Raw genomic sequence first — 144,179 nt, forward strand, 5'->3', positions numbered from 1 at the left:
TTTTGTATCCTGAAGTGTTGTTGACATACATTCATTTGTCCCATTTCATTTCATCATCTCAAAGGGACAGAATTTAAAGTACTCTAAACATATGAACATAGGTGAATGAGGTTGAACGTCATGTCGTCCGACATGTCGTTTTCAACTCTAATTTCTCCTTAGTGTTGGAAATTTTTGTATCGTGAAGCGTTGGTAGTCCTCACAAAATATCTCATTTAAGAGTCTAAAAGGAAATTTATGAGGACCAAACGAGATCAAATGAGTGAAATAGATCATGAGTTCGGTTAATTGGTACGCATCTCGTGACGTTTCTGTCACAAAAAATGGGGATTTCGTGACGTTTCTGTCACGAAGAATGATTATTTCGTTACTTCTCTGTCACGGAAAATGGGGACTTCGTGACGTTCCTGTCACGAAAAATGGTGATTTCGTGACGTTCCTGTCACGAAACGGAAGTCTTCAAGTCTCGAAACGGTAGTTTTTTGTGACATACCAGTCACGAAATTGGAAAAAAAAGTCCATACCCAACATTAGTACATCAAGAAAAAGTCTTAAAATCATATGAACATAGGAGGTGAATTATACAAATAGTTTTAAAACATGTGATATCGTCTAGACATTAAAACATTAAAACATTGTAAATATTGAGCACCTCATCTCGAACTACATTTTATTTCTTTCCGTCCACCCTCCTTTGGTAAGCCGGCAAATCTTTATGGTCTTCGACAATAGCTCCCTTTGATTTAAAAAATTCCTCCCAATTCTCGCCGAATATTTCTTGAAGAACGGAGTTAGCCATCAAAACTGGAGATTTGTAATCCTCACCTGCATGCATCTCTACATACTCGTTGTATTCAGCGTCGCTCATGTCATGACGCTTCTTTAATTTCCTGGGAGGGCGCGGAGATGGAATCATGTAATATCTTGCGGTCGAGTTTGCACTTCCTGAAGGCATCTCCGACGTCTCATTCACCGTCGCACCTTTTTACTCGAATCGCTTCCCTTCGTCGTTGGATCTTTAGCGTCCATTTCACCGTTAGACTCTTTCGAACAATATTATCAGTTTGATATGAGGTAGGTCGGATAAATATGAGGATTCCTTACCTAACTTTTGTAGTAAGTAAATGCTAAAATAAATATTCTTACCTAACTTCCAAAGTTGGTTGTTCAGTAATTTAATTGCTATGAATGTCATTTATTGCTATTAAATATCCATATCCCAATTACCAACTCGGTCAAAACAGCGAAAGATATCATGGTTCACGAAAATGGCTCGAACTTCGTGACTTATATGCCAAGAAAAATGATGATGTCGTGACTTCTCTGTCACGAAACAATTGGATGTCGTGACTTCTATGTCAAGAAAAATGATAATGTCGTGACTTCTCTGTCACAGAAACAATTGGATGTCGTGACTTCTATGTCACGAAGAGTTGTTATTTCGTGACATAGAAGTCAGTAAAACAATAGATTTCGTGACGTTTACGTCACGTAAATTGTTTAATGGGACTAAAACGTCACGAATGAGAAATATATATAAAAATCCATAACAAACATAACAAACTAAATAAGAAATAAAGTAAAGTACAAATCCAAATTGGTACATCAAATAAAAAGTCTAAAAAAAGGAACAATCGAGCTCATGTTTGGGGTCGGCTATGGTGGGTCGGGATCGCGTTGCGACATGTGGCTCGATTATGTCCTACTCCACCACACCGACTGTATTTATTCCTTCTATCCTCATCCCCTTCCCATGGAGAGGGTATTCTTTTCTTTTTCGGTCTTCCGGCGGCACGAGCCTCAACATTAGGTGGATTTACTATTTTTTGCGTGACTTCCTCTGGAAAATTCCACGACTCCTCGCTGCCAATTGGATGAATTACACCTGCTTAACAACTTCTCCAATATTCGGTGGTGTAGTAATTTGATATGTACTTCTCAACTGCGAAGTTTCGAAAACCGCAAGCCGCAATGCCGTGGGGACAGATAAAGTTGTCAGTTTGAAAGACTCGGCAACTACATGTCTTCTCTCTCAAATTTACAGCCCATTTTTGCCCCTCTCTATCAACGACTTCAAACTCGTACACCGATAATGGAAGCACCTGTTCCGCACCCAATACCATTTTGTTTACGGGATATAATAAAAAACATATTATAAAAAAATTAAAAATTGAATGCCTATCACGTACCCCCATTCCAGTAGATTTAGCGTGGTATTCTTCAAGTTTTTTATTCGCGTCAACGCAAAGGATCGTCAACGTTCCCAACGCTTTTTCTCTACGTTCGTAAAACCATTTACTCATTCTCTCCCGGAGAAAATCAAATAGCTTGGCAATAGGGAACTCTTTCGGTTTGACATTCATTGCATTCAGCGACTCGGCATTGTTTGATGTCATTATTGAGTACCTCTTCTCCGTGTAGAAACTACGAGCCCATTTTTCGTGGCCTACGTCGTTCTGAAGATACGCTCGGACTCTTGGATCTTCCTCATCTATCATAAGCATATACTTTCAAACTCTCCATAAGTGTATGCTTTTGCGCAGCATAGAACGTCCAATTCACCTCTTTTGATAGACCTTTGATTTGGTTCTTCACGTTCTTCAAAAGATGAAACATGCAATTCATACTGTTAATGATTCCCGCGTTCCTGTCAGACACTATGACCTGATGTGACCTCTCCCCGATTGCTTCCTTTAACCTTGTCAAGAAGTAAACCCACGATTCAGTAGATTCTGAATCACCAGCGCCGAATGCGAGGGGGTAAACTTGTTCATTCGCATCCATACCACATGCTGAAAACAGTGTGCCTTTATAGTAACTCTTCAAAAAAGTGTCGTCGATGATAACTACGGGCCGTAGATACTTCCACCCCCTTTTCCAAGCACTAAGCGACATTAAGAAGTATTTGAAACGGTGGGATCGAGGAGTTGTGACAAGGTCGAATGACGAACCTGGATTGTTAGTCGACCACATGTACATGAATTTTGGCAGAGATCTATACGATGCATCATCGGTGCCAAACAATGATGATAGTGCCGCCTGTCTTGACCTCCATGCTTTTTTGTAGGACATGTCCACTCCAAAATCTTGTTGCATGTAGGACATGATGTCTTTGGGTTTGCATGGTGAACATGAGGGATCGATGTACCTGTGTTTCATAGTCTCGCCTACAAATGTGGACGTAGCCTGAGGATGTTCTCATTGTCTGAATTGTGTAGCACACGTGTGCTAAGAATCATACCTGCAAGAATGTAAGAGCAATGTTAATTTCGGGTGACCACGATAATATCAATGTAGAAATATGTAATAAGTCACCTCCTCACTTCAAAGATCTCGGATGTAGTCTTTTTTACTCCACGAACAGACCACGCGCATGAGTCATCTCGACAAACAACATGGATATACCGTTTGTTAGAAGTCTTCGTCTTGAACGTAAAATGTTTGGTGATTGCTAACATGCATAAATGTTTCTTCAGAGTTGCTTTATTGGCGTACAATCCTCCTTTGACTAATCTCAGCGGAGAGTGAATATCTGACACATCAAGGTCAGGATGCATATTTTGGTTATCCGTGGAAGGCGTAGCGCATTGACTCGTCCTCCTCGTTCTAGAGCAAGGCGTACTAAACCGTTTTGGAGTGCCTGAGCGCGGAGGGGTCTGCCATGGTGTGGCTGAATGACTCTGATTCGGGTCGGGGATCTCGGGAGAACTAGCCTCTGACTTAGGAGACGACATGTCCGCTTGTGCTGGTTGACCGGTGTTCGGAGTTGAACCAACGCCTGAGTCCGAAACCAACGGCTCTTGCTTCAATGGCTCCATATCTACTACCAAACTAATTTTGGAACTGTCCGGTTTCTCCTTCCGAAGATGCAAGTAACATTTCAAACTTAGGTCGGAGTCAATATTTACTGGGGGTACCGACCCTTCTGTCTCATAAGAAACACGGAGGACTTGATTTTTAGGTGAGCGATTGAGCGTGGCATACAATAAATGCATAAACACCTCGTACGTTGCTTTTGCCGGTATTAAGATTCCCACTGCACACCCAGGGCCAGCGTCGTATCGTTCATGTTTCACCCATCTACTGTTGGAATCGATCTAGGGTTTAAGAAAAAGTTTAACGCTTCGTTAAGCGGCGGAATTTTAAAAATTTTCTTTTTAAGTAAAACTAGTTTTTACTAACCTAGACAAGAGCATGTACATGTAAATAAAAACTAATATGCGCTATAAAAGTTACTAACCTTTCTTGAAGCTTGAACCTTGTAGAAGCTTTTGGAAAGTTGCAACGCTCGTCTCCCCTCGCAGCACGTCTCTCTTTCTTTCCTCGGCACCTCGAGCAACCACGAAAGTTTCTATCACTAAATCACTCGAAAAGAAGGAATCAGTGAGTGGGCACTTTTAAACACTACGACTTGAGAACGAGTCTCGAAGTCGCAGAGCTAAACACTAGGTCGAGTGAGGACCTAGGTGCCAAGACAAGAGAAAACCGAAAATAAACTAGAGAGAGAGAGAAGAGGACTTCGGCCAAGTTCTAGAGAGAGAAGCTCTCAATCTCTAAAACTTTGCATGAATGAAAAGTGTGGAATGAGGCTCCTATTTATAGGAGAGGTCTCACCTTCAATAAGGTAGTTTCCTCTTCTATAGAATATCACATATTCATGAGCCAATTTCCCTTTTCCTTCAAAGAGGTGCACGTCCAAGACAAAACAAGTAAGTCCTTGGATTTGTTTCCTCTTTTGTTTGCTTCTCTCTTGACCACATTTGGGCGCCCACCATGTTTCCTCTTAGGGGAAATTTGTTTCCTCTTTTTCTTTTGGCAAGTATCTTGATACATTTATGCACAAAATATTCTCTCTTCCTATTGGTATTATGGGCGCCTATCACCTTCTAGAAGGGGCTTCTAGAAGCTTTTCCATTTTGTTCATGACAACATGAAAAAGGCCCATTAAGAATTTTCAATAAAATTCTTATGAAATGAAATTAATCCACAAGGCCCAATTAATCATATTATGGCCGAGTGACATTAAGTCATCAAATGAACTTGTCAAAAAATTTATTGACATTCATTTCATCCTTTGTCTCAAAAGACAAAAATACCCTTTTGACTATTTTTGTTCTTGTTTTGACTTAGCTTCCAGTTTAACTATTCCTATCGATGTGATTCGTGACAGTGACCTCATGGACCCAAATGAACAAAGCTTTAGCTAAACACTTGGACTCAAAAGTTCACAAACCTTTTCCAAGTTTAGCTTAATGCCAGCTGACTCCACTAAAGAGCTGACACTGAAAATCTCTCGGTTCAAATGAATTTGTTTTCTACTCAAGAATTCGACCTAATTATAATGAGCGGATCCACTGAATATTATCTATGCTACCCTTCATGAATGTCATCAGCTAGTCGGGATTTACTAAATTACCATTTTACCCTTCTAGCTGTTATTTCCTCAACTCCTTTGTCGCTTGTGAATAAGTTAGAAACAATGTATTGACGAGGAGCTAACAAGTCACATTGTTTCATCCAAAAGAGTCAGGACTCAATTTGGACACTGGCCAGTTCATTTATTCACACTCCAAGGAACAAAGCATGAGGTGACATACATTGCATTTCAGCAATCTTGTACATGAATTCCATATCTATGAGAACTTCACAAAGTTACTCATGACATACTCACAACTTAGTATTTCACCAATAGGCCCTGTTCGGAATGACATAGTGAGTCCGAACTCTGACTTTCTCAAATGAGAATACTAAGGTGTGAAATGGCATGTCTCATTTCAGGATTAAGGTAAGCATGATGCAATTCATACATAGTGACTTCGAGACATAAGAGGTTAAATGGTTTGTTCTTATATTGTCTCTAGAAGTGCACTGGTCAATTCAGTACCTTCGGAAGATACCTAGAAGAACTATAGAGTCCCCAACTCTCAATGCCTCATAACCAGACATCATAGATTCTTCTAACAATCATACTGAGGTCAATAGTCATTTGACCCTAAGATTGCGAATATATCGTTTTAAGCAAACTACAAAGAGTTTGTTCATGCAAATCTACATTTGTCTCTTCGTAAGTTGTTTAGTTTGTTTATGGACTAAAAGACTATGGTTTTATCATAAAGCTTCAGACAAAGAAGATTGAATGAACGTTTCAACTTTTTATTAATGAATAAGCAATTTCAAGCAAGAGTCTTCGTAAGACTATATGACATCAAATGTACATAAATAGACACTACTACTCTTCTTGTGGGCACCATTGACAACAAACTCCCACTTGACTCAAAGAAGATGTGAGTAGTCCTACATGCCTAATCCCTCTCGAAGTTGGTCGAAGACCATGTTCGCTAGGGCCTTGGTGAATGGATCTTCCAGAGATCTACTTCACCTCCACGTCTCCGCGTTGCGCGATCTCTCGAATCAAATGGTATTTCCTCTCAATATGTTTAGAGTGCTTTTGGCTTCTAGGTTCCTTTGAGTTAGCGACAGCCCCACTATTATCACAATAAAGGGTCATGGGCTCGTCGACGTTTGGAACAACTTCCAAATACTTAAGGAATTTTCTAAGCCATACAGCCTCTTTGGATGCTTCACAAGCAGCCACATATTCTGCTTCCATTGTGGAGTCAGCAATGCAAGATTGCTTAATACTTCTCCACACAACAGCTCCACCATTAAGGATGAACACAGATCCCGAAGTGGATTTCCTGGAATCCTTATCCGCTTGAAAATCGGAGTCGGTATATCCCGTCATAGTCAGGTCAGTACCTGAGTATGTAAGCATCAAGTTCCTAGTTCTTCGAAGATACTTAAGAACATGCTTAACAGCAATCCAGTGCTCGGGTCCAGGGTTGGATTGGAAACGGCTAACTACGCCAACGGCGAAACAGATGTCAGGTCTAGTGCAAAGCATGGCATACATGAGACTTCCCACGGCAGAGGCGTAAGGAATCTTTCTCATGTCTTCAATCTCTTGTGCAGTCTTGGGAGACTGGTCCTTAGAGAGTGAAACTCCATGCCTAAAGGGTGTTTGACCCCTCTTGCAGTCTTGCATCGAGAAACGATCCATCACCTTATCAATATAAGATGCTTGAGAGAGCGACAGGGTCCGGTTTTTCCTATCTCGAAAGATTTGGATCCCCAGAATGTACGCGGCTTCTCCTAGATCCTTCATATCGAATTGCTTTGCTAGCCAGACCTTAACCTCAGATAACTTACCCACGTCATTACCAATGAGTAGTATATCATTGACATATAGTACCAGAAACACAACTTTGCCTTCGTGTATTAACTTGTAAACACAAGGCTCATCTATTGACTGTTCAAAGCCGAAGCTCTTTACAGTTTCATCGAATCTAATATTCCATGACCTAGATGCTTGCTTTAGTCCATAAATGGATTTAAGCAACTCACAAACCTTGGTCTCTTGACCTTTATCCACGAAACCGTCTGGTTGAGCCATGTAAATGCGCTCGTCAAGATTGCCATTCAGAAAGGCTGTCTTGACATCCATTTGCCAGATCTCATAGTCGAGAGCTGCAGCTATGGATAGGAGTATGCGGATGGATTTAAGCATCGCGACTGGCGAGAAGGTTTCTTCATAGTCAATCCCTTCTTGTTGGGTATAACCCTTTGCCACAAGTCGTGCTTTGAACGTCTCGACGTTCCCATCAGGACCCCTTTTCTTCTTGTATATCCACTTACACCCTACGGGTTTAATCCCTTCAGGAAGGTCTACAAGTTTCCAGACTTTGTTGACATACATCGAGTGCATTTCAACTTTCATGGCGTCAAGCCAAAGGTTTGATTCAGAACAAGCCATCGCTTGGCTATAGGAAACAGGGTCATCCATGTCGGAGACGGCTACAAGAGAGTCTCCATAAGACATGTACCTGTCAGGCTTTTGAGTAGCCCTCCCACTACGTCTAAGTACTACTTGACGAGATTCTGATGAGTTAGGTTATGTTTCAGTTGGGGTAAGAACAGTTCTTACAGATGAGGTAGAAGCTTCCTCACCCAACTTTTCTTCAAGCACAATTTTGCTTCTAGGTTTCGCATTCTTCATAAAGTCCTCCTCAAGGAAACGAGCATTCGTGCTAACGAAAGTCTTATCGTCCTCGGGACTATAGAAAGTAAAACCTTTGGTTTCCTTCGGATATCCTACAAACAGGCACAATTCTGACCTACTAGCCAACTTGCTAGTCTTTTGCCTCAGCACGTGTGCAGGGCAACCCCAAATTCGGATGCGGCCAAGATTCACTTTACGGCCAGTCCATCGTTCATAAGGAGTACCAGGAACCGTCTTGGACGGAACTTGGTTCAGAATGTAGGCGGCTGTTTCGAGGGCATATCCCCAAAAGGAAAGCGGGAGTGATGAGTAACTCATCATTGATCTAACCATCTCCATAAGAGTTCGGTTTCTTCTCTCTGACACTCCGTTTTGTTGAGGTGTGCCAGGCGCGGTAAGCTGAGAAGCGATACCTTCTTCTTTAAGAAAGTCATCGAACTCTCCAGACATATACTCACCACCTCGATCAGATCGAAGGGTTTTGATCACTTTGCCAGTTTGCTTTTCCACTAAAGCCCTAAAGACCTTAAATACGTTAAAGGTCTCGGATTTGTGTTTAAGCAAATAGACAAACCCATATCTTGAGTAGTCATCAGTGAAGGTAACGAAGTATTCGTATCCTCCACGTGCCTGTTGGTTGAGCGGACCACATACATCAGAATGTATTAGTTCCAGCAACTCAGTGGCTCTTCGACCCTTATCGGAGAAAGGTCGCTTAGTCATTTTTCCTTCTATGCAGGATTCACAAGTAGGTAGTGAACCTATTGCAGAGGCTTGGAGTGGACCATCCCTCACAAGTCTCTTAATCCTATCTAGACTGATATGACCAAGTCTCAAGTGCCAGAGGTATGTTGATTTTGTTAGATCGGAGGATTCAGAAAGTTTGATCCTCTTTGGCTCCCTAATTAGATCGTTATCTATTTCGGTGTCTAAAAGAGAAGGTTTAGTGGGATAGATGTAGAAAAGAGCATTCTTCATACATGCATCAGTGACAAAAGAATTATCAGGAAACGAAATACGAATTCCATTCTTAATGAACTTTAAACAATAATCTTGCTCACGAAGACGAGCAACGGATATTAAGTTCTTCCCAAAGGTAGGAACAAAATAAACATTATTCAAGTTTAAAGTGCGGTCTTCAAAAGACAGCGTCACAGATCCCACAGCCTTTGCAGACACCAGGCTCCCATCACCCCATTTGAAACAGAACTCGCCTTCCTCTAAGCTCTTGGTTTTCTTGAAACCATTCAAGGAACAACAAATATGGTTAGTAGCAGCGGAGTCAAGAATCCACGTTGATACATTATCAGCTACTAAGCATGCTTCGGTAACAAGTACAATACTATGCTCTTTTGCTTTGAGATTGGCAGGACAGTTCTTTTTATCGGCCTTGTAAGGTCCCTTCACAGTTCCAGAGGCGGAGGCTTTTTGCTCAATAGCATGTGCCTCTCCTTGATTCCTCTTTCTCTTAGTGAGACCTACAGCAGTGTGAAGTTCCTTCATAAGCTTGGTAACAGTGTACTCTAGCTTGTTTATGAAGTAGTTCATCTTGGAGGTATCAAGAGATGCGGGGAGAGTTTCTAAGATCATATCTATGATTTTCTTCCCATCAATCTCAGATCCTAGGATTTCCATTTTATTCAGAAAACTAATGATCAGTATCATGAAGTTTCCAACAGGAGTCCTAGCCTGCATATGACAGTTCATAAACTGTCGGACTGCTTGTAGCCTTGTTTGACGCCTTTGCCCTCCAAACATCTCAAGGAGATTGTAGAGCATGTCAGCGGCAGTCTCGAAGTCACGATGTTGCTCTTTCAGCATATTGTTCATAGATGCCAAGATATAGCACCTCACAATCTCATCGGATCGAAGCCAGGCCGCTATGGCGTCATTGTCCTCTTGAGTTGAATCATTATTCGTCAGAGGAGGACATGGGGTGGTGAGTACCCATTTGTGCTTGTTAACGGTAGGTATTATGTCGAGGTTACGTTTCGAGTCTATGTAGTTTTCGTTTTCGAGTTTGATCGAGGAAAGAAAGATTGAGATATGGTTGAGAGACATATTGCCTATATAAGTTGAAACAAGTTTATGATTAGTCTTTGGTTTAGGATTTAAGTTTCATTAAGACTTTTGTAAAACCCAAAGGTGTTATAAACCAAACGATAATTTACTCCCTCAAGAGAAGGCCGCAAAAAATCTCCATTTATAAGTAAATGACACATCATTAATGCTAAGCCAAGATGTCAGTACATCATTTTGACTAGCCACCTTGTAAATTGGTTTGATCACTCACATCCTTTCGCAGAGCCTTAAGGAAGGATACTAGGGATTGAGCCTAAGTGTGCAACCAACCACTTAGTCCAAAAGATCAGCTTTGAAAAACAATCCCCCAAGGGGAGGCCTTGCCATCATTGCATCACTCTCGGACGTAGCTCATTGAGCAATGATCGAAGCAATAACGCCTTGGAGTACTCACATTTAATTGAGGGTCGCAAGAGCGGCTCTTAGTCCCACGTTATTGCATATTTCACTAGTGTTGGGGATCGCGGGTTACAAACAACGAATATAACCCTCCCACTTAGTTTTTGGAGTTGGTTCATCGACTCTTTTAAGTTCGGAAACAGATTTCCTAGTTAGAGAGCGACAGAGCGGACAACTAGAAGAGAATCCTAGATCGACATGTTCAGAGCAGTATTAGTGCATAAAGGCACAAGGGACGTACTCGATCTTTTCCTATTTTCTATTTCGGGAAAGTGCGTGAGGGAAGTGTGAACTTCAACTCACTCGAACACTTGAAAGTTTGAGATTACACATCTTTTTATTTTTCGGTTTTGTCTACAAAGAGACCTCCCACTCAAAATTTCAAGAGCATATAGATTTTGAACATATGTGATATAGATATAGTTTTGAAAACATTTTGAAAACTTATTTGATTTGGATGACAAAATATTTTCAAGTTTGAAAGTGAAAACGGTTTTTCAAAATTCAAACTAGTTTTGTAAAAATTCAATTTCAATTAAACTTTCAAAAATCAAAACATTTTAATCATACACATCATGTTTATAATCATATGAAAAACATTTTTGCTCAAGAAAGTTTTCTCATTAGAGTTCTATAACTCATGGTAGTGGGGTTTGAAAATCCGGATTTCTAAAAAACTGGAGTTTCAGACAGCCGCGCACCTCGGAGTAAAATCGCCATAACTGGCGGCTCCGATGTCCTTTTGAGCCGAAACCGGTGGCATTGGACAGAGGACAGACAGAGCTTTAATTTGATTCAAAAATCATTAAATTTCGATTTCTGAGCAGAGAGTTATGCCACTTTTAATGCGGGTTTACATTCCAGCTCGAAGAAAAAGAAATAAATTAAAGCTTTGTCCTTTTAGGTGCGAAAAAGAATCGAGTGTAACGGAACGTTTTATGAAGTTGTTTAAAGCTTTTATTTGTGTTTTATTAGCAGGGTAATAACATAGAATAAAAGAAATAACAACATGCATAAAACGATTCAAGTAAATAAACGAAACTAGCAAGAAAATAAAACTAGTCACAAAATTTACTCGAAAAATCTCAAACCTTTAAAACACGTTTTTCAATATAAAAAATTAAAAACTTTTAGAACTGATTCTAATGTGTTTTAACACCATCCCAAACTCATAGAAAATCAACATGGTTTTTAATTTAAAGGCATGAGCAATAAATTAAAAAAAAACTAAGATTACAATTCTAACTTGTCACAAAATTAGTAAACTTTCGAAAACGATTTTCAAGCTCATAATTTAAAAACATGCACATGCATTCCTTTGACCATAGCTCTGATACCATTTGTTGGAATCGATCTAGGGTTTAAGAAAAAGTTTAACGCTTCGTTAAGCGGCGGAATTTTAAAAATTTTCTTTTTAAGTAAAACTAGTTTTTACTAACCTAGACAAGAGCATGTACATGTAAATAAAAACTAATATGCGCTATAAAAGTTACTAACCTTTCTTGAAGCTTGAACCTTGTAGAAGCTTTTGGAAAGTTGCAACGCTCGTCTCCCCTCGCAGCACGTCTCTCTTTCTTTCCTCGGCACCTCGAGCAACCACGAAAGTTTCTATCACTAAATCACTCGAAAAGAAGGAATCAGTGAGTGGGCACTTTTAAACACTACGACTTGAGAACGAGTCTCGAAGTCGCAGAGCTAAACACTAGGTCGAGTGAGGACCTAGGTGCCAAGACAAGAGAAAACCGAAAATAAACTAGAGAGAGAGAGAAGAGGACTTCGGCCAAGTTCTAGAGAGAGAAGCTCTCAATCTCTAAAACTTTGCATGAATGAAAAGTGTGGAATGAGGCTCCTATTTATAGGAGAGGTCTCACCTTCAATAAGGTAGTTTCCTCTTCTATAGAATATCACATATTCATGAGCCAATTTCCCTTTTCCTTCAAAGAGGTGCACGTCCAAGACAAAACAAGTAAGTCCTTGGATTTGTTTCCTCTTTTGTTTGCTTCTCTCTTGACCACATTTGGGCGCCCACCATGTTTCCTCTTAGGGGAAATTTGTTTCCTCTTTTTCTTTTGGCAAGTATCTTCATACATTTATGCACAAAATATTTTCTCTCTCTCTCTTGGGTATGTTGGGCGCCTATCCTCATCTAGAAAAGCCTTCTAGAAGCTTTTCCATTTTGTTCATGACAACATGAAAAAGGCCCATTAAGAATTTTCAATAAAATTCTTATGAAATGAAATTAATCCACAAGGCCCAATTAATCATATTATGGCCGAGTGACATTAAGTCATCAAATGAACTTGTCAAAAAATTTATTGACATTCATTTCATCCTTTGTCTCAAAAGACAAAAATACCCTTTTGACTATTTTTGTTCTTGTTTTGACTTAGCTTCCAGTTTAACTATTCCTATCGATGTGATTCGTGACAGTGACCTCATGGACCCAAATGAACAAAGCTTTAGCTAAACACTTGGACTCAAAAGTTCACAAACCTTTTCCAAGTTTAGCTTAATGCCAGCTGACTCCACTAAAGAGCTGACACTGAAAATCTCTCGGTTCAAATGAATTTGTTTTCTACTCAAGAATTCGACCTAATTATAATGAGCGGATCCACTGAATATTATCTATGCTACCCTTCATGAATGTCATCAGCTAGTCGGGATTTACTAAATTACCATTTTACCCTTCTAGCTGTTATTTCCTCAACTCCTTTGTCGCTTGTGAATAAGTTAGAAACAATGTATTGACGAGAAGCTAACAAGTCACATTGTTTCATCCAAAAGAGTCAGGACTCAATTTGGACACTGGCCAGTTCATTTATTCACACTCCAAGGAACAAAGCATGAGGTGACATACATTGCATTTCAGCAATCTTGTACATGAATTCCATATCTATGAGAACTTCACAAAGTTACTCATGACATACTCACAACTTAGTATTTCACCAATAGGCCCTGTTCGGAATGACATAGTGAGTCCGAACTCTGACTTTCTCAAATGAGAATACTAAGGTGTGAAATGGCATGTCTCATTTCAGGATTAAGGTAAGCATGATGCAATTCATACATAGTGACTTCGAGACATAAGAGGTTAAATGGTTTGTTCTTATATTGTCTCTAGAAGTGCACTGGTCAATTCAGTACCTTCGGAAGATACCTAGAAGAACTATAGAGTCCCCAACTCTCAATGCCTCATAACCAGACATCATAGATTCTTCTAACAATCATACTGAGGTCAATAGTCCTTTGACCCTAAGATTGCGAATATATCGTTTTAAGCAAACTACGAAGAGTTTGTTCATGCAAATCTACATTTGTCTCTTCGTAAGTTGTTTAGTTTGTTTATGGACTAAAAGACTATGGTTTTATCATAAAGCTTCAGACAAGGAAGATTGAATGAACGTTTCAACTTTTTATTAATGAATAAGCAATTTCAAGCAAGAGTCTTCGTAAGACTATATGACATCAAATGTACATAAATAGACACTACTACTCTTCTTGTGGGCACCATTGACAACATCTACCGCTATGCTTGACGAAGGTATGAATGTCTTTCATAACTGCAAATAGTGGAGATAAAGTCATATTAAATTATTTTCTCATAAAACTTTATTATATGCGCAGATATATAGTAAGCACTTGAATCCATATTATATAATATCGTTCATGTTTGTCATTGCAGACTTTAGTTTCGTGACTATGGTGTCACGAAATAATTTAGTTTCGTGACAATATTGTCACGAAATAATTTCGTTTTGTGACTATATTGTCACGAAATATGGAGTCATGCTGAAGCTTTCGTGACTATGGGTGTCACGAAATAATTTAATTTCGTGACAATAGTGTCACGAAATAATTTCGTTTTGTGACTATATTGTCACGAAATATGGAGTCATGCTGAAGCTTTCGTGACTATGAGTGTCACGAAATAATTTAGTTTCGTGACAGTCATGAAATAATTTCGTTTTGTGACTATATTGTCACGAAATATTGAGTCATGCTAAAGCTTTCGTGACAACGTTGGTCACAAACACTGTAACCACAATGGCTGTGTATGAGGGAGCTTACCGGAATAAAGAGCGAAAAGAGTGTCAATGTGGGAGCTTGCTGCGCCGGAAAGGGCAGAGAGAGACGACAGCGAAGGTGTGTGGCCTTGGAAGATGACGGACGGCGCGAACTAAGAGAGAGATGAGGGATGGCCGTCAAGTTAGAGAGAGAGGAGGGATGGCCGTCAAGTTAGAGAGAGAGGACGGACGCCGGCTGAGATCCAGACACCCGGACGACAATGAGACACGACGCCAATGGAGGAGATGCGATGGAGACAATGGAGGAGATGAAACAAGTGCAATGGAGAAGAAGAAGCCGATAATAAATGAAAGAAAAGAAAGAAGGAGAGATGAGAGTAGGGTTTAGTTTTTAGGATTCTTTAAAAAAATAAATAGAAAATAAATAAGGGTATAATGGTAATTACATAAATAGAAATAAATGAAGAGGTCCTATTGCTGACCTTTTAAAAAAAACGTCCAAAAAAGTCATTTGGTCTAAAACGAAAAGATAAAATACATGGTGCAAAATTTCTAAAATCACTGCAAGAATGACATAGAAATTTCATAAATAATTGAAAATAAAATTATATTAGCGAGCCACTGAAATAATAAATACTAGACAGAAATAATGAAAAATATGAGATTTGAAAATAGCCATGATAAAATAATCATGCCTCAGGCTAAATAATAGAGGTAGCACATATTGTTAAATAAGCTTACATATCAACGATATGGCTAGTAATATAGTCTTCATGCATATCAGCTCGAGAAAATCATAGAAGCTTAGACCAACCAATTTTGTTGGAAAAAGAGCGAAAAATGAGCGAACCTAAAGAAGTAGAAAAATTGACATCAATAATACTAATTTTTTGTCACTTATAAAAAATCAACAAAAACTCAAATATTGAGACATTTAGTATCAAATCGATCACGAGCTGAGTTGATTTCGTGACACATTGGTCACGAACTAGTTGTACTTCGTGATCGATTTGGTACTAGATGTGTCAATATTAAGATTTTTGTTGATTTTTGGTAAACAACAAACAAATGGTATTATTGCTATCAATTTTCCAAAAAAAGTAACTAAATCCATAAAAATGTAAATTTTGTGATGATATTGTTGTTTACATAAAATAAGTAGTTCTTGTATGTCAAGTGTCCACCAAATCATGGTCCGAGTTAATGTTCAAAATATCGGCGATATATAGGGATATATAGCCGATATCTCTTTTTTTTAAATCTCGGTAAAATATCACTAATATACGTTATCGTTTTTATAAAATCTCGTTAAAAAAAATTGGGAGATATCGTCGATATCAACAATTATCGCGATATTTTCATCAGTTATAAAAGGCAAAATATCGAACAAATATCCAAACATATCGTCCATCTTCTACCGTGAAAATCATTCAGAGCTTTAAAATTCTTATAGCATATCGCCGAAAATCGTCCAAAACCCATCTTCTCCGTGGAAAATCGCCGAGCAACGAAGGATTTTTATGCCAGATCGTCAATATATCCACGAGTATGAGTATAAACGTCGGTCGAAGGTTGATACAAAATCTTGAAGATTCATATGAAGAAGTCGGAGCGGAAAGAGAGTTGTTCAGACAATTCAAAAAGAACTGTCAAGAAGAAGCCTCAGAAAGATTTGCCAGGGGGTTTTAGGGTCTCGGTGGAGGCTCGGGGACAGTGCCCTCATCAGCTCCATCTCTATATTAATCAGATAGTGCGAAGCAGCAAAGGATTCCGGAGATGGTGAATCCGCGTAAGAAAAAACTAGTAGGCCGCCTAATTAGCAAGTTTTTCATCCACACGAATATCGCGTTCAATAAAATAAAATCTCATCATTTCAAGAATATGATCGTTGGAGTCGCCGAAGCGAGTAAGACATTTTTTTAAATGCTTAATTATAGAACTAGTTAGGTTCCGGCGAGCTTAAATATAATTTTTTCCATTATCATCGTACAGGTCCCGATGTGCCTATTCCCTCACCTTATGAGATATCCTCCATGTACTTGCCGATGGAGGTTGAAAACTCCAAGAAGTACGTGGATGCACAACGACCCACACGTGGGAACAATATGGATGTACTATTATGTCCGACGGTTGGACTGGAATCACGAAGTTGAGTATTCTCAACATAATGGTATACTCCGTTGGACGTACGGTATTCTTGAAGTCTATCGATGCGTCGAATAAGATAAACAAAATTCCGCGTATATATATGGCGTGCTGAAGAACGTCGTAGACAAAATTGGGGTGCACAACGTCGTGCAAGTTGTTACTGATAACGGTTCGGTTTATGTTAAAGCTGAGACATAGTTGATGAAGAAGTAGTATATTGGACGTTGTGCGCCGCACATTGCATCGACCTCATGTTCGAGGACATCGGGAAACATCCTATTATTGCAGAACCACTTGCAAAAGCTCGTAACATTACAAATTTCATTTACAACCACTTGGACGTGTTAGAAACAATGAGGAAATTCTGCCTGACTAAGCTTATTCACCCTGGAAAGACACGATTCGCGATGAACTATTTGGCATGTAGGAGCATACAACAATAGAGATCAGCTGCGAAACATGTTCATATCAAAATCGTGGGAAGTGTCCAAGTTCAAGAATTCTGTCGCCGATAAAGTTGTGGAGACTGTCATAGACGCCTCTTTTTGGACTTCCCTTGACATGGTTTGCGTCATTTATGAGCTGATGTACGCAGCTCTACGTGTCGTGGACACTGAAGTGGTTCCCACTCTCGGAACGATGTGTGTTTGATTCGATGGCTTCAAGTTTGTCCCACCTCTAAGGCAACCAATTGGTGGTAGACATTGTGACTGAACGGTGGAAAAAGCAGCTACATCATCCGTTACATGAAGCAGCTTATTGGCTAAATCCAAGGTTTCAATACAACCCCAATGTTAACATGTGTAGAGAATATATGGAAATGGTGATTAGAGTCTTCGATAAACAACATCCACACGAAGGCTACACCGATATTGGCAAAGAGGTAATCAATTTTTTGATTTTAAATTCGATATTGATTACGAGCATATTAATTTTTGGACGTACAAAACTGAAGCCATGTATTGTTTACGGTGTAGATGATTTATTCCGTGATGCAAATGGTGAATTAGGAGAGCGAGTTGCCGTAGCCGCAAGAACGAACATGCGACCAGGTACATTTTTTATTTAATTTTAGAACAAGTATCAAGTTGTTAATTACATGGTATATGACTTGTTTTCATTTGCAGCCGAATGGTTGAAAGTTTTTTGGCATGAATGTTCCACATTGCGAAAGGTTGCCATGCGCATCATGTCCCAATCAGCATCATCGCCCGCATGCGAGAGGAATTGGAGTACGTTCGCACTGATCCACGCAAAATAACAGAACTGATTGGCTTACAAATGCTTGGAGCAACTTGTATTTTGTAGCTAGAACCAGAAGCTGCAACTCCGAGGCATGGAAGATGCGAATGACGGGGTGGATATGCATGATCCATATGACATCCTCGAACGATCGATGGTGATGGTTGGTAACGAAAACCTAGATGAAGAAATCCTTGATTGGATTCGACCAATCTACCTCGATGATGATATTGGTAACCCTAATCCTGAAGTAACTACTGAGGCTCGGAATTTAGGAGTTGACGTCGACCGAGTTATCCAGGACGATATTGGGCATGATGGTGGTATTACCAGTGGTGGTAGTACTGCTGATGGTATTACTCACGGGGGTAGTACTTATGGTGGTAATACTCACAGGGGTAGTACATATAGTGGTAGTTCACATGGCGGAGGTGTCGAATATGTTGGTGGTGGATATGGATTTGGTAGTGATTATTGGGGAAGTGATTATGAGGGTAGATATGGTCGGGGTGGTGCTGACCCAAGGGGCCAAGGAGATGGACATGACTTTGGTACTCCATGTGATGTTAGCGTTTTGGCCGAGGTGGTGGTGATACTGGTCCAAATGGCAGGAAAGATCAACTATCCACATTTGATTTGTTTTGGCATTCCACTGACTTATCTAGCTCCCATGTCTCGTGTGTCGACTACTGATATTGATCAAATTTCTTCTCAATTTGATTCGATGTCGATCTCGGGATTTGAGGATCAAGCTCAGCCAACGAGCCACATTCAAACTCAATACGAACAGTTTCCTATCCTCAACCTATTCATCTGCCTAGATCACTACAACTACGAAATGCACATCAAAACATACATAGAATACTATTCATCATACATGTCGTGACCCGTATACTGTCACGGTCAGCTGGTGCAACCCCATACGTTTCAACCTTCCCGACACTCAACCTACAACTGGTTCGGACTTTCAAAGATTGTAGTCTTCTACTCTTCTTTCATTTGAAGCATTTGAGAATAGTTTCCTATGTTTTGTAATGTCTACTTTAAGTTTATTTCTTGTCATGAACTTTGTAGTATTTGATTTTGCATTTTCATAATTTGGATTCCAAAACATATATATATATATACATATATATATATGGTATATATATATATATATGGTTGTTTAAAAATATCTATTTATTATAGGATTTCTGTCGATATATCCGTCGGTAATCAATATACCACCGATATAATCGGTAGTCGGTATTGAAATTGTTATAGAATATCCGTCGATATATCTGTAAAATCAGAACCTCAATATGGATATCGGTATCGATATTTTAAACCTTGGTCCAAGTTCAATTATTTCATCCACTGTATACTGTAGTTGGAAAATGAAAAAAAATATTAGTGAGAAAATTACTTACATATTAATATTTGATTTTCAATTAACAACTCACTGTTTACCAACTGCATTAATCCCTCTTGTCATGAAAGGACACAGACTTGATCGGAAATACATAAAATAGTATAAATAATAGTGGGTAAACACATTTTGATAAATTATATTATATTATATTATATATATATATATATATATATATATATATATATATTATTTTTTCAATGAAATTGTCCTACTGATAAATTATGTATCCATAACATAGTTAATAAGGAGCAACTCTCCTCCAACTTGCATCCTGGAGTCTCCACGTGGCGCCGCCAGGCAGCGACACGTGGCGGTCTTTTTTTTTTTTTTTTTCCGTCCTTGGCCTTTGTTTTTTTTTCATCCTTGACCTTTAAATTATTTTTTTTCGTCATTGACCTTTAAATTTTTTTTTTTCGTCCTTGGCCTTTAAATTTTTTTTCCCCCCCTCATAAATATATTTTGTATAAATTTTTTTTCCTCCCTCTCTCAATATATTTTGTACAATTTTTTTATGTATATTATAATCATAATTACTAATACTATATGATACTACATCAATAACATATATTATTTGGAGTATATGTATATATATATATATATTATTTGAAAAACTATGTGATATTAATATTACACGTAAATTTTATATTAATATTTTTTTACTTTTTATTTCTCTATATATTTTTTTTAAATTTCTTTTATCAAAATTGAACTTCAACATTTATTTCACTAAATGTTTTTTTTCCATAATACTTTTAAGAAATCTGAAAGATATGAAAACATCCAGTATTTTGAAAAACTTTGAATCATAAAAGAGTTTTTTTCCTTACCTTTTGTTATTTGAAAAAAAAAATCATTAACAACGATTTTGCTAAATTTAATTTAATACAATTAAAAGTCTTCAACTTATTCTATTTTTCTTATTTTTATTTTTCACTTTTTGTTTAAAAACAATAATAATTTTTCTGACTTTCGCAAGCGCGTTGTGAAAACTAGTATATATACATAATGAAGTTCTACCATCCTTCCTTTTGAACAAAAGTCCTGTCATCCTGGCCCATAATATTTTGGGCTTCTTGGTCGATTTTCTAAGAAGTCCAATGCCATTGATGGTCCAAAGTCAATGGGAAAATTCCATAAGTATATTGTTTAAAGATACTAACTCCTGGAATGTCTAGAATTTCATAACATTTCATAAATATCCCATTTGTTTTTATCTTCAAAAGAATTTTTAGATATTTTTAGTGAAAGTAGGAACTACTTAAAAAAACATTAAACAAATTAAAAATATAGAAGATAAAACTGTAAACATCAAGATAAAACTATAAAAATAAACTATATTTTTATAATAAAACGGGTTGTTCCCGGAATAAAAATAAAAAACGAGTTACTCTCAATTTTTTGTATCAAAATGAAGTGACTCGTTGAGATGGATACTTGGGCCTTGTTGCCCCTCTCTCTCTCTCTCTCTCTCTCTCTCTCTCTCTCTCTCTCTCTCTATATATATATATATATATATATATATATATATATTAGCCAAATATTGTGCATCAAAGGTCTACGCGACATGAGGTTGTTGATTTTGGGATTCATGTCACAGGTTTCTATTTAATTTAATTAGTGGAATGAGTTTTATATTGGGCAGTTCATAATCCATATAACGCCTTTATAATGCGAGAATTAAAAAGCAAAGAAGGAAAAAAGTACAAGCAACACGGAAGAGTCCTTATCAGTTGCTATAACTATAACCAGATGTACCAATAGCAAAGCAGAGTAAGCTGAGACATCTTAGTTCTATTTTATGTATTCTATATTATTTCGAGCAAAAAATGTATTCTATATTATAGTCTTTTTCCTTTTGTAAAGTTGACTATATATTCTTGGTCTATTTTATAATTACAAACGTATTTCACTTTCAGCTATAACCTATAATCTAGTTTCAAGTTTCAACTCAAAAAATAATTAAATATGTTTTGTCAAGATGAACCTAAACTAGCTATCACACGACCATAAATATAAGATTATTTTAGCACGCATGTTATTTAATTAACCATTTAACAATTCACTAAAGTCATAGACTTTTTGCTCAATACACTCTATTCCCTACGTCTCAAATTTCTCAACAGATAAAGACAAAAAACATGTATTTTAGGTGTCAAATTTTCAAAGCCTAAGAGCTTCTCCAATCACACGGTATAACACCATATATACCGTGGATTGTGCTCCAACCATACGTCAAAAGAAACACCAAATATAGTGTTTTGTACAGTGGCACGGTATATATGCCGTGCCACTGTATACACGGTATAAGTTTTTTTTTTTTTTTTTTTTTTTTTTTAAATCCTTTTAATAACACATTAAACATTAATTATATATATATATATGTATATATTAACCCTATAATTATTTATAAAACACCAAAACTCATAAATTGACAACAAAAAATACATTAAAATAAACTTCAAGTAAAACATAAAAAATTTAAACATAGATTACAAAGTTTAAATTAAACACACAAAATAAAATAAAAACTAAAAACAATAACATAATTTTAAAAGACATAGTAAAAACTTAAAACACAATTTAAAAACGGGGAAAATTATTTCCAGTTCCGTCAAGATAATTATAATACTGAGTGTAATCTTGATTTTGATCTCCTTGAGTTTGATCTCCCTGAGTTTGATCTCCCTGAACTTGATCTTCCTGAGCTCGATTTTGTTGACAATTAGATGCTCGATATTGAGATCCATAATATTCAGAACCTTCTCCTTGTTCTTCATATTGGCTCGTCTGTGCTCTTTTTTGCATAATTTTTTCTTTTTCTTTTACTAGAAATTCACGCATATTTGGGTCGGATATAGTATCCAAATTCATGAATAAAATTTTATTCTCTTCTTTCATTTGGGCTAGCTCAATTTTTTTTTTTCGAAGTTCATTTTTTTGTCTCTGAACTTCAATTCTATCAATATTAGAATCTTTAATAGTTCGGACAAGACTCTCATTTTTGTCCATCATTTTTTTAAATTCTTCAGCATCTTTTTGTTGTTTCTTTGCTTTTTTTACACCCATTGGTCTTCCAGATAAATTGCAAGTGCCTTCTTGATCGTTCATGTTAAGATCAAATGAATTCATACCGGGGGTTACAGGTGACTCGGTAGAAAATGATGACGATGACGGATGGTTAAGACCCGGGGACTCGGTATTTGAGCTGTTACCAGCAAATTTCTCAATTCCCTTAAGAATAGGCCACACATGGTCGAATTTGAAGCCCCTCTTGTATTTGGCATCCTCTACCAATAACATCTTCGCTTGAGTTAACTATTACATATTGATAAAAGAATGATGATAAAAAGTTAGTTAGTACAAATAAAAAATAAATATAATGTATACATTTATCGACAAAATAAATACTTACAATGTCTTGTTCCGAAGCACCGCTGGGATTCTTATTTTCAATCTGGTTAATACATCCCCTTAGTTTCGAAACAGCAGAAAGAATGGTTGCCATTCTAGTTTCTAAAGATCTTCTTGGTCTAACTTTTTGGATTCCATTTGAGTGATACTCTGTTTCAATTCTTGCCCAAAATTGATCTTTTTTTTGGGAAATCCCTATGATTGGGTTTTGAGAAATATCAATATAGGTTTGACACAAGAGTATATCTTCTTGAACAGAGTATGAAGAACTGCGACTTGAAGTCATGTTTGAAGAAATGAGGTGAAGAATGAATTCGTGAGGAAATGGGTTGAGGAGTAAGTCTTATTTATAGAAATTGAACGGCTAGATTTAACGGCTAGATTTTAGATCTAAAATTCAACGGTCCGGATCTATTTGGTTGTTTCTGATAATGCTCAGAGACAAGATGTGACAGATATTGAACGGCTAGATTTTAGATCTAAAATTCAACGGTCCGGATCTATTTGGTTGTTTCTGATAATGCTTAGAGACAAGATGTGACAGATATTGAACGGCTAGATTTTAGATCTAAAATTCAACGGTCCGGATCTATTTGTTTGTTTCTGATAATGCTCAGAAACAAGATGTGACAGATATTGAACGGCTAGATTTTAGATCTAAAATTCAACGGTCCGGATCTATTTGTTTGTTTCTGATAATGCTCAGAGACAAGATGTGACAGATATTGAACGGCTAGATTTTAGATCTAAAATTCAACGGTCCGGATCTATTTGTTTGTTTCCGGATCTATTTATTTCTTTCTATAAATGATGAGTTTCATACTTGGAAAAATATCACCTTCTTCTTTACCGTATACTTCTCCTCATAAAAAAAGATGAATTTTCAATATGGTAGTTCATCTTACATACCATCTTCTTCCTCTTCTTCGTCTTCCTCTTCTTCTTCTTCAGATAATGAATATTATGAAGATCTAGAAAACAAAGTCATATCTCAAATTAGTGAAAACAACAATTTCATGCTAAATCGTATGCTAAATACCGAAGGCTCTCATCGTGGATCTAGTCCTGGTCATATCGTTATCAACCGTGATCGGGAACAAGCCGCTCGCAATCTCTTCAACGACTATTTTGCAGAGAATCCTCGATTCCCAGAGACAATGTTCCGACGAAGATATCGAATGAGTCGAGCTTTATTTCTTCAAATTCATGATGCTGTGCAAAGGCATGACAATTACTTTGTCCAACGAAGAGATGGACTCGGTAAACTCGGGTTATCTAGTTTGCAAAAACTAACAGCCGCTTTTCGAATGTTGGCATATGGATCACCAGCAGACTCCACCGATGAGTATATCAAAATAGGCGAGTCCACAACTTTGGAATGCTTGAAGAGATTTTGCCGTGCTATTGTCGAGGTGTTTGGAGGCCATTATCTTCGAGCACCTAATGCTAATGACGTTGCAAGACTTCTCCACATTAACGAGCGTCGAGGATTTCCAGGTATGTTGGGTAGTTTAGATTGTATGCATTGGAAGTGGAAAAACTGCCCAACAGCTTGGGGAGGTCAATATGCTGGACGTAGTGGATCTCCTACGATTATTCTAGAAGCTGTAGCTGATTATGATCTTTGGATATGGCATGCATACTTCGGTCTACCAGGATCTAATAATGATATTAATGTGCTAGAGGCATCTCATCTTTTTGCTAATCTTGCTGAGGGTACTGCTCCACCGGCCAATTATGTCATTAATGGAAAAGAATATAATATGGGTTATTATCTAGCTGATGGCATATACCCAAAATGGTCGACCCTTGTTCAAACTATTCACGATCCACGTGGTCCAAAAAAAAAGTTATTTGCAATGAAGCAAGAAGCATGTAGAAAGGATGTGGAGCGTGCATTTGGAGTGTTGAAGTCAAGATTTGCAATTGTGGCCGGACCATCCCGCTTTTGGAGTAAGAAAGTGTTACATGATATCATGACATCTTGTATTATTTTACATAATATGATAATAGAAGATGAACGCGATGTTAATCCAACCATTGAAGAACAAGCCGAAGTTCCAAATGTTGAAGTTGAGATGGCAGCCGATGAAGATGCTCGATTTCAACAATTCTTAGCTCGACACCGACAAATCAAGAACAGAGACGCTCATATTGAACTTCGAAATGCATTAATTGAGCACTTGTGGAATGAATATACTAATTCTGATAATTAGTACGATGTAATCTATCTTTCAAATGTATGTTTTTATGTTGAATCATTTAAATGTAATATTTTAATTAGTAATGTTATTTTTATTTATCTTTTTTTATTTATCTTAATTTTTGTTAAATATTGGTAAGTACTAATTTTAATCACTTAATTAAAAAATATCACCATTATAATTATTTATTGAAATACTTTTTAATAAAGAGATTGTTTTATTTTAATAATATAATAATGGTGAATAGTATTTTTAGTGTGAAATTTGGTGTTGTGGTTGGAGTTGGAAAAAAATTTGGTGCTAAATCAACACAAAAGTTGTGTTGAATTAACACCAAATATAGAAATTGGGTTGGGGTTGCCCTAAGGGCTAATAGGTATATCCCATCTTGATACTTGAAATCCAAACATTGTACAATTTCTTAATTTTATTTTTGTACGTAGTAAGCCTCTTTTTAGGTGAGTGCATATATTTACCTCATTTATAAACTAAAACTTTAGAATTCCTTCAAGAAAATTATGTCAACTTATATGGGAAATGATATCACTTGCTACGTAATCGTTACTTCTTTTAAACAATAGTACTATCAACATGCAGACTTGTCATAAATGATTAGGTTTGGATTTTATTATTATTATTTATTATAAATAATTGAGGCCAATTTTGATTTTTTTTTTTTTTAAGGCAGCTTCGCTGCAGTGGGGATTGAACCCACGACCTCCACACAGGAGGTGGTGTGGAATTACCACTAGGCTATCCTAGTACACAGGCCAATTTTGATTTAAAAGACGGAGATTTTGCTTTCACCTTCATCATATGAAAATTAAAAGAGATCTATCATATGGTTTTGAGAGAGTGAATTATTCATGCTAGAGAGTGGTTGGGGACCAAAAGTCACTTTTTTTTGTTCTTATCTCTTTTCTCTAGATCATATGGGAAAAAAATCACTTTCAAAGTATCAATTTGGTTTTGAACATATAAGTTGCCTATGTATGTCACACTTTCAAGTAGGATTCTAGCTTATTCCATAACCACAAGAAAGTTCTCAAGATAGATCGATACATATATATATATATATATATATATATATATATATATATATATATATATATATATATATATATATAAATGTGTGTGTGTATTGACTAAAAACCCAAATAATCTCAAGTTTGTTGCTCGTAATGTATTGCAATAATTAACACCAAACATTTGCTCAAAGTACATTTGTGTCGTTTTTTATTTTGTTTATGAATTACTTTTTAAGGTACAGTAGATATATAGTCATATTTACAGTTTTACACATTGCTATATAATTAATATTTCGTAAATTTTAGATAAATAACCATGTCTATTTACAAGCGTAAATTAACAAAAATATCCCACCATTTTATTTCAATGAAAAAGTAAATCAATAATGTCACGTCATTTTTATAACTATTTATCTAAGATTTGCGAAATGTTCACTATATAACAATCATAAACGTTTTAATTGACTAGTTACCTAATTTTTTTTAATTTTTTAAAGTAAGTGTATTACAAAATTTTCAATCAAGTAAAAATATTTTGCATGCGAGAGTAAATTATCATTATTAATGCATATGTCTATCAAAAAATTGGTTACGTAAGCCACCTAAACTATAGGAATTGTAAATTAGCCAACATTTGGTAAATAATTTGTAAATAGCCAACTTGCATACGTGGCAGTCTATTAACTACCTAAAATATATGTTTGGTTGTGTTGAATAAGGCTTTCATTAATTTGTTAATAAGTTTAGTTGGCTATTTACAAGAAATTAACCATAGGTGGGCTATATCTCAATCCACTATATTCGTGTGGCTATATAACTTAATAACCCTATGTCTATCTAATAATAATTATTCTATTAGTTTAATTGATCAAATCACTAATTTATGTGTTTTCAGTGATCAAGAAAAAATCGTTTTCGTCAATTAAAAACAAACATAATTAGACCAATGATCTATATATCATATGATTCAGTACTGACTTAGTATAGTAGTTTAAATGGTGAGTATCTCCACTCGCTTGGGAGTGGAAGTTGTGCTTTCCGAGGGCTAAGGTTTTCCACCTTGAGTATTGGAGTTCGGATCATCGTCCACTCCTTGTGACTGCTCATGGTAAGAGGACTAAACTTCCCCCGAGGAGATCGAGACGTTTTTACTTTGAGGAGTCTTGGTGCGATGAAGAGGGTTATGGCCATCGCATTCGGAGCGCTTGGGAGTCGTGTAGGGGGACGGGGCTGCCGGGCCTCATCGAGTCTCTTCGGTTTTGCAAGGACTCCTTCGGCAAGTGGGGAGTGGGCAAGAAGTCGGAGTTGAAGGCCAAGATCGAGTTTATAAAGGAGGTGGTCGGGAGGGCGGCGAACTCTAGTCTTGGGATCGACCGCGGGAATTTGGACCGGGAGCAAAGGCAACTTGATGTGCTTGTCGAGAAGGACGAGAAGTATTGGAGACAAAGGAGTAGAATTGCTTGGATGAAGTGCAGCTACAAGAATACTACTATTTTCCATCGTAAGGCCTCGACGAGAAGGAAGAAGAATTACATCGGGAGCCTCCTCGACGATGCCGGGGTGCGGAGGGTCGGTGAGAAGGGTATCGAGGAAGTTGTTACCTCTTACTTTAAGGGGATTTTCACATCCTCAAGACCCTCGTCGGAGTGTATTAGTAAAGTGGTGGATGGGGTGGGACCGAGAGTCTCCGCCGAGATGAATCGGAACTTGCTTCGACCCTATGAGAGAGATGACGTGAAGAAGGAGGTGTTCTCGATGGGCCCCATCAAAGTGCCAGGTAGTGACGGTTTTCCGGCCCTCTTCTACCAAAAGAATTGGGAGATTGTGGGTGATCGTGTGACGTCGGCTTGCCTGGAGATTCTCAACGACGGAGGTTCGATCTCGGACATCAACGACACCATAATCACTTTGATTCCCAAAGTCGACCATGCCACAAAGGTTAGTGAGTTCCGACCCATTAGTCTTTGTAATGTGATTTACAAAGTAGTTTCTCGATGTCTTGTGACGAAGTTGAAGGGTATTATGGAGGAGGTGATCTCAGAGAACCAATGAGCTTTTGTTGGGGGACGCCAAATTTTTTACAACATTATGGTGTGCTTTGAGGGGATCCACACGATGAAGAGAGGTCGGTTCGAGAATGGTGGTTTCACGGCTCTCAAGATTGACATGGCCAAAACTTATGACCGGGTAGAGTGGCACTACATAGAAGCTATGATGCTTAAGCTCGGCTTTGCCGTGGAGTGGGTGGAAATTATTATGCGGTGTGTTAGCTTGGTGAGCTATTCCTTCAACATCAACGGCTCGGTGTGCGGGAAAGTGGTTCCGGAAAGGGGCCTTCGCCAAGGGGATCCACTATCACCTTTCCTCTTCCTTATTTGAGCGGATGGGCTCTCTTGCCTTCTCAAGGAAGGGGAGAGACGAGAGAGCATTACGGGGGTCCGATTCGGGTGCGGTGATCTCCGAGTCTCGCACTTGCTCTTCGTCGATGATAGCTTCATTTTTTTACGGGCTTGCCTTGAGGAAAGTGAGGCGATTAGAGGCAGCCTTGCGACGTACTCCACCGCGTCCGGTCAACTTGTCAACTACGCCAAGTCCGACATTAGCTTTGGGTGCGATGTGGCGGAATAGGGTAGAGAAGACATCGCTTTGAGCCTTGGAGTGTCGATCATGGAATGTCACCAACGGTATCTCGGCCTCCCTACCCTTACCGGAAAGATGAAATTGAAGTGTTTAACTTTATCCGGGATATAGTGTGGGCGAAGATCAAGTCGTTGAGGGGTATATGGTTCTCCCAATCCGGTAAGGGTATATGGTCCAAGCTATTCCTAGCTACGCGGCGAGTTGCTTCCGGCTCCCCAAAACTCTTATCTCCGTCATCCACAAGGCGGCAACGAAGTTTTGGTGGGGGAATAGCGGTGAAGAGCGAAATATCCACTGGTGTAAATGGGAGGAACTCACCAAGCACAAGAGTGAAGGAGGGCTCGAGTTTTGTGATTTGGAAAAATTTAATCAAGCTCTCGTCGTTTAGTGGCATCTTCTTAGGAGACCAGGCAGCCTCATCGAGCGGGTGTTACGTGCGAGCTATTTTCTTGGGGGGGGGGGGGGACCTTCTCGGAGCTACTTGTCCCTCGGCCGGGTCTAGCCTTTGGCGCGGGTTAACATGGGGAAGAAGATTATTACCAAGGGGTCTCGGTGGAGAGTGGGTGACGATGAGTCCGTGTTTGTGATTAAGGAAAAATGGATCCCACTGTCCGACAATTTCTCCCTTGTCGATCCTCATTTTATTCCGGATAATATGCGGGTGACGGAGCTTATGAACTATGAAGGGGGGTGGAATGAAGCCTTGGACCGAGACATGTTCGAGAGGGAGGATGCAGAGTCCATTCTTGCTATTTCAACGAGTCGAGCTAGTTCGGGTGATGTCCTTCGGTGGCATTACTCCAAAGACGGGGAGTACCCGGTGAAAAACGGGTATTGACGAGCTAGTTTGAACCTTCCGATGGCTAGATCATCAACTCGTTCGAGGTTTGCTACATGGTGGAACACTCTTTGGAAACTCAAGATTCCACCTAAAGTTAAACTCTTTGCTTGGAGAGCTTGCAAATGTTGGATCCCTGTGAACATTGCGCACCGCCGCCGCCGCATTACCGACGACGCCCGTTTCCCCGTTTGTCGTGATGGCCCGGAAACGGTCAATCATGCCTTGTGAGGGGTGTCGTTGGGTAAGGAAGGTGTGGAAACTTACTCGCTTCGGGACGATGTTGAAGGAATTTCAAGGAGAGAATGCTTTAACCATCTTCCCCAATGCCGTAGAGTCCGATGAGGTTAGTAATTTTGATTTGTTTGTTGTCTTGGTTTGGGAGATTTGGAACCATAGGAACAAAGTCCTTTTCAGTAACGCTACATGGTCCCGCGAAGCGCTTACGGAGTGGTCGGGAGAGTTCCTCGTGGAGTATAGAGTCGCGAACATGGGCACTTCCGCCAAGGGCAGCAAGTCCGCGCTCGACAAGTGGCCGCCTCCGCCTCCCGGAGTGATGACGGTGAGTGTCGACGTGGCCATTGACGATAGAGGGTACCGCTATGGCACCGGTTGTGTGATTCGAGACCATCGGGGGGTGGTTGTGGCTTCGGAGGTATCGGCCAAGGCTCATGGGTTTGACGCCCCTCTTGCGGAGGCTACCGCATTCTTAGGGGGCTCGATCTCGGTAGAGATTTCGGTTGTTCTCGGGTAGTGGTGCATTCCGATTGCCTCCAAGTCGTTTGTGCGGTCAAGAACAGAATCATTCCGGCTACGGAGCTCGGCACTATCTTAGAGGATATTAAGGTTAGTGTTCTTGGTTTTCATGATTTTAGTATCCTCTTCATCCCTCGTTCGTGTGAGGATATTAAGGTTAGTGTTCTTGGTTTTCATGATTTTAGTATCCTCTTCATCCCTCGTTCGTGTAATGTGGTACCCCATAATTTGGCTCGTTTTTCTCTAGTTGTCAATTCGGAGGTACGTTGGTCGGGGCTTGTCCCGCCTTGTGCCGTCCGTGGTGTTTTTAATGACTTTCCGGTGATGTAACCACGGTTTTCCTTCGCCATACGTGAGGGTATTAATATATTGCCGCGTGATTCCGCCCACGTTTTATAATATATATATATATATATATATATATATATATATATATATATATATTTATATATATGGTTAAAATGCTAGTTGCCGATAATTGCCAGGTAGTTTGATTTATAACTCTTATCGACATGAATTTTAATGAAATATAAATTTTATTTTATTATAAATTTTAATTTTTTCTACGTGGAAATCTTGACATTTTATAATTACGATCGAAAGTGATCTCAATATTAGATTTTCGGCCAGTTTTTAGAATTTATCGAAATATCCAAAATTTTGATTATTTTGCATCTCTTTGACGGGTGTCCATTGAGAACTAAAATTCCACGGCCATGCTGAGTATTTAAGTTTTAAACTCAGCTCAATGTAAATTTTCTATTCTATTTTTTTTTAATAATTTTTATTTTATTTTTTACTATCAAGTTGAAACTTTTTACTTAATAACATTTATTTTACCTGCGACACGCACGACTACTATATCTTTGTTTCCTTCTCTTTAATGTATACCGTCGCCTACATTTGTCTACAAATTAGTGTGTATATATATATATATATATATATTAAAGAAGTAATCAAGTAAATAAGCTTAGCTTAGCACTTACATCATTAATTTCTGTAAATTGGATACAATGAGTAAACTTGTTGTAGTTCCGCCTTTAAAAGCTTTTAAAGCAGAGCACATGATGAAGATGATATTTTTGATCCATCTACCCAAACATTTATAGTCGGTGGAAATTAAAATCATAAAACTAAAAGTTGAAAAAAAAAAAAATTCACGTAACGCATAAATTGTATGGCTAACCTTTGTCCTTAGTGTCCTCACTTGGAATCATTCATTAAATGGGTCTTGACCAAACTTTGTGAGAGCGTGATTTCATGGGGTATGATATGAATATCAAATATTTTTTTGGACCACTAACTAAGATTAGTGATCAAAAGCAACTACCTTAGTTAGGGCAACAATTTTTTTTTCTTTTCTTTTTCACGTAACTAATTAAGATCAAATTTGGGAAGCTTATAATTTTTGGACAAGCATACACTTTATTCTGAGCTTAGATTTGACCAAATATTTTTGCGAAAATTGGAAAAGAATTTCAAGTGCTACTTTAATATTGTTTGGGGGTGGGGTGGGGTGGGGTAAGGATGGGATGGGGTGGGGTGGGGTGGGGTAAGGACAGGATGAATCAACTAGTTTTGATTCCTATATGGAAAGAGTGACAAATTGAGAAATTGACCATTTTACTATCATTTTATAACATTTTTTTATCATTAATATAATTTGGACAAAAATAATAAAAAACTCAATGTACAAATACATTTGTACCCTTAAGTTTTTAATTGTTACCAGACCATTTAATTCATTTCCCTACACAGCTCTCTACGTTTTTTTTTTCTTTTCTTTTCATTGTTTCTCTACACAATCTTTAACAATCTCTCCCACTGGCAGAAAAAAAAAACCCATATCCTTTTAAAAATCCCAAATCACTACGTCAAGAAACACCGTCGCGAGGATGTCGCCGAAAAAGTATTTTCTGCCACCGCTGAAACAGCCATCTTTGACCAGCCGTTTGAAATCATCTACAAACCTAGCGCGGCAGTGGAGTTCATCGGCAAGGTTGGCCATGGAGGGAAGGCTGTTCGAGATGTCTACGAACCCGGCATTGCGGCGGAGTTTGGTGGCAAGCCCACATGTCAACAAATGACATGATTTGTTGACATCTACAAACTTTTCAGTGTTGTCATTTGTTAACATATACATGTCAATTATTGATATGTATGTCAACAAATCAACAAACTTTTCAGTGTTGTTATTTGTTGACATCTATATGTCATCAAATCATGTCAATGACATATATATGTCAATATATCGCCGAACAAACTTAGATTAAAAAAAAAACAAAAAAAAAATTCTTGATGAGACTCGGAAAAAAAATTTAGGAAAAAAAGTAAAAAAAAAAAAGAGAAGAGGGTAAAAATAGATAAAAAAAAAGACATTCTCTCTTCAAGATTTACTACTAGATTTGTTTAAATTATGGTTTTGATGGAAAAAAATGAAATAGGTTATCAAATGGTACTAGGATGGTCAATTTCTTCAACAAATATATACTTCTCAAAAACAATTTAGAAGCAGGACTCAAGGCTTGCCCATATGGTAAGCAAAGTAAGCCAAGCCTTAAGACCCAAAAAAATTGGAAGAAAAAAAAGTCCAAATTTTTTCATTTAATAGGCCTCCATATTCTAGCAAATCTGATGATTTTATTGTACCTATTCTCTTACTTGAATCTGATTATTGCATTCGTCTAAGAAGAAAAAAAATCCATGATTAGTTATGGCCCAATTTTTAATTGAAACGCTGAATGAGTTTACGAGCGACTTTTGCTCTTCTTTCCAATGCCGTTACACACCGACTTTCCACCACGCTGAACGATTTTTTTTTATTGCTACAAAGATTAATTCAAAGGAGAGGAGCTTCAAAAAATTAATCTTTAAGGTAAACTTTGATTAATAGAGTTTTATTTATATATATATATGTCATTTTCATAATCATCAAAATGTTTCTCTCATAATTAGTGACCATTTGAGAGATTTAGAGACAAATACATTGAATCACCAAGGTGAAGAAAGCAAAGAAGAAAAAGACAATCATTTATTGACTCCAAGCAAATGTTTATCTCTCTAACTTGATTATTTTTTGTGTTGATGTTTTACGTTATTGCATTCAGTTTTTTTTTTTTTTTTTTTTTTATACTTTTCGTGTGTGATTTACTTTTTAGAACATACAAAAACCATGCCTTGTCGAAAATATGTTTCCGGTTATGAAATATTAAAAAAATGAAGAATTAGTTAACTCTCAAAAAAGAGTTCTTGAAAAATTTATAACGAATAAAAGATCAAATAACGAATGATGAAGTGCACGAGACAAGGATTGAAATCCCGGGGGAACCGGCCGGGAACCGGCCGGGATCCCCCTTTTCTGAACTCCCCGGCACCGGAACCACCAAAACCGGAAGTTTCCGGTGATTCCGGGGGAACCGGACCGGGAACCGGGAAGGAACCCGGATCCCGCCAACCTGCTAGCTTTCCGACGCGACTACGGCCATTTCTTCCCATATCCCGCCTTTCCCGGTTAGCTTCCCGGCGTCTCCTCTCAGTCCGGCGTCCTCGTCTTCTCGGCTAGAACACGCGCGCGAGGTGGGTTCCGGGTCTCGGTGGCTGTCGGCCGAGCTCCCTCTCCCTCAGTCGCTCGCTCTCTCTCTCTCTCTCTCTCTCTCTTGCTCTCCCTCGATCTCTCTCCCTCTCTCTCTCTCTCCCGCTCGGTTCTCTTTTTCTTCTTCTTTCTTTTCTTTCTTTCTCTTTCTTTCTTTCTTCTTTCTTTTTTTTTTCTTTTTTTTTTCCGTGTCCTTTAATTTTATTAGGTAACTAATGTAGATAAGTGATGAGTTGGCAAGCTCAACCTTATCCTAATAATTATAATCCAACCTCTTTTCCTTGTTTTCTTTCAAATGGGTCCCTTAAAAATTGTTACAACCACGTCATTTTCTTATAATTATTTAGTTAAATCCATAACCGAACAGATTATAATTATATTATTCGAACCGAAAATTTTCCCGTTCGTTCTCGATTAATCAAAATATATTTAAGGTTTCTCGGAATTAATTCCCATTCTTGAGAATGTATTTCTTAAATTAATTTCCGGAATATTTCCTCGGAATTAATTTATCATTCGAGATAAACTCGATAATTCATTTACTCTTTCCGAGATTTCTCATTACCTTAATATATTTAAATTACTCGATAAACTCATTGGACCATAATTCACTCGAGAGACGGAAAAATATAACGAGAAATTTACTTCACTAATTTCCTCCCGGATTCCTTTCACGTTGAAATTAGTTAGGTCGCTAAAATATATTTTCACTTTCACAATCCTTCTTACATTCGTGAAAATATTCTAAAACCTTATCGATCTTGATATTCTTAATTTCTCATTCTCGATTATTTCCTCGTTCCTTCGAGAAATTCCTTGATATTATTTCCTTTGAAATCTTGAAATCTCACTTGAGTAGTCATTTATATTCCTTCTATTGAACTTACTTTTTGTTGTGTTTGGAATTTGGTATTGTGTTGAAACATTGTAAACTATTTTTAATTTTATGAATTTTATCCTACGTACTTTGTATGTTTTTTTGTATATTTCTTTTCTGAATTCCCCTCGGTAAATACGGTATTTGACGGTATTCCTCTACGGTAACGGTAAGTTCAACGGTACCGGTTTCCTTTTTTTTCCCCGCTTCCCCCAGTATTCCTTTACGGTACAGGGGGTTACCAGTAAATTCGAAAGCTCGGAACGGTAACGGTAACAGTATTTCGATCATTGGCATGAGTATGAAAATAGTAAAACGATGGTAAAAAAATCTAAAGTTACAATGGGTAATGAAGAAAAAATTGGTGATTGTAATGAAATTGAAATTGAAAAAGAAGACAATGTTAGAAATAGCTTTTAAAAATTTATATTAATACTTTGAATTTTATATTTATTTATTTATTTTTGTAAGGCCTCATTTTCATGTTTCGCTTAAGCCCTCGGCAATCGAGACAAACTATCTCACCTCAAAACACAAAGAAGAATGATCTACTTCCTTTCTCTCTAGAATTGAAGAAGAAATATTATTTTTGTCCCTCTCTCTCATATTTCTTTCACAAACAAAGGCTAAAATTATACCAAATTACATTCCCTCTCAAAAGGTGTCCAATAACTTGAGAAATCTAATTCTCTTGTTCTTCATTTAATAAGAGGAACATTCGGAAATATATCACCCTTTGTATCTTCTCTTTCAACTAAGGGAAATGAAGGGCACAGAAAAGCACACCACCCACGTCAAGTTCCCGAAGGTCTCCACCACGATCGTAAAACCATCTCTGACCCGTCACAATCCATTCGGAACCATAGGAGATTCGACGTTTCGCAACCCAAGATCGAGACACGTCTCAAGCTCGCACCTCGACACGTGTCCCATGAATATTGATATAAAAAAATGCATTAACAATATCTCTTGGATTTATTGCTATATTTGAGGTATTTTTGGTTGTTTTGTTGATTTTTTTTTTTAAAAACTAGAGGTTAATTTAAGGTTATTTTATTTTGGTGCTATATATATGTTTTGGGCAGCAGCTATATTATTTAACTATTTTATAGTAAGTAAAATATTGACTTATTTGTTGAAAACATTAGTGTTAATGAGATTTCTCATATAACATTCACGAAACACGTGGTGGAGTTGATGCTTGACACGTGTGTCACTCTTAGGGTCCTTGGGATCACGTTTCCATTGGTTTCGAGAGAGTCGTGATGGATTGGTGACGAACTCGAATGTCAGAACTAAGGGTTGATGATGATGGTGGCTAGTTGCTCCCGTCGAGTTCTTGAGGTCACGTTCCTTTTGGTTTTGAGAGAGTCGTAACGGAGTGGGGATGAACTCGAATGACACTATCTCTAGAAGGACCTAAGGGTTAGTGATGAGGGTGGCTGGTTTGTCGTCTCTCATTTCCTCCTCTAGTCAAAAGTTCGAGTTTGGTGTATTCAACAACATTCTCTGCTCGGTCCACTTCCCCCGTCGGCGCCAAGATCTCTCTTCGGCGATAGACCTCAGATCCATATCATCCACCTTTCCTCCGCCACCAATGTCGGTCCTTTTCGGTATTCTTTGGAGTTTTTTAGTGTTGATTTAATGCATCTTCTTCGGATTTGGCCACGGGATCGAGACCAACTCCAAAGCCCGGTCTTACCCTCTCGGCCCCGAGGTCGTCACCATTGCTCGTGTGCTCGCCGTCTCACCGGTCAGCCAAACTCACGTGCTCAAGCCCACAATGTCCAATCGAGATCTTATTAAAAGGACTTTGATTTTTCAGTAGTTTTTTTATTATTTCAAAATATACTAGATGTTTTGTTTAGTTTAGATTTTCTCTTGTCAGTGGAACTTTTAAGTTCTGAATGATGTGTTCTTGCTTTTGTTGGCATTGGTGCCCACAAGAAGAGTAGTAGTCATTACTTATATACATCTGATGTAATAAAATCTCATGAAGACTCTTGCTTGTAACTGCTGAATAACTAATAAAGAGTTGAACCCTTCATTCATTCTTCCTTATATGTTTGAAGCTTTATGATAAACCATAGTCTTTAGTCCTTAAACAAACCTAACAACAAATGAAGAGTCAAATATAGATTTGCATGAACAAACTCTTCATAGTTTGCTTAAAACATTATATTCACAATCTAAGGATCAAAGGGCTATTGATCTCAGTATGATTGTTAGGAGAATCTATGATGTCTGGTTATGAGACATAGATAGTTGGAGACTCTATAGTTCTTCCTAGGTATCTTCTGAAGATACTGAATTGACTAGTGCACTTCTAGAGACAGAATAAGAACAAACCATTCAACCTCTTCTGTCTCGAAGTCACTATGTATGAATTGCATCATGCTGACCTCAATCCTGAAATGAGACATGTCATTTCATAGCTTACATACTCTCATTTGAGAAATTCAGAGTTCTAGATTCACTATGTGATATAGACAAGACCTATTGGTGAAATACTAAGTTATGAAGATAACATGAACAACTTTGTGAAGATCTCATAGATATGGAATTCATGTACAAGATTGCTGAAATGCAATGTATATCACCTCATGCTTTGTTCCTTGGAATGTGAATAAATGAACTGGCCAGTGTCCAAATTGAGTCATGACTCTTTTGAATGAATCAATGTGACTTGTTAGCTCCTCGTCAATACATTGTTTCTAACTTATTCACAAGCGACAAATGAGTTGAAGAAATAACAATTATAAGGGTAAAATGGTAATTTTATAAATCCCATCTAGTTGATGATATTCATGAAGGGTAAACTAGATAATATTCAACGGATCCACTCATCACGATTAAGTAGAATTCTTGAGTAGAAAATATATTCATTTGAACCGAGAGATTTCAGTGTCAACTCTTTAGTGGAGTCAGTTGACATTAAGCTAGAACTTGGAAAAGGTTTGTGAACTTTTGAGTCCAAGTATGCTAGCTCAAGCTTTGTTCATTTGGATCCATGAGGTCACTACCACAAATCATTAGAGTAGGATTAGTTAAACAAGAAAGCTAAGTCAAAACAAGTTCAAACGTTGAACTAGACAAGTTTTACGAAAATTGTGTAAAGGGTAATTTTATCATTTAGGACATAAGATGGTATGAATGTCAATAAATAAGTTTTTGAAATAAGTCAAACGACCAACATTAGTGTATTGGGCCTTGAGGATTGAATTTCATTTTATGGAATTTTATGTGAAAATTCTACATGGGCTTTTCTTATATTGTCATGAACAAATAAAGAAACATCTAGAAGCATGTTCTAGAAGGTCTAATTTCGTGCACCATCAAGAGAGAAAGAGAATTTATTTTGTGCATTGATGTATGAATATACTTGCCAAAAGGAAAAAAAGGAAACAATTTTGTGGCACATGCCACATAGGTTTGGGCGGCCAAGCATGGAAGAAAAGAGGAAACTACTTCCCACCTTGGTATTTTGATAGGAATGGGAAATAAAGATTATGCTCATGATGTTGTCAATGGTGCCCACAAGAAGAGTAGTAGTGTCTATTTGTGTACATTTGATGTAATATAGTCTCACGAAGACTCTTGCTTGGAATTGCTTATTCATTAATGAAAAGTTGAAACGTTCATTCATTCTTCCTTGTCTGTTTGAAGCTTTATGATAAAACCTTAGTCTTTAGACCTAAACAAACTTAACAACTTACGAAGAGACAAATGTAGATTTGCATGAACAAACTCTTCGTAGTTTGCTTAAAACGATATATTCGCAATCTAAGGGTCAAAAGACTATTGACCTCAGTACGATTGTTAGGAGAATCTATGATGTCTGGTTATGAGGCATTGAGAGTTGGAGACTCTATAGTTCTTCTAGGTATCTTTCGAAGGTACTGAATTGACCAGTGCACTTCTAGAGGCAAAATAAGAACAAACCATTTATCCTCTTATGTCTCAAAGTCACTACGTATGAATTGCATCGTGCTTACCTTAATCCTGAAATGAGACATGTCATTTCATAGCTTACGTATTCTCATTTGAGAAAGTCAGAGTTCGGACTCACTATGTGATTCCGAACAGGACCTATTGGTGAAGTACTAAGTTATGAAGATGTCATGAGTAACTTTGTGAAGTTCTCATAGATATGGAATTCATGTACAAGATTGATGAAATGCAATGTATATCACCTCATGCTTTGTTCCTTGGAGTGTGAATAAATGAATTGGCCAGTGTCCAAATTGAGTCTTGACTCTTTTGGATGAAACAATGTGACTTGTTAGCTCATCGTCAATACATTGTTTCTAACTTATTAACAAGCGACAAAGGAGTTGAGGAAATAACAACTAGAATGGTAAAATGGTAATTTTGTAAATCCCGACTAGCTGATGATATTCATGAAGGGTAAACATTGATAGTATTCCGTGGATCCACTCATTACAATTAGGTTGAATTCTTGAGTAGAAAATAAATTCATGTGAACCGAGAGATTTTCAGTGTCAACTCTTTAGTGTAGTCAGTTGACATTAAGCTAAACTTGGAAAATGATTGTGAACTTTTGAGTCCAAGTATTTAGCTCAAGCTTTGTTCATTTGGATCCATGAGGTCACTGTCACGAATCACATCGAGTAGGAATAGTTAAACTAGAAGCTAAGTCAAAACAAGAACGAGACAAGTTTTACGAAAATTGTCTAAAAGGTATTTTTGTCTTTTTAGACATAGGACAAAATGAATGTCAATAAATTTTTTGACATTGTCATATGATGAAAAATGAAATTTAAAACACTCGGCATGAAGAGTTTATTGGGCCTTGAAGATTAATTTCATTTCATGGAATTTTACTTGAAAATTCTTAATGGGCTTTTCTTATGTTGTCTTGAACAAATGAAGAAAAATCTAGAAACCCATTCTAGAAGCCTTGCACGTCCAACCCTAGGAAAAGAAGGCTGAATTTCGTTCATGCCATAGTGTGAAATAGAGTTTATTTTGTGCATTAATGTATGAAGATACTTGTCAAAAGAAAAAAAAAAGAAACAAATTTCCTCTAGGAGGAAACTATGTTGGGCGGCCAAGGCAAGCAAAATAGGAAACAAATTTGTTTCTAGAAGCCAAGGCTTGCACGCCCAAAATGAATGGGAAATAAGGATTTGACTCATGAATATGTGATATTCTATAGAATATGAAACTACCTTGTTGAAGGTAATCCCTCTCCTATAAATAGAGGCCTTATTTTTCTCATTTCATTCATTCCAAGTTCTTTTCGTTTTTGTTTTGGCACCTAGGTCCACATTTGACCTAGCGTTTTTAGCTCTTCAACTTTGAGACTTGTTCTTGAGTCGTCGTGTTTAAAAGTGCCCACTCACTAAATCATTTTCTCTCGAGTGATTTAGTGATAGAAACTTTCGTGGTTGCTCGAGTTGCCGAGGAAGAAAGAGAGACGTGCTGCGAGGGGAGACGAACGTTGCAACCTTTTCCAAAAGCTTCTCAACGTTCAAGCTTCTAAAAAGGTTAGTAAATTTTATAATGCTCATTATAGTTTTTATTTACATGTACTTGCACTTTGTCCAGGTTAGTAAAATCGTTTTACTTGTAAAAGAAAATTTTTAAAATTTCGCCGCTTACCGAAGCGTTAATCTTTTTCTTAAACCCTAGATCAATTCCAACACATGAATATTTGATATTCAATAGAAAATAGGAAACTACCTCTTCAAGGCAATCTCTCCTCCTATAAATACCTCACCTCATTCACAATGTTGAACACACAAGTTTAGAGATTGAGAGCTTCTCTCTCTACAACTTATAGCCGCCCACCCTCTCTCTCTCTATCTCTTCTTGTTCTTTTGTTTTGGCACCTAGGTCCTCATTAGACCTAGCGTTTTGTTTTAGCTCTTTGGCTCAAAGACTTATTCTTGAGTCATAGTGTTTAAAAATGCCCACACACTAAATCCTAACCATTCTCTATAGACTCTAGTGGTAGAAACTTTTGTGGTTACTCACAGGTTCAAGAAGACTAGTGGGAGAGGCGAGCTGAGTGGGGAGACGAGCATTTCAACCTTCCTAAGGCTTCTCAACGTTCAAGCTCCATTCAAGGTTGGTACCGAGTAAAAATTAAATGTAGTTTTAAAATTTTAAATTATATGTTCATGCGCTTTGTCTAGGTTGAAGAAATTTTTTATATTCCGATGCTTGCTAGATGCGATAAATCTTTTCTTAATCCTAGATATATTCCAACAACTTTGGTTGCTAATCAGCTGGATTTTTTGTTCTCATTGTTGTGTGCTATTCCACTGAGATTGTTTTGAAACCTCAAGAGCGCAACATTTGAGAAGAAGATTGTGGGTTGTTCACTAACCTGAAGTTTTTGAATGCTTGCCGTAAAGTTTTGCTTATTATGCAGGTTTCGGATTTGAGGAGGTGGTCCTCTTTTTGGAGGTTGGTAGGCATTATTGGCTTGTTGTTGCTTGGGTGACATTTCATGTTGTCATCCTTGAATTTGAAAGGAGCTTATCTCCGATTTCGAGATAGGAAAATATTTTGACAGATCCCGAGTAAGTTTAATCCTGCGATTAGGTCTTGATGGTTTATATGCAACAACATTTTCGCATGGTCTAGTCGGTTTAATCTTGTGGAATTCTAATTTCTTAAAAAAAATGTAACTTTGATCATAACAATGCTTCAATGGGTTATAATTATGCTACATAGTTTATTATTGTGTTCAATGTTTGTGTTCTTGTTAGTGCTTTGCTAAATAATATGAGTTTTGTGTTACGTTAGGAATGCTTGAATTACCATATGATAGTTGTAGACTTCTACATTTTTTTAACTATCATAATTATTTTTGTCTTGCACAATAGTTGCCAATCTTGCTCAACTTGACTGTGCTACTATTGATATCACATGAAATGACTATATGCCTCAAATAGTAGATGCGGAATTGCATCTAAAATCAATTGGTCTTTTTGATATACTTAATGATTCATAATACCTCATCAATTCAAGTTAAGACAACGTCACTTGATGGAGGTCTAAAATGTGAATATATTTGTGTTGGAGATCCATGCATATTTATTATTTACCACTTCATATGCCTCGAAATGTAACATTGCAATAAGGATAAAATGTGTGATGTTTTAGAGATGGTCTTAGAAAGCATTATTAAAATGCCGCGGAGAAAAACCAATGATTGATGATAAGAAGACACTAAAGTACACAAAAACAATATTGTGATATATGCCAAGTTGAAAGTTGAAACATAAGTGAAGCTCGTCGAATGCAAAGTCGGATATACTCAAAGACTACGGGGGCAAGTCGGATCTACACATATTGTTCTGAGTGGGTTGACAAAATTACTATTTGATCTCATATAATTTATTTTAAAGACATTACGACCTCCAGTTTAAAAACGATACTTATTACCATTATACCAAAGTACAAATGATCCGATATAACTTAAACTTATTAGTAACTAGAGTTGTCCTCAATTTAAACATATTTGATGTGTTGTACTTTTCAACTCTACAGTTTCTACCTTCATTATAAATTTATTTATTTTCTGCTCTAACCTTCATTCTTAAATGATATTTTCTCTTGATTCCCTCCCTAAGAAAAGTATGTAAAATTGTATAAGACTACACATATATATGTCAAAAAACATATTATATACATCAATATATTAACGGCACTCTAGCAAATAAATCCTATTGATCAAAGGTTATAACTTTAATTTGGACAACGTTTCAAAAGTTTTAAAGAAATAGTCATTGCGATGATGTGTCACTAACAAAATTTCATTTTTGTCCTTCATTAAATTTAAATACACGGTTTTTTTTTTACCAATTATATATATTAGATTCAAAGAATCGGTTTTGTTTTTATATTTATAGGCAATTAGTGGTTGACTTTGGATTTAATATGTGATTTATAGCTAATTTTTGTGTGAAAATTTCAACCCTCTCTCTTTCTCTCTCTATTTTTGTCACATTTTTAGTCATAGAAAAGAGGTAAAAAACAACAACAGTTTGATAGTTGTTAATAGTTATTAATGATAATTAACAATTATTAATTGTGTAAAACCTAGAAACATGAAAATCCAGTAAGTTATTAACAGATATTTACGATTATTAACTGTGTAAAAACAAAAAAAAACGCAATAAATTAGAAATATATATTAGCAATCATTAACTTTAATGCCATACGTAAGAGAAAAACCAAAAAACCATCGAAACTAGGAAAACAAGCAATAGAAGATATTTTTTTTTATTAATATATAAAGGAAGAAATTGGCACCTTCCACACAATTACTTTTATAATTGTGCTTTATTTATTTATTTTTTTTCATTGAGCGCTCTTCCTTCTTCATTAGAAGGAAAACTCATCACTGATTTGTTGTGGTATCTAGACTCTACCACGTGCGAGATCAGACATAAAAAACATTCAGTATTTTATTTTGTCAGACTCTAACACTCAACCACATACTGATTTACATTTTGACTACCACCACCATTAATGAGATGTACTCCGTCAAGAGCGGTTACCGTGTAGCGATGGAGAGAGCCAGTACTCCGGCCGCCAGCTCTTCAGATCCGACGGTGATGGAGATGTGGTGGACGAAGTTCTGGCAGCTGAGAGCCCCTCCTAAGGTGAAACTCTTCTGTTGGCGAGTCTGTTTAGGCCAAATTCCGGCCAGAGAAGTCTTAGCCAAGAAGAAGATCACCTTTGACGACAGCTGCCCTGTTTGTCAAGAGGCGAGAGAGACAGTTTTCCACGCGATTTGGGGTTGCAGGTGGAGCATGAGAGTCTGGAAGGAGGTGGGCTTCGGCCACATTCTTCCGCCTTTCAGAGACGGCGATGTTTTCGACGCTATCCTCATAGTGACGGAGATCCTTGAGGTTCGTTTCCATGAGCTTTTCATTACTATTATCTGGGAACTTTGGAACCACAGGAACAATGTCTTAGCCGGGAGATCAGCTTGGAGCCAGCCACAGCTAGTCCAGTGGACGGTGAGCTTCCTCGAGTAGTACAGAGCGGCTATGGTTGGGGAGACTCCGACGAGCACGAGGGTGACTACGACCCCCAGATGGACCCCCCTAGGGACGAGACCCTCTCGATTAACGTCGACGCGGCACTCGCTCGTGACCGTGGAGGCTTCGGTGTCGGTTGTATAGTTCAAAACCACACCGGAGAGGTGATCGCCTCGCAAACGCTTTTCCTGGCTAGGGGGTTCTCCCCCTAGCTTGCGGAAGCGTATGCTGTCCTCCAAGGCATAGAGCTAGCTCGCAGCGTCGGTGGCAGGAGAGCGGAGATCCAGTCTGACTGCTTGGGGGTGGTGAGGATGATCAATGAGGGCGTGACGACTGCAACAGAGCTTAGGACGATCTTGCACCGCATCTTCAGAGAGGTGAGGGAGCTTGAGGTTTTTCGCATTATGCATATTTCTCGTCTTTATAATGTTGCAGCGCATAATCTAGCGCGCTTTGCGGTTAACCATCACTCGTCCTCGACCTGGCTGGGTTTAGTCCCGCCTTGTTCGGAGGAGGCTATTAGGGCCGATGATCGCGAGTTGAGGTCCCGCACGGCCTCCTAGGGCCCTTGTTGTTTGAGTTTATTCGTGTTTTCTTTACCGATGGTTTCTGTTTCATTCTTATTTTTGTAACCACGGTTTTCCTCCGCCATACGTGAGGGCTTTTATGATATTTCGTGGCTCCGACCACGCTTCCTCAAAAAAAAAAAAAAAAAAAAATTAGAAGATGATATATATGCATTATCGTAGGTCTTGGTGTATATATAACACAAACATATGAGTCTGGAGAGAGAGAGAGAGAGAGAGAGAGAGAGAGAGAGAGAGAGAGAGAGAGAGAGAGAGAGAGAGAGTTCAAATAAAAGTCGTCATTTTTTTAGAGAAAGTAAAAACAATCAATTTTATTTCTAAAATTAAAATTACCTTGTTTAAAATTAAATATATGTTTAAAGATATAATTGGAAATAAAGTTTTGGTTAAGTTGTCACATAAGCAAAATTAGCTATTTTATTAAAAAAAAATTGAAACGTTGACTATTTTAAAATTTGAATGTTTAGTTCTTATAATTTATCGTTTATTAATCAGACATGGATTTCTATCTCTTTTCTTCTTGATTTGCAACGGTTTTATTCTTCTATGTATTTATTATATCTCAATTTCTTTCCACCACTTTCTAAAGTTCATTTTCCTCGTACATCTCCCATATTTGTATAATACATTATCTCTATTTCTTAAATCTACATTCTCGTATAGTAAAAAAAATCTACTCTCACTTTATATATATTCTTTTACATTTTTAGTTATTTAAAAGTTGATACAAATTTAACTTTCTTAATAAAAAAAAGAGAGAGATTTCGATTAGATTTGATGATATTTTTAATTTTTCGTCTTTATGTGGTTTGACAAAAGTTTAGTTTCTTTAGAAAGTGAGATTCAATTTTTTTATTTTTTTTTTTATTTTTTTTTATTTTTTTTACAGTTTATTGTCTTATTTGGACCTGATTGTCAATCCATAGCTTAGACCATCTCCAATGGTGATGCATTTTGCATCAACATTTAGAGATTTCACTCCAATCATGATCTATAATTTGATGCATTTTCTATATTTGCATCTTATTTCAATAGGGGTGATCCAAATATAAATCACCACTATTCATAGATGTATAAACTTTTTTTTAATACCACAACTTTTAATAATTCTATAATTGACCCTATTTGAATTTGTAGTTACAATTTTATCCCTTATGTATATATTTTAATAAAACTGTTTAAATTATTAAATATATAGTCTAAAATACTTCAATTTAAATACAACTCATACAATAACAAAAAAAATACTACAATTAACCCACAATACTACATAGACAATTGAAATAAACATAACAAAGACATTAAAAAAAAACCCTACTACAATCGATTAACAAATGTACGTAATGATTTGGTTTATGTACTTTCTTATCAATTGATAAATTGGCATGTTTGATGTAATAGATCCAAATTTTATTTCATGTGTTTTTATTCATAAAATTAAATCACATATACAAATTTGGTGATATGAAAAGAATAATTATATATTTTGGGTAAATTTGTTAAATATAAAAGTATTATTGGTTTAAAACTGTAATTTTAAAAAAATTCAAGTGGGAAAGAATATACTCAGAATATTCTTTAAAGAGATGTAAAATAGAGATGAATTGAAGTGAAAAATACTGTTCACTGATGCAAAGATGTATTTTAGATCAAAATTGTGCATCATGATCGGAGATGCTCTTATTTATTTAGTGGTTCTAAATGTTTGATTTTCGTATTCGTGTGGTACTGTGGTTTGATGGAGTATCAATTTTTTTTTTTTTTTTTTTTTTTTGTTAGGTTAAGATTTGCATGTTGATCCCGTATTTTTCTTTGATTAGGTTTTGTGATTTTGGCTGTTCGGTTTTTTTATATATATATTAAAATTGGATTAATTTTTTGAAAGAGGGATTAATTTTTTTTTTTTTGTAAAGAAAATGATATATTACTCAGTCCGAATCATAATTGACTATATTTCCATATGCTATGAAATTTTGACTATTTTATTAGGGGATTAATTATAGTTAATTCATAGAAAATATCAATGCTCCAAAAAATTACGGAACTTTCGCAAATACCGCAAAAAGATTAAAAAAAAAAAAAACTATTGTAAACTAGTTGTTTATACAAATACTACAAATGTGCCGCAATCACTTATCTTTTTTATTTACTCACGAGTTGATTATAATTTTAATATTATATTAATAATAAATCAAATATCAATAATATATAAATATAATATACTAATTATTATTTATATTAATTTATTTGTTGCTAAAGGATTTATCAGTTTACTTTTTTGTACAGTTTATCCCTATGATTTACTATGTAACTGTAAAATTAATTAATATCACTATATTACGATCGATGTGCAATGTATCTTTAAAATTGAAGGTATAATGCTTGGTATAACCAAGGAATTAAATGTCGATGATTTTCGTCGATTTTCGACGAAGGTAATATTTTTTCCATTTCGTCGTCGTTTTTCGTCGATTTTCGTCGTTTTCTATTTTTTATCGTAATTTGGGAAAAAAATCCATAACAAATACGACTTGGCCAGATCTCGACGGAGATAGGGGTGTGGGCTCGAGACGGTTGAAGACAAGTACACAAAAAAAAAAAAAACTAATCGTGATTAGTGAAAAAACATCATCAGTAAAAAAAAATAAACCAAACCACTTTAAGGAAAAGAAAAAACAACTCAGAGAAGATGATGAAGAGAGAGACAAAGAACACGGCGGAGTCGGCGATGGTCGAAGGAGGTTGAGCGAGAGAGAAGAAGCGGCACCGGTACCGCAATCGTTCACGTAGAGAGAGTTTCGCAGTACAGTGAATGACGTGGGTCGGTGGTGGTGTTCGACACCGGATAAGTGGGCTGGAAGATTTAAGTGTGGAAGGTGAACATAAGAGAAAAGAAAGAGACGGCTATGAGAGGTAAAAAGTGAAACTTGGGTTTTATTATACATAACATTTGGCTCTAGTAGGCTCTGTAAAAACCCATCAATAACTTATTTTGATGGCCCTTCCTTTGCTCGCCACATCATCCCACCTCAAATAAATTATTTTGAGCGTCGCTCAAATAACTAAGCAACGCATATATACCGACTTCTATTCCTTGATTTGTAGTGGTGAACATATGTATGTATTACATACAATGTATATATGTATATATATATATATATATATATATATTACATGTATATATTTTAAATATATTTTGCCATATTTTTTTTGTTCGGTTTTCCATCGGTATGTCGATTTTTCATTGAAAACGGAAAATCGAATAATTTTTTCCACATTTTTTCCGTTCGATTTTTCATCGACTTATCGTTTTTTTTCGTAAATCATGAGGTTCGAAACGGTAACGAAAACAACATTTAAAACTTTGGGTATACGTATAATGTAGTTGCGGTAAATAATATTTTAATTTTTGTTAAAATTAAATTTTTTATAATTTTTGTTAAAATTAAATTTTTTTTATAATTTTTGTATTATTGTTAAAAATGAAATATTTTATGAAAAGTATGACTAGAGAGAAAGAAAGAAGGTGGTAAATTAATAGTGTGAGCGAGAGAAAAGAGAAAATAGAAAATAGAAAATAAGGGAGAAGAGACCAAAAGTGGGTCAGAGTTTCTGTGCTCACATGGCTCAGGCAATTCCATGTGCCCACATGCCTACCTGATTGGTTTTCAGATCAAACTCTTAACTCTCAGTCTCAACTCAATTCCACGAAACTTGTGAAAAATAAAATCTCTCTCTCTCTCTCTCTCCCCTCACACTTCCAAGACAAATTTCTTGATTGCTGATTATTCCTAAAGCACATCATAACTGAAATCATTTCATTCAACACAGGCAGAACGAATCTCCGTGCCTCCCTCTAATCAAAATCCCCAAAAATCCCCCCAATAAAGGTCGAGTCTTTAACCGATCACAGAAAACACTTTCAACACACAATGAACCTCTAAAATCCCCAAATTCCAGAAATAAAGTCCGAGTCTTTAAGCGATTGAGAGAGACCCATAAGAAAATAAAGGATTAGATTCAAGTTCTTAGTGTTGGGTCGGTGAAAATGAAGGAAAGCAATGATGGGTTCGTGAGAGCAGATCAGATTGATCTGAAGAGCCTTGACGAGCAGCTCGAGAGACACCTCAGCAAGGCGAGGACGAAGAGGGTCGGCGAAGAAAACGACAGCGAAAACGTCCAACACAATCATCTGCAAAACGACACGAAGCTGAGCATAAGTCTGGGCAGGCCAAGCGCGGCCATTGGCGCCTCCAAGCTGAAGGAAAGGCAGGAATGGGAGATCGACCCTTCGAAGCTTCTCATCAAGACAGTCATTGCACGTGGCACGTTTGGGACCGTCCATCGCGGCGTCTACGATGGCCAAGATGTCGCCGGTCTGTTCTTCTATTTTCCTTTTATTTTTTTATAATTTAGTAAAATATTGAATGTTGCAGTTAGTATTAGCTTAAATTTTACAAAAAAAAAAGCCACCTAACTAGAATCTATTATTATTTTAATTAAAATAACATTTTTATAACAAGAAACATGAAGCGTCCTACTAATTGTTATGTATTCATGAATTTTAATTAATAAATATTTTTGTTACAATGGATTCAAGTTATTAGAAAACAGAAAGCAGAAAAAGACTCAATATTGAAATATTTCAGTGAATGGTCTAACGTCTTGAAATTTCGATCCATTCCATTTATTGTTTTGTTTCTGTTGATAATGTGTTTGATTTGTTGTTCATGTTGTGCCATTAGTATTTCATATTGAGAATTACATCAGCCGTTAATATAATCATTGTTCATATTTTTTTTTCTATGTTATTTTGCTTTAGTCACTTAACATTTTTACAATAAAAAGATGAAAAACTCAAGTTCTTGAATAAAAAGAGCTTTTATTTCATTTTTGTTTGATCTTCCATTCCTTGACCTTGAGTGGTGATAGTGAAAATGTTTTGTTTTTAATATAAATTTTATGATAAGAAAACAAATGTGGTTGAAATTTGATGATGTGCCTTGCAAACTAGTTCAGTTACAATACGGGATTAGGTGGATGGATCATCATTTGAAATTTATCCTAAAAAATGATGTCACACCACTTACCATGTACTGCAATGTTCTTGATCTATTTTTTTTAAGTTTTATTTTAGTTTTTATAGGAGTATGAAGTTTTATATTTTATATATTATTTATCTATTAATGTTTTGTGGTGATTGATTGACAATTGTGATTGTAACTCTTACGAAATCCGTGACTCTTAAGCACGGATTGTGGATGAAGTTTGTTGCCTTCTTGCTGTTGTTGATAACGAAGACACTGTTTTCTTTATTTATTAATTATATATTCAATTTATTTTATTTAGCTTTCATGTGATCCCATCTGTGCGCTGAAATATTTTCTTGAAGATTCTAATTTATTTTTTTATTAAAAATAATAATTTCACCACACACAATCATTTGGAAACAAAATTATAATCTATCTTGTCATATGTAGCTTACAAATTACTCATTAATTAAATAATTGGAAATTCAGTGAAACTGCTTGATTGGGGTGAAGAAGGACACAGAACAGAAGCTGAGATTTCTTCACTGAGATCAGCTTTTACCCAAGAAGTTGCTGTGTGGCATAAACTTGACCATCCCAATGTGACCAAGGTCTTACAGTCTTATCTTTTTTTGGGTTGCTTGAGTCTCACGTTATCTTCAATAGAATCTGAATATGTTCTGGTGTGTGTGATTCCAGTTCATAGGAGCCACGATGGGCTCGTCGGAGTTGCGATTACAGACGGAGAACGGCCCGATCGGAATGCCGACGAGCGTGTGCTGCGTGGTAGTAGAGTATCTCCAGGGCGGGAATCTCAAGTCTTACCTCATCAAAAACAGGCGCCGAAAGCTCGCTTTCAAGGTCGTCGTTCAGCTCGCTCTCGACCTCTCTAGAGGGTATTTTCGACCTTTCCCTTGTCTCGCACTCTCACCATAACGAAAGATTATATCTCTCTCTCTATTTTTTTGTTGATTTAGTAATATTTTTTTTCGGGTGCAGTTTGAGTTACCTACACTCTCAGAAGATAGTCCACCGAGACGTGAAGACGGAGAACATGTTGTTGGACAAGACACGCACAGTAAAAATAGCCGATTTCGGGGTTGCCCGTGTCGAGGCTTCAAACCCTAATGACATGACCGGAGAGACTGGGACGCTCGGTTACATGGCTCCCGAGGTATTTTTATCATCAATAAAAAAAAATTATTTTCCTGAATATCAATTTTCTTGTAAGGGTGACTCGCATTGTAATTCAATATATAAAGCGACAAAGACGTCTCACCCCAGAAAATTAATAAATAAAAGAGAAATATAGTAAAGTAACTGCGTTGGACAAACTTCTTAGCATAGTAAACTAGCCACTTTGATTGGAGTAAACTTTTTTTAGTTAGTTTGGTTAGTTGGCCTAAAGGTAAAAACCTCAGGCTATTTTGCGAATTTCCTTCCTTAAATATTTTTATGTTTGGGCGAATATTCGATAATAAATTGCAGGTTCTGAACGGGAATCCGTACAACAGGAAGTGTGATGTGTACAGCTTTGGAATCTGTCTGTGGGAGATATATTGCTGTGACATGCCCTATCCCGACCTCAGTTTCTCAGAAGTCACTTCCGCCGTGGTTCGCCAGGTCAGATAATACTAAAAATATTTACCCAGACAATATATATCATATCAGTAAATGACGAGATGATAGTTAAGTGGTAAACACTTCATATAGAAAGATTGTGTTTTTAGTGAAATTTTTTAATAAAATGACCAAAATGCTACAAAACTAATTGTTTGAGTTTGAGGATCATTTTGCGCACAAAATTATGTAAGAGACATTACTTGCATAAGTCTTTCCTTTAGAACCTTGAAAATACGGCGAAAGTGAAAATACGAGTGGAAGTGAAAAAATCAAATAGAAGGCAATATGGGAAGGAGAATTACAATTATATATTGTGCTGAGAAGCCATTGAAAATATGAAAGAATGCGAAGAGGAGAAAGTGAGAAAAAAAGACACAAACGCGGCGGATCCCACATCCAAAAATTTAGACGTTTCATTTTTTCACCTGATTTGAATCCTCTCTTTAGTTGTAAATTTTTCCTGTCCCTTATATTTTTCACGCAATCCAAACAACACGGAGAAAATGGCAACCCTCTTATTTTCCTTGTGGCGTTTGAGTGGAAGAAAAATAGAAGGGAAATGAAAATAGAATGGACTATGTATATATAACTAATGAGTAGATTTGTTTTCCATGGAAATTTTGGTGGAAAATGAAATCCATCTAAATTTTTGTGTCTGCTCTCTCTCTCACAACGTCCAAACACAACATAGAATTTTGATTTTCCATCCAATTTTACATTCCATTTTCATTCTCCCTCGCATTTCTCGGGTTCCAAACAGAGCCTAGCAACTGACTACTCGCGGTAAAAAAGCCTCAGAAAAGAGAGAATAATTCGTATTACTCCCATCTAAATTTCTACGTGTGAAGACCGCTTGCGTTTATGTCTGCTCTCTCTCTCTCATAGAATTTTTATCCTCCCTCCAAATTTACATTCCATTCTCCTACTCCCTCGCATTTCTCGGGTTCCAAACGGAGTTTAGTGACTACTTCCGGTATAAAAAAAAAAAAAAAAACTTAGCATAGTAAACTAGCCACTTTATGCAAATCGAAGGGACTATGTATAACCAAGGACGAAGCCAAGAATTTAGATTAGAGGGGACTAATATACAAAATAAAGTTCAGGGGAGCTAATTTATAAATGTTAGGGTAAAAAATGTAAAAATTTATGAAAAATGGGCAAAAGTGCAAAATGATTTTTTTTCCCCTTGTGTATAACTAATGAGTGGATTCGTTTTCCATGAAAATTTTGGTGGAAAATGAAATCCATCTTTCAAAAAAAATAAAATAAAATGAAATCCATCTAAATTTTTGTGTCTGCTGTCTCTCTCACGACGTCCAAAAACAACATAGAATTTTGATTTTTCCTCCAAGTCCACATTCCATGTCCATTCTCCCTCGCATTTCTCGGGTTCCAAAAGGCGTCAGAAGAGAGAATAATTTGTATATTTTCTTTTTTGTTGGTGGTGGGGTTTGCAGAATCTGAGACCGGAGGTCCCTCGGTGTTGCCCGAGCTCGCTGTCGAACGTGATGAGGAAGTGTTGGGACGCGAATCCGGAGAAGCGGCCGGAGATGGACGAAGTGGTGTCCCTTTTGGAAGCCATCGACACCTCCAAAGGCGGCGGCATGATCCCCGGCGACCAGCAGCCCCACGCCTGCCTCTGCTTCCGCAAACACCGCGGCCCCTGACATCCCTTTTCTATCTCTGTGCTTACTATATTCACGCTTGCTTCGTAATCGTATACGCCCGAATCCGAAAGAAAGAAAAAAAAAATTAAATGCATCTCGGTTTTTGCGGAGGATGTAAAAAGCTTTTGTTAGTTTTGTTATTGTTATTATTGTTTTTTTTTTCTTTTGTTTCTTTTGTTTAGAGTAATGTTCTATTTGTATGTACTGTTATTATGTTGCCATCGAATACTGAAAAGAGAAAAAAATTGATAATGCTGTGCTGTAAGTTCTTTGCTTAATTTATGTGATGATTTGTTATGGGATTCTTCATTTTTTATATGCTTTTAATTTTTTGTTTTTGTTTATGTTTTATGATATTTTCAAAACTCGGGAGTAACAATGTTTGAGTTAGTTTTAGTGCTGTTGAGAATTCAGGATTTCGTTGCTCATTTCAGAAGGTGAGATTAGAAGACATAGTTGTACATAAACATACATTTGAGGAATATACAGTTATATGTGCCACGTCACTAATGTGCCAACAGTCGACTAATATTGAATCTAACGACAAAATCCTAAAATGCGATCCTACAAATCTACTGTTTTGTTCACCACTTATTTCGGAAAGTAGAATCCAAATCCAATTATCTATTTCAAATTAGACTGTGTACTAGATCTAGAAAAAAAAGGAAACTATTAAAAAGAGGAATAAAATAAAATAAAATTTAATTAGAATTAGAAGAATTTGCATAAATATCAGAGCTCATTTAGAGCTAAGATATTGCTCAAATATCAATCCTAAATTAATTAAGATCAAACAACGTTAGAGAGTTGGATTTCAGAGGTTGGCTTGTCATGATCATCATCATCCTCGTCCCACTTAGTGGTCTTGTAATACGTGGCATATAGGACCAATTGAAATAACCCAGAAAGTGTGCCCAAACCATTTGGAATCTGCAAAAATTAAATCAACACAAGAAATGAGTTATTTCTTATTTACTTATATAATCATTTTAGCAAATTATCATCTTGATTTGGTACACATGAGTAATATAATACCAAGTATAAGGCAAAGAAAATAGAAAGGAAGGAAAATTGGCAGAAATAGAAAATGAGAGGAATATAAAATAATTTTCTCTCTCCTCGTGTTGTGAAGTGTAGTAGAAAAAATAAAACATATGATTAATGATAGTTATCCTTTTATCCAACTATTTTTTTTACCTTAAAATATATTGTGTAAGATCTCAGTTTCACTTTTTCACGATTTCAATTGTAATGAATGAAAAAGGGATAAAAATGTTGGTTAAAAGACCTAACTTTTTCCATTCTAATTTTTCATTTTATTAATTTTTTCTCTTTCTTAAAAACAAGTAGATTCATATTTTCCACAATTATTTCCCTCAAACAATTCCTTTCACTCTCATTTTGCATGTAAACTTACTCCAATGCGGAAAACAAAAACTGTGATTTTTTTTGGAGTTTTTATATATATGAAAGAGGTCAAGATTAATATATATATATATATATATATATATATATATATATGTATATGTATTAATCCTTAAATTACCAAAATGTAGGGGTCAAATTTAAGGAGAGCATAGATAGCCCAGACGATTCCATTGAGAAAGTTAGCCAGTGAGAGAGAGAACGGCATGTACTTCACACTCTTTGTTTTGATGACCATACGCTGCAATAAATTAAAAAAAAAATTAATTACTTAATTAATGTGTACGCTTTCAAGATTATCACTGATAATCATATGCAAAAAAATACATTACCATGACTGTCAACGGCGAAGCGTACATAAGTATAGTGAAGAGTACACAAACTATTCCAACAACGAAAGATCGTTTCTTTGTGTCATGGAAGAATTGGATTGTTATGAAGGCTATGGCCGCCAATAGCACAGCTTCAATCACAAGAACAATTGAGATTTTTTTCTGTCAAAATATTAAAAAAAGAAATATCATTTTAATTAGATAATAACAAAGGGTTAAAAAATTTCTTGAAATAATTTAATTATTTAACCATTTTTTTTAATGAAAATTTTACGTACGCGTTTTGGCCAGGGAGAGAAGCAAAAAAATATTGCGACGAAAACAAGTTCGATGAAGAATCCCGTGCCGTTGATCGTGATCACGAGGAGACAATCTGGATGGACGATCGGAAGGCCGTACAACGTCCATATTGCGCAATTGAGTAGGGTTGCGAGGTACGGATAGGGTTGGAATTCCTTCACGGATTTCTCTTTCCATATCGTCACGAATGTAGGTCTGCAAATTAATTCGTTAATTTTTATTACGTATATAAAAAAATTGGAAAATATAAAAGAAAAAGAGGTAAAGATTAATAGGGATGTTACATGGGGGAGAGAAATAGCCCCAAAGAAATTACATTTCCTGAGGAACAAAAGAACAGATTTAAATATAGTATGTAGCAAAATTCAAATGGTAGAAAAAATAATAATTGTAACGTTGTATTACTAACCAATAATTCCTACGATTTCTCTTATTTCTTCGGTTGGAACCATTGTTGCTATTTTACGTAGATTCTTAAAGATCTATAAGCCCAATGAAAGATGGAGAATTTATAGGGAAATCAGTAGAAGAAACGTCATGCTTTAACTAGATTATGACTTAGTGAAGTAGGCATAAGTATAGGTATTTTTGGATGATTTATACCTATTCTTCCTCGAGACTTTTAATAAGACATAACGAACTACGACCAATAGAATATATATATATATATATATATATATATATATATATATATATATATATATATTATATTTAGATTTTAGAGGAAATGTCATAGTTACGAACGATTAGGGGAACGTGTGTTGGAGTTGGACTCTTGGAAAATATAGTTTTCAATTATTTGTTTAATTTATCGGCTAAATTTACGAAGTGAGAAAATGCTTTCCGAAATAAAGTCAATTTTTTACTAGCTATTTATTTGTAACTATAAATGATACTTGATTAAATAAATTGGAGATAAAATGATAACTAATGGAGTCTAAGTTACTGTACGACTTTCTTGTTCCTTTTCTAACGAAGTGTTTTGGGCCTCAGGTTTTGAATGAGTTGGGCTTGATAATCCAATTCACACATGGCCTAAGAGTGAGGAGGGGCAATACAAGTTAGCTCATCTCCGGTTGGTCGAGCTTAGTCCGGTCAACTTGAAAGACGTCAAACGTCGCATCATTTTTGTTGGACGTTGTCAAACGTCCATATGCAAGTTTTTAGCTATATTAGTTTAGTTTTTATGTAATTAATATTTATTATAGATAATAACAGTCTGTTACATATTAATTAGGATAGTTTGTTTGTTTCACAAAGTCAGCCCTGTTTGTTAAGTATTTTCAGCGATATTTACTTGTACTCAGCCTATAAAAGGCAACACATATCAGCAATAAAATCACTCAATTACTTCTCTCCATATCACGCTTATCAGCTTTTATTATGGTATCAGAGCAGTAATCTCTTCTTCCTACGATTTTATTCTAAAACGTTATCAAAATTGTAGGCCTTTTTTTATCGTCATCTTAATTATCAGTTTATTGTCTCCTCTTATAATCGCTGCTTTTTCTATTAGCAGCAATTTTTTATTTATTTTGTCTGTTGCTTTTCTATTAGCAACAATTCCATATCAGACTATTGCTTTAGCAATTTTCTTTCCTTCTCAACAATATATACGGTCACAGCCTGTATTTTCTTTCCATATTAGACTATTGCTTTAGCAATTCTATATATGTATACTGTCTTCTTATGTACTCATATATAATTGCTGCTAATTAAAGCAATCCTAATATAACAATCTCTAGCATCACAGACTACTTAATTCCATATATATCGATATTGTTTTTTTAATATCAATCGTTCAAATTGTTTCACTATCAACAAAGATTCATAAGTCTATTATCATTCTCACGTATTTTTTTTCTCTTTCTCAGGATACACAAGCAATGTCTCTGTACTCTATCCACCATTCTGACAGCCCTTCCACGGTGCTTGTGACTCCTCTGCTGACGGGAGATAACTATGGATCATGGAGCCGCGCTATCACAATGGCGCTTCGTGCAAAAAACAAACTCGGTTTTGTGGATGGCTGTATTTCAGCTTCAACGGAGGAAGAAGACCTTGCTAATTGGCGCCGATGTAACGATCTAGTTAGTAGCTGGATCCTCAATTCTGTGATGCCGGAGATCCGCCCGAGCATTCTATATGCTGAAACTGCAGCACAAATCTGGAACGATCTCAATGATCGTTTTAATCAGTCCAACGCTCCAAAAATTTATCAATTGAAGCAATTGATCTCTGCTCATAAGCAAGAAGGTATGTCCGTATCTTCTTATTATACCCAACTGAAGTCCTTTTGGGATGAGCTCGGTTCTATCATTCCTCTACATGCTTGTATTTGTGGGAATGCAAAATCTATCATTGAGCAGCAACATCAAGACCAAGCGATGGAATTTCTCCAAGGTCTCCATGACAACTTCACGGCTATTCGAAGCCAGATTCTCTTAATGGAGCCCTTTCCTTCTACCCAGCGCATCTACAATCTCGTGCGTCAAGAAGAGAAGCAACAAGAAATCAATATGCGTTCAACACCATCAATTGATTCTGCAGCCTTAGTTGCTCCAAAAAATATGTCCCGTCCCTCAGGAAAAAAGGCCACGTCCGTATTGTGAGCACTGCAACAAGCACGGACACACACTAGCAACCTGTTTCCAGATCCACGGCTTCCCCGACAAAAGGACCACGAAACAAGCTTCCGCTCACTACGCTGGAGAATCTGCCTCAACTCATTCCGCTGGAAATTTGACTACCGAGCAATACAACAAACTTCTAGCCCTCCTTGCAACTGAGAATTCTACCGAGCCATCGGTTCATCTCACAGGTAATGTACTCTCTTATTCTCCACCTATTTGGATTATAGATTCTGGTGCGTCTAACCACATAAGTTCATCAATATCGTATTTCTCTTCTTATGTTGCTATTAATACCAAAATATCTGTTCAATTACCCGATGGATCTTATGTATATGTCACTCATATTGGGACAGTCATTCATTCCCCAAATCTGATTCTCACGAATGTCTTTTACATTCCTTCGTTCAAATTTAATTTGTTATCTGTCTCACAATTATCAAAATCGTCTAATTGTGAGATTATTTTCTCTTCTTCTGGTTGTCTATTTCAGGACCGAACAACGAAGACGACGATTGGTCGGGGTAGAACTCACAATGGACTTTATCATTTCGATGCTCGTTTTATTTCAAATTCTGCTTTTCATTCCCAAATTTGTAATAAGTTCGATTTATGGCATTCACGCCTCGGACACCCTTCTAATTCTCGTTTTCAATTTCTAGTTAAAAATAATGCAAGTATTGTTGCTAATAAGAATTTTCTTTGTGATGTATGTCCTCGTGCAAAACAATCACGTCTCTCATTTCCTAATAGTACATCTGTTTCTTCTCATTGTTTTGAATTAATTCATGTTGATATTTGGGGCCCTTTTTCAATACCATCCAATAATGGCTCAAGATATTTTTTAACAATTGTCGACGACTTCTCAAGATGTACATGGATATACTTAATGAAAAATAAATCTGAAACATTTTATATGTTAACCCATTTTTTTAATCAAATCAATCGGTCTTTCAATAGAAGGATTATGAAAATCAATCATGGTAATGGTGGTATGTTCTTACCACAACTTCAAACAATCAGATCCGATAATGGAACCGAATTTCTTTCCAAACAAATTCAATCTTGGTTTCATGATAATGGAATCATTCATCAACGTAGCTGTGTCGCGACACCACAACAAAATGGCATAGTCGAACGTAAACATCGTCACTTACTCGATGTCGCTCGTTCTTTACGCTTTCAAGCAAATTTACCTCTCTCTTTTTGGGGTGAATGTATCTTGACAGCTGCTTATCTCATTAATAAATTACCAACTCCATTGCTCAAATATCAATCACCTCATCAAATCCTTATCGGACACGCTCCATCATATTCATCTCTTCGTGTTTTTGGATGCTTATGTTTCGCTAAAAATATGCATCCGCAACATAAGTTTGATTCTCGTGCCAAAGCCGGAATTTTTGTTGGGTACCATTTTGGCCAAAAAGGATACCGAATATACGATCCATCAACAAAAAATATTTATGTTTCACGAGATGTAATTTTCCATGAACATGTTTTTCCCTTCCAAGACGTAGCATCCAAATCGTCTGATAACATACTCGGCATCACCCCACTTGATGATAATTGTGATATCTCTCCATCACCACCAAACACCGACTCTTCATCCACGTCTTTAGAGCCTAATAATCGTGCTCTCAATCAGCCAGCTTCTTCTCATCTTGGAGAATCTAGCGTTTCTCAAACAAACATTCACACTCGTCCTAATCGTGAACGCCATCCACCTCGTCACCTAAGTGATTACGTTTGCACTAATGTATCAATAGTGACAAAATTTCCTTTAGCAAATTATTTCTCTTTGTCACGATATTCTCCCTCTCATCGAGTGTTTCTTTCCAAAATCATCGATCACTCAGAACCACAGTCTTATTCACATGCCATGAAATCTAATGATTGGCGCGATGCTATGGCGAAAGAAATAAAGGCACTTGAATCGAATAACACGTGGTCTATATGCTCTCTTCCACCTGATAAAAATGCAATTGGGTGTAAATGGGTTTACAAAATCAAATACCGTGCTGATGGTAATATTGAACGATATAAGGCACGTTTGGTAGCTAAAGGCTACACTCAAATCGAAGGTGTGGACTTTCATGATACTTTTGCTCCAGTAGCCAAACTTGTCACTGTTCGTCTTTTACTTTCTATTGCATCCATTAAGAATTGGTCTCTTCACCAACTCGACGTGAACAATGCTTTTCTCCAAGGAGATCTTGATGAGGAAGTATACATGAAACTCCCTCCTGGTTTTTCAAAGTTCAACAAAGACAAAGTTTGTAAGCTAAATAAATCGATTTACGGCTTAAAACAAGCTTCTCGTCAATGGTTCTCCAAATTTTCCTCTACTCTAATTCAATGTGGTTTTATCCAATCCATTTCTGACTATAGTCTATTCACTTACAATCGTGATGACATTTCAGTTTTTATTCTCGTTTATGTTGATGATATCATTATTACCGGCAACAATGACAACATGATATCTAAAATGAAAACATTCCTTGCCAATTCATTTTCAATCAAAGACCTTGGACCTCTCCGATATTTTCTTGGAATTGAAGTCTCTCGGTCTAAACAAGGTATATTTCTTTGCCAACGAAAATATACACTTGATATCCTCTCTGATTCCGGACAGATTGGCTCTCGTCCATCCCCTTTTCCTATGGAACAAAATCTTAAATTACGGCCAACTGATGGAACACCTTTGTCTGATCCTACAGTTTATCGCCGCCTCGTAGGACGTCTTCTATATCTTATCGTTACACGCCCTGATATTCAATATTCTGTCAACACACTAAGTCAATTCATGCAAAATCCTCATTCTACTCATCTTGATGCAGCACATCGTGTTCTGCGCTACTTAAAAGGATCTGTTGGTATTGGACTCTTCCTTTCTGCTATCAGCTCCATTTCTTTATCCGGCTATGCTGACTCTAATTGGGCTGGTTGTCCGACAACACGTCGTTCGACCACTGGTTATTTTACCATGTTAGGCTCTAGTCCGATCTCGTGGAAAACTAAGAAACAATCAACTGTCTCACGCTCTTCTGCTGAAGCGGAATATCACTCGCTTTCATCCCTCACTTCAGAGATACTTTGGCTGCGGTATCTTCTTCGGGATCTTGGTATTTGTCATGACCATCCAATTCCTATATATTGCGACAATCAAGCGGCTATTCACATTGCTCAGAATCCTGTCTTTCACGAACGAACTAAACATATCGAAATTGACTGTCATTTTGTTCGTGAAAAAATTCAGAAAGGTATCATCTGTACCGCCTACCTACGTTCTTGCGACCAATTAGCAGACATCTTCACCAAACCGCTCGGCGCCGATAATTTTCGTAGACTACTTTGCAAGTTGGGTGTTCTTGACATCTCAATCCCAGCTCCAACTTGACGAGGGGTGTTGGACGTTGTCAAACGTCCATATGCAAGTTTTTAGCTATATTAGTTTAGTTTTTATGTAATTAATATTTATTATAGATAATAACAGTCACATATTAATTAGGATAGTTTGTTTGTTTCACAAAGTCAGCCCTGTTTGTTAAGTATTTTCAGCGATATTTACTTGTACTCAGCCTATAAAAGGCAACACATATCAACAATAAAATCACTCAATTACTTCTCTCCATATCACGCTTATCAACTTTTATTAATTTTGAATCAAGGAGACACGTGTCGCGAGGTTGATGAAAGATGACGGATTAACTATGAGGTGTCCTACACAATACACACAGTGCAGAGCTCCATGGGGTTACTCCAATAACCTTGTAACAATTTTTTTTTATTAGTGAAGGGTTGATGTACCTTATAAATATTTTTCGTTCATAATTTTATTTATTTATTTTTACTTAGTACCCTTCAGAATTCTTATGTGCAATAAAATATTACAATGAAAGTAATTAATGACTAAAATTGGGCTCGTACATGATCAGCTTTTCTTGTGGAATTTGCTGTTGAAGTCACAACAACAACATATTATTTCATTTGTATCACAAATGAGTCTAAATTGCATTCGTGTCTTTTTTTTTTTTGCATATTTGTCACATATACAATGTCTTAATTACCCTTCTATTTTATATCCAACAAGAATCCATATTCACACTCAAACCCTAATCTCTCATCAAATTCCCTCCCAAACCCTAATATTTCTAGCTCAAGCTCCGACCACCGCGCCGATCGCCGCTCCGACGAGGCCACCGCCGCCGTAACCCTCGTCGGAGTCGAGGCGCTTCAGATTATCGATTTCTTCTTCTAGTCTACTTTTGTTTTGTAAATATTTAACTGTGATTCTACTTTCTTTTTTAGTCTACTTTTGTTTTGTAAATATTTAACGCTGGTTCTACTTTAAGGGTATTTTGGTTTAATAATAAATAAGAGTGACTTACTTGCAACACGTTTTTTGGTGGTGACATAGATGCAATTTTGTTCATAAGAAGTGACTTTGGTGCAAATCTCTCGCTTTTCTTTTGCAGTGTGTATCAAAATTGCATTTTATATTAGTATGCGTAGTTTTAGCTATTGTCTTTGATGACCTAGCTAGTGGCTCCACGGCTTTGCCAATGGCAGTGAGTTGCTAGCTAGTGGCTCCACGGCTTTGCCAATGGCATTGAGTTGATTTTCCATGGGAGGTGGCCCCTTCACATGGTATCAAATGGATGACAGGGGGTCCGTAGGAAAGGGCCTAGCTTATGGTGCCTAAAATAAAAACACTTATTTGTGCACGGCTCATTTTCTCTTTCCATTTGGTTTCAACAAAGAATTAAATAAGGTTTCGGCCTTTATAGACCTCTTCATTTTCACATAATTGTTATTATCATAGTTATATATGACATTAGCGGGATTAGTTAATAGTGCAAGCAAGTTAAATTTTTTGTATAAAAAATTAAGCATTTTTTAATTATTGGTGATTTTTTTTTTTTTTTGGGCCTAAAGCCATGACTTTATTTTTTTTTAAGGATGAGTTGGACCTAATCGTAATATTTCTTATTTATATTATTCTTTTTTTTATCATTGAGTGAATCGAACGAGAATTTAAGCTATAAAAATAAATTTAAATTTCGTTTTCTTTTTTAGAAACATAAAATTGTTTGAGACGGATTCTCATGTTAAGATAGAATTGCCAGCTGAAAGAAAATAGTAAGCTAAATTAAAATAGATATAAACAAAAAATTTCCGAAACAAAATATATTTCTTCTTTAATTTAAGACCTAGAGGTCCTAGACATATGGCATGAATGATGTCAAAAGACCAAACCTCTAAACTTAAGTGGCAGGTGTGTCAGTTCAAATATGTTCACTTTTCAACAACACTCTCGTGAAAGAGTATAGATCCATATTAATAAGTTAAGACCTTGAATATGTAATTGATATATTGCACAGACAGACACAGCAAAAAGCCCACTTGCCACCTATCTATGCCACTTCAATTCCGTTTCCTTTAACTTTAACCCCAGGGAAAAAAAATAAACTAAAAAATTCACATGCCAAAAAAAAACAGGGCTTCATTTTTTTTTTTTTTTTTTTTCACAATAAAAGAAACCAAAGAAATCTCTTGAATAGCAGGCAAAAATTGTTTTTTGTAGCCTTTTGGCCATTTGGGTTTCTAATTTTTTATTTATTCTTCTTCTAGGAATTATGGTAATGGAGGTTATGATCTCCGTGATACTGTTTTTTGTGGCAATTGGAGTTCTGGGGGCGATTCATCTCTGCATAATTGCCAGTAGAGCCTCCGGGGAAAATCAAGGTGTTGTTGATGATGATGATCAAAGACGAGAGAATGTTGTTGGTAATATTGATGGGACAAACAGAAAGATGTCAATTGAGGAGTTGAAGATGATTCCTTGCTTTGATTACGTGGCATCGGAGAAAGGTACGGACTGTGCTGTTTGCTTGGAGAGCTTCAAGGGCGGTGAAAAATGTAGATTATTGCCTTATTGTAATCACACCTTTCACTCTCACTGCATAGACTCATGGTTGTTGAAAACCCCAATTTGTCCAATTTGTAGAACTTGTTCTAACCCTTCAACAAAGGCTGTGTGGAATTGAACCGCCAAATTTAGATTAGTCCTAATTTGGTGTATAATTTCTGAGTTTTTTTTTCCTTCCTGAAATTTTAATTTATTTGAATTCGGCAACATATAACTTTCTGTATGAATAATATAGCAGATCAATTTTTGCTGTATTTATGCTGTATTTTATTTACTAAAAACTGGTAGTTCTTAGTGAAACTTACATCGACTTTTCAAGCATGAATAAAACAAAAAAGTCAAAAAGTAATAACCTTTAAAACGATTACTAAACAGTGATACATATATAGCAATCAATTATATCACATCTTTATTTAACTTTTTTTTTTCTTACATAAAAGAATCAAGATCCAACGTATATTATCTTACAAGTGTGTATATATGCCTACATGTATCTACTATATGCTTTTGATTATGAATAACATGAACCTAAAACTAAAGTGAAACTATATCAGCTCTTTAAAAAAAACAGAGCCAACAAGAATACTCACGAGAGATAGAGAGAGTATAATATTTACTTTCTACCATGCTCGAACGGAAGACTGCTCACGAGAAAAACCCACTTGCGAAGAAGAAGAAGAGCTCATCGTCGCTTCTCTAAACCTGTGAAGAATCTTTATGAGGCACCGAGCTTTATTCGAAGCAATCTGTGTCCCGTCGGTGATCACCGAGTAAAGCAAGCCCATCACCGTCTGATCCTTCGCCAGAACCGCCGTGACTTTATCACCCTCGACATTGTTGCAGAGAGAGAGCAAAACCGAGACGCAATACTCCTTTGAGGCTCTCGAATTCGAGCCCCTCAGAACCGCCTTGATCTTGGCGACCGACGATTCCTCGGCGGCCACGGCCTCGGCGCCGTCTCGGGTCTCGGCCAGGGCCGAGAGCAGCGCCAGCGAGTCGGTCGAGGCCTCCGGCTTGTACGGGAAAGTCAACGCGTTGACCAGCGGCGCGACGGCGCCGGCGCGGAGGACTGCGGCGGCGTTGGCGGGGTGGTGGGAGACGAGGGCGTGGATTGCCACGGCGGCGTTTTTTCTGCCGCAGGGCGTCCCGGAGCGGAGGAGCTCGGCGAGGGCGGGGATGGCGCGGCGGTGATCTCCGATGAGGCGAGAGTTTTCCGGCGACGAGGCGGCGAGGTAGAACGTGGCGGCGGCGGCGATCTGTTTTGATTCCGGCGACTGGCCGCGGTCAAGGAGCGAGAGGATCGGACCGAGCCCGCCGCTCTCGACGATCAAGACCCGCCCGGTCGGGTCTTTGGAGAGTCTCAGCAGCGCCGCCGCAGCGTTCTCCTCCGCCGCCGCCGTGTCGTCGCCACCGCCGGAGAGGAGGTTTAACAGGGGAGCCACCGCACCGGCATCGACGAGGATCGATCGGAGGAGCGCGCTGGACTTCGTGGCGAGGCGGATTTCGAGGGCGGCTTTGTTCTTCGCGGCGGTGGAGCCGAAGACGAGCCGTCGGACGAGGAATGAGGCGAGGACGTTCGCGGCCCCGCGGCTGTGGACTTGAGTTTGGGTTTTTCGGGTCGGTTTTGGGGTTATCGTAGCGCCGTTTTCTTCGCAGAAGTTGTGGATTAGGCGGCGGATAGTCGAGTTTTGGATGAGCTCCGTGGTTACTAGTTTTTCTCCGGTTTTGGGACACTTTGTGTTGCCGGATTTTAGCCATTTCTGGATCGAGACTCGGTCGTAGGTTTGTCCGGTGGAGACTGTGACCGGATCGGTCATTATCTCAAGGGAGATCGGGCACCGGAATTCCAATGGATTCAGGCACCGGAAAGCTTCCGTGATGTTGGTTCCTCTGCGTCTGGGAGAGTCGGAGAGTTCGCGGCTCCGGCGCCAATCGGATTCTTCGAAGATCGCCGCTCTGGAGTAGCTCATTAGACCTGAGAGCGCGCTCAGGAGAGGAATCTCTCGCTCGCCGCAATCCGAGGCTTCGAATTCGATTTCCTCTTCCAAGAACCTGACTTCCTCGTTGCAATCCATCCAGGTTTTGATTCCGAGGTAATCCAGGACTCTCTTCACGGATCGGAATCTCGGTTCGATTTTTCTCTCTAGCTGAGAGATTATAGAGAATACCTGGTCTGCAAATATTTCGTCTTCGCGATCGTGCTTGAATTTCGCTCTCCACGACTGTTCGCCGACGAGTTCGACGAGCTCCACCACTTCCGCTTCCAATCCGGCCGATCTCAGCGGCATTACGTCGATCGCCGTCGCGACTGACCTCGCGAAAACCCTAAACTGCGACGCGGCGATCTCGCTCTTCGCCAGGAGCCAAACCCTAGCTCCGCCGTGACAGAGGTCTTCGAGGAGGAATCGGAGCCTCTGGAGCGCCAAGTGAAGCTCGGAGAGGCAGAGAACCGCCGTGTCGGACAATCCGGCTGCGATGGCCTCCTCGAAGAAAATCCGGAGGAGACTCACCGTTCTTATTGCTTCTCCGGCGTTCCGTCGCTGCGTCGGAAAGGAATGAGATCGGAATCGCCGGATTTCGTCGGAGAGAGATATCAGAGATGAGAGGAGAGTTGAAGGAGAGATTCCCTCGCAAGGGTGAACCGCCGGGAAGGAGAGAACTCGGCGATCCGTCGTTCGGTGAGGCTTTTGAATCATCGGAAAACAAATTTGGAGGGAAAAGTGAGAGAAACCTTGTAGTTCCTTCCGTCTCCGTTTTCCTTGGAACTTAAGTCAGTACTTATAATAACAGATATTTGTGCGTGGATATATTGTGATATTACGTGGACGATGATTGAGTGACACCTGGAAGTAACACGTGGAAGTAAATCGTTGGTCTTTGGAAGTTTCCCGGCTAGCCTTTTGGGTACTGTTTCGGATTGTACGGAAGCAATGCAGTGTAGTGTAGTGTATATTTATTTTTTTGGCCGTGGGAGTGAAGCGCGTGGGCCCACTTGACCGACTTGGACACGTGGTCGATTCATAGAGTGCCTCGTTGCCTGGGTCGATGGGTAACGGCACACAGTTTGATGTTTTGATTTGTTCCTAGTCAGCAATATTGACCTTTTGATTTATGGTTTGTAAAATACATGTATCTTTTGCAGTTTTATTTATTTATTTTTTAATAGTTTTTATGGTGAAGATACATGTATTTTAAGGATGATGTAAATAAAAGGGGCTTCTTCACTAAAATACATGTATCCTTTTTTTATTTTGAGTAAACCATCATCCTTAATTAAAAGGGGCCTCTTCACTAAAATATATTGAATAAAATAAAACAGAGTAGAATTAGAACACATTTAAACAAAATTCACAACTTAAAACAATTATGGAAAGTAGATATTTACAACCCTTATTACAATATTGATTAGCCTTCTCACGTTGTACTAAATTATTGTAGACAAAATTCTTGTAGTTATCTTAGTTAAAGATGTAGCAGAGAATACTAAAAATTCATTTATCAGGTTGGAGATTCAAATCTAATGATTGTACATACAACAGGTTTGGATAAATCAAGTAAATTTGAATTATTGAAACATCTAACAAAAAATAATAAAACACGCATGAAGATGAAGAAATATCAAGCAATGCCTTAAAATAATAGCGAATCTCTATCTAAACTTTTTACTCCAGTCAAAAGATACCGCTAATTGCTGGCTCGAGCTGAGAGCATTTCGTAGAAGGCAGTGATCCAAAAAAGAACGAAATCTAATTTTTTTTAGTGAGGGATGGAAAGAGAATTTATCATATTTGGCATCAAACATGTTATTTTATATTTAGTGTGATAATATTTTTTTTCTTCGTGTATGTACTTTCTATATATATTCATTTGAGAAAATTTAACTTTTTTTTTCCCTTTTCGAATAAGTTTTCAATCGAAGAACAAAGCAAATAGTTCCTTGTATACTACTCATTTTAAACTTGTAGCTGAATTAAATTTTATTCAATTTAGTTGTGTGTTTGCCTTCAGATGAAAGTTGTACTAATGCAAGTGTGTCAAGTTAACAAATGAAACGTATATATCTATATTTTGCACGAACTATTTGCCATGATGAATAAAACAAAGAAACTAATGTAACGAAGCTACACACGTAAAGAGCCTACGCCACAATTACACTTATTATCGAAAGCAAGTTTGGAAAACTTTGCCGACAAATTATATCAATTTAAATATCTTTGGCGAGTATGATAAAACAAGTAAAATGAAAAGACAAAACACCAAATTCATTTAATTTCTAGATTGTTCTTCTATTTTTTATATTTTTGTTCGTCATGCCATCGAGATTATGAGGTGTCAATAACGGTCATAATCATTGAACACGCGTATCTTAATCTCATTAGGCACTCGTTTCTTTCAGCTCAATCAGCTTTGATTAATCTGAACGACGATTGGTATAATCAATATAATTAACTAATTGTGGTCAAATAAAGATACCAACCAACGGAAAATACTTATTTTCTATTAACGGAACCGTTATTTCGATTGACGTAAAGGGGTAGTATTACGTGGACCATTAGTTGCATGCCATTTGTGTAGTAAACACGCGTTAATAATATCTTTCGTTAGATATATGTCACTCAGATATATACAGTATTACTTATTTTATATTTACACAACAATGTGTTTAGGAAAGTAGGTCATGGTGTGTTCTTTCTAGGAAATACATAACTCATTTCTTTGTTCTTCCTTTTATTTGGTGTTCGTGAGGATAAGAGATAAGAATAACATACAATAAAACAAAATTTATTAGATCTTGATCACGTATATATGACACATTTCATGTAGACTCTGATAGAGATCTAATCCGTAGAAATAAATATAGCAGCAACTAGGATAGAGTTTAGGACCCAACTTTTAGTTAAAAAAAAAAAAAAACCCACGCTTCTTATTACAAAGTATATAAAGGAGTAATGGACAAATAGTTTAAAAAAGCTTCTACACGTATATTTATAAAAGATCATTATATATATTTCGTTAATACGTGTTGTTAGCAAATAAAACGACAACCATGTGTTTGACTGACAACCGAAAGCTAATCCCATTAAATGTAAATGGATTTATCAGGGCAAACATGACATGGTGTACTTTGCTTGACACTCAAAATAAGCCCAGATATTTGATATTTCTATTTCGCCGGGTTCCCATAACTAAAAGTAAGCAAATATAGTGAATAGTCAAAAGTATTTAGCACAAGCAACCCGCCAAAATTAACTCTATATCCATGAATGACACTAGTTTTAGTTCAGAGAATAAAAAAGGGGAAACTTTGACTAGGGAGAAGAAAGTAGGAAGTCAACTATATTGTATATTTGTAGGTTATGTGGGATTATTGACAGCCTTAGTTAACATTTTTTTTAACTATTTTTCGTACATTCATAATATATAATTAAGAATTAATTACATTTTTGGTCCCTCAACTATGTCATCAGTAACAAGTTGGACCTCGAACAAAAAAATCTGTAGCGTTGCCCCATCATGATAGTAACTGTTTTGCATTTAGCCCTTCTGTTATATATGACGTTAAAATAGCCAGTATTTGACCACGTGCTTATCACGTGTTGGGCAAGAAAAAGGAAATTATGATTTTGCCCATTCAACTCTAGTTTTAAATGATTTTATTTTCTTTTCTTATTTTCTTTTATGTACATGTGTACGTGTAACCCAGATAAGAAAAAATCTTTTTGTACATGAATGTAAAATGATGAACTTTTAGTAGTGTTGATCAGCGAAAATAAAACGCAAAAACGTATGCAAAACCGAAGAGCAAATCTCATAAATGATTGTGAAATGAAGAAAATTTGATGGAATTCGTTCCCGTGATTTTCTTTGCAGTTAGGGGAATTATCTTCACTGCATTTTGTCGAACACTTGGGCGACATTCTTAACCATCTTGGAATTCTTCACCATCATGGCTGCACGAATCCCGTCCTGGAATTCTTCACCATCTCGGACCTATTCCAGGACTTCGTCTTCCAAATGTGTGACTGATAAGACAAAGAACAGCACATAAGAGTAAGACTCCACAACTGTGTGGTGGTGGATCTAATCTTCGCTCAGACCGACGAAAAAAAAGACTGTACAGACTAGAATAAAAAACAGAGTATCCCTTTATGAGTAAAAGGCCCTGATTTGTTGTTTTTTTTCTTCAAGATCTTGTAATGAATTTGGAATCAAGCCAGATGTACAGAAAAAAAAAACGAAATAGAAATCATAAGTAGCGTAAACAAATTTAAAAGAAAAAAAACATAAAGTTAACTCCGTAAAATTGGATCGAGAAGTAGAAAAACAAATGAAACTTGATTGAATCTGCATCGCATCCGTACTCGAACCTAGGAGCGGTAGAGATCGGTCTCATCATAGCTAGTGATAATCTCGGCGACGAACTACCTTGTCGGACTGAAATGGCCTCTCTCTCTCGGAAACAGCGACTTCGCGTCGTCGGTGTTCGGTCCACCGCATTCTCTCCCCTCCTCCTTTGTCGCCCTTCCTAGGCTTCGCGATGCTACTGATCGAGATTGGTTTCTTGTTCGGTCTTGGTTAAGTATGCGAATCGTTGATTTCGTGGTTATAAATTCAATTTATTTTTCTCTACACACATATTTTTTGTTGTTGTTGTTGTTGTGACAGGTAAGGTAAGGTTGAAGGATGAGAGAGAGAGAGAGAGAGAGAGAGAGAGAGAGAGAGAGAGAGAGAGAGAGAGAGAGAGAGAGAGGACATTTTCTTTTTGTTTTTTATTTTAGTTTTTAAACCAAGTTTACTGTATTACCCTTTTTTGTCCGAGGCAAGTGGTCAAAACGCCGGCTATTTTGACACCAAATAACAGAAGGGCTAAATACAAAACAGTGACAATCATGATGGGGCAACGCTGCAGATTTTTTTGTTCGGGGTCCAACTTGTTACAGGTGACATATTTGAGGGGTCAAAAATGTAATTAATTCTATAATTAATTTACATTCAATATCATTTCCCCTATTTAAGGGATAATTTGCCCCCCTTAAGCAACCATGAGAGAGGGATGTCCTTCAAAAAAAAAAAAAAAACCATGAGAGAGAGTGCAATACAAGTTAATCCTTGAGAGTACAGATTAAATTAACATCAAATTATGCATTTTACACTTTCAACACATTTCTTTATTTTATCTATATGAAATCTTCACCTTAAGTGTTCTTTTTTATTTTGAATGTTTTATTTTATATTTTAGCATTCATTGATGGTGATTTTTTCTTTCAACAATAAGTAAATTGGTAATTGGAATTAAATATCGACATTAAAAGTTCTTGTTAAGAAAAACATATAATTATGTTTCCTCGCGGAAACCAAAATACTTGTGTATACATCAAAATTTTTTATTATATGTATTTTTTATTTCTTCTTCTTCTTTTTTTTTTTTTGGGCATTTATATGGCTTTTGAAATTATATGAGTTTTATATCTTGACATTTATTTATTTAATTTTTTTATTCACTTCTTGAAAGGACGGCGGATACAACGAGTCTAGTCTATTTCACATTTTGTGCTTCCAATAACGTCCAAATTCCTGAATCATGGCTATCGCTTATTCAATTAATGATGACCAAGAACAAAATTGTTTAGACCGAACAATTAAGCATTATAGCATTTCAAGCAGAACCACATGGTACCGGAATTGAAATTTCCAGTGTGCATCAGAATCGGAAATTGCATTTCGATTGTTAACGGAATTGAAATTTCCGGCTTCCTTCCGACACTGTTAATAAGAATAATTATTTTTGGATAATAAGATATATTTTAATTTTTTTATAAAATGTTATTTCTTTTATTCCGAGAATAACAGTATTGAAAATAAATGGAAGGAAGCTTCGGTTCCGGTTTAGCGGAAATTCCAGTTCTTAATGACCAGAAACATTCCTTCCGTTAAATATAAGAATTTCCGGTTATTAGAGGTGGAACTTCTGTAATGTATCGTTGCTTAAGATTAGCTCGGATTAGAGACCTTTAAATTCATTTCAAGATGTATAGCATTGTTATGATTTATGACGAAGTTTTTATTTCTTCGTAATCGGGGTGACGGTGATTGGTTTTATATATAGGGTAGCTTGATTACAGTGCATTTGATGATCTTTGGTAAAAATAAAATAGGCATGCGTTTAAAAAAAATTAAATAAAAGTCTAATTTTTCCTTCTAAAATTTGATGCATTGTATTTTAATTAACTACGGTTAATTAAAAATATACCACGTATAATAAGTAAGCCTTCAGTTGTGCCAAAATAATCGTTCCGTTGATGATGACTTCGTGTGGATTATAAATTTATTAAAAATAGTGGTTTGAATCACAATATACATTTTTTTTAGGGTAAGGATATATCATTTATTAAATTTTGAAAATTGTGAACATTAACTTCATAAGACATTGGATTTTTATTGTTATTATTCTTATCATTGGTATTACATTTATAATTTTATTTTGCTTGCTTGCATGTATTTATGGAGATTATGGGACAATCAATTTTCACATTTTTCATTGTAGTTATTTTGTTAAATTTGTAATATTTGCAAGTTTGAGAATTACTTGAATCGTTGATCTAATTTGTTCATCAATTTTCATTCGTGTAAAATGGTAAATTTATTAAATCTTATGTTGTGCTCTTTAATTGTGTTTTTTTTCTTCTTCTTTTGTTTCTGGGGTTCTCCCTTGGAATTGTACAAATACAAACTCGTGAACGCTTACAATGAGTTTGACTTGGATCTAACTTTGAAATCAATTTACTTCTGATCCGATGAACGTCTATATAATTGGACTACATCCTCAGTATAGTCACTATGAATTTAGATTAGCATTAATTATTAGCTCTCTATCATAAGATGTAATCATGTGAATCGTAACGTGACACATAAGTGCTTTTCTTATTTCCTTTTATACAAGCTAGCAGATATATGGTTGTAGGGAGTGGTCCCATTCATAAAAATGAATGACTATATAGTATACCATCACTTTCTTATAAACAAATCATTGAAAATTAATAATTGAAAATACTCTTATTTATTTTGTTGATGACGAAAATTGCCGTAATAATTCTCAAGCACAACCAACATTTTGCAAACGAACAAATAAATTTTGAAGGTGATGATGATATATGAGAAGCATAGTGAATAGAGAGCGTCCCTTTTTTTTCATTTCTTCATTTCTTTTTTTTAAGTGTTTCATTTCTTTGATCGTTGGTTGATCAATCAGATTCACGATTAGCAGTTGTATACTAATAAACTTCAAGTTCTTGAGTATAATATATTTTCAGAAGCTCAAAATGTTATATAGGTAACGTATTTAAGGCCTAATTTCCTATTACCACTCAAATAGAAGAGTTTACGAACAAGGAATATTCTTAGTTGTCAATAAACTGATATCATATATATCATTATTGATTAAAAAAACAAAAAGACTTCAAATCGTTTCAAACATTATGCAAAAAAAAAAAACCTTTATTCGATTACCAATATATCTGGAGCAACTCAAAGAGCCCCTAGCTAGACTTGCGCTGTTTTTATTTGTGTTTGTTCTTTCACAACCATGTGGGGGACTTCAAAGAGGTAACAACTGCCTTGACCTGCAAGTAAGCGTTGAGGCTGTAAATGCCCTTTTCGCGGCCGATACCGCTCATCTTGTAGCCTCCGAATGGGATCGCGGCATCGAAAACATCAAAGCAGTTGACCCAAACCGTACCGGCCCTCAGAGCCCTCGTCAGAGTGTTCGCCGTGTCGATGTTCTTCGTGAAAACCCCGGCCGCCAGTCCGTACCTCGTTGCGTTTGCCCTCTTAATCACATCGCCGATGTCACTAAATATTGAAAGGAAGAATAATATTTAAAAAAAAAAGAGGCTCTTATGATAACTCAAGTTTTGATATATAACCAATTTTTGGTAAATTTTAAGTAAATAGCCACGAGATTTCATTTACAAAGCCAAAAAGATGTTAATAATTGTAAATAGTCGTTAATAATTGTCAATAATCATTACACTCTAAGGGCATAAATGAAATGCTAAAACCGCACAAACATACTACATCACCATGATGGTTATTTATATAAAATTTACAAAAGATTGATTATTTAGCAAATCTCCAAAATTTTGTGGCTTAATTACATTATATTTTGAAATAAAAATCCTGATTTAAAAATTTTCTCGTAATGGAACTTTTTCGAGTTTGTTTGACAGAAATATCTGTTGATAAACTTACTTGAACTTCAAAATAGTTTGGACCGGCCCAAAGATCTCGTCTTTCGCGATCAACATGTCGTCCTGATCATCGTTTGAAAGGAAGACCAAGGATTAGTGTGAATGTAAAATAATTTGATTTATCTTTTTTTGAGTATGAAAGCTTATCAAAGGGGGTCCATAGTTAAACTGAATATTTCAATCGATCTCTAATCGTGAGCCGAGTTTATCAAACCTGAACATTAGAGAAAACAGTCGGTTGGATATAGTAGCCTTTGGAGCCGAATCTATCGCCGCCGCATTCGAGCGTCGCGTTGCTTTCGATCCCCGATCTTATGTACTTCAGAATCTTATTAAACTGCTCCGAATCGATCTGCAGTTTTTTTTTACGCATACATAAATAGTTCTATTTTATTCGAATAGTTTTTTTCTTCTTCGTATTGTGTACCTGAGGCCCTTGTTCAACACCCTTCTTGAAGTTGTCGCCGACAACGCGACTCATAGCTCGTGCCTTTGATTTCTCTATGAACTCGTCGTAGACACGCTCGTGCACGAAAGTACGTGATCCCGCGCAGCAACACTGACCCTGTGTTTGAATCCAAATCCAAATGATTAGCAGAGAGTATGATTTGTAATTGGATTGGATTGGATTCGACTAACCTGATTGAAGAAGAGGGCGAAATGGGCGAGCTCGACGGCCTTGTCGATATCGGCGTCCTCGCACACTATGAAAGGCGATTTGCCTCCGAGCTCGAGCGTCACAGACTTCAGATTGCTTCTCGCAGCGAGTTCGAGCACGATCTTCCCGGTTTCCGTTGAGCCAGTGAAAGCTATCTGCAATGTTCCCCACAACTCATAACTAGTTCGTCATTCAAGTTGGATAAAAAAAATAATATCCATGATTTTAGATTTGCAGGACGTTCCAGAAGTTCGCTCTCTCGCAAAGGAATTTATTCGCTCTCTCCAAATTTTCTCTTAATTCACATGCCTCACTTATAGCGTTTGGGCCAGAATTTGAACTTAGGGGGAATATTTGATGAAAATCTATAATAATTTGAATTTTTCAGGGGTGGGTAAGAATTTTATCTTTTTTTTTATTTATTTTTTTTTCCCGGGGCAATATGAAAAAAAAACTTGGGAAGGACATATGCCGTCCCTAGTCCTCACCTGTCTCCGCCCTTACTCACTTAAACCATAATCTCTCCCATTTAACAATGGGTCCATTAGGAAAATAGTCAACATAAACGTTTGACATTGCTAAATAGCCAAGATAAATCTTAGGTAAATAACCACTTTCAAACCTAAATGTTAAGTAAATAGCCACTTTTATATACCAAACGTTGGCTATTTAGCTAAGATTTATGTCTGAAAGTGACTATTTACCTAAAATTTACCAAATGTTCGTTATTTAGCAATGTCAAACGTTTAAGTTAGCTATTTTCCTAATTTTCTGTTTAACAATTCACCTAACTATTTTTTTTTCACTCCCTAACAATCTAGTAATAATTATAGTATCTTAATTTCTAAAATCCTAACAAAATAGTACCTTGTCCACATCCATATGACTGGCAAGCGCTGCTCCTGCGGTCGGCCCGAAACCAGAAACAATGTTAAGAACGCCTGGGGGAAGGCCCGCCTATCACCAAGACCAAAAAAAAGTCAAAAGTCAAGCCAAGTCAAACTAACGAGGAGAAATTCCACGGATAGCTTTTTAGCTTATTCCAAGGATATTGTCATGCAAATACCTCCATAAATACCGTTTATATGTGTATATATATATAATTGGACTATAATGACCTCTTATTCTAAAGGAGAAATTATACAAAACAGCCATTTGAAACTTATTGATTAGCAAAATAGTCAAAATTTCAACTTTTTTGCAAAGTAGTCAAATTTACATTTTCAAAATTTTTTTTACAGCAAGATTAAATTTTTTTACGATTATTATAAGTAATTTATCGCTTTCAAATAAATTACTCTTGTGGTAAAAAAAAAATTTGAAATCAGATTACTGCACATTTTGACTGTTTTACTAAATTAAGACAAACTTTGGTTATTTTGTAAATTCATAAGTTTAAATTGGCTATTTAGCTACATCAGCCTATTCCAAATGAAACTTTAAGCATTACTGAGGAACGGAACCGAATTATAGAGGCGTCACCTCGAGGAGTAGGTTTCCGACGTAAAGAGCAGAGAGAGGGGTTTGCTCGGCGGTCTTGAGGACAATGGTGTTGCCGCAAGCCAAGGCGGGGCCCACCTTCCAAGCGAGCATGAGGAGCGGGAAGTTCCAAGGGACGATCTGCCCCGCCACCCCGATCGGCTCGTGCAGTGTCACCACTTGGTGATTGCTATCCGCCGGCATCGTCATCCCGTGGATCTTGTCCGCCCACCCTACCAAATATACAACAAACCATCATGAAATTAATCTCATTCTACAAAGACCAACAAACCAAACATTTTTTTTTTTTTTTTTTTTACGTTTTTTTCCTCGTATTTTTTCCCTGAAAGCTTACAGATTAGCCTCCCTAGAAAATAATTTCACTTTAACCCCCCTAAGTTTAGAGTCCAACTCCGTGTCCCTGACTTGTACATACATTCAAACGGTAGACAGTTATTTTCCTTATTATTTACAGTTTTTTTTTTTTCGTTTTACATTTTTTTCAATTTCAAAAACTTATATTTGTGGAAGATTTTGGGACTCGAAGTCGAAATTCTTGGAATGAGCATAAAAAATTCAAAAAAGAAAAAGAAAGATGGGTTGCCCTCACTCACCGGCATAGTAGCGAAAGAGGCGGGCGAGGGACGGGACCTCGGCCGTGCGAGCCTGGTCGAAAGTCTTCCCGCTATTCCACGCCTCGAGGGCCGAGAGCTCGTCGTTGTGCTTATCCACTAGATCCGCGAACCGAAGCAGTATTCGCGATCGCTCCTGAAAAAAAAAGGCATTAATTATAGCAATCTAGCCCATCTGCAACTTTTTTTTTTTTTAGTATATGAATATGATCTTACATATGCAGTCATTCTGGGCCATGGTCCCTCGTCGAAGGCCTTGCGAGCCGCGGCCACAGCTCGGTCGATGTCCTCCGCGTCGCCTTCAGCCACATTGGCAATCACTTCCTCGGTCCGAGGGTCGTACGTTGGGAATGTTTTTCCTGATTTTTTTTTTTAAAGTACTCCTCAAAACATGAATTTTATCTTTATTTATATATTTGGTTAGGTATAATAATATATACCTGAGGCTGAGTCAACAAAACGGCCATTGATGAGGTTCTTGGTGAATGAGATTTGGACTGGTGGAGCTATTGGCTCTTCAAGCGCTGTGGCTGTGCTGAACTTGCTTATTCTGTTCCCTGCACTTCCTGTTCATTTTTTTACATATTTTAATTTCACCATTAATATATATATTATATAACAGAAGCGGGTTTAAAAACGACTGATTTTTTGCGATCACGAAAGATGAGAAACGTCATATTTCACTGAAAGAGGGGAAAATATGATTAATATGATTATATTTATTCATTGGTTTCATCGAACAACAAGATAATAATCAATAAGAACATGGTGAAAAACAAGATAAACTAAGCCCATGTAGTTGATGATGAACAAAACTCAGAAAACAGTGTGGTCTGTAAAACATCAAGAGAGAGAGAGAGAGTATTTTTCTTCACTTACCAAGTGAGCGAAGCAGAGAAAGAGAGCCCAAAGACGAAGAAGAAGAAACAGAGCGAGAGAGCAGAGAAGAAATTCTCCGAGCAGCCATGACTCACGAACCAACAAACAAACAAACACAGGAAAAATGAAGAAGCGAAATAAAGTCTCAAAGGCTTATCTTCTTAGTGAAAGAAAATCGACAGAAAAGGAAATATAGAAAAACAAAAAAAGAGTAACAGTCTTCTGATTTATCGCCCAATATAAAAAAAATAAAAAAATAAAGGTTTGAAACTTTTGTTTTCGTGTGGGAGCTCTTTTTCTCTGTTTTTTCTCCAAGTGGAAACAATTGCAAGCATCATTGGCTCCACCTAGGCGCCAAAAAACAAAAATCATGATTAAAATAATAATATTTATTTTTTTAGTATTTGGATTAATGCTTGCGTAAAGGAAAAGTAAAGAGGCTGTGATGGCGATTTTTTCGGATTACCAATCCCCCATGCTGCTCTGTTTTTGCTTGACAAAACATATATTCAAATTTTGTGTGTCATTAAAATCCAAATGGGTTTTGCTATCCTCAAAATGTTTTGATAATATTTTTACAGTGATTTTATGCATAAATATTGTATTTAATTGAGTTATGCTAGCAGCTACTTATTTATTGCAAAAATGATTTTTTAATTGACTATATTATGAGAGTTGTAGACTTCTATATATCTACTTTTTATGTTTTTCTCTTATAAAATAGCGCCAATTTAAATGTCATGTTTACCATATAAATAGTCACTAAGCTCATTAAATCAATTACAGATGACCAAAAAATACTTCATTTAATCTGCAAACATACAGTGGTACCTAGGATAACCTAGTGGTAATTCCACATCACCTCCTGTGTGGAGTTCGTGGGTTTAATCCCTAAAAAATAAAAAATAAAATAAAAACTGCAAACATACATATCCAACCTTTTTTTTAGTAACATATCTTAACTATGATAATATATATATATATATATATATATATATATATATATATATATATATATATATAATTATATTCATTTGAGTTGGTAGCTCATGCTAAACAACTCCCAAAAAAGACAATTTTTTTTAACATCTCCATTCTTACAATTTACGATACATAATTAATTATATTACAAAAGGCAAAAATAACCTTAAAGGCTTAGACCTCAAATAATTTTTCTTTATTTGAGGAGGTTTTAATAGCACCTCAAAATGCATGAGATTAGCTTTACTACCTAAGATATGATATAGTAGGTGATTTTTATTTCTTTTTATTACCTCGAAGTTCCACTTCTGAATATTTAATTTTAGGCTTTTTGTGTGAATTAAGGGAGCAATTGCGCTCCGTTTTTTTTTTTTTCCTTCTTATATTCCATAAACTTGTTCAAACTCTCCCCTCGCACATATATGAAAAATAAAAACGAGTGGTACTAAATGAGAAATTTCATTTTATGGATCTAAAAATTAACAAAATATCGAGATTAGATTTTATATTTTAAAAATATCTAAAAATATATTTTTGTCCCAATTTCAGACACAAATACAATTTTGAACAAATAAACTCATTTCACTTTCATTCTCTATCTTCTCAATCCCCCATTCGATCTTTCACGCTCGATTCCGACGAGATATAGCTAAATTCGACGAGATACGAGGGAATCCGACGAGCTTTGATAATCTAGAATGACAAACTTTCACGTGAATTTGACTTTTTCCGCTTAAAAGTATGAATTTTATTGTATAGCATCGTACATTATCGTACACTATCGTATATTATCGTACTTATAACGTAATTTAATATGTATGAATTTTATCGTACATTAAAATTATGATGTATCGTATCTCATCGTATTATATCGTACGACATCGTATATTATCATACGTTATAATTAAAATGGTGTCATCTCATTCCGTTCGATGCCTCATAGGAATCATACCAAGTATTACAGTAGAATTAATAACGAGCAAACCTAAGGTAAGTTCGTAAATTATAACGTACGATAATAGACGATGCCGTACGATATAATTCGATGAGATACGATAAATTATAATTTTAATGTACGATAAAATTCATACAAGTTATAAAGTACATTATAATTATAACTTACGATAATATACGATAGTGTACGATACCGTACGATAATGTACGATGCTATACGATAAAATTCATATTTTGGGCTTTTTAAACGGAAAAAGTCAAATTCACGTGAAACTTTGTCATTCTAGGTTATCTTAGCTCGTCCGATTCCTCGTATCTCGTCGAATTTAGTTATATCTCGTTAGAATTGAGTGTGAAAGACCGAATGAGGGATTGAGAAGATAGAGAGTGAAAGTGAAATGGACTTATTTGGTCAAAAGGGCATTTGTGTCCGAAAGTGAGACAAAAGTCTTTTTTTTTTTTTTTTATATTTTAAAATATGAGGTCTAATCTCGATATTTTGTTAACTTTTGGATCCATAAAATGAAATTTCTCTACTAAATTATATCAAATAGCGTAAATTGGACATTCCATTGCATAGACGGCTCCACCAGACCTAAAAGTTATTTCCAATGAATTAAATAAATATAAGATAAATTAGTCAATATAAGATAAATTAGGCAATGAAGTGAATTATTTCCACTTACAACTCTCTTAATTTTTCCGTGTAAACATTCAATTAAGAAGCTGATACTCACTCGAAGAGTCATATATTTCCTCAAAGAAGTTAGCCTCCCACATGTATAGTAGAATGTAAATAATCCCATGGTCTACCTATTTAATGCAATCAAACCCTTCCAGGCCTGTTGTACGCTTTAAATTTTTTTTTAATATCAAACCGTTTATAGAAATTTTTGGATGACACAATTAATTTCTGAAAGCTCCATTTCCTAACAATCAAGAACCGACACGAAAGACAATGATATATTTTTTTTATCTTCTTCGTGCCAATTTTATCTAAGCTGAGGATAACACCAAAACTCTCTATTTAAATTTTTTACATAAAATAAATAATATTCACAAAATTTATATAATACTATTCATTTAGTGTAAAATTACACTATATATGTAAAAGCGTTATAATAAATTCATATCAAGTTATTAAAGTACACATATTTTAGACTAGAAAAATAATTAATAGATAATTAAATAAAAAAATTGGCTACATAAGCCACCTAAACTATAAGAATTGTAAATTAGCCAACCTTTGGTAAATACTTTGTAAATAGCCAACTTGCATATGTGGCAGCCTATTAACTACATAAAATATATGTTTGACTGTGTTAAATAAGTCTTTTATTAATCTGTTAATAAGTTTACTTGGCTATTTACAAGAAATTAACTAAAGGTGGACTATATCTCAATCCACTATATCCGTGTGGCTATATAGCTTAATAACCCTAATTAAATTAAATTACTTAGACTAAAGCATATTTTAATAATACTCTCTTTGGTGTAAAATACAGTGTGCTATCATTGAAGAAAAATATATAAATTTGGTAAAAAAAATTACACCATATTTGAAATGCTGTTAGGAGGTACTGATGAATCAGCTGTCGAAATCATGATCCTCTGGCTTGAACAACTTCTTGGGCATGTCCAAGCTATCATTGACATTTCCCACTAGCTCATTGCTAGGCCTAATAATATCATCATCATTATTGCTACCATTATTTGTGGGGCCCAACCAGGAAATGTTGTAGTCATCAAAGCTCTTGTCCAAGGAGGTCGAGTAGTAGTGAGCCTCGGCTAGGGCGAGCTCGGCGGCCATCTTGCGCTTCCGGAAGCGCCTCCACGAGAGCTGGACGTAGCACGCGGCCCACGTCCGCCACTGTTGGGAGTAGTACCGGAAGGCCTGTTGGAGCCTCTTGCTGTGGAGGCGCCGGAACTGGCCGGCCACGAACCGGAGGTCCTCTGCGCGGAGGGCGAAGGCCTCGACCTCCGTGAGGGACCTCACGGTGCGGGTCGAGAGGGGGAGGGTCGGGGCCGGCGGGAGGACGAGGGCCCATGTGAGGAGCTCTTCGCCGCAGAAGTCTCCTGCGCGGAGGGCCGTGGAGTTGAAGAAGCCGGAGCGGCCGCCGTCCGTGGTGGAGCTCTCGAGGTGGCCCCGCACCACGAAGAGCATCTCGTTCACGGGGTCCCCCTCGCGGACGATGTACGTGTCCTTCGTGTTTAGGGACGATACCAGCCGCTCGCATATCGCGTCCAGCAGCTGGTCGTCCATCTGCGCGAAGAAAGCTACCTAAAAAAAATTGTGATTTTATTGATTGAGTTGCGAGATCACATGTGTGTAGTGATGCATCACCTATAGTTTGATGATAACAATTAAATAAAATATTTGTGAGCAATAATAGACAAGAAATTTTGACATCATGAATATCAATTTCAGAATACTCAAAAACAAAATATTTACGTTCGGCCAGTGGCGGATCCAAACTCGGAAGGAGGGTGGGGCCAAAACTGAAATTAGACTGAAAAAAAAAAAACCGAATTTTTTTGGGGGGGGGGGGGAAGGCCACTTGAGCCCACCACCTGGGTCCACCCCTGCGTTCGGCGTTAAAAAAGAAAATCAAAGAAGCGACATTTAAAATACTAAACTAAAAAGCGGGAGTACAAGATTTTTGGTGTATTAAAAGGAATTTGAATGTAAAATCCAGAAACAAATTCGGTTTATTTACATTTCATTAAGTGGTTTGCAAATTGTGCTGCACATTCTCTAACGAGAGCATCGAGTTTACTGTCAGATTGTGTATTCCATGAGGAGAATGTTCCTATGAAAATTCAACTTTTGATTTCACAAGAGATTTGAGATTAATGAAGTCACAACTTTCATTCAATAACAAAAAAAGGAATTTGATTTTCCAATTAATACTAATGAAATATATTGAGGAAAATAGGTTTAACTTTAAAGCACAAACATAATTTTAGAATTCCCGAAAACAATATTTCCATAGGTGTTTAATTTTTATTTATTCATAGAAATTACCTTAAAGTATTTAGCTTGAAGATTGGAAGTATATCAATTTTATTTAACATATTAAAACTAATAAAATATTACAGGAAATAGGTCGAATTTCAAAGCACAAAAGACTTGTTATAAATTTACTTCATTCTCAAATATTGTTCAACAGTAGTAAATCGAGCTCTCAAAAAAACCCTATTGTAAATAGCGAGAATAATTTTGATACTTACGCGATGAACTAGGGCGAGGCATACCCTATTGTAAATAGAGAGAATAATTTTGATACTTACGCGACGAACTAGGGCGAGGCATAGATGCCTCTGGATTTGGCGTCTCAGATCCAGAGGCAAGTCTTGCAAGATGGATTCTTCATCAACACCTCTGGTGGCGATCCATTTGTATTGGACGAAACGGCGCACTCTCTCTTGGAGCTCTGGAGGCAGCTGGCGGTGCCTCATCCACTCCTCCGTGTCCCGCCTCTTCACCCTCCACTCCTCCAGCCTCGTTGACGTCGATTGCAAATACGACTTAATTCCCCCAAGAAAACAAAAAATCCAATAAAATTTAATTACAAAATGTAAACTACAACTAACCTAACATATGTATAGTAAAATATTTGCTAGTGGAAGTTTTTGTACTAATGTAGTTGTAAAAACATATTAATGGTGCTTTAAGCTTCTTCGCTTAAAATTAATATTAAAAAGTGTAATATTCTAACGAAAATGAATAAAATGCTACATATAAAATTATATTATAAATCAAAATGTCACTAGGGACAGATCCCATGAATGACAAGGGGGTGCTAAAGCCCCCCCTCAACTATCAATTTTTATTTAAAGATTATTATTAACATACATTTTATTATTATTAGCCCCTTTTGAATTTGTTTGTTTCATATTAACCCCCCGAACTAAGCTCTCTAGCTCCATCCCTAGTCTAGCATAAAATTTAGAAATTATTCGCGTTAAAAAAAAATAATAATAATAATAATAATACCTGCATGTTGCCGATTAAATGCGAAAACAGAACCAAACCCGCGGAGCAAACAAGAATTGAGAACAAAATCTCGGAATCGATGGTACTCGTGACAATGCTTTGTCCGTATGAACTGCGTAGAAACATACATACAACTACAAATACAAATATACAAATAAAAGTATGTATATCAAATACAAACACAAATACAAGTACCTCAAACTCCTCAAGCCCCACCAGAGGCAGTAAAAGTACTTTTCGGCGAAGGTGGTTGAGGCGATGCGGTTGGTGAAGGCGTCGGCGAACATGCCAAACTCGAAGCCGTACTTCTCGTTGCGAAGGGCATCGCAGTTGGAGAGGGCTCGTGTGGCCTGGAGCCACGTCATCCTCTCGGGGTCACCCGCGTTGCTGCAGTCCAAGAACGCGGGACGGCACGACGGAGAGTGCGTCACGTTCACCTCCTTCTCGCACTCGAAGCTCCAGCACCGATACTGCCTCTGTATCGACATCACGTACCACGACGACCCCGCCAGCTGTACTGACAACAAACACCGCTTTCACATCATCATCGTCGTCGTAATCTGGATATCCTCGTTAACTTAGGACACGTTGCATTCTTTTTAACCTTTTGTTTCTTATGTGTTCAGTGGCCAGTGGCGGAGTTAGAATTTGAACTCAAGGTGGCATTTTTTATAAAAATATAATATTAAAAAAAAAAAAATTAAGGGTGTACGATTAATTTTCCCGAGGGGCAAATGTGAAAAAGCCATATAATTTTCGGGTTGAAAATGTTAAAAAAAAAGGGTAAATGAAAAGTTAAAGGGAAACTTGAGAAACCAAGCTCAATGTTACTTCACATTTGAAAATTATGTTTCATGTTGAATACTTTAGGATAACCAAGCTTTTGAGTATGTAAAACGTCCAAAATAAGATGCAGATAAATTGTGTGGGAGGAGTTACATGACTAGCTAGGATGTAGAGAAGGAGATTGTAGGCGGCACCGGCCCAAGCGGTCTTGGCGATGGCACCCGTGGTTTTGACGATGCGACGATGCAGAGGAAATATCAGGAAAAAGCGAGGCACGTATTGCACCAACACCATCAGGGACAGCAAGTGGTTTGCATGCGCCGCCGCGTTCTTCGCCATCGGGATTACATACCACGTCATTATCTGCCACCATACTCGCGAATAGCTAAGAAAAAAATAATAAATGCAATTGCTTGAAAAATTAAGAGATATCAAACTAGCAAAACATAACAAAATTTTAGATTTTTATAAAAGGCCCGGGGTTCGCATGTACGATCCAGATTGACATATATTCCGTTGTCCCAAGTTTTTTGTTATATTTTTTCGGGGTTTAAGGCACCATTTGGGTTGGGTGTATGACAAGAATTATTACTTGAACATTGTCCTACATATTCATAATCATTAGAAGTGAACCACTAATACAATTATTTTCGGGACATCGGATTAAGAGTTCTAAACTTAAGAGTCTGCTTGGAAGCCGAAAAATGCATGAGAAAACAAAATGAGAAACCTCTTGTACTTTCGTAGTGCTGTTTGGATTGAGAAAATTTTGAGGAAAAGGATTCAAAAGAGAACATAATGAAACACGTATAACTAAAAGGGTAACTTCATTTTTCATGAAAAATAAAAAAATTCTTCCAACTTTTTGAAAATGTACGAGTCATGTCTCTCTTCTCACCATCTCCCTCCATTTTTCCTAAGAAAAATTCTCGACTTCTAACACAACAAAAAATTTGCTTTGAAACAAATCCTATTCTAGCATTGTAGCTCCAACTATACGAGGTCTTATTCTTCGGTCTCTCGTAATCTACTGCTCTCAGGTATTCTACCCGTTATATAATTAATGTAAATTTCGAGTTTCAAACACATCCTAAACATCTTAAAAAGTGATTAAATCTCTTTTAAAATTAGGTGAAAAAAAAGTCCCTCTTCTCACTATTTCCTTTCAATTTCCCCCAAACAAAATTTTCTGTCCTCCAAAATTTTTTATTTTCCTTCGTAAATTCCGAGTTTCAAACACATCCTAACCATAAAAAAAAAAAAATTTGATAAGACAATTTGCAAATGTAGTGACCTGTGGGAGGGGTAGCGCGGCGGCGAGGTCAACGACGAAATCGGAGCGAAGGTATCGGGACGCGATGGCTCGTGGGTCAGTGACGAGCTCTCCTCGGCCGAAGAGGCGCGAGGTTGGGGACACGAAGGCGGAGCGGAACTTGACGATGATGTGGAGAAAGTAAAAGGCGTCTGCCACGGTGCGCGTGACGGTGACCACGATGCCGAGCCTGAGGTCGATCCCCACGCACGCGGGCCCGCCCACCACCGGCAAAAAGAAGTAGAGCGGGTCCACGAACATCGCCACCAGGCACGCCACCAGAAACGCCCGGTTCCACCGAGCCACCCCTTCCGACCCCGGCTCCACCACCCACCAACCAACCCTCTCCGACCGCCGTTTCATTTTTTTTTTCTTTTTTTTGTATTTATTGAATGGACGTGAATTAATGCGCGCCGATTGTTTCTCTTGTATTTGTAACGCTGTGTGTATGTGCATGCGTAATAGTTTTTTTTTTTTTTTTTTTTTTTTGGGAACTGAACTTGTTACGTGTTTTTGTGTCAATAATAGTCTCCATATTTATAGAGTTTAATTCCATATTTTGACGAGGTAGTTATTCGTGATAAGTTATCACTGATAACAGATGTCTGTTTTTTTTTCATTATTAATAAAAGTGTTGTGATATTCTATTACCCACGTGATAATGTTGACAGGCTAAGAAATCAAAATGTCAGCAAAGACCTGAGTGATATACGGATACCCTCGAAGAATAATATATAGCTATAGGTAAACCAGCTATTGAGAGAAAGTGAAAGAGAGTTGAGATCAAGAATTAATTGACATAGAAGAAGGGTATTCATTCAACTTCCATGGAAACTCAGTACGCTACACTGTCAAACCCACACATATATGTGTAATTAAATATTTGTTGGCATACATACATGGGATATAATACTCATAAATACAAACTTACTAATCTTATCTAATTTTTAATTCGAAATCTAACTTACTAGAGTCTTATTGAACACGTTAATAATAGGGAAAATGACACATATATACCTTGTGTTTTAGTGAAATGTCGAGTTTAACATTTGGTTTTTAAAAATGTCGTGATCATACCCTCTGTTTAACTAAAATGACGAAATTATACTCTAAAATAGACAACAGTGCCACAAATCTTCTTTTTATTGACTTTTCATTGACGTTGACTATAATATTTATATGTAAACACCAATTATCTTTATTCATTCACGTCATATATGTAATTTATTAGAAACTAAAAAATAAACAACAGTCTCTTAATCGTGAAAAACGCAAAAAAAAAAAAAAGGTAAAAATCGACAGTTGATAGTCATCAAAATTACAGATTCGAACAGAGAACCTAGGATTTAGAGTTGCAATTCGAACACAGAATGAAGTCATCTCTTGAGAGATATGAATTTTACTATTTAATTTCAATTTCAGACTATTTTTATTTCAAAATTGGAAATTTGGAAGTTATGATACTGTTTTGAATTTGATTCGGTTTTTCTTATATAAGAGTTAATACCAATGAAAGAGAGATTTGTGACACTGTTATCCATTTTAGGGTATAATTTCATCATTTTAGTTAAACAGAGGGTATGATCTCGACATTTTTGAAACCAAACGTTAAAGTCGACATTTCACTAAAACACATGATATATATGTGTTATTTTCCCTTAATAATATAGAAATCAAAGCTAGACATTTCGATTTTCCAAGAGAACTATATATTACTGTAACTATAAATATAATGACATTTTACATCCTCTTGACTCAACACCTTGACCTCCTCTTCTTAGAGCAGCGTAGAGAACCCGCGGATCTTGTCATGGACCTCACAGACTTGGCATCTGCGACCCCAAAACTCTGTGGCCGACTATAATTTGGCGTCGCTCCTCCTTTTCCTGTCTGAAAAAACAAAGCGCCGTTTTCGAAAACATCTCTCACTGAGAAGAACTTGTTTCCGGCATCATGCATCCTCGATGTCACCTATTTTTTTAGGATATTGTTAAGTAGTTAGAAACTATAAATTTTGTTAAGAAGTCGCGATTATTTTACGAAAATGTTAAGTTTTGAATAATTAGATTGCTAGAGTGAATAATTATCCGAATTTTTTGTCGGCAAGAACGATTTTTCAAACGGAAAAAATATGTTGGCATTTCGATACATATGACGGAAATTTTTTCGTGGAATTGGAATCACAGCTACATATCTCGAAATTTGGTTGTGACAAGAAATATATGGAGGGAATGAAAATGATGGTGACCTCTTTATTGCCTGATTGAGGAGCAATGAAGAGATTGGCTTCGCTCTTGACTCTTGGAGTCATGCTTCCTCCGATGGCATACTGAGCCCATCCACTGTACATGTTGTTCGCTACATGTGCATATCCATGTCGAATCCTATATAATTATATTATCATCACAAAAAAAAAAAAAAAATAAGGGTGAGATGTTATAAATGACCAAAGCAATTGTTTTAACATGTCACAAATATACAATATAGGTAAATGTACATGATTAACACTAAACCTATACTTTTATTTTCTTTTCAAAATAGTCTTTCGGACGAAATTATTAATTTTAAAAGAAAAAATTCAACATTTTAGTTAAAACATATTAAAGAAAATATTAGCCATGGTCATTTCTTTATAACTATGTATAATTTTTTTATCTGTTAATATATATATATATATATATATATATATATAAATAAGGACGGACGAAGTTAATGTCCAGCATAACTTAAGCTTCCCTAGGCTTTTTAACCAAATTTATTTATTTTTCTTATTTTTACACTGAAAATTTACAAATCAATCATTATTTTATATTAAAATAAATAAATAAAAAATTCATTTAGAGTAGTCTATATATAATGAATTTTCAAAAAATTAGTTAATTGCAAAATAGGTTGAAATAAATAAAAGCTGTTAAAAACAATATATTACCTAGGCATTCTCTGGTTACAGTGAGGACCAAAATGGTTGTAAATAACGGTGACTCTCATGTTCTTGTCACGCACATAGCCGTCGTCGTGGCCGAGAAGCATCACCTTGTCCTGATTTTTGAACCAGTTGTTTGATACGGTGACATCAGTGGAGCCCCGAGTGACGTCCAAAAGCCCGTCCTGGCACTCGTAGAGGGTATTATGGTCAATCCACACCTTAGAGGCGCTGACCAGCCTGATGGCATCGCCGTCAACACGGCCCAATGACACCACTTTTCCGTGTGGGCCCATAACCGTGCTTGGTCCCTGGGCTTTGCAGTGGTGAATGTTGAGCCCATGGATTATAACGTTGCTCGCCTGTAAATAAATTAAAATATAATGTTTCGTGCAAAAAAAAAAAATTAAAGTAATAAAATACTTAATATAAAAGTGCGTTTTTAAAAGCTGCCATGATCATATATTATCCTGAATTGATGGAATTTATATTTTAACTGTAGAATACTACTTTAAAATTTCCAATTATGTGCTCCTTGCAAATACATTACTTTTATGTTTTTAACAGTAATATAAGTTGTTATAGCTGAATACCCTATTGAATTTGTAAAATATCCAAAATTTGTTTAAATTAGTGAAATAATTAAATATCATGTTTCGATATTTTTTTAATACTGTGATTTTATTTTTGGAAAGTGATCAATCAATTTTATAGTACTATACTAAAAATGAATCTTTGCATGAGATATATCACGTTAAAAAGAACAAAACTAACTAACAATCCAGAAGTGTTTTCATAAGTAGTTACTGAATATCTTAAAACTTATTGATCAGAACGGTATAAATATATTCTTACTTGGAGAACTGTGAGACACGCATTGCCGGCGATGTGAACGCTAACCCCTCTGCCGTCAATGGCGGTGAAGCTACTAACGAGCAGCGGCCTCTGTAGGACTATAGTCATGTCCTGCCGGAAAGTGATCCAAACTTTCCTTTTCAACACCGTGGCTCCGTACCGGAGCGTCCCCGGCCTCGGCCGCTCCGGCGAGTCGTCGCCGGAGTCCGTCACCACGTACCGCACCGTTCCGGGCCCCGCATTTTCTGCCGCCATCTTCCCCGCGAACCCCACCGAGCATGCCGCCAGTCTGGCACGGTCCCGCCGCCACCCCGGGTCCCGCCTCCAGCACCGGTCGATGACGTTGCCCGGCCACCTGGCGCGCCCACGGGCCGCCACCTGGCGGGGAGAGAGGAGGAGGAGGAGGGTTGATATTACGATGAGCAGGAGGAAGAACTTTGAGAGGATACGTTACGTGTGTAGTCATTTGTTTTTTTTTAATGGAAGTGTGTTTATTTTTTTATTTTTGGAAAGAGGATTATATATAAAGGGGATATATATGTGTTTGTTTTTTTTTTGTGATATCTATATTTAGGTTTGTTTCCTTTTTTATTTGCTGTGAAACAGCCACTAAATAGTTTGCAAACGCGGGTTTCCTATTACAAGAAAATAGTTTGTTGATGCAAAATCACATTTATACACCATACCTATTTCTTTTTCTTTTGTTTTATAATAATAGTACAATTATTTAGTTAGATATAATGATTTTTTTGTATATATAAAGTGCAATTGTTTTAATTAAAATATTTTTTTTTTAGGTTTTAGAGGTTCCAATTTGGGACCTTTTATGTCCGCCCCGGACCCCAAGGATTGGAGACATGGTTTTTTTTTTTTTTGGTCGGGGCTTTGATCGGAGACATGATAGATACAACAAAAGAGAGGTTCAAAGCACAAATCAAATATCTGCATTTTGAGCACTCGGCTCAAGGTTGATCAGGTTAATGACATGTAAAATCAGAGCAAAACTTCATTCCAAACAGCAAAATGGATTCTCAGAAGATAATAGCAAATGGTTTTCAAGGCAAGCGTGCCTAACTTCACTACAGGAAGAATCATCGCTTGCTTAGCACCCACAAATGGGATTGGGTATCATACGGAATCAATGACCATGACGAACCAGTTTTTTTTTTTTTTTTTTTTTTTCAGAAAGAGATGACGAACCAGTTGAGACTAAGAGCCAGAGTTCGTTTTTGCTTCTCTTGCCTTGGAGGAGAAGCTGCAGATTTTTGCTTCTCTTTGATTTGGCTTTCCCAAAAAAAAAATAAATAAATAAAAAACATTTCAAAATTAAGAAGTAATATACCTATCATATGAAAACTAAACATACTTATTTTTTCGGACACAAATACTCACACCTCAAGTATTTAATAATTTTTATCATAATAATCTTCAATTTTATCCTCCGTTTAGTTCATCTCTCTCATTTTATAAGCCATCACTTAAATTGATCACACGTCAAATTATATTGAGCTAAAAAAGTGACATTCAAATCGTTTCGATTTGCTACGAAAAAAAACATCGTTTTCAGACTTTTATATGATTTTCAATATATTTTTATTAAAAAAAATGTGATTTTGTTGTGCCATATCATTTTTCATCGTATATGGGTGTATCATAAGAACACATAAAAACATTCAAGTAATAACTTTGTAACTGTTAAAAAAAAAACATTAACTTTTTTTAAAAATGATCTCTTCATTTAAATTTTTTTTTAAAAATAAATGAATAAAAATGATCTCTATATTTTTTTATGGAAGCTGCTGGAACTAAATAGCATTTGTTTATGGAATTAAAAACACGGAAATATAATAAAAATCTCCTATTTTAATACATATATTTTTCTTATGGGCGATAATGTTTTATTTTTGTAAATCAAAATAAATATATACTAATTAAATGCACTACAAAAAAATTATTGAGAAAATAAATATAAAAAAGAAATTAAGAAAAATTGTAAAAGGAGAAAGTTAGGAATATGATGTTATTTTAACTTAATTGTCTAATAGTTAAAAGGAAAATAGCTCAAATGAAAATAAGACGTATGTGTCATATATATATATATATATATATATATATATATATATATATATATATATGAGTTGAACTTTGTTGAACTATATCCTTAATATTTTAATTATTGAGTATAATTTTAGTTGATAATTGTTATTCAGCTATTTAATATAATTTCTTCCAAAAAAATTCTTAAGATTTCCTACATTTGTGGTGTTGTGTTGTACTTGTATATTCATACACGACATAAAAAAAATTACTTTTTTATTTTTATTTTTGAATTTTCTCCCACAAAGTGAAAAGTATTAATACAACAAAATATATCATACTATTTAGAAGCTCAGTACGCTACACAGTAAAACCCACACACATATGTGTAATTAAATATTTGTTGGCATACATGACATGAGATATATTACTCATGAATACAAACTTACTAGTCTTATTTAATTTTATTTTTCGAAAACTAACTTGCTAGTCTTATTTTATTTTTTTAGTGGGGATTGAACCCACGACCTCCACACAGGAAGTGGTGTGGAATTAACACTAGGCTATCCTAGGTACCACAACTTGCTAGTCTTATTGAACACATTAATAATATAGAAAGCAAAGCTAGACATTTCGATTTTCCAAGAGAACTATATATTACTGTATCTGTACATATAATGACATTTTACATCCTCTTAACTCAACACCTTGACCTCGTCTTCTTAGAGCAACGTAGAGCACCCGCGGATCTTGTCATGGACCTCACAAACTTGGCATCCGCGACCCCGAAACTCTGTGGCCGACTATAATTTGGTGTCGCTCCTCCTTTTCCTGTCTAAAAAAACGAAGCACCATTCTCGAAAACATCTCTCACTGAGAAGAACTTGTTCCCGGCGTCGTGCATCCTTGATGTCACCTGTTGTTTAGGATATTGTTAAGTAGTTAAAAACTATAAATTTTGTTAAGAAGTCGCGGTTATTTTACGAAAATGTAAGTTTTTAATGGTTAGATTGTTAGAGTGAACAACTATTTTTTTCTTTTTTTAGTAAATAATTATCCGATTTTTTTTTTTTTGCGAGAACGATTTTTCAAACGGAAAAAATATGTTGACATTTCGATACATGTGACGGAAATTTTTTCCGTGGATTCGGAATCAGAGTTTTTAATGGTTAGATTTGGTTGTGACAAGTAATATATGGAGGGAATGGAAATGATGGTGACCTCTTTATTGCTTGATTGAGGAGCAATGAAGAGATTGGCTTCGCTCTTGACTCTTGGAGTCATGCTTCCTCCGATGGCATACTGAGTCCATCCACTGTACATGTTGTTCACTACATGTGCATATCCATGCCGAATCCTATATAATTATAGTGTCGTCACAAAAAAAAAAAAAAAAAAAAAAAATTAAGGGTGAGATGTTATAAATGACCGAAGCAATTGTTTTAACATGTCACAAATATACAATATAGGTAAATGTACATGATCAACACTAAACCTCGTTACTTTTTACTTTTTCTTTTCAAAATAGTCTTTCGGACGAAATTATTAATTTTAAAAGAAAAAATTCAACATTTTAGTTAAAACATATTAAAGAAAATATTAGCCATGGTCATTTCTTTATAACTATATATAATTTTTTATCTGTTAATATATATATATATATATATATATATATATATATATTACCTAAACAATATATTACCTAGGCATTCTCTGGTTACAGTTAGGACCAAAATAGTTGTAAATAACGGTGACTCTCATGTTCTTGTCACGCACATAGCCATCGTCGTGGCCAAGAAGCATCACCTTGTCCTGATTTCTGAACCAGTTGTTTGATACGGTGACTGATTAATATATCAACTTAAGACCACCCTTGATCGCAGTTCATGACTCGCCAGAGTCTGGGTCAATAGCCGGGTTTGTTGTGTAATCTTAAAAGTCGCGCCATTCTTGATACGATGCTTCCATAGTTCCATTAGCAATTTTTAAATGCATTGGCTTGGCGTGCAAGCACGTATAAAGCTTATGATCTTGGTGTTTGACAGTTTATGAGAATTTCTCAAACTCATTCACAACAAACTCTGATCTTCTTCTCTCTCTAAATCTCTATTATTCTCAATTCTACACTTGGTCTTGTTATGGCGTCATTTTTCGTATGGGAAAAACGACAATCCAAATGCAAAAACGACGCAAAACCGGAGGATCCTTGTTGGAATCGATCTAGGGTTTAAGAAAATAATTAACGCTTCCGTAAGCGGCAGAATTTTAAAAATTTTCTTTTACAAGTAAAACCAGTTTTTACTAACCTAGACAAAAGAGCAAGTACACGTAATTAAAAACTATTATGAGCTAAGAAGTTTACTAACCTTTCTTGAAGCTTGATCTTTGAAAAGCTCTTAGAAAGTTGCAACGCTCGTCTCCCCTCGCAGCACGTCCCTCTTTCTTTCCTCGGCACCTCGAGCAACCACGAAAGTTTATATCACTAAATCACTCGAGAGAAAAGGAATTAGTGAGTGGGCACTTTTAAACACTACGACTTAAGAACGAGTCTTGAAGTCGCAGAGCTAAACTCTAGGTCAAATGAGGACCTAGGTGCCAAAACAAAATCGAAAATAAACTAGAGAGAGAGAGGAGTTCGGCCAAAGTTCTAGAGAGAGAGTCTCTCAAATCTCTTAAACTTGGATTGAATGAAAAGTGAGGAATGAGGCTCCTATTTATACGAGAGGTCTCACCTTCAATAAGGTAGTTTCCTCTTCTATAGAATATCACATATTCATGAGCCAATTTCCTCTTTTTCCCTTTGAGATACTCGGCCAACACAAGCCTTCTAGAGGCCTTGATTTGTTTCCTTTTTTGTTCCTTTCTAGCCTTTGGCCGATTCCCCTATTGCATCCTCATGCAAATTTGTTTCCTCTTTTTCTTTTGGCAAGTATCTTGATACATTTATGCACAAAATATTCTCTCTATCTCTTGGGTAGTAGGCGCCCAACATGTCCTCTAGAAGGAGCTTCTAGAAGCTTCTTTATTTGTTCATGAGAACATGAAAAAAGACCCATTAAGAATTTTCAATAAAATTCTTATGAAATGAAATTAATCCACAAGGCCCAATAAGACTAGTATTGGCCGAGTGATGCATGTCATCAAATGACCTTGTCAAAAAAATTTATTGACATTCATTTCATCATATGTCTCAAAAGACAAAAATACCCTTTTGACAATTTTCGTTCTTGTTTTGACTTAGCTTCCAGTTTAACTATTCCTACTCGATGTGATTCGTGACAGTGACCTCATGGACCCAAATGAACAAAGCTTGAGCTAAACACTTGGACTCAAAAGTTCACAAACCTTTTCCAAGTTTAGCTTAATGCCAACTGACTCCACTAAAGAGTTGACACTGAAAATCTCTCGGTTCAAATGAATTTATTTTCTACTCAAGAATTCAACCTAATTATGATGAGCGGATCCACTGAATATTATCTATGTTTACCCTTCATGAATGTCATCAGCTAGTCGGGATTTACTAAATTACCATTTTACCCTTCTAGCTGTTATTTCCTCAACTCCTTTGTCGCTTGTGAATAAGTTAGAAACAATGTATTGACGAGGAGCTAACAAGTCACATTGTTTCATCCAAAAGAGTCAGGACTCAATTTGGACACTGGCCAGTTCATTTATTCACACTCCAAGGAACAAAGCATGAGGTGACATACATTGCATTTCAGCAATCTTGTACATGAATTCCATATCCATGAGAACTTCACAAAGTTACTCATGACATTCTCACAACTTAGTATTTCACCAATAGGCCCTATTCGGAATCACATAGTGAGTCCGAACTCTGACTTTCTCAAATGAGAATACTAAGCTGTGAAATGGCATGTCTCATTTCAGGATTAAGGTAAGCATGATGCAATTCATACGTAGTGACTTTGAGACATAAGAGGTTAAATGGTTTGTTCTTATCTTGTCTCTAGAAGTGCACTGGTCAATTCAGTACCTTCGGAAGATACCTAGAAGAACTATAGAGTCTCCAACTCTCAATGCCTCATAACCAGACATCATAGATTCTTCTAACAATCATACTGAGGTCAATAGTTCTTTGACCCTAAGATTGCGAATATATCGTTTTAAGCAAACTACGAAGAGTTTGTTCATGCAAATCTACATTTGTCTCTTCGTAAGTTGTTAAGTTTGTTTATGGACTAAAAGACTAAGGTTTTATCATAAAGCTTCAAACAAAGAAAGAATGAATGAACGTTTCAACTTTATTATTAAATGAATAGGCAATTACAAGCAAGAGTCTTCATGAGACTTTATTACATCAAATGTAGAATATAAAGATTACAACTCTTCTTGTGGGCACCATTGACAACAAACTCCCACTTGACTCAAAGAAGATGTGTGTAGTCTTTCATGCCTAATCCCTCTCGTTGTTGGTCGAAGACCTTGTTCGCTAGGGCCTTTGTGAATGGATCTGCTAGGTTGTCCACCGTTGAGATCTCCTTCACTTCCACGTCTCCGCGCTGCACGATCTCTCGAGTCAAATGGTATTTCCTCTCAATATGCTTAGAGCGCTTATGGCTTCCAGGTTCCTTTGAGTTAGCGACAGCCCCACTATTATCACAATAAAGGGTCATGGGCTCGTCGACGTTTGGAACTTCCAAATACTTATGGAATTTTCTAAGCCATACAGCCTTTTTGGATGCTTCACAAGCAGCCACATATTCTGCTTCCATTGTGGAGTCAGCAATGCAAGATTTCTTAATACTTCTCCACACAACAGCTCCACCATTAAGGATGAACACAGATCCTGAAGTGGATTTCCTGGAATCCTTATCCGCTTGAAAATCGGAGTCGGTATATCCCGTCATAGTCAGGTCAGTACCTGAGTATGTAAGCATCAAGTTCCTAGTTCTTCGAAGATACTTAAGAACATGCTTAACAGCAATCCAGTGCTTGGGTCCAGGGTTGGATTGGAAACGGCTAACTACGCCAACGGCGAAACAGATCTCAGGTCTAGTGCAAAGCGTAGCATACATAAGGCTTCCTACGGCAGAGGCGTAAGGAATTTTCCTCATGTCTTCAATCTCTTGTGCAGTCTTGGGAGACTGGTCCTTAGAGAGTGAGACTCCATGCCTAAAGGGTGTTTGACCCTTCTTGGAGTCTTGCATCGAGAAGCGATCCATCACCTTATCAATATAAGATGCTTGAGAGAGCGACAGGGTCCGGTTTTTCCTATCTCGAAAGATTTGGATCCCCAGAATGTACGCGGCTTCTCCTAGATCCTTCATATCGAATTGCTTTGCCAGCCAGACCTTAACCTCAGATAACTTACCCACGTCATTACCAATGAGTAGTATATCATCGACATATAGCACCAGAAACACAACTTTGCCTTCGTGTATTAACTTGTAAACACAAGGCTCATCTATTGACTGTTCAAAGCCGAAGCTTTTCACAGTTTCATCGAATCTGATATTCCATGACCTAGATGCTTGCTTTAATCCATAAATGGACTTAAGCAACTCACAAACCTTGGTCTCTTGACCTTCTTCCTCAAAACCGTCTGGTTGAGCCATGTAAATGCGCTCGTCAAGATTGCCATTCAGAAAGGCTGTCTTGACATCCATTTGCCAGATCTCATAGTCGAGAGCTGCAGCTATGGATAGGAGTATGCGAATGGATTTAAGCATCGCGACTGGCGAGAAGGAATCTTCATAGTCAATCCCTTCTTGTTGGGTATAACCCTTTGCCACAAGTCGTACTTTGAACGTCTCGACGTTCCCATCAGGACCCATTTTCTTATTGTATATCCACTTACACCCTACGGGTTTAATCCCTTCAGGAAGGTCTACAAGTTTCCAGACTTTGTTGACATACATCGAGTGCATTTCAACTTTCATGGCGTCAAGCCAAAGGTTTGATTCAGAACAAGCCATCGCTTGGCTATAGGAAACAGGATCATCCATGTCAGAGACGGCTACAAGAGAGTCTCCATAAGACATGTACCTGTCAGGCTTTTGAGTAGCCCTCCCACTACGTCGAAGTACTACTTGACGAGATTCTGATGAGTTAGGTTGTGTTTCAGTTGGGGTAAGAACAGTTCTTACAGATGAGGTAGAAGCTTCCTCACCCAACTTTTCTTCAAGCACAATTTTGCTTCTAGGTTTTGCATCCTTCATAAAGTCCTCCTCAAGGAAACGAGCATTCGTGCTAACGAAAGTCTTATCGTCCTCGGGACTATAGAAAATGAAACCTTTAGTTTCCTTTGGATATCCCACAAACAGGCACAATTCTGACCTACTAGCCAACTTGCTAGTCTTTTGCCTTAGCACATGTGCAGGGCAACCCCAAATTCGGATGTGGCCCAAACTTACTTTACGGCCAGTCCATCTTTCATAAGGAGTACCAGGAACCGTCTTAGACGGAACTTGGTTCAGAATGTAAACGGCTATTTCGAGGGCATATCCCCAAAAGGAATGAGGGAGTGATGAGTAACTCATCATTGATCTAACCATCTCCATAAGAGTTCGGTTCCTTCTCTCTGACACTCCGTTTTGTTGAGGTGTGCCAGGTGCGGTGAGCTGAGAAGCGATACCTTCTTCTTTAAGAAAGTCATCGAACTCTCCAGACATATACTCACCACCTCGATCAGATCGAAGTGTTTTGATCACTTTGCAAGTTTGCTTTTCCACTAAAGCCCTAAAGACCTTAAATACGTTAAAGATCTCGGATTTGTGTTTGAGCAAATAGACAAAACCATATCGCGAGTAATCATCGGTGAAGGTAACGAAGTATTCGTATCCTCCACGTGCCTGTTGGCTGAGCGGACCACATACATCAGAATGTACTAGTTCCAGCAACTCAGTGGCTATTCGACCCTTATCGGAGAAAGGTCGCTTAGTCATTTTTCCTTCTATGCATGATTCACAAGTAGGCAGTGAACCTATTGCAGAGGCTTGGAGTGGACCGTCCCTCACAAGTCTCTTAATCCTATCTAGACTGATATGACCAAGTCTCAAGTGCCATAGGTGTGTTGATTTTGTTAGATCGGAGGATTCAGAAAGTTTGATCCTCTTTGGCTCCCTAATTAGATCATTATCTATTTCGGTGTCTAAAAGTGAAGGTTGAGTGGGATAGATGTAGAAAAGAGCATTCTTCATACATGCATCAGTGACAAAAGAATTATCAGGAAACGAAATACGAATTCCATTCTTAATGAACTTTAAACAACAATCTTGCTCACGAAGACGAGCAACGGATATTAAGTTCTTCTAAAAGGTAGGAACGAAATAAACATTATTCAAGTTTAAAGTGCGGTCTTCAAAAGACAGCGTCACGGATCCCACAGCCTTCGCAGACACCAGGCTCCCATCACCCCATTTGAAACAGAACTCGCCTTCCTCTAAGCTTTTGGTTTTCTTGAAACCATTCAAGGAACAACAAATATGGTTAGTAGCAGCGGAGCCAAGAATCGACGTTGATACATTATCAGCTACTAAGCATGCTTCGGTAACTAGTACAATACTATGTTCTTTTGCTTTGAGATAGGCAGGACAATTCTTTTTATCGGCCTTGTGAGGTCTCTTCTTAGTTCCAGAGGCGGAGGCTTTGTGCTCAGTAGCATGTGCCTCTCCTTTATTCCTTTTTCTCTTAGTGAGACCTACAGCAGTGTGAAGTTCCATCATAAGCTTGGTAACAGTGTATTCTAGCTTGTTTATGGAGTAGTTCATCTTGGAGGTATCAAGAGATGCGGGGAGAGTTTCTAAGATCATATCTATGACATTCTTCCCATCAATCTCAGATCCTAGGATTTCCATTTTATTTAGATAACCAATGATCAGTATCATAAAGTCTCCAACAGGAGTCCTAGCCTTCATGCGACAGTTCATAAACTGTCGGACTGCTTTTTGCCTTGCTTGATGCCTTTGCCCTCCAAACATCTCATGGAGATTGGTGACCATGTCGGCGGCAGTCTCGATGTCACGATGTTGTTGTTGCAACACATTGTTCATTGATGCTAAGATATAGCACCTCACAATCTCATCGGAGCAGAGCCAGGCCGCCAAGGCATCTTTGTCCTCTTGAGTTGAATCATTATTCGTCAGAGGAGGACACGGGGTGGTGAGTACCCATTTGTGCTTGGTAAGGATTATGTCGAGGTTATGTTTCGAATCTACGTAGTTTTCGTTTTCGAGTTTGTTCGAGGAAAAGATGATTGAGGGATGTTTGCGAGACATATTGCCTATATAAGTTGAAACAAGTTTATGATTAGTCTTTGGTTTAGGATTTAAGTTTGTTTAAGACTTTGATAAAATCCAAAGGTGTTATAAACCAAACGATAATTTACTCCCTCAAGAGAAGGCCGCAAAAAATCTCCATTTATAAGTAAATGACACATCATTACTGCTTAGCCAAGATGTCAATACATCAATTTTGACTAGCCACCTTTTAAATTGGTTTGATCACTCACATCCTTTCGCAGAGCCTCAAGGGAGGATTACTAGGGATTGAGCCTAAGTGTGCAACCAACCACTTAGTCCAAAATGTCAACTTTGAAAAACAATCCCCCAAGGGGAGGCCTTGCCATCATCGTCTCACTCTCGGACGTAGCTCATTGAGCAATGATCGAAGCAATAACGCCTTGGAGTACTCCCATTTAAGTGAGGGTCGCAAGAGCGGCTCTTAGTCCCACGTTAATTGCTTCTTTCATTAGTGTTGGGGATCGTGGGTTACAAAAAACAAGTATAACCCTCCCACTTAGTTTTTGGAGTTGGTTCATCGACTCTTATAAGTTTGGAAATAGATTTCCTAGTTAAAGAGCGATAGAGCGGACAACTAGAAGAGAATCCTAGATCGACATGTTCAGAGCAGTATTAGTGCATAAAGGCACAAGGTACATACTCGATCTTTTCCTATTTTCTATTTCGGGAAAGTGCGTGAGGGAAGTGTGAACTTCAACTCACTCGAACACTTGAAAGTTTGATATTACACATCTTTTTATTTTTCGGCTTGTCTACAAAGAGACCTCCCACTCAAATTTTCAAGAGCATATAGATTTTGAACATATGTGATATAGATATAGTTTTGAAAACATTTTGAAAACTTATTTGATTTGGATGACAAAATATTTTCAAGTTTGAAAGTGAAAACGGTTTTTCAAAATTCAAACTAGTTTTGTAAAAACTCAATTTCAATTAAACTTTTAAAAATCAAAACATTTTAATCTTACACATCATATTTATAATCATATGAAAAACATTTTTTCTCAAGAAAATTTTCTCATTAGAGTTCTATAACTCATGGTAGTGGGGTTTGAAAATCCGGAATTCTAAAAAACTGGACTTTCGGAACAGCCGCACACCTCGGAGTAAAATCGCCATAACTGGCGGCTCCGATGTCCTTTTGACCTGAAACCGGTGGCATTCGACAGAGGACAGACAGAGCTTTAATTTGATTCAAGAATCATTAAATTTAGATTTCTAAGCAGAGAGTTATTCCACTTTTACTGCGGGTTTTACTCCAGCTCGAAGAAAAAGAAATAATTAAAGCTTGGTCCTTTTTAGGTGCGAAAAAGAATCGAGTGTAACGGAACGTTTTAGGATGTTGTTAAAGCTTTTATTTGTGTTTTATTAGCAAGGTAATAACATGGTATAAAAAAAAATAACAACAAGCATAAAACGATTCAAGTAAAAAATAAGAAACTAGTAAGACAAGAAAACTAGTCACAAAAATTTACTCGAAATTTCTCAAACCTTTAAAACACGTTTTTCAATATAAAAAATTAAAAACTTTGAGAACCGATTCTAATGTGTTTTAAAAACATCCCAAACTCATAGAAAATCAACATGATATTTAATTTAAAGGCAAGAGCAATAAATTAAAAAAAAAATCTAAGAAAACAATTCTAACTTGTCACAAAATTAGTAAACTTTCGAAAACGATTTTCAAGCTCATATTTTTAAATACATGTACATGCTAATCTTTGACCATAGCTCTGATACCATTTGTTGGAATCGATCTAGGGTTTAAGAAAATAATTAACGCTTCGGTAAGCGGCGGAATTTTAAAAATTTTCTTTTACAAGTAAAACCAGTTTTTACTAACCTAGACAAAAGAGCAAGTACACGTAATTAAAAACTATTATGAGCTAAGAAGTTTACTAACATTTCTTGAAGCTTGATCTTTGAGAAGCTCTTAGAAAGTTGCAACGCTCGTCTCCCCTCGCAGCATGTCCCTCTTTCTTTCCTCGGCACCTCGAGCAACCACGAAAGTTTCTATCACTAAATCACTCGAGAGAAAAGGAATTAGTGAGTGGGCACTTTTAAACACTACGACTTAAGAACGAGTTTTGAAGTCGCAGAGCTAAACTCTAGGTCAAATGAGGACCTAGGTGCCAAAACAAAATCGAAAATAAACTAGAGAGAGAGAGGAGTTCGGCCAAAGTTCGAGAGAGAGGGTCTCTCAAATCTCTTAAACTTGGATTGAATGAAAAGTGAGGAATGAGGCTCCTATTTATACGAGAGGTCTCACCTTCAATAAGGTAGTTTCCTCTTCTATAGAATATCACATATTCATGAGCCAATTTCCTCTTTTTCCCTTTGAGATACTCGGCCAACACAAGCCTTCTAGAGGCCTTGATTTGTTTCCTTTTTTGTTCCTTTCTAGCCTTTGGCCGATTCCCCTATTGCATCCTCATGCAAATTTGTTTCCTCTTTTTCTTTTGGCAAGTATCTTGATACATTTATGCACAAAATATTCTCTCTATCTCTTGGGTAGTAGGCGCCCAACATGTCCTCTAGAAGGAGCTTCTAGAAGCTTCTTTATTTGTTCATGAGAACATGAAAAAAGACCCATTAAGAATTTTCAATAAAATTCTTATGAAATGAAATTAATCCACAAGGCCCAATAAGACTAGTATTGGCCGAGTGATGCATGTCATCAAATGACCTTGTCAAAAAAATTTATTGACATTCATTTCATCATATGTCTCAAAAGACAAAAATACCCTTTTGACAATTTTCGTTCTTGTTTTGACTTAGCTTCCAGTTTAACTATTCCTACTCGATGTGATTCGTGACAGTGACCTCATGGACCCAAATGAACAAAGCTTGAGCTAAACACTTGGACTCAAAAGTTCACAAACCTTTTCCAAGTTTAGCTTAATGCCAACTGACTCCACTAAAGAGTTGACACTGAAAATCTCTCGGTTCAAATGAATTTATTTTCTACTCAAGAATTCAACCTAATTATGATGAGCGGATCCACTGAATATTATCTATGTTTACCCTTCATGAATGTCATCAGCTAGTCGGGATTTACTAAATTACCATTTTACCCTTCTAGCTGTTATTTCCTCAACTCCTTTGTCGCTTGTGAATAAGTTAGAAACAATGTATTGACGAGGAGCTAACAAGTCACATTGTTTCATCCAAAAGAGTCAGGACTCAATTTGGACACTGGCCAGTTCATTTATTCACACTCCAAGGAACAAAGCATGAGGTGACATACATTGCATTTCAGCAATCTTGTACATGAATTCCATATCCATGAGAACTTCACAAAGTTACTCATGACATTCTCACAACTTAGTATTTCACCAATAGGCCCTATTCGGAATCACATAGTGAGTCCGAACTCTGACTTTCTCAAATGAGAATACTAAGCTGTGAAATGGCATGTCTCATTTCAGGATTAAGGTAAGCATGATGCAATTCATACGTAGTGACTTCGAGACATAAGAGGTTAAATGGTTTGTTCTTATCTTGTCTCTAGAAGTGCACTGGTCAATTCAGTACCTTCGGAAGATACCTAGAAGAACTATAGAGTCTCCAACTCTCAATGCCTCATAACTAGACATCATAGATTCTTCTAACAATCATACTGAGGTCAATAGTCCTTTGACCCTAAGATTGCGAATATATCGTTTTAAGCAAACTACGAAGAGTTTGTTCATGCAAATCTACATTTGTCTCTTCGTAAGTTGTTAAGTTTGTTTATGGACTAAAAGACTAAGGTTTTATCATAAAGCTTCAAACAAAGAAACAATGAATGAATGTTTCAACTTTATTATTAAATGAATAGGCAATTACAAGCAAGAGTCTTCATGAGAGTTTATTACATCAAATGTAGAATATAAGGATTACAACTCTTCTTGTGGGCACCATTGACAACAATCCTTCCGGTAGAACCCACAAAATCGGAGGATCCCTCCGGTAGAACCCATAAAACCGGAGGACACCTCTGGTAAAACTCACAAAACCGGAGGATCCCTTCGGTAGAACCACAAAACCGGAGGATCCCTCCGGTAAAGCTCACTAAACTGGAGGATCCCTTCGGTAGAACCCACAAAACCGGAAGATCCATTCGGTAAAACCTACAAAACCGGAGGATCCCTCCGGTAAAATCCACAAAATCGGAATCCCTCCGACCAAGTTTCCATAACTTTGCACACACAAAATTCTATAAATACCCCCCTCATTTTTTTTACCAAAGGAAGAGAATTTTCAAGAGAACAAAAGCTCACAAAAGCTCTCAAAGCACTCAAAAGATCGGAAGAGACCAAGAAAAATAAAAAGACAAAAGGGGAGAGAAGAGAAGAAGGAATCAAGACCAAGAGAAGATAACGAAGATAAGACGAAGAATCCGACGAGAAGACGAAGAACACGAAGAACGCAAAAAAGTGAAGAACACGAAGAACGTGAAGAACACGAAGGCCGACTATTGGCGAAGTGACGAGGAGCCGGAAACCACTTTCCGGTGAGACAAAGACGACGAGAATAGAAGAACTTGACCACACCTAACCTACGTGCGGTCATAGGGTCCGGACCCTAGATCGAACCACGGACGGTTCTGAATGATAATCCAAAAATGCGATTTTTTGGCGCTAGAATGATTGGATCTCGAGAACAACCACGACATTCCCGTCAGCAATTCTTTTTCCAAAGAAAAGCCAACATCCGTCTAGGAATCCTATACTTAAGGGGCGACGCAAGGAAATCTCCCGCAAGATGTCAAACCATGCCACCGCTTCTGGAAGTAACGCCCCGCAACGGGAAGAAAGCGTAGCACTTCATACACGTGCCCGAACTCAAGCTAGAAATGGCCAAACCTAAGAAATATTGCCACCAAGCATCATCCCCGAAATAAGAACTATGCACCCGAATAATTCCGACGTGAGAAATCCCGCCCCCGCTACCATCTTCATCGAACAGGATGACCGCGTGGAGCACCTCGAAAACAGTCTTTTTTTACTAGCAAGCGAATTCGCAAGAAATCGCGAGGAGAGGGTCATGACTTTACACGCCCATGCAAGAGAAGGATGCTCGCAAAACGCTAACTCCGGGGGTCAAAGGCGCGAACAAGGGCAAACACTAAACGTCAAAGGCAGACAAGACGACGACCCTGACCCAAGTATCTGAGACATCGGCTGCCACCACCAGGAAGAACGAAGAACCGCTCGGGGGCTAGATCAACACGCACCGCAGAACTTAGGCACCGACTCACAACACGTCAATATCCCTCAGGCTGCCCGCTCCGTCGCAGGAGCCAGAGCCGAATCACGAAGGTCTGCTCTCGATAGATTGGGCCAAGGAGAAGAGGTAGCAGATAGCGGAGACGTCAGAAGATCTTCTCCGCCGAGGCGTACGAGGTCGCCAGGATGCTTAGGGCCCAACGTGGATCTACGACGTCACCTCAACGCTCGGTGGGAGATCCCGAGGTGCCAAGCCATCCCCGAAACAGGCGGAACACAAGAAGTCACCCCTCCAATTACGGCAACGCCGCCTGCAGCACATATTACTCTGATCGATCAAGCATCGAATGAAAGAGAACGTACTACCAGATTTGCGCCTACCACCATACATGCCGGAAATGATGAAGTAACTAACATGTTCCACATGTTGAGAGAGGAAATCCGAGATTTGCAGGCCGTGCAGACTATGACTACAACGGTAAGGAGCATGATTGAAGGGGTGGCCTCACCATTTGCGGCAAACGTGCTCGCTGACGACACCACGAGAAACTTCCATCCGCCCACCATGGCACTTTACGATGGGAGCGCTGGCCCACTCTACCATATTCACCAATATCAGACAAACATGAAAATGGCGGGGCAGACGCCCTCGACAATGTGTCTGCCTCACACTCACTAAAACTGCGTTCGAATGGTTTCAAAGGCTAAAGCGATGATCGGTCAAATCTTTCGAGGACCTTCAAGAAAGGTTTATAACACGGTTCGCTGCGTCACGTGTTCAAAGGAAAGATTAGTCACATCTCCTGACAGTCAAGCAAGGAAGCCATGAGATCTTTCAGCATTACCTAAACAAATTCATCGAAGAATCAAACAAGGTAGACGATTATGATGATAACGATGCAATTTACGCCTTCATCGACGGGCTCAGAACCAACAACTTCCTAATATCGCTGGTAAAACAATGACCAACGACCATGTCGGAACTCATCACTCGCGCCACCCAACATATCTCCGTTAAGGAATACCTCGATAGTCGAAAGACCAGCGACAGAGGAAACCGTCGAAGAGAAGACGATGAATTCGAAAGCGATTTACAAAGAAAGAAGAACCGGACTACGACGGCTACTGTCTCGAACGTTCGTCCACCGACCCGCAACCTCTACTGCTCGAAACCCGCAACCTCTACTGCTCGAAAAGTTCCAAAGAAACGCAGACTTCACTCCGCTTAAAGCCACGCCAGACAGGATCTTTTCATTACACAAGTCCATGTTCACCGACCCGATGCCCATGTATGCAGATCCATCCATGCGAGACAAGAGAAAGTACTGCGAATTCCACAAAGATCACAGTCATTTCACCGCCAACTGCATCCAACTAAGGAGACAGATCGAGGATCTGATCCAGAATGGAGAATTAAAAGATTTTGTCCTATTGATGGTTGCCAACCCAGACCCCGCTAAAAGGAGATGCGCTACACAAGCCAACAAACAGGAAGACCACGGGAATAGGCCTGCCACCGACAACAACCGTGGCGTCCAAGGGAGTGCGGCAAAAGCCCCACTTAATATTGTTACGACAATCTTTGGGCGACTCGAAACGGAAGACACTGCGCATGAATGAAAAAACTACGCGCGAGCAGCTACTGGGGAAGCTCACTCTCATCACATCAACCTCACGGAAAGGAAATGGCCAACCACCCCGTATGAAACAATTCATTTCACTGAGGAAGAAGCCCTCCAAGTGATGCACCCGCACAACGATGCAATCGCCATTAAGGCGCAAGTAGCAAACAACATGGTAAAAAGAATCCTCATTGACAATGGGAGCTCATCCGACATATTATTTAAAACGGCCCTTGAACGAATAGACCTGGGCGAGATCCACCCAACCCCAGTCAAGACCCCGTTTTTCGGTTTCACCGGAGAGCGTGTCGACACGGAAGGGTCCATCAATCTCCCAGTTACCTTCGGAACAGAAGGGGAAGCCTAAACCACGCGATTGGTTAACTTCTTAAGTGTGGACCACCCTTCCGCCTACAACATCATCATAGGACGTCCTACGCTCAATAAACTCTGTGCCGTCACCTCAACATACCACCTCCTCATGAAGTTCCCGACACCGTCGGGGGTCGGAGTAATGAAAAGAAGTCAGGCCGATTCAAGGATGTGCTACGTTCAGGGATCCCGCAACAAGAAGGTCAACATCACTGAAGAAAATGATAAGATAATGGGGGCTATATACCAGATCGAAGACAATATCTCAGACGAGGTCAGCAAAGCCCAAATGTTCGGAGACCTGGACCCAAGAGGAGAAGCCGACACAAAGAAAGTGGAAGCATCAGATGATCTCACCTTCGTGATACTCGACGACGACAAGCCCGATCAAGTTGTCAAGATTGGAGCACACCTGCCAGCGGAATTAAAAGATCAACTAGGAGCATTCCTCAGAGAACACAAGGATGTCTTTGCATGGACACATGCAGACATGCCCAGAATTGACACAGAAATCATTACGCACCGACTCAATGTGCTTCTAGGAGGAGCGGGAAAAGTCCAGAAGAGAAGATCTTTCAATCCTGAGAGATACCTCGCGATCAACGAAGAAGTGGGAAAGCTGATCACCGCCAAATTCATACGCGAAGCAAAGTTTCCTAAGTGGGTCTCAAATGTGGTTATGGTGAAGAAACCGAATGGAAAATGGCGAATCTACATCGACAACACTGACCTTAATAAAGCATGCCCGAAGGATTGTTTCCCTCTACCAAGGATTGACCAACTAGTTGATTCCACCGCCGGACATGGGCTCATGAGCTTCATGGATGCATATTCCGGATATTATCAGATAAGGATGTACGAGCCAGATGAGCTCAAGACCACATTCACCACTGATAGAGGACTCTTTTGTTACCAAGTAATGCCATTCGGATTGAAAAATGCTGGAGCCACATATCAACGCTTGGTGAATCAAATGTTCGCCAAACAGATCGGAAAAACGAATGAAGTCTACGTCGACGACATGCTTGTCAAAAACCTCAAGGCATCAGACCACGTCAAAGACCTGAATGAGACATTTGCGCTACTCCGAAAATACAAGATGAAACTGAATCCTAACAAATGCGCATTCGAGGTTGAGTCCGAAAAGTTCTTGGTGTTTATTGTCAACCAACGAGGAATAAAGGCTAACCCCGAGAAAATTCAGGCTCTACTAGGCATGAGATCCCCCACAAAAGCAAAAGAAGTTCAGAGCCTCACAGAGCGGATAGCGGGATTGAGCCGGTTTGTTTCAAAGGCGAAGAACCGCTGACAGCCTTTCTTCCAGGCCATCAAAGGAGGCAATAACTTCGATTGGAGCAACGAGTGTGAGGTTGCATTCCAGGATTTGAAGACATACTTCTCCATACCACCACTCCTAGCAAAACCAAAGGACGGTGAGATCTTTTACCTCTATCTATCTGTGTCCATAAGAGCAGTGAGCGGAGTCATCGTCCGAGAAGAAGAGAGAATGCAATGTCCCGTGTAGTACATAAGCAAGGCCCTCCTAGATGCAGAGACTCGATACCCAGAGATAGAAAAATTGGCCCTCGCTCTAACAGTAGCATCAAGAAAACTCCGGCCCTATTTCCAAGCACACCAAATCGTGGTGAGAACTAAATACCCAATCAAGAAGGCCTTACAGAAGGGAACGTCAACAAGGATGGTTGTCTGGTCTCAGGAACTGGGCGAATACAGAGTAGAGTTCCAACCAAGGGTTGCGATCAAAGGACAAGCTGTCGTCGACTTCATAGCCGAGTTCACGTACGATGTGGACGTCCACCACGGTGAAAAAGACACACAAGAGCAAGAAGCATCAAAAAAAGGAAAGCCACCCCAAACGGACCCATATGGAGCCTCCACGTGGACGGAGCATCCAACACTCGTGGATCTGGAGCAGGAATCGTATTCGTCAACCCAGACGGAGCAAAGCTGAAATACGCTATCCATTTTCAATTCAAAGCCTCGAACAACGAGGCCGAATACGAGGCGCCCCTAGCAGGACTCGACATAGCCAAAAAGCTCGGTGTAACTAATCTCGAGATTCACTGCGACTCATTACTCATCGTCAACCATGTCAAAAGAGAATACCAGGCGAAGGAGGAAAACATGCTCGCATACCTCAAAGAAACCAAACTCCGACTTGAAGAAATCTCATGGTACAAGATCACGCAAGTTTCCCGCGACTCAAACGCCGAAGCAGACGCCTTAGCTCGAATGGCCTCCGGAGCCGATGATGAAAATCTGGGGAAGGTACCACTTGAGACCCTGAAACACCCGTCAATAAAAAAGGAGGAAATAAATGCTATAGAAGACAACCCGAAGCTAAACTGGATGACACCTGTTGTAGACTATCTCCGTGATGAAATCCTCCCCACCGACCGAGCGGAAGCCAACAGAGTAAAATATCAAGCGCAAAGATATGTACTTCAAGGAACCACGCTGTATAAAAGAGGAGTCTCACAACCGCTCCTTCGTTGCTTAGACGAGGTCGAGGCCAATTACGTCTTGAGAGAAATCCACGAAGGCATATGTGGAAATCATTCTGCAGGGCAGTCTCTGACGCTAAAAACCTTGAAGCAAGGCTACTTCTGGCCAACGCTCAAGAAAGATGCATTTGATCTTGCCAGAAAATGCGATAAATGTCAACGGTTCTCGCATGTACCAAAACAGCCCCCAGAACCATTGTGCCCCATCCTCGTTGCTCGGTCGTTCGCCAAATGGGGAGTTGACATAATCGGCAAACTGCCCATGGCGCCATGACAACGAGTGTACGTGATTGTGGCAATAGATTACTTCACCAAGTGGGTAGAAACAGAACCCTTAGCCAAGATAACTGAAGCAAACACAACCAACTTCATATGGAGATCAATCATTTGTCGCCACAGCATTCCAGCCTCTATAATCACCGATAATGGCTCTCAGTTTGACAACAAAAAAGTAAGGAGATTTGCAAACAGCTGAAAATCAGCAAGACATTCTCATCACCACGCCATCCACAAGCAAACGGCCAAGTCGAAGCAGTAAACAAGACCATCAAGGAGACGCTGAAGAAGAAGCTGGAAGAGAAGAAAGGTGCATGGGTCGACGAACTCCCTCTCGTCCTCTGGGCATGTCGTACAACGACTCGCACCGCGACAGGAGAAACCCCATTCTCCCTCAGCTACGGAGTCGAAGCTGTCATCCCTGTCGAGATCGGAACTCCATCCTTCCGAATGGAAATCTTTGACGAAGAAAACAACAACGAGGCACTCCGGATGGAGTTAGATGTTATCGAAGAAAGGAGAGCGGAAGCATTCACCCGCATGGCCGCCCAAAAAAGGGTCGTGGAGAAGCACTACAATTCAAAAGTCAAGGCTCGTCGCTTCACCGAAGGAAGACTCGTCTTACGAAAAGTATTCCAGAACACCCAAGTACACAAAGCAGGAGTACTCTGACCAAACTGGGAGGGACCATACCGAGTCCGGCAAATAATACGGGATGGAACATATCGCCTCGAAGAAATGGGTGGAATAGAGATCAAACACCCATGGAACGCAGAGCACCTCCGCCAATATTTTCAGTAGGCCACAAAGCCGAACTACTTGTCTTTTGCAAACTGGCAAGCACCCCTGCCAAAGTTTTAATTTTAATGTATTTTACTTTCCAAAAGAGGCCACATAGCCCAAGAATGTAATGTAAAAAAAAAATTTGGAATCAAATTTAAGCATGAAAACTGGGGGTTAACAGAATAAAAAAATAAAGAGAGCTCGCGCCGTCGAGACTCTAACAAAAAAAAAGCTCGTACCGTCGAGACTCACAAAAAAAGAGCTCGCGCCGTCGAGACTCTAACAAAAAAAAATAAATAAAAGAGCTCGCGCCGTCGAGACTCCGATAAAAAAATATATAAAGAGCTCACGCCGTCGAGACTCTAACAAAAAAAATAAAAGAGCTCGCGCCGCCGAGACTCTAATAAAAAAAATATAAAGAGCTCGCGCCGTCGACTCTCACAAAAAAAAAGCTCGCGCCATCGAGACTCTAACAAAAAAAGAGCTCGCGCCGTTGAGACTCTAACAAAAAAATATATAAGAGCTCGCGCCGTCGAGACTCTCACAAAAAAAAGAGCTCGTGCCGTCGAGACTCTAAGAAAAATAAAAATAAATAAAAGAGCTCGCGCCGTCGAGACTCTGATAAAAGAATAGATAAAGAGCTCGCGCCGTCGAGACTCTAACAAAAAAAAAAAGGAGCTCGCGCCGTCGAGACTCTAAAAAAAATATAAAGAGCTCGCGCCGTCGACTCTCACAAAAGAAAAGAGCTCGCGCCGTTGAGACTCTCGCAAAAATAAAATAAAAATAACAAAAGAGATCGCGTCGTCGAGACTCTCACAAAAAAAAAAAAAAAAAAAAAAAAACTGGCGCCGTCAATACTCTTACAAAATATTACTTTAAAAAAGATTGCATAGATAATCCATAGACTCTTAAAGATTATACAACTATTAATGCTATAAGGGAAATTGTTCATTTGTCGAATAAACCCAAAACGGGGACCCGCAAAAGATACAACGGGCTAGAAAGACGCTCAACAAGCTACGCCACCAAAAGGAAAAAACCAACAAATGATAGTTTTCCCAAAAGCATACAAACATAGTAACTACGCAAAAAGACAAGCACGGAATGTCATAAGCGACCATACGAACAAAGGACATGCAAGCTCCTAAAGCGACGAGTCGCTATCACCACTCAGGTCTACTCGCTCCTCGCCCCAATGGGGAACCTCCCGTCCTCGCCATCGCCTGGCTCAGTCACCTCTGGAGGCAAGTCAGAAGGAACATATGAGAAGGAAATTGGGAGACCCGGTTTCTCCACGATCGTCTTCTTCTTCCCCTTAAAGATCCCACACCAATAAGAAACCAGACTGTCGTATGCTTGATCAGAGATGAGCTAGCGCCGCCTGATCAGAGATGAGCCACACTCCGCCCGAGACACATCACGCCCCGTACAAATAGTGTCACGATCTCCTCGAATAGCATGTAGGTCCGAACGCAGACAAGGAGCTCGACCGCCTGATCACGGTCCTTTCCCGAGAATGCAACAACCTCTTCTCGCAGCTTCTTAATCATTTAAGCTCCTTCATCTCGACCAGCCTTCAGACCCTCTTACCTCGCAAGGCGGAGGGTTTCGAACTATGTCTCGGCCTGCCTCGCCAAGTCACAGAAGTTGTGTTTAGCAGCAAAGAAAAAAACACACCGCAAAAATAAAAAAAATATTTGGAGCACCAAATTCGGAAAACACCACCAAGTAAAAAAAAATAGTGAGCGAAAATTCAAAAAAGATCTGGGTGATTGAAGCTTACACATCCAAGTTCACTGGAATGTCCAAAACGGTACCGAAAAATTATAGTTTCATGCACGATGAGTCGCACGTAAAACTTGGGGGGTTAATGTTATGGCGTCATTTTTCGTATGGGAAAAACGACAATCCAAATGCAAAAACGACGCAAAACCGGAGGATCCCTCCGGTAGAACCCACAAAACCGGAGGACACCTCTGGTAAAACTCACAAAACCGGAGGATCCCTCTGGTAGAACCCACAAAACTGGAGGATCCCTCCGGTAAAGCTCACAAAACCGGAGGATCCCTCCGGTAGAACCCACAAAACCGGAAGATCTCTTCGATAAAACCTACAAAATTGGAGGATCCCTCCGGTAAAATCCACAAAACCGGAGAATCCCTCCGACCAAAGTTTCCATAACTTTGCACACTCAAAATTCTATAAATACCCCCCTCATTTTTTTTTACCAAAGGAAGAGAATTTTCAAGAGAACAAAAGCTCACAAAAGCTCTCAAAACTCACAAAAGCTCTCAAAGCACTCAAAAGATCGGAAGAGACCAAGAAAAATAAAAAGACAAAGGGGGAGAGAAGAGAATAAGGAATCAAGACCAAGAGAAGAGAACGAAGAGAAGACGAAGAATCTGACGAGAAGACGAAGAACACGAAGAACGTGAAGAACGCAAAAAACACAAAGAACACAAAGAACGTGAAGAACACGAAGGCCGACTATTGGCGAAGTGACGAGGAGCCGGAAACCACTTTCCGGTGAGACAAAGACGACGAGAATAGAAGAACTTCACCACACCTAACCTACGTGCGGTCATAGGGTCCGGACCCTAGATCGAACCACGGACGGTTCTGAATGATAATCCAAAAACGCGATTAACAGGTCTCATGTTACGCCCTGAGATATTTATTTTATTGTTTCGAATAAGAATGAAATTATTAGAATGAGATATCGGACTTTCGAGAGATCCGTGCTCTCCAAATTGAACTAACTATCTAACCAAATCTTTCCAATACTTTTCCGATGCCTATTTTCTTTCCTTCGCCTCTTATTTATATTACATAAACGGCTTAACTAACTAATGCTACCCTTACAGTCCTAACAACACCGTCCCCCTAAAAGGCCACTTTGTCCTCAAGGTGGTGCTTTTAAATGCGCTTCCCATCAGCTTTCCTTAATCCGTGCCCACGTTGTGCTGCAAACAATAAACTCATTTCCTTATTTCTTTTACCAGCCCACTTGAATTGGCCCAGTAGGCCCAATTATGTATCCTAGCCCTAGGGATCTCCTTGGATTTTAGTTGTGTTTGCTCTCCGCCATAGCCAAATTTATCACTAGAAATCCACAACCGTCTCTGCCGAAGAGCCGCCGCTGCCCTTCGGATTTCCTTATCTGCTGCTGGAATGACACGGTCGCCGCTTCTTCTTCTTCTTCTTCTTCTTCTTCTTCTTCTTCTTCTTCTTCTTCTTCTCATCTAACTTGAGAAACGTAGCAGTGAATCTCCTGATTTCAGCCGCCGTCGCCGGATTCTCTCCGCCGTTGCCGGAGTCTTACCGTTGTCGCCAGCGTGACGCGTCATCGCCACTTCTTCTCTGCTTCTTCTTTTTCTTTTTCTTTTTCCTTTCATATTAGTTTTCTTCTGTCGGACTTTCCCGTGCCTTCACGGACAGCAGGCTCATCGCCGGCTCCGCCTCACACTCTGACGAACACCAATGAAATGGACTAGAGACTTCTTCAAGAATCGAAGTCTTGGATTTGCGACTCCAAATGCTTGAACGTCATCCAGTCGCATCAAGAGGATGAGGACTGAGAACCTCGTCGCGCACCATTTGCGCCGCCCGTGCGTGCTCTCGAAACCCTAGCACGCCTCTTCCAACGTTCTCGCGTTTGACTCTCGTCGCCGGTGCTGGTTCATGAAACCCTAGGCCATTTCCTCCACAGTTCTCGCGTACCTCGGATCTAGCTCTAAGAATTTCATCGCCGCCTGGATTTGTACTCGACGTGGTCCCGCGTTTCGTCGCGTCTCTGCAGTCAACCGGTGCCGCGAAAGCAATATCCGGTGTGAGTTAATCGGCGTTCTTCGGTCTGCATAGATCCAAAAGTCTTCTCAATCATTCTCCTGAGCCGATCAAAACTGGCATCCAACCTCGCCGTGAGTCCTTGCAGATCAGCGTCCATCTTCTTCTGAATCGCTGTCGTGTTCTCCGATCTTGATTTCCAATGAGATACTTGCACCACCGGCGGCGGCTGAAAGTGGTTGAGAATGCAGAACTTCAATTCTCTCCAGGATATATGAATCGCCGACGACGATCCTTCTATCAAAACCACCGTAGCGCATATCCAACCATTGAATCTTCTGCGATCTCTAACTTCTCGTACTCTTAGTACCCGTAGAAAGAGAAGAAGTACTCCATCGATGAAATCCAGCTCGCCGAATAGCGGCCGTCGAAAGTCGGAATCTGATTCCACATCCTCGAGATCGTCGCTGCTCTAATAACAATTGTTACGTCCCAAGATATTTCTTTTATTGTTTCAAATAAGTATGAAACTATTACAATGAGATATCAGACTTTCGAGAGGTCTGTGCTCTCCAAATTGAACTAATTTTCTAACAACTATTTCCAATACTTTTCTGGTGCATATTTTCTTTCCTTCACCTCTTATTTATAATACGTAAACGCCTTAACTAACTACTAATTGTAATTACAATGCTACTCTTACAGTCCTAACACAGAGCAGCTCGACAAACTTCAATGGCTACTCAACCGATCCAAGCTAGCGTCTTTTTGTTCGCTACAAATCTTGTTCCGACGACATTGAAGCTCGATCGAGACAATTTCTTTATCTGGAAATCTCAGGTCCTTCCATCCATAAGAGTGCGGACCTAGAAGGTTTCATCGATGGATCTAAGTCATGTCCTTCGAAATTCGTTGAGCTTGCTGATAGCTCCGGATAGGAATCAATGGCGAAAGGATCATTGTCAATCAATGACTTCATAATGAAGATTCGCATAGTGGTAGACAACCTCGCCACACCGGATCAGCTCTTCACCGACGAAGAACTCCTTCTGTACGTTCTTCGTGGCCTCAACGCCGACTACAACTCGGTAGTCGCTACGCTCGAAAGCACGCTCAAAGGCACGGTCTCGAGCATCAGAGCCGTCTTGTTCGACGCATATAGCCAATAGGGTCACAACACACAGGCCCAACTCTGGCTTGAGAGGCTCGCTGACGTGGTCAACAACTTGGTGGATGGAATCGCCGCTGAAGGACTGCGCCGAGGGTTGACTTCTTGGCCCAGTCGGAGCAGAAGTCTGAGAGAGGTAGGCATTTTCTTTTCAAGCTCCAACCACTTTTTTTTCAGTACAAGCTTGCCAGAGAGGTAAGCGGATTCCAGAAGAGACTGGGTGCGATCTCTGCGACACCATCCAGAAGCACTTTAGCTTGAAAATCTGGGTGTGCGTGTTTGACGATTTTGATGTGAAAGTGATTTTAGGATTGGTTGTTAGATCTTTGGCTAGTATAAGCACAGGGGTTGGAAGATAGTACGATGGAAGAAACACAGAAGAATCTGCGGGAGAAAATGGACGGAAAACGATACCTTTTCATGCTCGATGATGGATATGTTGTTACCACACGCACTGAAAGTGTTGTATAGCTCACAAGCTCACAATTATATCTATGGGCTTATCCAAAAAATCACATCACTTAAGGAATTACGCATCGAATCCTGTGAAGATCTCATGGCTCTCCCTGAGTGGCTTCAACACATTTGTTGTCTATGGTGCCCACAAAAAGAGTAGTAGTGTCTATTTATGTACATTTGATGTCATATAGTATTACGAAGACTCTTACTTGTAACTGCTGAATAATCAATAAAACTTGAAACATTCATTCATTATTCCTTGTCTGTTTGAAGCTTTATGATAACCTATAGTCTTTAGTCTTTAAACAAACCTAACAACACATGAAGAGGCAAATGTAGATTTGCATTAACAAACTCTTCCTGGTTTGCTTAAAACTACATATTCACAATCTAAGGATCAAAGGACTATTGATCTCAGTACGATTGTTAGGAGAATATAGGGGAAATAGTGGCAAAAATACTTAATGTTTAGACAAAACACTACTTATATACTCATTCTTTTTTTTCTTGGGCAAAAACACTCAAAGTTTCAGATTTAGTTACACGTAAGTACTTTTCCGTTAAAATTTCCGTTTGAACTTAACGGTCCAAGTAGTAACGGACCCAGAATAACGTAACATGTGGTATTTTTGCCAAAGAAAAAAAACTTTGAGTATTTAAGTAGTATTTTGACCAAACATTGAGTATTATTACCACCATTTCCCCGGAGAATCTATGATGTCTGGTTGTGGGACATTGAGAGTTGGAGACTCTATAGTTCTTCTAGGTATCTTCTGGAGGTACTGAATTAACCAGTGCACTTCTAGAGACAGAATAAGAACAAACCATTTAACCTCTTATGTCTCGAAATCACTACGTATGAATTGCATCATGCTTACCTCAATCCTGAAATGAGACATGTCATTTCATAGCTTACGTATTCTCACTTTAGAAAGTCAGAGTTCGGATTCACTATGTGATTCTGAACAGGACCTATTGGTGAAGTACTAAGTTATGAAAATGTCATGAGTAACTTTGTGAAGATCTCATAGATATGGAATTCATATACAAGATTGCTGAAATGCAATGTATATCACATCATGCTTTGTTCATTGGAATGTGAATAAATGAAATGCCCAGTGTCCAAATTGAGTCATGACTCTTTTGGATGAATCAATATGACTTGTTAGCTCATAGTCAATACATTATTTCTAACTTTTTCACAAGCGACGAAAGAGTTGAGGAAATAACAGCTTGAAGGGTAAAATGATAATTTTGTAAATCTCGACTAGCTGATGATATTCATGAAGGGTAAACATAGATAATATTCGGTGGATCCACTCATCACAATTAAGTTGAATTCTTGAGTAGAAAATAAATTCATTTGAACCGAGAGATTCTCAGTGTCAACTCTTTAGTGGAGTTAGTTGACATTAAGCTAAACTTGGAAAAAGTTTGTGAACTTTTGAGTCCAAGTATTTTGGCTCAAGCTTTGTTCATTTGGATCAATGAGGTCACTGTCACAAATCATATCGAGTAGGATTAGTTAAACTAGAAGCTAAGTAAAAAAAACGAGACAAGTTTTACGAAAATTGTCAAAAGGGTATTTTTGTCTTCTTTGAACATAGGACGAAATGAATGTCAATAAATTTTTTGACATTGTCATATGATGACAAATGAAATACTCGGCCATGATGAGATTTTTTGGCCTTGAGGATTAATTTCATTTCATGGAATTTTTTGCCTTATTTCGAACATTCTTTCGTTTCGTCTTCCTCTCCTATAATCCTCCTCTTCAAAATCATTGTCAATGTCATCTTCTCTCTCATCTTAGGGTTATCTTCGCCTTGCTCTGTTTGGAGCTTATTGGTCTTCCTCCACTCTTTCTACACGTTCACGAAACAGCTCCAATTCTTCCCTCATCAACTGCCTCATCTCGCCTATCATTGCTTGCATCATCAACCTTCGGTCTGGAATTCCCTCAGTTTCATCGTCGTTGTTTGACATTGTTGCTGAAAAATAATGCTAGTAATAAAAAAGACCTCACAAAATCACTCTCCCACTATTTACACTCGTAAATGTCACTCCGCACTCGTGTTTGTAATAATGGCTTTTTCTCGAATGTGCTCTTTGCCTTTACCACTCACACAATCCCTCTAGTTCGTATCGAACTACTCAAATAAGAACAAAGCAAGACTTTGAAAAGACAAACCAAAAAGACTCTGGCAAAAAAAAATAATGTGAAGGCTATGACTTAGATTAATTGGCTGACCTTAGAAATACAATTGACAATCAGACCAGACCCAGATTTTGCAATTTTTTTTTTTGTCTGGTATAAGAAGCGTCAAATATAAAAAAGGAAAGTAGAAAAAAAAGGGGAAAATAAAAGGAAAAAAAAAACAAAAACAGGAAACCACTTAAAATATTGAGAAAAAGAAAATTAAACAAAGAATTTTGAGTGAAGCTGCGCATAAATTTCTTTAGGCACAAAAAAGACAGGAAACAAACTTTTCCCTGAATATAAGGTTTACTAATAAACCCTTAATTGATTATAGAGATTATAAAAAGATCTTCGATTTGAAATATTATGCGCCTAGATCAGATACCAGAATCAAAAGGTATGACTGTTTCAAATCTGACCTAAAAATAATTTCGGGAAACAAGTATTACTATTTTTTTTTTGTGATGAATAGATTCAGATGGCTGAAATGATAAAGACGAACAATGGAAAAAAAATGATAAGCAGACCTAACGTAGAGCAGAGCTCTGATACCACTTGATATGGACCTCGATCGACTTGCTCTGAGACCCAATATCCTAAATAGCACAGCGGCGGATAGTTCTACGAATTAGGAACGAGGGTGGAATGAATGATGCCACGAACGACAGTGAAAGACCGTCTGATGAGTCAGGATCGAAATCTCACAAGCACTGCTTTGCAAGGATTCGAGTAGTTCTTAAGACGTACCAAAGAAAGAGAGTAAATTTTCACAAGTTTTGAAAAGTTGTAATCTGAGTTCCCATTTCATTCAGCTTAAAAGGCTATTTAAAGATGTTTACAACGACCCTAAATTCATCATACTAGGTCCTTGTAACAGGCCCATGACACTTGTTTTAAGCTAAATAACTATCAAAATAAAAGGCTCAACCCAATACCAACACAAATGGGTTCTAAACAACAAGTTTATGGCCTAAAACATAAAATAAAGCATAGTCTAAATACTCAAGAATTAAAATGATGTCTTAATCAAGGCTGATCCGAATAACATTCTTAAATGGTGTATATTAGCCTCTTTGGATTCCTTCTTTCTCCCGCTTATCTCTTGCTTCATCTTGGAGCTTCATGATCAGGTTGTTAAGCTCTTCCTTGAATTTCTTGGCGCGAGCTTTTGTCATATGTCCTAATGGCACGTGATACTTGGCTTGCGACTCCTTGCTGGTCATGTTCTCATCATTATATTTATAGCATAAAAAATTTAAAAATAACAAATAAAATAAAAAGTTAGGCGCTAATTTTAAAATATTGACACCGTTTGACATAATTTTGCTTTTAAAAAAATGCTTTAGATTATGCTTTTGAAAAAAACTGATTTTCCCAAAAACTACGAAAAACTTACTTTTTTTATTTTCTTTTATACTTAGCATAATCACTTTTCAACTTTTAATAAAAGCTATTTTACCAAACATTTTGAAATGCTTGGGCTTTAAAAAAAATTATAAAAACGGGCTTAATAAGCTAAGCTAAACACAATCATTATCATTTTTTGCCCTCATTCAATTTTACTTTTTACTCTAATTGTTTTTTTTTTTACTGTTACACCCCAAGTTTGATGTTTGGCTCCGTCCGAGAATAACACAAAACCAAAATACTTAAAAGAGAGCAAGGCTTAATGGAACTAGTCCAAAAAAAAAAAAATAATAAAAAAATAAAAAAAACCTTAATGGAACAAAGGGATGGATATTTCCAAACACATGCAACGCACAGAGCGAAAAAGAAGATAGTTGTGAACTTAAATTTGAACAAGACTTAGTTAAGCCTATGTTGACCCACTAGCATCTAATGGGGAATCGTAATTCTTGGCAGATGATCGTCAAATTTTTCACATTCCACGGCTGGAAAATGTGCCAACTGTTTAACAATTTCAGCATGTAGGTTCTTGGGAAAAAGGTACTTAGGTTCTAGTATGGAATGAGCTTATTACCAATATCGTCTCATGGTCATGGACCTCAGAGCTAATCAGCTCCTTAGTGTTCAGTGTTAGTTTTCGAAACACTAGAATGTAAGAATAATTTAAACGATCCTAATAGTCAAGATCTTAGAACTAGATGATTCTCACAGAACATTAGGGATTGAGAAAACCTACCTCGATCCATGACGAGAGTGACGATGACAGCAGCGGATAATCACCGGAATTGGTTTTTCTCTCTTGACCTCTTTAGACTTCAGAGGTTTCTTTTGATGGCAGATGAAAACTACGCAATAGGTTGAGAGAGGATCAATCCCTAGGGTTTCTCTTTATATAGACCCACCATCAGGGTATAATAGGAATTTACCTTTTAATTAATTAACCAATCAGATTTATCAATATTCTATTAAACTAATGACTTGATATTTCATATACACGTGGGCCACATAATAACCCACGTTCAAGACCCACTAATGGGCTTTGGGATAAATGAGGTCCAACATTCTCCCACTTGGCCCATGTGTCATACCATATAGTTTAATAGTAAAACATAAGTGCGCATATCATAAGATAAATCCGTCATAAAATTGATTACATCATAAAGTCTCTATTAAGTATGAAAACTAATAAGGATCATAGCGGTTGTACGTCAATTTATCGACATAGTCCCTTCCATGTATCACAATACTAGCTTCACACCTAACATGACACGTAATAAGGTATTCATAATGGTCCGAATCTTGATCATATAATGCATTCATGTATATACTAATCATAATAGAAAACAAGATTCATTACTTCATATCAGAAACTAAATAAACGAGCTCAAAGTGTCAATCACATAAAACATACATTACGTCAATGATGACATCCAAGGATCCCCATTCTTTCGACATGTTCAGTAAATGCCTTTGGAGACAATCCTTTCGTTAATGGATCTGCTACCATAAGCTTTGTGCTAATGTGTTCGATTGACACCCTTTGTTTCTGAACTTCTTCTTTAACGGAAAAGTATTTTATCTCCATATGCTTAGCACCCTTCGAATACTTGTCGTTCTTAGAAAAGAAGACTGTTGCGGAATTATCACAGTAAATTTTCAGCGGCTTAGCGATAGTGTCGACAATTCCAAGCTCCGAAATAAAGTTCTGCAGCCATAACCCATGAACTGTAGCCTCAAAGCATGCTACGAACTCAGCTTTCATAGTGGATGCAGCAATGACAGTCTACTTCGCACTCTTCCATGAAATCACTCCTTCGGCTAAAAGGAACATATAGCCAAAAGTGAACTTTCTGGAATCCACGCATCCGGCATAATCTGAATCTGAATATCCTATCACCTCGAGGTGATCGGATCTTTTATAAGTGAGCATACGATCCTTCGTTCCTTGCAGATACCTCAGTGCTTTCTTTGCAGCTTTCCAATGATCTATTCCTGGATTACTTTAATACCTGCCCAGCATTCCGACAGCAAAACTAATGTCTGGCCTGGTACAAGTATGTGCGTACATCAAGCTTCCAACAATAGACGCATAAGGAATTTGTTCCATTTGTTTGCGTTCCAATTCATTTTTTGGACATTGATTGAGACTAAATTTATCTCCCTTCTGAATTGGAACAACACCTGCAGAGCATTTGTCCATTTTGAATCTCTCAAGAAATTTATTAATGTATGCTTTCTGAGACAATCCCAACCATCCTTGTGATCTATCACGAGATATCTCTATTCCGATCACATAGGATGCCTCACCCATATCTTTCATTTCAAAGTTCTTAGAGAGAAACTCCTCGGTTTGACGTAATAAACCAAGATCATTAGTTGCAAGTAAGATGTCGTCAACATACAAAACTAGAATTATAAACTTACTCCCATTGATCTTCAGATATATACATCGGTCAACGATGTTTTCTTTAAATCCAAAAGATGTTACGGTATCGTTGAACTTGAGATACCATTTTCGGGAAGCTTGTTTAAGTCCATAAATTGACTTCTTCAATTTACATACCATATGTTCCTTTCCGTCAACCATAAAACCTTCAGGCTGATCCATGAACACTTCTTCATAAATTCCCATTCAGAAAAGCAGTTTTCACATCCATTTGATGGAGCTCTAAATCGTAATGAGATACCATAGCCATAACAATCCTCAGAGAGTCCTTTTTGGAGACAGGTGAAAAAGTCTCTTTTATAATCAACACCATCTTTCTAAGTAAAACCTTTGGCGACAAGTCGAGCCTTGTGTCTTTCGATATTGCCATTTGAGTCGAGGCCCACTTGCACCCGACTCTTTTACAACCTTCAGGCAACTCAACAAGGTCCTAAACTTCGTTGTGATCCATAGATTTTAGCTCTTCTTTCATGGCGTCTAACCACTTAATAGAATTCTCACTTTCTATGGCTTGTGAAAACAAAACTGGATCATTATCAATTCCTAAGTCGTATTCCGACTCTTGTAGATAAACCACATAATCATCAGAAATAGCGGATCTTCATTCTCTTACAGATCTTCTTAATGCGACTTCTTGTGGTTCATCTATGATAGGTTCATTTGGTACGACATCATTCAATGGTGCTTGGTCGTTAATTTGTTGTTCTTGCAAATCATTATCATGGTCAACATGAACAGGAACAACAACTTGAGAATAAGGTAGAGGCAAAGGTACTTGCACTCTAACTTCTTGGATTTCCACATTACGTGGTTCCAAACTCCCACTGACTTCACCATTTTCGATGAACCTAGCATTACCAGTTTCAACAATTCTCGTACTATGGTTAGGACAATAGAATCGATACCCTTTAGATTTTTCTGGATAACCAATGAAGAAACCACTGATTGTTCTTGAGTCCAGTTTCCTTTCATGTGGATTATAATTTTTACTTCCGCTGGGCAACCAAAAACATGCAGGTGCCTTAAACTAGGTTTTCTTCCCGTCCACAGTTCAAAAGGTGTCTTAGGAACTGCCGTACTGGGAACCCTGTTCAATAAATATACAGCGGTCCTTAATGCATGCATCCACAAAGATTTGGGTAAAGAAGAATTGCTTAACATACTCCTAACCATATCTATTAAAGTACGATTACGCCTTTCTGCTACACCATTTTGTTGTGGTGTTCCTGGCATAGTGTATTGAGCAAAAATACCACGGCTTTCTAGGAACTTAGCAAATGGACCAGGGCACTGTCCACTTTCATCATATCTTCCATAGTATTCACCACCTCTGTCAGACCTGACAATTTTCACCTTTCTTTCTAATTGTATTTCAACTTCATTGATAAACACCTCTAGGGTATCTACCGATTGAGATTTTTCATGCAACAAATAGACATATCCATAACGTGAAAATTCGTCGATAAAAGTGATGAAATACCTTTCTCCACCAAGTGATGGAACGTCAAATGGCCCACATATATCGGTATGTATAATTTCAAGGAGTTGTGAGCTTCTTGTGGCTGCTTTCTTAAGTGTCTGTCGTGTGTGCTTTCCCTTAATGCACTCAACACAAACTCCAAGATCAGTAAAATCTAAATTAGGTAGGATATCATTCTTTACCAACCTTTCGATTCTTTCTTTGGATATATGACCCAAACGTTTATGCCACAAGTAAGCAGACGATTCATTAGATAAATCACGTTTAGTACCAACATTATGATGCACGGTTAAAAGAGTTTCAGCAAAAAGGGTATCAAGCTTTAGTTTGTACAAACCATCACAAAGAATACCAGAACCCAATAAAAGATTTTGTTTGAATAAACTGAAACATCCATTCCCAAAATTAAAAGAATACCCAGCTTTATCGAGTTTAGATATGGAAACCAAATTGCGAGAAACAGAAGGAACATAAAAGGTTTGAAAAAGGTCTAAATGATGCCCAGTATCTAGGACTAAACGATAGGTTCCCATGAGGATGAATTTTTCATTTTGGCTTATGGTTTGGGTCGTAAGAAATCCCTGCATCGTATTTGAAACATGAGTGGTACAACCAGAATCAAGCCACCAAGTATTATAAGGAACTTCAGCAAAATTTGATTCGAAACACACAAAAGCACTAGGCTTACCCTTTCTTTCGAACCATGCCTTACGTTTTGGGCAATCTTTCTGCCAGTGCCCAGTCATTTTACAGAATCGGCACGCATCATCGCTTAGTTCCTTCTTGTGGATTTGGACAGATGACTCATTAAGCTTTGATAGTCCTTGCTTGCCCTTTCCAGTCTTCCATGGTTTCTTTCTAGCTCCTTTATGACCAACGAGATTGACAGAATGATTTCCCGATTTCTTTCTAGCTTCTTTCTAATTGTATTTCAACTTCATTGATAAACACCTCTAGGGTATCTACCGATTGAGATTTTTCATGCAACAAATAGACATATCCATAACGTGAAAATTCGTCGATAAAAGTGATGAAATACCTTTCTCCACCAAGTGATGGAACGTCAAATGGCCCACATATATCGGTATGTATAATTTCAAGGAGTTGTGAGCTTCTTGTGGCTGCTTTCTTAAGTGTCTGTCGTGTGTGCTTTCCCTTAATGCACTCAACACAAACTCCAAGATCAGTAAAATCCAAATTAGGTAGGATATCATTCTTTACCAACCTTTCGATTCTTTCTTTGGATATATGACCCAAACGTTTATGCCACAAGTAAGCAGACGATTCATTAGATAAATCACGTTTAGTACCAACATTATGATGCACGGTTAAAAGAGTTTCAGCAAAAAGGGTATCAAGCTTTAGTTTGTACAAACCATCACAAAGAATACCAGAACCCAATAAAAGATTTTGTTTGAATAAACTGAAACATCCATTCCCAAAATTAAAAGAATACCCAGCTTTATCGAGTTTAGATATGGAAACCAAATTGCGAGAAACAGAAGGAACATAAAAGGTTTGAAAAAGGTCTAAATGATGCCCAGTATCTAGGACTAAACGATAGGTTCCCATGAGGATGAATTTTTCATTTTGGCTTATGGTTTGGGTCGTAAGAAATCCCTGCATCGTATTTGAAACATGAGTGGTACAACCAGAATCAAGCCACCAAGTATTATAAGGAACTTCAGCAAAATTTGATTCGAAACACACAAAAGCACTAGGCTTACCCTTTCTTTCGAACCATGCCTTACGTTTTGGGCAATCTTTCTGCCAGTGCCCAGTCATTTTACAGAATCGGCACGCATCATCGCTTAGTTCCTTCTTGTGGATTTGGACAGATGACTCATTAAGCTTTGATAGTCCTTGCTTGCCCTTTCCAGTCTTCCATGGTTTCTTTCTAGCTCCTTTATGACCAACGAGATTGACAGAATGATTTCCCGATTTCTTTCTAGCTTCTTTCTAATTGTATTTCAACTTCATTGATAAACACCTCTAGGGTATCTACCGATTGAGATTTTTCATGCAACAAATAGACATATCCATAACGTGAAAATTCGTCGATAAAAGTGATGAAATACCTTTCTCCACCAAGTGATGGAACGTCAAATGGCCCACATATATCGGTATGTATAATTTCAAGGAGTTGTGAGCTTCTTGTGGCTGCTTTCTTAAGTGTCTGTCGTGTGTGCTTTCCCTTAATGCACTCAACACAAACTCCAAGATCAGTAAAATCCAAATTAGGTAGGATATCATTCTTTACCAACCTTTCGATTCTTTCTTTGGATATATGACCCAAACGTTTATGCCACAAGTAAGCAGACGATTCATTAGATAAATCACGTTTAGTACCAACATTATGATGCACGGTTAAAAGAGTTTCAGCAAAAAGGGTATCAAGCTTTAGTTTGTACAAACCATCACAAAGAATACCAGAACCCAATAAAAGATTTTGTTTGAATAAACTGAAACATCCATTCCCAAAATTAAAAGAATACCCAGCTTTATCGAGTTTAGATATGGAAACCAAATTGCGAGAAACAGAAGGAACATAAAAGGTTTGAAAAAGGTCTAAATGATGCCCAGTATCTAGGACTAAACGATAGGTTCCCATGAGGATGAATTTTTCATTTTGGCTTATGGTTTGGGTCGTAAGAAATCCCTGCATCGTATTTGAAACATGAGTGGTACAACCAGAATCAAGCCACCAAGTATTATAAGGAACTTCAGCAAAATTTGATTCGAAACACACAAAAGCACTAGGCTTACCCTTTCTTTCGAACCATGCCTTACGTTTTGGGCAATCTTTCTGCCAGTGCCCAATCATTTTACAGAATCGGCACGCATCATCGCTTAGTTCCTTCTTGTGGATTTGGACAGATGACTCATTAAGCTTTGATAGTCCTTGCTTGCCCTTTCCAGTCTTCCATGGTTTCTTTCTAGCTCCTTTATGACCAACGAGATTGACAGAATGATTTCCCGATTTCTTAAGCCCCGCTTCCTCTTGAATGAGCATACTTTGTAATTCATGCACATTCCATTTATCCTTCAGAGTGTTGTAATGCACGTGAAATGTGCCATACTCAGGAGGTAAGGAGTTGAGGATGAACGTTACGAGGAAATTTTCATTCACTTCCATTCCCATGGTCTTCAATCTTGCTGCAATATTCTTCATTTCGACAACATGCTCATGCATGGTACGAGAACCATCAAACTTCATGGTGGTTAACCTACCCATTAGTGCCCCAGCCCGTGACTTATCAGCCGAGTCGGACTGAGAGCTTTCTTCCACAAACTTCATAAATTCCTAAGCATTTTCAGTTTTCTTAAATGTGGACTTGATGTTGTCTTCTACAGTCATTCGCATATACATTAGGCTCGGTCTATTAGATCTTTCCCAAGCTTTATGGAATGATCTTTGGTCAGCGCTGCTAGCATCAGTTAGAGCAGCGGGTTTCTAACTTAAAAGTGCCAAATCAAGATCCAGAACACCGAGGTGAAACTGAACTTGTTCAGACCATTCAGAGAAATTAAGACCATTGAACTTAATAACAGACGTGGCTTGCGACTGAAAAGAAACAGGAAAAGAGGCTGCAAAAATAAATAATAATATATGCTCACACATTAATGCTTTGAGTAGTAAACCTAATCCATAATACAGATTCAGAATACGTGAAACAAACATAAGGTACACATTGAAGTCACATTTGGGCAGAACAACAATATATACAATAAGGTACACATAAATTATGCTAAATTTTTTTTTTTTTCTTCACATAATAGGTTATTGACATACTTGAATTAGATATATTTGAAATCTTTGGATATACTAAACATAACTAACCAAGCATATCAATTTACCACCATAATGTTCATGAATTATAAAACGAATAATCAACCTTTGGGCGATCCAAAATATTTTATAACCATGAACTTCAATTTACTCATGATAAACATAATGTCATTTAACTTAAAAGTATCGCATAAACATGGGTAATTGAATTTATTTAATTTGATACCCAAAACTTTCTTATTTGGTCACTTTGGTGACTAACAAATCAAACTTTATATGAATATCATAGTTAAAATAGAATGAATAAATATGATTCGGTAATGTCAAACTCCTCCAAGTAATTCAAGCTTTATTAATTAAAACCATCCACTGAATAATAAGAGGATATTCAGAGATATGCAACGTAATTTACCAAATCTGGGTATTCATGACATGAGAAACAAAACTCAAAAGAAATAGTTAACAGCGTCCACATTAGCAGATTTGATGACTTGAATATCAAATATTGTGCAATAGAGACTTTAACAAAAAAAAAAAAAAAAAAAAATCAATCTTTAACTTAAAGACGTGCAAAGGCATCCTGTCAAACTTATGTCTATTCAATAAAGGAAAAGGAAAACAAATAGGCTGACAAACAAAACTTGCAGCAAAAACAAGAGAATGAACCAAATACATAATTTCATCAAAATTAAAACAAACTTCATGCATTAACTTTCACGAAAATCCACAATAATCAATCAAACATTCAATATACGTTTCTAACTTCATAACTTGATTTCAATGGCCCACTCATACGGCACACTGCCAAAGAAGAATGATGTTCTTAATTCTTATCCATTAAAGAATCAGTGAGTATTTCGAAACCAAGAGTTGAAATCTCGCGCGAGATGGAGGTATCTCGCGCGAGATTTAAACTGTTTTTTGGGCCCGTCACAGGCCCAAATAATAATAAATGTAGCCAAATTTTTGAAGTAAGAATGCCCAACACACTCAAGCTATTTATAGTTGTTTCATTATTAAAATGTACATTTTACTTCCGATGTGGGATTCTTTTGCAATGTGATAGACTGCCACCTTGCACACATATGCGTTGCTATTTCTAAATTCTAATACAAGTTACTTGCTTTTTTTTTCTTTGACTTGTCAAACAGTGAGTAAAAAAAAAACAATACATTCTGTTACATGGGTTGCAATGTGATGACTGCCACACAATTCCTTGTAGACATATATGTGTTGCTATTTCTAATACACGTTTTTGAACCATGTAAAGAGAATATACTTGCTTTTTTTTCTTTGTCAAACACATAGTCACATACTATCTAAATATAATAGTATGAGTAAAAAAAATTACATTCTGTACAAAAAAATATATGTTTTCCTTATACAATTAAACTTTAAAAACATATATATATATATATATATATGGCATATTTTTTTTCCTACAATTGTCATTTATTTTTTTTATCAATTATTAAGAAAATAAAAAAAGACAAATGTATGTTTTATTTTATATAATTAATTTAGTTTTGGATTTGTATTATAATAGTATATAGTGTAAATGGAAACACTTTTATTTACTAGTAATTTCGTGACTGAATTGTGTTTTATGTGTTCGATACTCTAAGATTTTAAATTTATATTTAATAAATATGTCTATATATAAAAATTCTATGTTAAAATTTTCTTTGTATACATGAAAATTGGAAAGTATTTTTTTAAAATTTATTTATTGTTCAAATATCCCGCGGAATACCATTTTTTTGCGGTATACCCCGCGAAATGCGGTTTACCACGCGGTACGAGATACCCCGAACGTTCATCAAATACCGCGGAATACCATGGTACGGGACGAGATACCCCCAAAATTCGAAGTGCGGTACGACCGCGAGATGCGAGATTTCAATCCTTGTTCGAAACATGAAAACAATCACAAAAAAAAGGATTGATACAGATTCAATATTTGGGAATTTCGAAAGACAATCACAAAACGTAACTCGATCGGATCCGAACAAAATAATAGCAACACAGCGAAGATGATTCATAAACGGAAAATAACTAATTCACAATCAAGGCTCTGATACCACATGTAAGCATAATTTAAACGATCCTAATAGTCAAGATCTTAGAACTAGATGATTCTCACAGAACATTAGGGATTGAGAAAACCTACCTCGATCCATGACGAGAGTGACAGTGACGGTAGCAGATAATCACCGGAATTGGTTTCTCTCTCTTGACCTCTTTAGACTTCAGAGCTTTTTTTTTTATAGCAGAAGAAAACTACGTAATAGGTTGAGAGATGACCAATCCTAGGGTTTCTCTTTATATAGACTCACCATCAGGGTATAATAGGAATTTATATTTTAATTAATTAACCAATCAGATTTATCAATATTTTATTAAACTAATGACTTGATATTTCATATACATGTGGGCCACATAATATACCACGTTCAAGACCCCACTAATGGGCTTTGCGATAAATGAGGTCCAACATAGAACTCCGATCTAAAGGTCTAAAAATGATCATTTCAATTATAGGTAGGACAACCAATTTCTTAGTAACTGACAACCATTATTTATATTTGTGGGTAAAATTGTAATCGGGTACTCAATACTCAGCTCTCATTCGTTGGGTAGATGAACATCGAATGATGAACTAGCAGTTTGTGTTTCTTTCTTTCTTTCCTTTGAATTACAAAGTGTATTTTTTAGGAAAAAATAATAACTGTCCCTACTTTCAAGAGAGGGCCTCTTAATTATAGATTTTGAATTATCCGGGAACAGACTCTCGTTCGATATTATTACAAACATGCGCCTCTATGGTTCTCGACTATTTCCTCGCTTCTCTACTATGTAGTTCCTCTCGCCCGAGACCTATTTGGTCTTTCCTTGCCGAGACTGACATCCGTGTTCCTCATTCGCCGTAGTTATTTGGTGGTCTAGTGTCTTTCTCCGGGTTTTTTCCTGATCCATCTCAAAAACCAAATCACTTTGTAGAACATACTTTGACGTTTTCTTAGCTACTCATGACTTGTATAAATATTTGTATGACTCTAGTATTAGTGACTTTATTATTAAACGTTTGAATGACGATGGTATATTATGTATCGATTTTATTATTTGTGTGATTGAATTGAAGTAATTTTTTTTAAATTTTTTTTATTTTTTGAATTGTTAAAATAATATTAATTTTAAATGAATGAAAAATATTATGAATTCAAAACATGAAAAACTTGATTAGTGGCTTTAGTAGTGGAATGTTACTTCTAAATCTATTCCCGCTATATGGAGGGAATGGATTTAGAGAGACGACTTTTTTTGCTTCTAAATGGTATCCCGCGACAAGTTGCTTCTAATAACTTGTGTATATATGGTTCACTTCTAAATGAATTTTAGAAACGACATTAGTTTAGACTTTTTCGAAGCGATAAATGCCGCTTCTAATTGTGAGATGGGAAGCAAAACATTTTTTGGCCCGTCGTATTGATGATGTGACGGTTAGTCTTCGGCTCCCTACTTATCTTCATTTTAATTGAGAGACAAGTTAGAAGAGATGGAAGCCTCGACTTGACTATTCCATCATTGTCGTAAATTAACATGAAAAGTGTTTCTCATGTCGAGTTCCTAGCCATCATTAAAATACACTCATATAACTTTGAAAATTTCTTCGTGCCATCGACCCTTGTCGGCTTGCTGCTAAGCTATAAGACGTCGTAATAAACGAAGGATTTGGCTCCAAATCAATGGATTATGTTATTTTCTAAGAAATTGAAACACTTTCGAATTTTTGCTGCCATAATTTCCAGTGCTTTGGCCTCGACCTATTTGGTGAAGTAATCGCCTACGATTATGATGTACTTCACACTTCCTCAACTATAAGAGAATTCGACTATAAGAGAATAGCATGATGAATGGAAAATGATGTGTTACTTGAGCACTAAGATTCGCTAGTGGAGTTGTAGGCACTGACGCATGGCTTTGAAGGTATCGCATGGTTAGGTGTATTTCTAAGTTTCAATCTTAGTTTTCCAAAATTATCCTTGACGTTGGACCTACTGGCCCTGAATCTATCGACTGCGTGGTTTCCACAACTTTCTTTGTGGATTTATCTCAACACTTGTTGGGCTTCCGAAGATCTTAGACATCATAAGAGGGGACTAGAAACCTTTATAATAGAGTTTCTCACCCATGATGACATGTTGACAAGCACGATATTAGGCTTCAATCCTTGGCCTTGTCATTAAAGAAGAATTCTTGCTTGAGGGTGCTTGGATCAAATCCATCCACAACGTCTCGGGCTTGATGACACTGATTTAATTTGTTTAGAAATGTGTTTACAAAAAATGAAAGGAAGTGTCGTGGCTCGCAAGCAAGCTACGGCTCATGGTTCGTGATAGTGTGAACTTAGCAACTCTTCTATATTTCTTACAAGTAATTAACCATCGTATCCTCTCGGGCTGGGTACTCCTTTCACATGAGTTACCACTAATTGTAAGTCATTGTCAATGGCTATGACCTTAACCTTCTTTTGAAAGTGAGTTGCAAGGAGTGCTTCAATTTGACATTATTGTTGAAAGTTTTGGATGTGAGATAATACCATGAAAAGTGTCATGAGTTTTCACCTAAAAAATAATTGACAATGGGACGAGTAACTCATGACTTTATACATATCATTAAATCCCTTTATTTTAGCTTAAAAATTGGGTATGTTGAATGTTTTTCCTCTTTATCTTGGTATCTGCTGTGATTCAAGATCCTTTGGGTTCATGGATAAAATGCAAAGATAATGAGGGAGAAAGAAATACGCGCCAAGAAACACAAGAACGCCGAGATCCGCCTCTTCACCAACCGCGGGCCTGCGTGGATCGACCCAATATATCTGGCTCGCGCACCACAAGCCATAACAACCAGCCACGATCGCCACGAGTTTCGCAGTCCGTTTCACCCCTTGCTTCGCATCGTTGATCAATGGTTTAACTCTACAAGATCGCGCCCAAGAATGAGTCTTTTTTCGACATTCATCTATCAAAGACTTCATTTTTATTTTTATGAAAAAAATGAAAGCAGACCTGTTTATGTAGACAAAGCCGATGATTAAGAGGGTGCATAGAAGGCCGATGATGACCACTGCGTCGGGGTTTATTGGCGCTCGGTTTTTCCACCAACCGGTGCTTAATATCCACGTGTACATTCTTGTGTGTCCGTTTTCCTGCGAAAATCGAAAGCATTTGTTGAAGAAAAGGGTTTATTTTGGGTCCAAATAAACAGCCTCAGATTATTTAAGTGGCTCATCAAGACATCACTGACTTGCCCAAAACAAACATACCTCAAACAAGTGGTCTAAGAAGAAATGAGATAGAGAGCCGGCTGATATCAGTAGCAAACACTGCCTCCTAGTTAGAGGAACCTGTATTTATACACATTATCACATCCCTGGGTAATATTGTGATAAATATATATACATATATATATATATATATGTATCTTAATTGTTAGTTGCTAGTTAGTTAACTATATGTGTAATCAATAAACTATCCAACAATTGTTGTGTTGTAATTTGTACTATTTAAGGTGAGAAGCGAAATTTTGAAGACTACGTGTTGAAAAAAAAAAATTCAAAATTGAAATTCTGAAATTAAAAGGCAAATGTCATACATTCAAAAAATATGTACATTTTGAAAGAAAAAAAAAATATCCCTTGAGCACATTTTTCAAATTTCTTTTAAACACTCAACCCTTGTTTTTATTCTCTTTTTGCAAATGACCGCAGGCGCAGATGACCGCATACGCATATGAATATTGAGTGACAATCTTATCAAAATGCACATATATTTCAAATTTATTATATTTTTTCGCATTTAAATAATTTCCCTTCATTTGCCATATAGATCTTGAAATTTCCCAATAAAAAAAATATTACTCCCTTCCCAATATTTTATGAGTCAGGAAAAAAAAAACTAAAGACATTTTGTTGTTGAGACTTGAGGTGTGCACTAAATACTAATTAATTAATCAATAGAAGTTCACGGCGAACAAGGATAACAATAAAAGCTACAAAATCAAGGATAACAATAAAAGCTACAAAATCGGACCTGAGATTCATACACATAAAAATTAAAATAAAATAAAAACAGAAAAGTCAAGCTTAGTCAACTCACCCCAGAAGCGGAAAAAAGAAGTGATTTGTTTAGGAAGAGACGAGAGAGGCGAGAGTAGAGGAAGCAGAGAGGGAGGCCAAGAACGAGGACGTAGCTGACAGGGTGGTGGACGAAGTCGGCTAGAGCCGAGCCGGATTCGGAGCCGAACACGGTCGAGCCGAGCCACTCGGAGAATGAGCCGATGTCGGGTCCGAAGAAGGCGTTGACGGCGTAGACCAGCGTGTGGTGGGGCCCGAACCTTCCGTCGGAGAGCCACGTCAGACTCGCGCCGACGCTCATCGCGTACATCATGTGTGGGCCCGGGCCTGGCATCGCCGCCGCTGCTGAGCTGACGATGATTCCAACACAATCAGATCCTCCTCTGTTTTATTGTATTTTTTATGTTATAATATACTTTATATGTACATGTGTGTGTATGGGAATATAAGTTCTGTTGGTTTCTGACAAATAAACTTTTGAGTTTGGTCAGGGTTTGATTAGTCATGTGGTGCATATGTGTTCAAACTTCAAAATTAAATGCTTATCTGGGAAATATCATAAACCACGCTTAAGTTTTACTTTTACATAATAACCAATTATCCCCTTTGCTTACGCTTTTTCCTAAGATGTTCTCATTCCTTTTTACTTAATTACACAATATTCTATTGTATTATTCACAAAATATATATATTATATACACGCGGCGGTGGCAAGAAATTGATTAGGGGGACATAAGAAAAATGTGAACAAAATTAACGTTAACAAAATATATAATTAAATCATCTAACTCAGTGAAAATATTACTATTTTCACCACAAGTTCTCAAATTCTAAAAGTGTTGCATATAATAACTTTATTTTACAATATTAGAGACATAATTTATTATTTTTAATACACAATTTATAAATAATTAAATAAAAATTTGAGTTTCACCAAACACAATGTGCATTGATTTATTAACAAATTAAAACGATATAAAATGATTATGAAAAATGCACACATATTAAAATATAAAAAAATTGGCTTTGTTTATGATAAATTACAAGCGGAAATAATAGAGATTAAAAAAAAAATAGGTGTCATAACATCCTTGTAAGTAAATGTCATTAGTAGAAAAAAAAAAGTTGACAATAGTGCTAATCTTGGGTATTTCTACAGAATTATTTTTAATTTGTAAAAATATATATATCTATAGTATTTTCAAAACTACATACTTTGCTACATTTTATATGAATCTCTCTCGTAAAAACACGAGAGCGTCTCTATCAAAAACGAGATTCGAGGGGTTCATAACCCCTTCCTAGAAGTTGTTTTCCCTAGTTGTCTATCGTTGTTGTCGATTTTGGTCTCTCTCTCTCTCTCTCTCTCTCTCTCTCTCTCTCTCTCTCTCTCTCTCCGAGTCGAGTCATGTTGGCAAAGTGAAGCCTTGATTGTTTTTCTTGAGGGTGCACACCACCCAATATCGGATGACTACTGTGGAGAGTCCCACGTCATTTGAGGTGAATTCAGTGGTGTCCAACCCTAACAACCTTGGCCTCAAGTTTATCATCAATGCCGTGCCAATAGATCTTCGCATATCCGTCTTATGGTCGATCTTTGGCTCTGCTCTCCTTCGCATGTGGAAATGATGAATAAATTTTAAATAAGGTGTTCGTGTTGGACCCATTGTTTTGAAGCGCACAACGTGGGTTTGTAGTGTGAAACAATTATGGCCCAAGTGTATTAATACTCATTAGTTTAATAATAAATAAGATAAATTCTACTGGTTAATAAATAAAAGGTAACTTCCCTTTATACCATGATGGTGAGTCTATATAAAGAGAAACTCTAGGGATTGATCATCTCTCAACCTATTACGTAGTTTTCCTCTGCCATCAAAAGAAAGCTCTGAAGTCTAAAGAGGTCAAGAGAGAGAAACCAATTCCGGTGATCATCCGCTGCTGTCACCGTCACTCTCGTCATGGATCGAGATAGGTTTTTCTCAATCTCTATTGTTCCGTGAAAATCATCTAGTTCTAAGATCTTGGCTAATTAGGATCGTTTAAATTATGCTTACATGTGATATCAGAGCCTTGATAGTAGATTAGTGATTTTCCATTACGGTGAAATTATTGTTCCACTGAAATATATATATTTGAATCTTGGCTAATTAGTGATTTTGTCTGCGATTACATCTGATTAAGCCTTTGCGATTAAATATTTTTGTTGTTTTTATGGGTATCGCCTAATTGATGTGTTTTTCTATTATCGCTGAATTGAAAGTTGTTTCCTTTAATTATTCAAAATCAGCAATGTTTGTCGTTATCATATATTTAATGATCATCATATTATGTTGAAAGCATATGTTGAAGGTTTGGGCTATTTTGTTTGCGTCTGTGTAATTTAATTGGTGTTTATTTATTTTTTTTTTCAATAAAGATAATTGACTTCATCTATAATCGGTGTTGTGATGATAAATTTATGTTTACATTGTATGATATACGCACTGTTGATTGCTTTTATGCATAGCCATCTCTTAAAGAAGAAAATATATATTGTATGAATCATGTGATTGTTCTTGATTTGACCGATTACATATATTAAATTTTATGTCAATTATTATTATTATTATTATTATTATTATTATTATTATTATTATTATTATTATTATTTCATATTGAATCTGATCACTGATTTGATATATTAAATTCTTATGTCGCCAACCACAATCAAGTTTTTATATTTTAATTTTGATATCCATATTATGATTAATTTGTTAGTCACCAAAGTGGCGAAATTATAACTTTTTTTTGTTTTTTGAAATCAAATTAAATAAATTCAATTACTCATGTTTATATGATGCTCTTAAGTTAAATGACATTATGGTATTTTATGATTCTTGTCATGAGTAAATTGAAGTTCATGGTTATAAAATCTTTCGGATCGCCCAAAGGTTGATCATTCGTTTTATAATTTATGAACATTATCGTGGTCAATTGATATGCTTGGTTAGGTATGTTTAGTATATCCAATGATTGCAAATATATCTAATTGAAGTATGTCAATCGCCAATTATGTGAAATTATATTTTTAGCATCAATTATGTTTATCTTATCGTATATATTGTTGATCTGCCCAAAGGTGACTTCAATGTATATCTTATGTTTATTTCACGTGTTCTGAATTTGTATTATAGATTAAGTTTATTACTCAAAGAATTAATGTGTGAGCATATATTATTTATTTTTGCAGCCTCTTTTTCCTGTTTCTCTTCAGTCGCAAGCCACGTCTGTTATTAAGTTCAATGGTCTTAATTTCTCTGAATGGTCTGAACAAACTCAGTTTCATCTCGGTGTTGTAGATCTTGATTCGGCACTCTTAAGTGAGAAACCTGCTGCTCTAATTGATGCTAGCAGCGCTGACCAAAGATCATTCCATAAAGCTTGTGAAAGATCTAACAGACTGAGCCTAATGTTTATGCGAATGACTGTAGAAGACAACATCAAGTCCACATTTAAGAAAACTGAAAATGCTAAAGAATTTATGAAGTTTGTGGAAGAAAGCTCTCAGTCCGACTCGGCTGATAAGTCACGGGCTGGGGAACTATGGGTAGGTTAACCACCATGAAGTTTGATGGTTCTCGTACCATGCATGAGCATGTTGTCGAAATGAAGAACATTGCAGCAAGACTAAAGACCATGGAAATGGAAGTGAATGAAAATTTCCTAGAAACGTTCATCCTCAATTCTTTACCTCCTAAGTATGGCACATTTCATGCGTATTACAACACTCTGAAGGATAAATGGAATGTGCATGAATTACAAAATATGCTCATTCAAGAGGAAGCGAGGCTCAAGAAACCGGGAAATCATTCTCTCAATCTCGTTGGTCATAAAGGAGCTAGAAAGAAACCACAGAAGACCGGAAAGGGAAAGCAAGGACTATCAAAGCCTAATGAGTCATCTGCCCAAATCCACAAGAAGGAACAAAGCAGTGATGTGTGTCGTTTCTGTAGAAAGAATGGACACTGGCATAAAGATTTCCTGAAACGTAACGCATGGTTCGAAAGAAATGGTAAGCCTAGTGCTTTTGTATGTTTCGAATCAAATTTTGCTGAAGTTCCTTATAATACTTGGTGGCTTGATTCTGGTTGTACCACTCATGTTTCAAATACGATGCATGGATTTCTTACGACCCAAACCATTAGCCAAAATGAAAAATTGATCCTCATGGGAAACAGAGCCAAAGTCCAAGTTGAAGCCATTGGAACCTATCGTTTAGTCCTAGACACTGGGCATCATTTAGACCTTTTTCAAACTTTTTATGTCCCTTCTGTTTCTCGCAATTTGGTTTCTATATCTAAACTCGATAAAGCTGGGTATTCTTTTAATTTTGGGAATGGATGTTTCAGTTTATTCAAACAAAATCTTTTCTTGGGTTCTGGTATTTTGTGTGATGGTTTGTATAAACTAAAGCTTGATACCCTTTTTGCTGAAACTCTTTTAACTGTGCATCATAATGTTGGTACTAAACGCGGTTTATCTAATGAATCATCTGCTTACTTGTGGCATAAACGTTTGGGTCATATATCCAAAGAAAGAATCGAAAGGTTGGTGAAGAATGATATCCTACCTGATTTGGATTTTACCGATCTTAGAATTTGTGTTGAGTGCATTAAGGGAAAGCACACAAAACATACACTTAAGAAAGCAGCCACAAGAAGCTCACGGCTCCTTGAAATTATACATACCGATATTTGTGGACCATTTGACGTTCCATCACTTGGTGGAGAAAGGTATTTCATCACTTTTATCGACGACTTTTCACGTTATGGATATGTCTATTTGTTGCATGAAAAATCTCAATCGGTAGATACTCTAGAGGTGTTTTTCAATGAAGTTGAAAGACAATTAAATAGAAAGGTGAAATTGTCAGGTCTGACAGAGGTAGTGAATACTATGGAAGATATGATGAAAGTGGACAGTGCCCTGGTCCATTTGCTAAGTTCTTAGAAAGTCGTGGCATCTGTGCTCAATACACTATGCCAGGAACACCACAACAAAATGGTGTAGCAGAAAGGCGTAATCATACTTTAATAGATATGGTTAGGAGTATGTTAAGCAATTCTTCTTTACTCAAATCTTTGTGGATGCATGCTTTAAAAACCGTTGTATATTTATTGAATAGGGTTCCCGGTAAGGCAGTTCCTAAGACACCTTTTGAACTCTGGACGGGAAGAAAACCTAGTTTAAGGCACCTGCATGTTTTTGGTTGCCCAGCGGAAGTAAGAATTTATAATTCACATGAAAGGAAACTGGACTCAAGAACAATCAGTGGTTTCTTCATTGGTTATCCAGAAAAATCTAAAGGGTATCGATTCTATTGTCTTAACCATAGTATGAGATGCTAGGTTCATCAAAAATGGTGAAGTCAGTGGGAGTTTGGAACCACGTAATGTGGAAATCCAAGAAGTTAGAGTGCAAGTACCTTTGCGTCTACCTTCCTCTCAAGTTGTTGTTCATGTTCATGTTGACCATGATAATGATTTGCAAGAACAACAAATTAACGACCAAGCACCACTGAATGATGTCGTACCAAATGAACCTATCATAGATGAACCACAGGAAGTCGCATTAAGAAGATCTGTAAGAGAACAAAAATCCACTATTTCTTATGATTATGTGGTTTATCTACAAGAGTCGGAATACGACTTAGGAGTTGATAATAATCCAGTTTCGTTTTCACAAGCCATAGAAAGTGAGAATTCTATTAAGTGGTTAGACGCCATGAAAGAAGAGCTAAAATCTATGGATCACAACGAAGTTTGGAACCTTGTTGAGTTGCCTGAAGGTTGTAAAAGAGTCGGGTGCAAGTGGGTCTTCAAGACCAAACTCGACTCAAATGGCAATATCGAAAGACACAAGGCTCGACTTGTCGCCAAAGGTTTTACTCAGAAAGACGGTGTTGATTATAAAGAGACTTTTTCACCTGTCTCCAAAAAGGACTCTCTGAGGATTGTTATGGCTATGGTATCTCATTACGATTTAGAGCTCCATCAAATGGATGTGAAAACTGCTTTTCTGAATGGGAATTTATGAAGAAGTGTTCATGGATCAGCCTGAAGGTTTTGTGGTTGACGGAAAGGAACATATGGTATGTAAATTGAAGAAGTCAATTTATGGACTTAAACAAGCTTCCCGACAATGGTATCTCAAGTTCAACGATACCGTCACATCTTTTGGATTTAAAGAAAACATCGTTGACCGATGTATATATCTGAAGATCAATGGGAGTAAGTTTATAATTCTGGTTTTGTATGTTGACGACATCTTGCTTACAACTTATGATCTTTGTTTATTACGTCAAACCAAAGAGTTTCTCTCTAAGAACTTTGAAATGAAAGATATGGGTGAGGCATCCTATGTAAACGGAATAGAGATATCTCGTGATAGATCACAAGGATGGTTGGGATTGTCTCAGAAAGCATACATTAATAAAGTTCTTGAGAGATTCAAAATGGACAAATGCTCTGCAGGTCCTGTTCCAATTCAGAAGGGAGATAAATTTAGTCTCAATCAATGTCCAAAAAAAAGAATTGGAACGCAAACAAATGAAACAAATTCCTTATGTGTCTATTGTTGGAAGCTTGATGTACGCACAAACTTGTACCAGGCCAGACATCAGTTTTGCTGTCGGAATGCTGTGCAGGTATCAAAGTAATCCATAAATAGATCATTGGAAATTTGCAAAGAAAGTACTGAGGTATCTGCAAGGAACGAAGGATCGTATGCTCACTTACAAAAGATCTGATCACCTCGAGGTGATAGGATATTCAGATTCAGATTATGCCGGATGCGTGGATTCCAGAAAGTCCACTTTTGGCTATATGTTCCTTTAAGCCAAAGGAGCAATTTCATGGAAGAGTGCGAAGCAGACTGTCATTGCTACATCCACTATGGAAGTTGAGTTCGTAGCATGCTTTGAGGCTATGATTCATGGATTATGGCTGCGGAACTTTATTTCGGGGCTTGGAGTTGTTGACATTATCGCTAAGCCGCATAAAATTTATTGTGATAATTCCGCAGCAGTCTTCTTTTCTAAGAATGACAAGTTTTCGAAGGGTGCTAAGCTTATGGAGATAAAATACTTTGCCGTTAAAGAAGAAGTTCAGAAACAAAGGGTGTCAATTGAGCACATTAGCACAAAGCTTATGGTAGCAGATCCATTAACGAATGGATTGTCTCCAAAGGCATTTACTGAACATGTCAAAAGAATGAGGATCCTTTGATGTCATCGTTGATGTTATTTTTTTTATGTTTTATGTGATTGACACTTTGAGCTTGTTTAATTTGTTTATGATATGAAGTTATGAATCTTGTTTTCTATTATGATTAGTATATACATGAATACATTATATGATCCAGATTCGGACCATTATGAATACCTTATTATGTGTCATTGTGATACATGGAAGGGACTATGTCGACAAATTGACGTATGACCACTATGATCCTTATTAGTTCTCATTCTTGATAATGACTTTATGATGTAACCGATATAATGATGGATTTATCTTATACTACGCGCAATTATGTTTTATTCTTAAAATGCGTGGTATATAACGACACATGTGCCAAGTGGGAGAATGTTGGACCCATTGTTTTGAAGCCCACAGCGTGGGTTTGTAGTGTGAAACAATTATGGCCCAAGTGTATTAATAGCCATTAGTTTAATAATAAATAAGATAAATTCTATTGGTTAATAAAAAAAGGTTACTTCCCTTTATATCTTGATGGTGGGTCTATATAAAGAGAAACCCTAGGGATTGGTCATCTCTCAACCTATTACGTAGTTTTCATCTGTCATCAAAAGAAAGCTCTGAAGTTTAAATATGTCAAGAGAGAGAAACCAATTTCGGTGATCATCCACTGCTGTCACCGTCACTCTAGTCATGGATCGAGGTAGGTTTTTCTCAATCACTATTGTTCTGTGAAAATCATCTAGTTCTAAGATCTTGGCTAATTAGGATCGTTTAAATTATGCTTACCGTTCGTGTTTTATCTATTTTGGGTGCTTTTTATAGTGGGTTTTGGAATTTCGTTTTGTGTTTCCATATTTTTATTTTGAGTTTTTAGGTCTAAAGATGGCATCACCATCTTCCATATTTTTCTACTTGAGTTTTGATCTTATAGGTACTTAGGCATCTTTTCACACGGTGGGTGGTGGACCTCAGATATTTATTCATCCGTTAACCATCAAGGAATATTTTGAACAAACCATGGAATTCTTCTAAATATATATATATAGTGTGTATAATTGTCTTTTTTGGTTAATAAGCGTACGTATTGTGCCATCAATCAATATTAGTTTTGAATATTTTACCATTTCAAGTCCTAACTCTTATAAAAAGGCGTTTGATGTATATACTTATGTGTATTTCACATCTATATAAAGCCACTATTTGTTTTCAAAAAATTTATTGAATATAATTTAACAATAGTGAATTTTTTTTATTTAAAAACAATCTTAGAGAATTGTTAGTACTATATTCAATATCTGCCGATTTGAGAATGCAATGGACTACGCTGAGCTATTTTGGATCGAGCAAAGCCCATACCATCCCCATAATAAAATGGATCGTAGAATTATATAGCCCACTAAATCATCCCACCTTGAATTGGACAAAGGAAATGTCCCTTCCTTCTTCTTTCATGCAGAAAAAAAAAATTGAAAACTTTAAAAACCAGAGTTTTATTATAGAAATTAGATATAAATGTTACTATTTTGAAAACAATTATCAAATTTATCCAATTGTTTTTTTCCAGACATATGCAAATTTATCACAAAATATCGTATTTTATAAAAAAATTATCATAAAACACGAGATTTTGTGACGAAGTAAAATAAAATGTGAAAAAATAAAATTGATTTTAGTAAAGAAAAAACATCAAAGTAATAATGTTAAAATTAGTCATATGTTTTTATCCTAATCAATGAAGCTCGCCACTGATCTGCTTCTTTGGAATCCGTAGTACGTGATATCCGGCGTTAGTTCTCGGAGGTTGGTGTTCAATATTGCCCTCGTAATTTTCGTCAAGGAAACCATGTAGCACATACACTAGCCAAGGAGTGTTTTAATTTTCAACAAATGTAGTTTGGTTATATGTGTCCTTCTTGTGTATGTATTGAAGGTTTCGCTGCCTCCAATACGGCAGCAACTATTTAAATGAAGTGATTTTTCTGTTGTCAAAAACAAAATTAAAAAAGCTCTAATTATAACAATAACATTCTGGTGCATTTTTATACGAGGGCCCAACAAGAAAAAGAAAACACCGTATGTGGAACGTGAAAGGAAAGGATAAAGAGAACTAGAACATTCGCGTGTATAATTCAGTTAAATAACATGCTTCAAATGTTAGCAAACTAGCTTTATTATCAATTCTATATATAAATCAATCAACGGCAACAAAATCGAATGAACTATTCTCAAATGATTATGTACCATTTTATCTTAAAGGAAACATTATATAAACGATTGCTTTAATATTAAAAAAAATTAATATTTCCAGTCTACTTAAATTTAAAAAAAAATCAGTTTATTCGGACTATTTATATTTATATATCAGTTTATTCGGACTATTTATATTTATATTTATATTTGTAGTTCATATGATTCATACTTTTTTTTTTCAAGTCAGCCTTTTTATTGAGGTTTATATATCAAGATAAATATTTGTTACACATGTAAAACTCGAGTAAGACCGAACAATATCTACTCAGCAATGTTAAATTAAGGGTCAAAATAGAGAACTCGAGGTCCAAATAACTTGAGAAATCGTAAAGATCCGTTAAATTTTGATTGAAAAATTAAGGAAGTTAAAGGTTATTAATAGATTAGTCAAATCAAATGTTTACAAATACCACATAAACACTGAATCGCCATGAGACGAATCATGCAGTGATCAAAATAATTTCCATATATAAATGCAGACAATGATTATCAACAAACAAAAAAAAAACCATCAAAACATGGCATGATCAATCACAATTAATGAAATCCAACATTATAATATAATAGCAAAGATGGGACAACAAAAAAAGCTCTATATAAACTCATGCATTTCATTATCATATCTGTATTAAAGCTCCATTGATTTTGACATATTATCAACACCCTCATTTTACTTAAAAAAATTCTTGTATTTAGATTCGTTTGTTATATGAGCAATACGACCTAAATCTCTGAGGTAGTAGGTTCATTCTAGTCGACATATATAAGTTTTAAATCTAAAAGGAAATATGGTAAATCTAGAATGACAATACTTCAATAATAAAGATTGAATTAGAGAGGTATTCATATTCAAAGGATGTAGATGAGAAAAATGGTGAAATGTTCTCTTCCATAATTATACACATGGATATAATTCATTGTATTGCTTTTTATAAAAGAATAAAAGAGAATAAACAAATGATCTGGAAATTGTGTATGTTTGGGTGTCTTTTAAAGGATAAGGACTTGGGAAACCAATTGACCCACGCCAAAGCCCATGTCCGACTCCCATTCCACACGCATTTACCACTTTCCTATCTGACCCACCACACCACCTTCTCTTTTTTTTATTTCATTTTCTTTTTCTTTTTTCTTTTTTCTTTTTTCTTTTTCTTTTCTTCTTCCTTATCCCACGTTTTCCCGTCTTTGACCGTTGACCTCCCAATAACTAATTGAACTCGATCTATTGAACGAGTAATGTCTAGATAAACCAACACGTTCTTACCTTATGTGCCTGAAATAGAAACCATACATGATACACACGTTTCGTTCAGTTCTTATTAGTATGTTTGGTAATAATAATATTGAATTTAGTTTTGTGAGAATCATATATAAATCTGCAACCCACGTAATAGGATAAACATTTACACCGGACAGTCGTTCGAAAAAATCGACCAAATGAGTTTAAAACATATTAAATGAAAAATAAGTGGGACCGTAAGTTAATAAACGAGAAGAACAGATAAGACTAGTTAAAACAATAGTTTTAGCACTATTTAGGCCATTTCAAACTATATAATTTCAATATAGACAAAATTTACAATTTTTTTAAACAAATAGTCAAATCGATGAGGTTGCCTTTCGCTCCGAGTTCTGGAATATCTTCTTCAAACTTTTTACCGCCAACTTTTTTTAGTCTAATATTTAATATTTTTTATTTATTTTCTTTTTAATAGGAGTTGGTTACTGATAAGAATAACGTCCTAGTATTACTTAGGCCA

General features: G+C 37.3%; 12 protein-coding genes and 1 pseudogene across 12 annotated transcripts; 4 read left to right on the forward strand and 9 right to left on the reverse strand.

Moving 5' to 3' along the window:
- Positions 1 to 1,889: 1,889 nt before the first annotated feature.
- Positions 1,890 to 3,818, reverse strand: LOC149383653 (uncharacterized). Its single transcript, XM_089627867.1, has 4 exons — positions 3,641 to 3,818; positions 2,577 to 2,792; positions 2,190 to 2,491; positions 1,890 to 2,102 (listed from the first exon to the last, which is right to left on the reverse strand). Exons 1-4 carry the CDS (start codon positions 3,816 to 3,818, stop codon positions 1,890 to 1,892), a joined length of 909 nt encoding a protein of 302 aa, XP_089483993.1.
- Positions 3,819 to 21,784: 17,966 nt separating this feature from the next.
- On the reverse strand, positions 21,785 to 23,063 carry LOC149383654 (glutathione S-transferase T2-like). The gene is made up of 2 exons (XM_089629314.1): positions 22,779 to 23,063; positions 21,785 to 22,681 (listed from the first exon to the last, which is right to left on the reverse strand). The coding sequence occupies exons 1-2, from the start codon at positions 23,061 to 23,063 to the stop codon at positions 21,947 to 21,949; spliced, it is 1,020 nt and encodes a 339-aa protein (XP_089485440.1). The 3' UTR covers positions 21,785 to 21,946.
- A 6,623-nt stretch (positions 23,064 to 29,686) lies between these two features.
- Positions 29,687 to 30,241, forward strand: LOC149383655 (uncharacterized). Its single transcript, XM_089627868.1, has one exon. The coding sequence runs from the start codon at positions 29,687 to 29,689 to the stop codon at positions 30,239 to 30,241; it is 555 nt and encodes a 184-aa protein (XP_089483994.1).
- A 17,671-nt stretch (positions 30,242 to 47,912) lies between these two features.
- Positions 47,913 to 52,958, forward strand: LOC149383656 (serine/threonine-protein kinase 52-like). Its single transcript, XM_089628512.1, has 6 exons — positions 47,913 to 48,698; positions 49,842 to 49,963; positions 50,052 to 50,248; positions 50,352 to 50,526; positions 50,841 to 50,975; positions 52,433 to 52,958. The coding sequence occupies exons 1-6, from the start codon at positions 48,371 to 48,373 to the stop codon at positions 52,640 to 52,642; spliced, it is 1,167 nt and encodes a 388-aa protein (XP_089484638.1). The 5' UTR covers positions 47,913 to 48,370; the 3' UTR covers positions 52,643 to 52,958.
- Positions 52,959 to 53,431: 473 nt separating this feature from the next.
- Positions 53,432 to 55,151, reverse strand: LOC149383657 (bidirectional sugar transporter SWEET5-like). The gene is made up of 6 exons (XM_089627869.1): positions 55,109 to 55,151; positions 54,984 to 55,020; positions 54,678 to 54,894; positions 54,400 to 54,561; positions 54,189 to 54,308; positions 53,432 to 53,572 (listed from the first exon to the last, which is right to left on the reverse strand). The coding sequence occupies exons 1-6, from the start codon at positions 55,149 to 55,151 to the stop codon at positions 53,432 to 53,434; spliced, it is 720 nt and encodes a 239-aa protein (XP_089483995.1).
- Positions 55,152 to 63,647: 8,496 nt separating this feature from the next.
- On the reverse strand, positions 63,648 to 66,031 carry LOC149383658 (U-box domain-containing protein 19-like). Its single transcript, XM_089628982.1, has one exon. It carries the CDS (start codon positions 65,955 to 65,957, stop codon positions 63,882 to 63,884), a length of 2,076 nt encoding a protein of 691 aa, XP_089485108.1. The 5' UTR covers positions 65,958 to 66,031; the 3' UTR covers positions 63,648 to 63,881.
- Positions 66,032 to 72,656: 6,625 nt separating this feature from the next.
- LOC149383659 (aldehyde dehydrogenase family 2 member B4, mitochondrial-like) lies at positions 72,657 to 77,403 on the reverse strand. The gene is made up of 11 exons (XM_089629586.1): positions 77,157 to 77,403; positions 76,718 to 76,843; positions 76,494 to 76,636; positions 76,260 to 76,413; positions 75,649 to 75,878; positions 75,034 to 75,123; positions 74,148 to 74,321; positions 73,936 to 74,073; positions 73,723 to 73,860; positions 73,510 to 73,571; positions 72,657 to 73,110 (listed from the first exon to the last, which is right to left on the reverse strand). Exons 1-11 carry the CDS (start codon positions 77,242 to 77,244, stop codon positions 72,837 to 72,839), a joined length of 1,617 nt encoding a protein of 538 aa, XP_089485712.1. The 5' UTR covers positions 77,245 to 77,403; the 3' UTR covers positions 72,657 to 72,836.
- A 3,276-nt stretch (positions 77,404 to 80,679) lies between these two features.
- CNGC16 (cyclic nucleotide-gated channel 16) lies at positions 80,680 to 85,549 on the reverse strand. The gene is made up of 6 exons (XM_089627871.1): positions 85,169 to 85,549; positions 84,028 to 84,237; positions 83,284 to 83,600; positions 83,089 to 83,200; positions 82,383 to 82,619; positions 80,680 to 81,372 (listed from the first exon to the last, which is right to left on the reverse strand). The coding sequence occupies exons 1-6, from the start codon at positions 85,547 to 85,549 to the stop codon at positions 80,680 to 80,682; spliced, it is 1,950 nt and encodes a 649-aa protein (XP_089483997.1).
- A 1,392-nt stretch (positions 85,550 to 86,941) lies between these two features.
- LOC149383661 (putative pectate lyase 2) lies at positions 86,942 to 89,303 on the reverse strand. Its single transcript, XM_089629513.1, has 4 exons — positions 88,965 to 89,303; positions 88,116 to 88,471; positions 87,435 to 87,570; positions 86,942 to 87,157 (listed from the first exon to the last, which is right to left on the reverse strand). Exons 1-4 carry the CDS (start codon positions 89,217 to 89,219, stop codon positions 86,942 to 86,944), a joined length of 963 nt encoding a protein of 320 aa, XP_089485639.1. The 5' UTR covers positions 89,220 to 89,303.
- Positions 89,304 to 105,762: 16,459 nt separating this feature from the next.
- Positions 105,763 to 106,464, forward strand: LOC149383662 (uncharacterized). Its single transcript, XM_089627872.1, has 2 exons — positions 105,763 to 106,018; positions 106,115 to 106,464. The coding sequence occupies exons 1-2, from the start codon at positions 105,763 to 105,765 to the stop codon at positions 106,462 to 106,464; spliced, it is 606 nt and encodes a 201-aa protein (XP_089483998.1).
- A 1,704-nt stretch (positions 106,465 to 108,168) lies between these two features.
- Positions 108,169 to 109,942, forward strand: LOC149383663 (uncharacterized). Its single transcript, XM_089627874.1, has 3 exons — positions 108,169 to 108,292; positions 108,406 to 109,166; positions 109,466 to 109,942. The coding sequence occupies exons 1-3, from the start codon at positions 108,169 to 108,171 to the stop codon at positions 109,940 to 109,942; spliced, it is 1,362 nt and encodes a 453-aa protein (XP_089484000.1).
- An 11,749-nt stretch (positions 109,943 to 121,691) lies between these two features.
- Positions 121,692 to 126,863, reverse strand: LOC149383664 (uncharacterized; annotated as a pseudogene).
- A 4,516-nt stretch (positions 126,864 to 131,379) lies between these two features.
- LOC149383665 (uncharacterized) lies at positions 131,380 to 133,409 on the reverse strand. Its single transcript, XM_089629268.1, has 4 exons — positions 132,951 to 133,409; positions 132,119 to 132,199; positions 131,862 to 132,001; positions 131,380 to 131,771 (listed from the first exon to the last, which is right to left on the reverse strand). Exons 1-4 carry the CDS (start codon positions 133,260 to 133,262, stop codon positions 131,519 to 131,521), a joined length of 786 nt encoding a protein of 261 aa, XP_089485394.1. The 5' UTR covers positions 133,263 to 133,409; the 3' UTR covers positions 131,380 to 131,518.
- Positions 133,410 to 144,179: the final 10,770 nt, after the last annotated feature.

The sequence above is a fragment of the Urtica dioica genome, chromosome 10 (assembly GCF_054948205.1).
Source record: "Urtica dioica subsp. dioica isolate 48M chromosome 10, U.dioica_male_clone48M_v1_H2, whole genome shotgun sequence".
NCBI lineage: Eukaryota > Viridiplantae > Streptophyta > Magnoliopsida > Rosales > Urticaceae > Urtica > Urtica dioica.

Coding starts and splice junctions, on each gene's coding strand:
- LOC149383653 (XM_089627867.1), bottom strand. CDS start 3,818: ATGGAGCCATTGAAGCAAGAGCCGTTGGTTTCGGACTCAGGCGTTGGT. Junction 2,492..2,576: donor CGTGAAGAACCAAATCAAAG/GTCTATCAAAAG, acceptor TGCTTATGATAG/ATGAGGAAGATCCAAGAGTC. Junction 2,103..2,189: donor CTAAATCTACTGGAATGGGG/GTACGTGATAGG, acceptor GGTGCGGAACAG/GTGCTTCCATTATCGGTGTA.
- LOC149383659 (XM_089629586.1), bottom strand. CDS start 77,244: ATGGCTGCTCGGAGAATTTCTTCTCTGCTCTCTCGCTCTGTTTCTTCT. Junction 76,637..76,717: donor TTTTGTTGACTCAGCCTCAG/GTATATATTATT, acceptor AAAAAAAATCAG/GAAAAACATTCCCAACGTAC. Junction 75,124..75,648: donor TCGGAAACCTACTCCTCGAG/GTGACGCCTCTA, acceptor TCTTGGTGATAG/GCGGGCCTTCCCCCAGGCGT.
- LOC149383654 (XM_089629314.1), bottom strand. CDS start 23,063: ATGACTTCAAGTCGCAGTTCTTCATACTCTGTTCAAGAAGATATACTC. Junction 22,682..22,778: donor GTGCTTCGGAACAAGACATT/GTAAGTATTTAT, acceptor AATATGTAATAG/TTAACTCAAGCGAAGATGTT.
- LOC149383658 (XM_089628982.1), bottom strand. CDS start 65,957: ATGATTCAAAAGCCTCACCGAACGACGGATCGCCGAGTTCTCTCCTTC.
- CNGC16 (XM_089627871.1), bottom strand. CDS start 85,549: ATGAAACGGCGGTCGGAGAGGGTTGGTTGGTGGGTGGTGGAGCCGGGG. Junction 83,601..84,027: donor TCTACATCCTAGCTAGTCAT/GTAACTCCTCCC, acceptor TTGTCAGTACAG/CTGGCGGGGTCGTCGTGGTA. Junction 82,620..83,088: donor ATTTAATCGGCAACATGCAG/GTATTATTATTA, acceptor GGGGGAATTAAG/TCGTATTTGCAATCGACGTC.
- LOC149383657 (XM_089627869.1), bottom strand. CDS start 55,151: ATGGTTCCAACCGAAGAAATAAGAGAAATCGTAGGAATTATTG. Junction 54,895..54,983: donor GGGCTATTTCTCTCCCCCAT/GTAACATCCCTA, acceptor ATTAATTTGCAG/ACCTACATTCGTGACGATAT. Junction 53,573..54,188: donor AATTTGACCCCTACATTTTG/GTAATTTAAGGA, acceptor TAATTTTTGCAG/ATTCCAAATGGTTTGGGCAC.
- LOC149383662 (XM_089627872.1), top strand. CDS start 105,763: ATGTATGCAGATCCATCCATGCGAGACAAGAGAAAGTACTGCGAATTC. Junction 106,019..106,114: donor CAACCGTGGCGTCCAAGGGA/GTGCGGCAAAAG, acceptor ACGCGCGAGCAG/CTACTGGGGAAGCTCACTCT.
- LOC149383663 (XM_089627874.1), top strand. CDS start 108,169: ATGGTTGTCTGGTCTCAGGAACTGGGCGAATACAGAGTAGAGTTCCAA. Junction 108,293..108,405: donor CGATGTGGACGTCCACCACG/GTGAAAAAGACA, acceptor GATCTGGAGCAG/GAATCGTATTCGTCAACCCA. Junction 109,167..109,465: donor AATGTCAACGGTTCTCGCAT/GTACCAAAACAG, acceptor ATTTGCAAACAG/CTGAAAATCAGCAAGACATT.
- LOC149383665 (XM_089629268.1), bottom strand. CDS start 133,262: ATGCCAGGCCCGGGCCCACACATGATGTACGCGATGAGCGTCGGCGCG. Junction 132,002..132,118: donor TCTTAGACCACTTGTTTGAG/GTATGTTTGTTT, acceptor CGATTTTCGCAG/GAAAACGGACACACAAGAAT. Junction 131,772..131,861: donor GGCTTTGTCTACATAAACAG/GTCTGCTTTCAT, acceptor GCGATCTTGTAG/AGTTAAACCATTGATCAACG.
- LOC149383655 (XM_089627868.1), top strand. CDS start 29,687: ATGGCCCGGAAACGGTCAATCATGCCTTGTGAGGGGTGTCGTTGGGTA.
- LOC149383661 (XM_089629513.1), bottom strand. CDS start 89,219: ATGGCGGCAGAAAATGCGGGGCCCGGAACGGTGCGGTACGTGGTGACG. Junction 88,472..88,964: donor CGTGTCTCACAGTTCTCCAA/GTAAGAATATAT, acceptor ATTTATTTACAG/GCGAGCAACGTTATAATCCA. Junction 87,158..87,434: donor CTCAATCAGGCAATAAAGAG/GTCACCATCATT, acceptor CTAAAAAAATAG/GTGACATCGAGGATGCATGA.
- LOC149383656 (XM_089628512.1), top strand. CDS start 48,371: ATGAAGGAAAGCAATGATGGGTTCGTGAGAGCAGATCAGATTGATCTG. Junction 48,699..49,841: donor CGATGGCCAAGATGTCGCCG/GTCTGTTCTTCT, acceptor TTGGAAATTCAG/TGAAACTGCTTGATTGGGGT. Junction 50,249..50,351: donor GCTCTCGACCTCTCTAGAGG/GTATTTTCGACC, acceptor TTTCGGGTGCAG/TTTGAGTTACCTACACTCTC.